The following is a 144,179-nucleotide window of genomic DNA, read 5'->3' as shown; positions in this document are numbered from 1 at the left end:
AGGCTCTGAACTGTTAGCACAGAGCCTGATGCAGGGCTCAGACCCACGATCTGTGCAAGATCATAATCTGGGCTGAAATCCGACACCCAACTGACTAAGCCACCCAGGCAACCCTGAAATTGCTAACTTCCATTTGGTATTAATGAATTTTGGGATTCCAGAATCTAGGATATGGTTTCAGGAACAACCTCTTTCAGTTTTGTTCAGATCCCAAGTGGTGATCCCTAGGGTGTAATACCAATTAAACAGAGATTAGCTTTAAGCATATTACTTCACACAAACTCTCAATAGTCTCCTATTTAGGTTGCCAACTACTTACTCTTATTCAACTGGACTATTATACTTAAAAAAGTATAGTTTATGGGGAATTAAAATTATAATACTGGTCACTATTTGTCTATTTCATGCTGGGTTCCTTGTATGCTTAATACAATAGCTCTGCAAAGGTAAATACTAATACTATTTTTTTAATATTTATTTACTTTTAAGAGAGAGAGAGAGAGACAGAGTGTGAGCAGGGGAGGGACAGAGAGAGAGGGAGACACAGAATCTGAAGCAGGCTCCAGGCTCTGAGCTGTCAGCACAGAGCCTGACATTGGGTTCAAACTCATGAACCTTGAGATTATGACCCACGCCAAAGTCAGATGCCTAACCGACTGAGCCACCCAGGTGCCCCTAATAGATAAGAATAGAAGTTAAAAATTCGCTGGGAGTCAAGGAAGTTTTCCTATTTCCTACATTTTAGAATGAAATTAATTACTTCCAGAAACATGGTGTAGGGTTGTCTGGGTGGCTCAGTCGGTTAAGCCTCTGACTCTTGATTTCAGCTCAGTTCATGATCTCACAGTTTTGAGTTTGAGCCCCACATCAGGCCCTGTGCTGGCAGCACAGAACCTGCTTGGGATTCTCTCTCTCCCTCTCTCTCTGCCCCCTCCCGCTCAGCACCCTCTGTACTACAGCATAGTAAAGAGAGGAGGAAACAAATCAATAAACAAACATACACTACAACACAATAAAATCGCAGGAGAAGTGACAACATCATTGAGATTAGATCTGTGGGAAAAGATTCAGAAGATGAAGTGAGGTAAGGAAATGTCACAATTGTAGATTGATTAGATGGAGATGATGGTAGGGAGTGAGGGGGGCAGGGAAATTCTGTTTAAAAGACATTTCTTCCACCTCATCTGGTAATGAAATGATTTCCCTATGTTCTTTTCAGAAGCTTGAGTCTCATAAACTTTTCAGTGAGTGACTCTTTTGGACATGTTTCATGGGATAGAGTACAATGAATTCTTCCCTCTACCTCCTCTTCAACAAACACACTTTCCTACCCAAAATTAAGTTCATCTGGTCAATACCCTTGCCTTTGGGCAGGATGGTCTCTGCTATTCCAGTTCCCTAGGATAGGCCATTCCCATCACACTATGGGATAGGCAACTCCCACCCCAGTCCTAGGACTGTTGAAATGGGACAAATAACTAATACACATTGAACACTCACTATATACAATAGCTTGGAAGTTATTCAATGATAGAGCCAAACTAGACTGGCTCCAATATGATTGCCTCAGCTCCCCAGCTTGGATATCATGATACAAATCCACTGAGACCTTATCTAGATATAGCCATCTTAGGAGATCTCCTGAAGCCAGACACCAGGATTTCATCTAGAGGCCAGTTGAACTCACCTATCATTCTCGGATTTTGCCCAAAATATAGGCAACTCATCATTTAACCTCTATATCTCCCATTCTTTTTTTCTTTTCTTTTCCATACTTCCAAACCAAAACCACTTTATTCTCTCTTTCCTGACTCGTCATCCCACAGCTCCCTTGCCTAAATTACTTTTCCACTGTGCCTTCTGGGTATTTATTTCCATTATAAACAAACTTTCCCACACTCTTCTCTCCTATATTCTCCCCTTCCTCCTTTCCTTCTTGTCTTATCCTGAAAATCCTATTCTGGTTGCTATCCTGTTGAAGTTAGGGGGCTTGTGGTCTCCCATAATCCACACAGTATAGGGGCTGAGGGAATTTTGAATTTTTCTCATTTCCATTATTGCCAAACCAGTATTCCTCTCAGATGGGTAAAAATCCCTCTACCACTTTCTCTCTTATCTTCCAGTTTATGGTTACTGTTCTATATTTATAAGAATAGCATGTAGCACTAGGCTCCTATTTACCTCTAAATCCCATATTGTGCCAGCACTCTGATAACTTTCTTTTGGAAGAGCCATTAAACCCCTAAACCTCACACTTCCATGACTTTCTCAACTCAAGTGACATACATCCTTCACTCCAGGTCAACCAGACTCACACATGACCATGCTAGAAACTGCTCCACATTAGAAATCTTTGACTCTAATGTACATACCATTCTCTGTCTTCCATCTTTTACCTGCTCTAACTTTCATTACTATTGTTCTTAGGTCATACAGAGAGACCTATAGTTTATTTTCATTTTCCATATTTATTGAGGTTTAACTGTTAAATACTTATAGCTTCTTGATCTTTCTTCTTTTCCCCACCCACCAGCCCCATTGTTGCCTCACTTCTTTCACTCTTTAGTCTAACCTCCATGGCTTGTCACCTCAGCTATTCTTTCAGAACTGTCACCTCCCTCACATCCCTTCCTTCTTCAATCAACCTACACATTAAAACACCATCTCTAAAATAAATTCTGTGCCCTTTTCTCTGCCCCATACCGAGAATGATGAGAAATGCCATGAAGATAGATGCTGCTAACAAATTTCTGGATCTGCAAGTGCAGAGTAATGCTCAAGAACCTTATACTTTGTCCTTGGTCAGTCCCCTCCTATTCTTCTCGCCCACCATCCCAAGCTTCCCCCACTCACCTCCAGCCCCCTGAAGTCCAGAGCTACCCACTCTGCAGCTCACTCTTGACTAGTTTTGAAATCACTTTCATGTTATACCTTTGTTCAGATCTTCTTTTGGTCAGTTTTAGTCATTTTTATTTTCCCCAAATCTTTCACTTAATCTAAATTTCTGACATAACACATATTTCTTTTAATTTACATATGCAGAAGGAAAGTGACAAAATCATAGAGAAGCAGATGAGATAAGAGAAGGGATAAAAAGTGTGATATTGCCCCTCCTTTTGAAGCACCCATCCTCAGTTATCTGAATTGATAGTCTTTTTCTACTTAAGCTAGTATGAATTGGATTTCTGTCATGACCAGAAGTATCTTAACTAATGCTTATATATCTTGTGTATGCTCTGTTTATCTTTTTCTTCTATGTTTCATAAGAATCACAGACTCAGTGTCTTCCCTCATTATTCATATTTGAGTGAGGATAAGTCTAGATCAGCAAGCTAGAGCCCATGGGCCATAACTGGCCAGCCACCTGTTTTGTTTTTACAGCCCACAACCTGAGAAATGTTTTTATATTTTTAAATGATTACATTTTAGATGGTTATATAAGTATCTGTATAATAGTCTTGATTGTGTCTTTTGGCCCACAAAGCCTAAAATATTTACCTCTCTGGCCCTTTAAGAAAAACCTTGCCAACCCCTGATTTAGATAGACATGATAATTGACTAAAAATATCATGTCTTTATTTTTCTTGGGTCCCTCACTATTTACCTGGCTGCTGTGGGAGTCCTTCATTATGTGGGTTTAAATCACCAGTTCAGTGTTTCAGCATCCTGCACAGGGTTGAGAGGAAGTCAGAGTCATGGGTCTTCTTATTCAGAACTTTGTCTTGGTAGAACTTTTCCCATTGTTTGTTCAAATTGCTGCCGTAGGTAACAGTTTTTGGTATCAATTTTCTGTTTGGCCTGGTTTCTGCTTTTGGGACAGGTGTATGACTTCCTTCCTGGCTGTTTTGTAAGTTGCGCTGAGGGTAGCTGCCTCACAGGGTCAGTTGTCCCTGAAAATAAAGAAACTTCTTCCAGCGTTGAGATGAGCTACCTGCTCTAATGAGAAGTACAGTCAGGGAAAAATGTCTCCACAGTTTTTTTTTTTTGTTTTGTTTTCATGGCCTCCTTTTCTAAATTCTGCAACGGCCTTCAGGTGCTATTTATCTGCAGCATCAAAAGAGTTTCCAAGTAATAATGGCTTCACTCCCTCCAAAAAACAGTTTTTTCTAGGAGATTTTATTTTTTAGATTAGTAGGTACTAGTGTGGCTCTGCCAGGATTTCCTCTGCTTAGTGTTCATGATACTACACTACTCTCTTGAGAATGATATGTATGGGTTTTTGCCTTACATTGAGTCCTAGGTGGCCATTATCTACCAAAAATTCTTCTATGATTGTGGAATATATCCACATCTCCCTTCCATCATTTCATCATTGGTGTTATTTTCTTTGATTATTTCAATCAGCTCCATAGAGATAGGGGAGTAGGTGTATATGTCTTTCACCCACTCTCAATTGTTGGAGGGTAACAACAAACTCATTAAAGACAGAAAACTTTTGTCAGACTAGCACCTAGGACCTGAAAAAGGCATAGTTCACGTCCTAGCAGTAAAGTCATGAATGACATGGAAATGATATGAACTGATTCTTAGGGGAGGGACTGAGAAGTCTGCAAAAAAGGCATTATTGATTGGCTCCACTAATGCCAAGTGAAAGGTCCAGAGCTAAGCAGGAAAGATTAGCACTTCATTCCAAATAGCCCATGATGCTTTTCCCTTCCCCGAAGGTAGCAATGATGGGTCAAGAACACATCCTGGGCGATAGGATGAAAACAGAATGAGAAGAATCTACTGGGATTTGTTTCAGCTAGGGCAGTTGTACAGAGAACTTGACAGCACTCAAGTGATCACCTTCTGTCAGGGTCTGCTGTCAGTAAGCAATCTTCTGTTGCACAGCAGGCTAGTGGGATGCTCTTGATGAAATATGTTCCAGTGATCTCTGGAAGTTCCATTTAAGAGAACCATACACCTTAGGGGCGCCTGGGTGGCGCAGTCGGTTGAGCGTCCGACTTCAGCCAGGTCGCGATCTCGCGGTCCGTGAGTTCGAGCCCCGCGTCAGGCTCTGGGCTGATGGCTCGGAGCCTGGAGCCTGTTTCCGATTCTGTGTCTCCCTCTCTCTCTGCCCCTCCCCCGTTCATGCTCTGTCTCTCTCTGTCCCAAAAATAAATAAACGTTGAAAGAGAACCATACACCTTAAAGATAACTGGGATATTTCACATCAAAATAATTTTAAATCATGCTGTGACAAAGACTCGCATTCTGACCTTGAGTCTGATGGAAGCAGCACAAACTTTAAACAAAAGCTCTGTTGCAGAGATGTAGGATATGTGAGAAGAACCATGTTTAGGAATGAGCTTGCCGGGAAATCAACTTCCAGAATAGCAGAATGAGGACCTCAGTGAAACTTGCTTTTCCACAAAAACAATGAAGATACTGGCAAAACAACTAAAGTGAACCATTTTAGAATTTTGGAAATTAACCAGAACCACAGAACAAACTGGAAGTCATCTATTGAAGAGAAACTACTGAACTTCGGTTAGAAAGTGGGATCTGGGGTATTTTAACTTGTGGATGGGATGCTATTTCCATCCACCCTCCATTCCCAGCTCACTTTGTGGTAAAAAAAAAAGTCAGCAGTCTCATGGCCAATGGAGAGGACTGACCTCTTGTGGAGCTCAGTTAAAAGCAACATCCTCAGAGCACAGACAGTGTCTTTGTCCAAACTTTGCAACTCCCTGGAAAATCTTTCTTTAGGTTCTTCTGGCTGTTTGATTTAACTCAGAATTCTTTCAGCTCAGTAGAAAGAAAAAAAAAGAAAAGCCCTACTCCCAGGGCATCTTCAAAAATAATAGCCATCTACTGGCAACATTGCTGCTGCGTAAATCTTTGCTTTTTTGGTTGCAGTTAGCAAGAGACAGGATAGGAATTTTAGAGCACATCCTGAAGAACTGGATAACCATAGGGAACTCTGAAAAGCTACATCATATTCCAGGGGATCTGAAAGACTGTGTAGGGGCACCTGGCTGGCTCAGTCAGTACAGCGTGCGACTCTTAATCTCAGCATTGTGAGTTTGAGCCCCACATTGGGTGTAGAGATTACTTAAAAATAAAATCTTTAAGAAAGAAAGAAAGAAAGAAAGAAAGAAAGAAAGAAAGAAAGAAAGAAAAAATAAATCTGAAACAGGAAGAAATAGAAAATTAGAAGAGACCCATAACCAGTAAGGAAATCAAATTAGTAATCAAAAATCTGCCAAAAAACAGGAGTCCAGGGCCAGATGGCTTTACAGGGGAATTCTATCAAACATTTAAGGAAGAGTTAACACCTATTCTCTTGAAACTGTTCCAAAAAATAGAAATGGAAGGAAAACTTCCAAACTCTTTCTATGAAGCCAGCATTACCCTGATTCCAAAACCAGACAGAGACCCCCACTAAAAAGGAGAACTATAAACCAATTTCCCTGATGAACATGGATGCAAAAATCCTCAACAAGATATTAGACAACCGGATCCAACAATACATTAAAAAAATTGTTCACCACGACCAAGTGGGATTTATACCTGGGATGCAGGGCTGGTTCAGTATCCGCAAAACAATTAACGTGATTCATCACATCAATAAAAGAAAGGACAAGAACCATATGATCCTCTCAATAGATGCAGAGAAAGCATTTGACAAAATACAGCATCCTTTCTTGATAAAAATACTCAAGAAAGTAGGGATAGAAGGATCATACCTTGAGATCATAAAAGCCATATACGAGCGACCCAATGCTAATATCATCCTCAATGGGGAAAAACTGAGAGCTTTCCCCCTAAGATCAGGAATGAGACAGGGATGTCCACTCTCACCACTGTTATTCAACATATTATTGGAAGTCTTAGCCTCTGCAATCAGACAACACAAAGAAATAAAAGGCATCCAAATCGGCCAGGAGGAGGTCAAACTTGCACTCATCATAGGTGACAGGATACTCTATATGGAAAACCCAAAAGATTCCACCAAAAAACTGCTAGAACTGATTCATGAATTCAGCAAAGTTGCAGCATACAAAATCAATGCACAGAAATCGGTTGCATTCCTATACACCACAATGAAGCGACAGAAAGAGAAATCAAGGAATCAATCCCATTTCCAGTTGCACACAAAAAAAACCATAAAATACCTAGGAATAAATCTAACCAAAGAGGTGAAAATCTATACACTGAAAACTATAGAAAGCTTATGAAAGAAATTGGAGAAGACACAAAGAAATGGAAAAAGATTTCATGCTCCTCGATAGGAAGAACAAATATTGTTAAAATGTTGATACTACCCAAAGCAATCTACATATTCAATGCAATCCCTATCAAAGTAACACCAGCATTCTTCACAGAGCTAGAACAAATAATCCTAAAATTTGTATGGAACCGGGAAAGACCCCGAATAGCCAAAGCGATCTTGAAAAAGAAAACCAAAGCAGGAGGCATCACAATCCCAGACTTCAAGCTATACTACAAAGCTGTAACCATCAAGACAGTATGGTACTGGCACAAGAGCAGACACTCAGATCAATGGAACAGAATAGAGAACCCAGAAATGGACCCACAAATGTATGGCCAACTAATCTTTGACAAAGCAGGAAAGAATATCCAATGGAATAAAGACAGTCTCTTCAACAAATGGTGCTGGGAAAACTGGACAGTGACATGCAGAAGAATGAACCTGGACCACTTTCTTATACCATACACAAAAAGAAACTCAAAATGGATGAAAGACCTCAATGTAAGACAGGAAGCCATCAAAATCCTCGAGGAGAAAGCAGGCAAAAACCTCCTTGATCTTGGCCACAGCAACTTCTTACTCAACATGTCTCCAGAGGCAAGGGAAACAAAAGCAAAAATGAACTATTGGGACCTCATCAAAATAAAAAGCTTCTGCACAGCAAAGGAAACAATCAGCAAAGCTAAAAAGCAACTGATGGAATGGGAGAAGATATTTGCAAATGACATATCAGATAAAGGGTTAGTATCCAAAATCTATAAAGAACTTATCAAACTCAACACCCAAAAAACAAATAATCCAGTGAAGAAATGGGTGAAAGACACGAATAGACACTTCTCCAAAGAAGACATCCAGATGGCCAACCGACACATGAAAAAATGCTCAACATCACTCATCATCAGGGAAATATAAATCAAAACCACAATGAGATACTACCTCACACCTGTCAGAATGGCTAACATTAACAACTCAGGCAACGACAGATGTTGGCGAGGATGCAGAGACAGAGGATCTCTTTTGCATTGTTGGTGGGAATGCAAGCTGGTACAGCCACTCTGGAAAACAGTCTGGAGGTTCCTCAAAAAACTAAAAATAGAACTACCCTGCAACCTAGCATTTGCACTACTAGGCATTTTTCCAAGGGGTACAGGTGTGCTGTTTCGAAGGGACACATGCACCCCCATGTTTATAGCAGCACTATCAACAATAGCCAAAGTATGGAAAGAGCCCAAATGTCCATTGATGGATAAAGGGATAAAGAAAATGTGGTATACACACACACACACACACACACACACACACACACACACACACACACACAATGCAGTGTTACTTGGCAATCAAAAAGAATGAAATCTTTCCATTTGCAACTACGTGGGTGGAACTGGAGGGTATTATGCTAAGTTAAATTAGTCAGAGAAAGACAAAAATCCTGTGACTTCACTCATATGAGGACTTTAAGAGACAAAACAGATGAACATAAGGGAAGGGAAACAAAAATAATATAAAACAGGGAGGGGGACAAAACAAAAGAGACTCATAAATATGGAGAACAAACTGAGGGTTGCTGGAGGGGTTGTGGGAGGGGGGATGGGCTAAATGGGTAAGGGGCATTAAGGAATCTACTGAAATCATTGCTTCACTGTACACTAACTAATTTGGATGTAAATTTTAAAAAATAAAAAATAAAGTTAAATTACAAAAAAAAAGAGAAAGAAATGAACAAAGAACAAAAAGAGAGAGACCAATCAAAAAATAAATAAATAAAATCTTTAAAAATAAATGAAATAAATAAATAAATAATGAATGAATGAATTAATTAAATAAATAAATAAGACTGTGCAAATGCACAAGGCTGTGCACATGCCCAGGAGACACATGGGAATGGAGAAGATTCTAGTTACTAATTTCAGGCTGACTTTAAGGCTCTTTGCAAGCAAAAGTGAAAGCTGAGTCTGTCTTAGAGACTGCTTGAGGTTTGAAGTCTGTTCCTAATGGATTTTAATTTTTCTTCATATGTTTAGGGAATGAGTAACAGTATCTAGAACCCCATTCCCAAAGAGTACAAGAAGAAGAGAATTACTCCTCTGGACAAATTAGAGGGAGAAATGGAGAAAGCAAAATAACAGTGTGATCATATAAGGGTACAAAAGTGATGTAGCACTGAGGCTGCACCACAACTCCTGAACCCGAGAATCACATATACAGGGTAAAAGTGAAGAGCTCAATGCCCTTTGCCTTCCTATAACCTATCATGAATGTCTACCTGATGACCAGCTGGGAATATCAAAAAAAGCAGGGAGATAAGGGGCTAAGGAAGGGTAGGAATGAACTAGGGATTCTTGGCTATAGGGCCTGACCCATGCACTCCCTTCTCTCCTTAGAAGTTTCATATTTGTCATATATCATCCCTGGAATGGAGGTAATAGCCATTATTGTATGTTCCTGCATGTGTCTGGGGCTCACAGATCATATCAGAATAAGAATTAGGGAAGAATAGGAAGGGGGAGTAATATGTCAATGTAGCCTCAGTACAGTCTTGAGCTAGTCTCCTTTCTAGAGTGAAGGTGTATGCTCCTTTTGGATTGTCCAGGACCCCCACTGATCCTCTTCTCCATTCCATGAAAACCCTTCCTCTTCTGCCTTGTCCAGGTCTGAATTCTTTTCTCTCCTCCCTTATCTGTCTCTGTTCACTGCAGTATTATCCTATACTCAAAGCCATCAGTTTGTTCCCACATATCCCCAGCCACATGGTTCCCTGGAGGGACCAAGTGCCAAGATATCTGGGTTCCTGTACAGAGAACTCAAATACCAATGATGACTATTCAGTTCATCTGAAAGCAGAACCTGCGAGAAGGAATTGGGTAAAGGTAGTTTGTTTGGAAGATAATCACAGGAGGGACTGAGGAGAATGAAATAGAGAAGGTAAAGATCACATAAGGGTCATTAACTAGATTGTTTTTGTGGGCAACAGGGGCTCCAGTTAGCCAGGACCTCCTGAGAAACTACAGGATGCCTCTCAGAATGGTCCATCTGAAGGACGGGAGCCTGGATCATCATCCCCTCTCATTCCCCTTCAGATGAGTTTGCCCTGGACTGCACTTGTCTATGGGTCTAGCAGACTCCTGTGGCACTGGGGACTGTCCTAGGGCAGAATATGGAAGATGCACAGTATATGGCCATGGGCACTGTCAGCGCTAAACACACCTGACTCACACAGAACTATCCACCACAGCTGTGACTGAAAGCAGAGATGAGTTGAGGGGATATAAGGAGGAAGCCCAGAGGGTCTGCCATAGACCCCTCCCCTTATTTCTAAAACTTTCTCATCAGAAACTATTATTGATGACAACTTATAATGGGTGTTTATTTCTGTCACTTCCTCTAACTGACAACATTCAAATACGAAATTCCTGGCTGGGAGAGAGGGAGAAATGTACCATTCCACTAACCCTAGGAGATAGATCAACAGGAGGGAAGAAACACAAAAGGGCTTCTACATGACTCAAGAAAAGTGTAGGGGCGCCTGGGTGGCGCAGTCGGTTAAGCGTCCGACTTCAGTCAGGTCACGATCTCGCGGTCCGTGAGTTCGAGCCCCGCGTCGGGCTCTGGGCTGATGGCTCAGAGCCTGAAGCCTGTTTCTGATTCTATGTCTCCCTCTCTCTCTGCCCCTCCCCCATTCATGCTCTGTCTCTCTCTGTCCCAAAAATAAATAAACGTTGAAAAAAAAATTAAAAAAAAAAAGTGTAGTCACTGATAATTTGATGTTTCAAGTGCTTCTATAAGTTTCAGATAGTTTTTCTGTTTAAACCCAGATTGGATTTCAGTTTTTCTCTGACATTTCTCAAGATAAGATTTCAAGGATCTTGTCTAAAATGGTTCAATGTCTGAGGTCAAGGAATGCTTCTTACCTTTGTTTAAAAAAACTTCCAGAGCTTTTGGTTGCTACTCTTATGCGTGGAAACAGTCATGATTTATACTTTTTGCAAGTAATAAGGCATATATTGAATTCTTAGATGATATATAGGATTTTTGGGTTAGTGGTTTTCCTGTTGAGCACAGGCATTCTATGCTGTTGGAGAGTGGTTATACTAGTAACTTCCTGTGGTGCCTGGGTGAATCAGTCAGTTTAGAGTCTGATCTTGCACATGCTCAGGTCATGATCTTGCACAGTTCGTGGGTTCGAGCCCCATGTTGGGCTCTGTACTGACAGCTCAGAGTCTGGAGCCTGCTTCAAATTCCGTGTTTCCCTCTGTCTCTTCCCCTCCCCTGCTCTCTCTCTCTCTCTCTCTCAAAAATAAACATTAAAAAAAATTTTTAATGACTAACTTCCCATAATTGCATAGCACTTGACCTTTACTGCATATACCTTCCCAAAATATCTTGCTACCACAATACCTAAAAACTTGGACAGCATGATAACATAAATTGGAAAAACAAATATTTTCCTCTTAATAATTGTATTATGATTAATTTAGAGGGAAGCAGAAAAGACAAGCAAAATGGTGGTGGTCATCAAAGGCCATATTGGCTGGATTACACGGAGAGTGAGCCCAAGTAGAGGGGTTTGTTCACTCCCTATGCCTATTCTATTATCTTCAATGACTGTTGTTAACTGTTACAAAGGAAAACGATACTAGTTCTGTCCACCAGAGGGCATTTTCAAAATAGAACGGATAACATTATGTTACAAAATTTGCTCTTGCCTAATTGGGGAATGATCCAAAGTTCTAAAATTGACATCCAGTTTCAGAGAGGGTGTGTCTCTTCTGAAGAAACCAGGTCCCTGAGGACACTTGTTAGCAGAAAAGAAAGATACTACATATCATCAGGATGTAAGAGAGATTTCTGTTGCTAGTCCACAGTGAGTGATACTAAGGTATCATCTGGGTTCTAGATCTTAGTACATGATGGACTTAATGATCCTGATTGTTCATAGGATCACGGGCAGGTTCTATTTAGTTAGGAGTACCTGAACTCTCCCATCTTCTCTTGGATATTAGGTATAATGCTTTGATCCCAAACAAAGAATTTTCTTATTGCCTCACCAAAATCCTAATCCATCCAGTTGACAGCAAAGTACTAAGATTGAACTTTTTACTTATCTCTAGAAAATCAACAAGAAAACAGACAACCTCAATCAAATTTATACAGACCTGATGGGTGGTTTCTTTGTGGGATCCTCAATTACTGAAGTACTTATTGCTTTTATCTGCTTGGCATCTCTGCCATCACTTTCTTCTGCTAGCAGACTCACGTTCTAGGCAGAGAGAAGGCATATGACCAAACTAGGTTAATAATAACACCTCACCTGCAGGGATTAGGGCACCAGCAGTCATGAACATGTGCAGATTCTATCTCCCAGGAATTGCAATTTTGAATGGAGACTCATAGAAACAGTCTAGAATGGAGATGCCCTATGTCAGCATAACAAGAAGTTCTCTGAGGTACCTGGACTGCTCTAGGGTCTATTCTTTCCAATCTAGGCAGAGTGATTAAGAAAGAAAGAAAGAAAGAAAGAGAGAAAGAAAGAAAGAAAAGGTATCCAAATTATAAAGGAAGAGGTAGAATTGTCTCTACTTGCAGATGGTATGATCTTATATGTAGAACACCCTAAAGAGTCCATCTGCCAAAAAAACCTGTTAGAGCTAATGCATGACATTAGTAATATTACAAGATACAAAATAAACACACAAAAATCGCTTCTGTATCTATACACTAGCTACAAACAATATAAAAAGGAAATTAAGAAAACAATTCCAAATAACTCATAGGAATGTTATGTGCAGCATAGCGACTATAATTAATAATACTGGTATTTACAAGTTGCTAAGAGAGTAGATTCTAGAAGTCCTGTCACAAGAAAAAAAAAATTTTTAAGTGTGTATGATGACAGATGGTATATTAGACTTACTGTGGGGATCATTTCACAATGTATACAATTATCAAAATGTTATCTTGTACACCTGAAACCAATACAATGTTATAGGTCAATTATGCCTCACTTTAAAAAAAGATTTCTGGGGCACCTGGGTGGCTCAGTAGGTTAAGTGTCCAACTCGATTTCAGATCAGGTCATGATCTCATGGTTCATGAGATGGAGCCTGGCATCAGGCTCTACGTTGACAGCGTGGAGCCTGCTTGAGATTCTCCCTTCTCTCTTTCTGCCCCTCCTCCATGCTCTCTCTCTCTCTCTCTCTCTCTCTCTCTCTCTCTCCTTCAAAATAAATAAATGAGCATTAAAAACTAATGTAAAAAGGTTGCTTGTATATATACACTCCTAATAAAGAGTAAGCTCCTTGAAAACAAACAGGCAAAAAAAAATTCTATTTGTAATAGGATCAAAAAGAATAAAATACTTGGGAATAAATTCAACTAGGAAAGTGTAAGACTTGTATACTTAAAACTATCAAATATTGCTGGATAAAATTAGAGACCTAAACAAATAGACATTTCATGTAATGGATCAGAAGACTTAATACTGATAAGATGTCAATACTACTCGAAGTGATCTACAGATTCGATGTAATCCCTAGCAAAATCCCATATTCTTTTGCAGATGGAAAATGACAAGATTCTTTTATTTATTCCAAGATTTCTGATATGATCACATTTAAGAAATACTTCATTAAAAAAATTAAGTTTATTTATTTATTCATTTATTTTGAGAGAGAGGGAGAGCAGGGGAAGGACAGAGAGAGAGAGAGGGAGAGAGAGAGAATCCCAAGCAGGCTCTGCACTGTCAGCACAGACCCAATTGAGGGATTTGAACTTACAAACCATTACGAATCAAGAGATCATGACCTGAGCGAAACCAAGAGTCGGATGCTTAACTGACTGAGCCACCCAGGCACCCCAAGAAATACTTTCTAAATCCCATAAGGAATCAGTAAAAAATAAATGTTACTAGAAGATTAATTTATGGAAAATAGTATGGTGATTCCTCAAAAAAATTAAATGCAGAATTACCCTATTATCCAGCCAGCCCAATTTGGGGTATATGACCACAAGAAATGAACACAGGGATTCAACTAGATATTTGTACACCCATGTTCACAGCAGCATTATTCACAAGCGCCAAAAGCAACCCAAGTGTCCACTCACAGATAGACAAAAAAACAAGTATAAAAAGGGATGAAATTCTGATACATGTTACAACATGGATGAAACTTGAAAACATTACACTAAGTGAAATAGGCCAAACACAAAAGGAAAAATATTGTATGAGTCCACTTATATGAGGTACCTAGCATAGTCAAGTTCATAGAAACAGAAAATAGAATAGAGGTTACCAGGGTCTGGGAGGTTGGGAGATGGGGAAGCTATTGCTTAATGAGTACAGAGTTTCTGTTTGGGGTGATGAAAAAAGTTTTGGAAAGAAATAGTAGTGACATTGCACAACACTGTGATTAGAATTAGTGCCACTGAATTGTACACTTTGAAATGGTCAAAACAGCAACACACACACAAGCAAAACAAAACAAAACAAAACAAAACAAAACAAGACTATTTTTTCCAAGGCCCATGAGCTGCTTCAACATCGAATTTCTTCTCTTTCCCTTAGCAATTGTAGCAGTCACTTTCTGTTTAAATCCAAAGGAATTTAACTGATCCACCACCACCACGTTCCCATTCTTTGCTGATTAGGAATTCTGAGTAGTTGTTAGATAAGCCTTTATACTTCTGCGTTTCAGACATCCATGATGCCCATGCAACAACAGTGAACGGAAAAATCCATGTGAACCATGTGTGGCTTCTTGAAAAAAAGTGGGAGAAAAATGAGTGACATTTTTGACCTTTAGGTTTATGAAATTTCAGTTAAAGAGAATCTGCATTTGGAATCCTCAGCTTATGAGTTAGGCTGAGAGAGATGGAGGAAGGGCCTCTGGCAGAAAGAAGAATGACTACCGGAAAAAACTTTTAGTAAGTTTATTTATTTATTTTGAGAGAGAGAGAGAGAGAGAGAGAGAGAGAGAGAGAGAGAGAGAGAGTGAGAGAGAGAGTGCAAGTGGGAGAGGGGTGGGACGGGGTGGAGAATCCTAAGCAGCCTCCACACCATCAATGTAGAGCTGGATTTGGGGCTCGGAGTCATAAACAGTGAGATCATGACCTGAGCCAAGATCAAGAGTCAGACATTTAACCGACTAAGCCACCCAGGTGTCCCTGTGACTATAGGAAATTTTAAACAAAGAAGCAAACAGCAGTTTGTATACAGAATTGGCAGAGGATAGACTAGGGGTTATTAGGACATGAGGGAGGAGAAAGCCCTATCAGAAAAAAAGACTGTGCTCTTACAAGTGAAGGGACACATGAAAAATCTTTATTCAGATATAATGGTCTTGGAAAACAGGCAGTCCATCAATTGTTACTATTTCAGGGAGGATTGGGGACCCCAAAAGATATAACAAAGGAAGAATCAAGCAGTACCCTCAGAAGTAGCTGAATCTCCTCCTGGAAAAAAGTTTAGGAAATTGTGGAAAGTTACCCTCTGAGGGGCTCCTGGCTGGCTCAGTTGGTGGAGCAAGTGACTCTTGATCTCAGGGTTGTAAAGTTTAGCCCCATGCTGGGTATAGAGATTTTAAAAATAAAATCTTTAAAAATTAAAAAAAGGAAAAAAGAAAGCTGCCCTCTGAAAGCAGCAAATAAAGAGCAGGGCTGGTAAGTGAGGCACTAGAGTGTACAGTGAAGGAGGTGTTCCCTCTCAGGCTCCCAGAAGTGCAGGCTGTGTATAAAGCAGACCTATTCTCTACAATTCAAGTGTATTTTCTGATCTTGAGTCTCCATCCTGCCTGAGGCAGAAAACAATCTTGCCAATTTAAGGCAAACAATCAAATTCAGTTATGTCTTAATTCTTGTAGTGTGTTGAGGGGCACCTGGGTGGCTCAGTCAGTTAAGCATCCAACTTTGGCTCAGGTCATGATCTCACAATTTGTGGGTTCAATACCCATGTTGGACTCCAAGCTGGCAGTGCAGAGCCTGCTTGAGATTTTCTTTCTCTCCCCTCTGCCTCTTGCCCGCTCACACTTTCTTTTTCTCTCAAAGTAAGTACATAAACTTAAAAAAAATTTTTTTTAATAAAATGTAGTGTGTTTAGTTTTGTTTCTACTTGGTCCTTCTTCCCTTTGGACTTTAACCTCCCTGAGTGGGGATAGGAGGGTGGTCATGGAAGTAAGAAGTCACTTTCTCCGTCTCTACCTATCTGGTCTTCTCTGCTGGCTGTTTTTATTTACTTTCTTAGTATTTTTTGCTTTACAATACAGAAATGGCTTTTGAACTTACAATCAGAACTTACTGACTTTTGTTTCAGATATTGCACAGTGATGTCCCCACCCTTTTACCCCTGTTTTCCAAAACAATGGGGGATTCAGAGCTAATTCTATGTTGTGGAAAAATCTCTTCTGGAAGAAGCAAAAAAAAAAAAAAATTGTGTGTATGCGTGTGTGCGTGTGTGTGTGTGTGTAAGCCCATCTTACACATAAAGACATATGCTAAAGGAGCATGCTTAGGATGTATATGAAGCTGGGCTTAGAATGTATATGGAGCCAAGGGAACCCACAGACACTGAGACACATGAAATGGGAGCCAGAAAGCACCACAAATGACAGCACCACAAAAGGTCATACATCAGACTGGGTTGAATCCCCAGCTGACAATGGAAAGCTCATTCTCTAAGAACCCCACCAAGGACATGCTGGGTTAAGAGAAGTTTTCAGACCTTAGGCTCATTGACTTCATATTTCACTCTAGAAGCTCACCACAAGACAGGAGTTAGAAGGGTATAGTATTATGAAAATAATTGTAAGTGCCCGTATTTGTTTCCTAGGGCTACCATAGCAAATTACCACAAATTAGGTATCTTTACATGCTTATTTGTTTATTTTAAGAGTGAGAGAAAGAGTGAGCAAGAGAGCAGGGGATGGGGCAGAGAGAGTGGGAGAAAGAGAGACTTCCAAGCAGGCTCCGCACTGCCAGAACAAAGCCCCATGAGGGGCTCGAACTCACAAACTGTGAGATCATGACCTGAGCCAAAACGAACTTAGCTGGACGCTCAACCAACTTAGCCACCCAGTCGCCCCAAATGTTTATCTATTTGTTTTTGAAAGAGAAAGACAGCAAGCACGTGAGAGTGGGGGAGGAGCAGAGAATGCCAAGCAGACTATGCTGTAAGCACAGAAGCCTGAACCCACGAACACTGAAATCATGACCTGAGTCAAAATCAAGAGTCAATGACGCTTAACCAACTGAACCGCCCAGATGCCCCCTAGGTGTCTTTAAACAACAGCCCCTTTTGTGAAGAAATTGACCATCACTTCATCTTTTCATCACTGGATCAAGGCTCAAATCCCTGGGTGGGAGCATTTGTTTGATTTTGTGTTCTGGCTGCTGAGAAGGAGAAAGATGGAGGGAGGATTTGCCTCTCTGGTTTATGTAGTGGGAAGTGAACTGCTACTTCTTACCAGGAAATAGTTAGATGGTGGACAGGAAAAAACAAAGCCCATTAATCTGGGTCTTAGGAATAACTATTACAAGTTTCCTTTCTCTCTTTTTTTTTTTTAATTTTTTTTTCAACGTTTATTTATTTTTGGGACAGGGAGAGACAGAGCATGAACGGGGGAGGGTCAGAGAGAGAGGGAGACAGAGAATCGGAAACAGGCTCCAGGCTCTGAGCCATCAGCCCAGAGCCTGACGCGGGGCTTGAACTCACGGACCGGAAGATCGTGACCTGGCTGAAGTCGGACGCTTAACCGACTGCGCCACCCAGGCGCCCCTCTCTTTTTCTTTTAAAGAGAAAGAGGTAATTCAGATGCTATCGTTTGAGAAGGGGAAGTTTCTATGTGAGGTAAATTTTTCTTCTCAGGTCGTGGGAAGCTTAGCGTCACAACTTCTTACTGTGGACCTCCTGCCACTTGAAGTTCCATTACATAGATGGTATGTCCTGAATATCTGGAAGGAACTGATAAGACTCACGGCAAATCTAAAACAAGGAAGCCCTTTCTTATTTTCTCTACTTTCTAGCCCCAGCAATGCAAACTCTCCTAGATTGACACCTAGTCTGTGGATTTAGACTGCTATTAGATTATGGAAAACACTGTTGCTTAGGAAGTGAAGTTTTGTGGACAAGAGGATTATGCTGAAACATTTTCATGTGTCCTTCTAAAACTCAGGACAGGTATAGAATTGGATTGCCACATTCTGGAAAGAGAAGAACCACAGTGGGTCTAGTGAAAGATGGATAGAGCTGTAGTAGTCAAAGAAAGAACCCTGATGATAAGCGAGTACCTGAATGAGACCTTTCCAGCTAAAATCCAGAATTGGGAAGGGGAAAATTGGGGGATTTTAATTTTTCTCTGGCAGTAAGAAACAGATTCATTTTGGGGAACATCAGTTTCTCTTAAAACATAAGGAAAAGGTATCATTCTGTTAAAATCCAAATGTTATGATTTTAAAAAGAGCTAGCATAGTATTATTTGGGCGGTGTCATCTAATAAACTAGACTTGAGAAAAGGGGCAGCTGGGTGGCTCAGTCGGTTGAGCCCCGACTTTGGCTCTGGTCATGATCTCAAGGTTCATGGGTTCAAGTCCTGCATTGGGCTCTGTGCTGACAGCTCAGAGCCTGGAGCCTGCTTCAGATTTTGTATCTTCCTCTCTCTCTGTCTCTCCTCTCTCTCTTTCCCTCTCCCTCTCTCTCTCTCTCTCTCCCTCTCTCTCCTTCAAATAAATAAAAAAAAAATAGAAAATATAACTGAGCAGAAAATAACATGACTTCTCAGGTAGTATATAATGTAGCTGTTGGATAAAAAGTGAATGTTCTGCCTTGACCCATTTCAAAGGCTTCAGAGGCCAGTATCAAAGAGGCATTCATAAAGGCTTTGAGGAGCTAAACTAACAAGACTGCTTGTCCTACTTGCTCCAGACCAGTGTCTGGGAGCCCAGTCCAGGATGTGTGCGTAGGACTTGTCTGATATTACTTGATCTCTTTCCCTAACACATGCAAAGTTTACACTGTTCCAGGAAAAACTGATACAAAATGGTCAGCACATGACAAATTCTGAAAAACTTGCCTAGTGGACTTCAAGTCTGACAAGATACTAGAAAACATTAAAAATACAAAACTAAACACACAGAAATATAAATTCCTCCAAAGCCAAAAATAACCATGAACAAAGACAAACTACAAAGGACAAACCAGGAGAAATATTTTGCACCACTTGATACGGGGTTCCTATTCTTAATATATATTATTAGAAGTAAATCATTCCCTAGAGGGAGAAAAAAGGAGAAAAAAATAAATAGGCATCTCATGAAAAATAATAATCAAATGGCTAATAATATGAAAAGGTTTTCAATATCACCAAAAATTTAAAAATACAAATGAATACAGCAGTAAGAAAATGTTTTCATTTCACCTACCGGAGAGGCAGCAGTGTAAAAGACCAATACTACCAAGTGAATTTTCAAGTTATGGAAATGAGCAATCATGTCCTGTGGGTGAAAATGCAAATTGGTACAGCTTTTTTTGCAGGGTTATATGGCAATGCTCGTCAACCTTTACAACATGTACTTCTTTTATTTTTTTATTTTTATTTAAAAAAAATTTTTTTTTCAACGTTTATTTATTTTGGGGACAGAGAGAGACAGAGCATGAACGGGGGAGGGGCAGAGAGAGAGGGAGACACAGAATCGGAAACAGGCTCCAGGCTCCGAGCCATCAGCCCAGAGCCTGACGCGGGGCTCGAACTCACGGACCGCGAGATCGTGACCTGGCTGAAGTCGGACGCTTAACCAACTGCGCCACCCAGGCGCCCCATGTACTTCTTTTAAAGCATCAATTCCTTTACTAGGAATGTATCTTACAGGCATATTCATATACATGGAAAAAGATACATGTAGAAGGTTGTCCACTGCAGTATTACAATAGGAACTTTAAAAAAACTTAAAAAAAAAAAACCCACCCAAGTTCAATGTAAATATCAAATAAAAAGGAAATTGTTAAATAAATTAGTAAACATTCATCTAATGGAAGACTCTGGAGCCATTAAAAATAATGAGATCAATGACTTTTTACCACATCAATGTTCAGCTCAATAAATTATTACAAAGCAATTACACCCACTAACAGTCCAGGTGCCCCTTCATGCACTTTCCTAGTCACAAGCATCTTCTCCAGAGATAACCATTTCCTTCATTCTATCACTACAGACTAGTTTTGCCTGGTTTGAACTTTATATAAGTGTAACCATACAGAATATTTTCTTTCATGTGGCTTCTTTGGGCATCGTTATTTGTAAGATATAGTCACATTGAATCTTGCTATAATTTGTTAATTTCTGTTTTTACATGGTATTTTTACTGAATACACTAAAATTTATTTGTGCAGTCTGTAACTGGTTGTCTCTAGTTTTGATTTATTATGAATATTTTTTATTGTTTCTTTTACATTTTTTTCTTTAGTTTATATATATCTACATTTCTGTTAGATATATACCTAGGAGTAAAGCTGTATACATTTAAGTCCTTTAAAAAAAATGACAGCATTATTTATTTTTTAAAAAAACTAATATATAATATTTTTCTTCTTTACCTTTTCTATATTCTGTACATTTTATAATTAAAAAAAAAAGCATGATCTCAAATATAAGGACAGAGATCTCATCCAAAGAAATGGAAAAGATAATCAGGGTAATTAATAAGAGTAATAGCAGTTCAGTGCATAGACATCAAAGTTAACTTTGAGCTGCCTGACAGCTCAGACAGGATATACTCTGAGTAATTCAGGGTAAATAGGTGTTCTCAATATTGATAAGAATGTCAAGAACACGATTCATCATGTGTGCCTAATGAGGCAATGGCCGTTTTTTTAGCATAATTGAAAACTGGATTTCAAAAAATAGGGGAGTGGGGTAGAAGGCAGGGTAAGAATAATGAAAGAGGTAAGAAATGTAGGTTTGGATTCAATTGTGAAGGCTTTAAAAGTCAAATTAGGAGAATGTAGACTTTATGATTTGGACAATGATGAATCACGAGAGGTCTTTAATCAGGGAAGTAAAACAATATATTTATACTTTAGAAATGTACCCTGCTATCAGTAACTATGTAACAGTAAGCCAACACCCCACCTTTATAACTACTTGCCCCAAGAAATATAGCTTAATATAACCACTGGCACCAGGAATCAAGTGTCTACTCCATCCAACCAATGGAAAAACAGAACAACAGTGAAGCAGAAATGAGCCTTTCCAGTCTCTAGTCAATTATTTTTCAAACCAAGTCTGACACCAGGAGGGAGAGGTGTTGAGCCCTGGAAGACAGAGCTCAGCTCGGTGGGGAACAAAGGCGCTGGCCAGAGCCATCTCCCTCTCCCATCCCCCATCCGAAATCCCAAAGGGAACCAGTTCTCCTCACTGAACTTGCTTGCACCAGGCAAACACACAATGCTGTGCTTCTGTGGATCCATCCCTCTGACGGGTCTGCCTCCCTCCCTGTGCTGCAGGGCCCCTCCCACAGGGGACCACCAATGGCAAACCGAGCTAAGCCTACTCCTCCCGCCCCGGTGCACCGTGTAGGCCCCCGCCCGCCCCCCGGTTAATATGCCAGATCCCATCACAGCAGCACCACAAGCCTGGCAGTGTGCAAGTAGCCCAGACAGGGGCCACACCACTCCACAGTGAGTCCTGCCCCTGGGAGAGGGGAAGATAAGGTACACACCAGTCTGACTGTGGCCCCAGAAGTGGGCTGGGAACAGACATCAGGTCTGACTGCAACCCTGCCCACCAACACAAGTTATTCCAGACAACACAGGGGAAGTGCCCTGCAGTTCCGCACCACCTTAGGGACTATCCAAAATGATGAAACAGAAGAATTCTCCTCAAAAGAAACTCCAGGAAGTAGTGGCAGCTAATGAATTGATCAAGAACGATTTAAACAATATAATGGAACAAGAATTTAGAATAGTAGTCATAAAATTAATCGCTGGGCTTGAAAAAAGTATAAAGGACAGCAGAGAATCTATTGCTACAGAGATCAAGGGACTAAGAAATAGTCATGAGGAGCTAAAAAATGCTATAAATGAGGTGCAAAATAAAATGGAGGTGACCACAGTTAGGATTGAAGAGGCAGAGGAGAGAACAGGTGAATTAGAAGATAAAATTATGGAAAAAGAAGCTGAGGAAAAGAGAGATTAAAAAATCCAGGAGTATGAGGGAAGAATTAGATAACTAAGTGATGCAATGAAATGGAACAATATTCATATAATAGGAATTCCAGAAGAGGAAGAGAGAGAGAAAGGGGCTGAAGGCGTACTTGAACAAATCATAGCTGAGAACTTCCCTGATCTGGGGAAGGAAAAAGGCATTGAAATCCAAGAGGCACAGAGAACTCCCTTCAGACATAACTTGAATCGGTCGTCTGCATGACATATCATAGTGAAACTGGCAAAATACAAGCATAAAGAGAAAATTCGGAAAGCAGCTAGGGATAAACACGCTCTAACATAAAGGGAAACCCCTAAGACTACTGCCAGACCTATCTACTGAAACTTGGCAGGCCAGAAAGGAATGGCAGGAAATCTTCAATGTGATGAACAGAAAAAAATATGCAGCCAAGAATCCTGTATCCAGCAAGTCTGTCATTCAGAATAGAAGGAGAGATAAAGGTCTTCCCAAACAAATAAAAACTGAAGGAATTCATCACCACTAAACCAGCCCTACAAGAGATCCTAAGTGGGATTCTGTGAGTGAAATGTTGCAAGGACCACAAAGTACCAGAGACATCACTACAAGCATGAAATCTACAGACATCACAATGACATAATAACACTGAATGTAAATGGACTAAATGCTCCAACCAAAAGACACAGGGTATCAGAATGGATAAAACAATAAGACCCATCATTTGCTGTCTACAAGAGATTCATTTTAGACCTGAGGACACCTTCAGATTGAAAGTGAGGGGATGGGGAACTATCTATCATGCTACTGAAGTCAAAAGAAAGCTGGAGTAGCCATACTTATATCAGACAAACTAGACTTTAAATTAAAGGTTGTAACAAGAGATGAAGAAGGGCATTATATAATAATTACAGGGACTATCCATCAGGAAGAGCTAACAATTATAAATGTCTATGCACTGAATATGGGAGCCCCCAAATATATAAAACAATTAATCACAAACATAAGCACCCTCATTGATGAGAATGTGGTAATTGCGGGGGACTTTAATACTCCACTTACAACAATAGATAGATCATCTAGACACAGGATCAATAAAGAAACAAGGGCCCTGAATGATACATTGGATCAGATGGACTTCACAGATATATTTAGAACTCTGCATCTCAAAGCAACAGAATATACTTTCTTCTTGAGTGCACATGGAACATTCTCCAAGATAGATCACATACTGGGTCACAAAATAGCCCTTCATAAGTATAAAAGAATTGAGATCATACCATGCACACTTTCAGACCACAATGCTATGAAACTTGAAATCAACCACAGGAAAAAGTCTGGAAAACCTCCAAAAGCATGGAGGTTAAAGAACACCCTACTAAAGAATGAATGGGTCAACCAGACAATTAGAGAAGAAATTTTAAAATATATGGAAACAAATGAAGATGAAAATACAACAATCCAAACACTTTGGGATGCAGCGAAGGCAGTCCTGAGAGGAAAATACATTGCAATCCAGGCCTATCTCAAGAAATAAGAAAAATCCCAAATACAAAATCTAACAGCACACCTAAAGAAAACAGAAGCAGAGCAGCAAAGACACCCCAAACCCAGCAGAAGAAGAGAAATAATAAAGATCAGAGCAGAAATAAACAATATAGAATCTAAAAAAACTGTAGAGCAGATCAATGAAACCAAGAGTTGGTTTTTTGAAAAAATAAACACAATTAATAAACCTCGAGCCAGGCTTCTCAAAAAGAAAAGGGAGATGACCCAAACAGATAAAATCATGAATGAAAATGGAATTATTACAACCAATCCCTCAGAAATACAAGCAATTATCAGGGAATACTATGAAAAACTATATGCCCCAAACTGGACAACCTGGAAGAAATGGACAAATTCCTAAGCACCCACACACTTCCAAAACTCAAACAGGAAGAAATAGAAAACTTGAACAGACCCATTACCAGCAAAGAAATTGAATCAGTTATCAAAAATCTCCCAACAAATAAGAGTCCAGGACCAGATGGCTTCCCAGGGGAATTCTACCAGCCATTTAAAGCACAGATAATACCTATCCTTCTCAAGCTGTTCCAAAAAATAGAAAGGGAAGGAAAACTTCCAGACTCATTCTATGAAGCCACATTACTTTGATTCCTAAACCAGACAGAGACCCAGCAAAAAAAGAGAACTACAGGCCAATATCCCTGATGAATATGGATGCAAAAATTCTCAATAAGATACTAGCAAATCGAATTCAACAGCATATAAAAAGAATTCTACACCATGATCAAGTGGGATTTGTTCCTGGGCTGCAGGGCTGGTTCAACATTCGCAAATCAATTAATGTGATGCATCACATTAATAAAAAAAAGATAAGAACCATATGATCCTGTCAATCGATGCAGAAAAAGCATTTGACAAAACTCAGCATCCTTTCTTAATAAAAACCCTCGAGACAGTCGGGATAGAAGGAACATACTTAAACATCATAAAAGCCATTTATGAAAAGCCCACAGCTAATATCATCCTCAATGGGGAAAAACTGAGAGCTTTTCCCCTGAGATCAGGAACACGACAGGGATGTCCACTGTCACCACTGTTGTTTAACATAGTGTTGGAAGTGCTAGCATCAGCAATCAGACAACAAAAGGAAATCAAAGGCATCCAAATTGGCAAAGATGAAGTCAAGCTTTCACTTTTTGCAGAGGACATGATATTATACATGAAAAACCCGATAGACACCACCAAAGTCTGCTAGAACTGATACATGAATTCAGCAAAGTCGCAGGATACAAAATCAATGTACAGAAATCAGTTGCATTCTTATACGCTAACAATGAAGCAACAGAAAGACAAATAAAGAAACTGATCCCACTCACAATTGCACCGAGAAGCATAAAGTACCTAGGAATAAACCTAACCAAAGATGTAAAAGATCTGTATGCTGAAAACTATAGAAAGCTTATGAAGGAAATTGAAGAAGATATAAAGAAATGGCAAAACATGCCGTGCTCATGGATTGGAAGAATAAATATTGTTAAAATGTCAATACTACCCAAAGCTATCTACACATTCAATGCAATCCCAGTCAAAATTGCACCAGCATTCTTCTTGAAGCTAGAACAAGCAATCCTAAAATTTGTATGGAACCACAAAAGACCCCAAATAGCCAAAGTAATTTTGAAGAAGAAGACCAAAGCGGGAGGCATCACAATCCCAGACTTTAGCCTCTACCAGAAAGCTGTAATCACCAAGACAACATGGTATTGGCACAAAAACAGACACATAGACCAATGGAATAGAATAGAAACCCCAGAATTAGACCCACCGAAGTATGGGCAACTAATCTTTGACAAAGCAGGAAAGAATATCCAATGGAAAAAAGACAGTCTCTTTAACAAATGATGCTGGGAGAACTGGACAGCAACGTGCAGAAGGATGAAACTAGACCACTTTCTCACACCATTCACAAAAATAAACTCAAAATGGATAAAGGACCTGAATGTGAGACAGGAAATCATCAAAACCCTAGAGGAGAAAGCAGGAAAAGACCTCTCTGACCTCAGCCACAGCAATTTCTTACTTGACACATCTCCAAAGGCAAGGGAATTAAAAGCAAAAATGAACTATTAAGACCTCATGCAGATAAAAAGCTTCTGCACTGCAAAGGAAACAATCAACAAAACTAAAAGGCAACCAACAGAATAGGAAAAGATATTTGCAAATGACATATCAGGCAAAGGGCCAGTATCCAAAATCTATAAAAAGCTCACCAAACTCCACACCTGGAAAACAAATAATCCAGTGAAGAAATGGGCAGAAATCATGAATAGACACTTCTCTAAAGAAGACATCCAGATGGCCAACAGGCACATGAAAAGATGCTCAACGTCGCTCCTCACCAGGGAAATACAAATCAAAACCACACTCAGATATCACCTCACGCCAGTCAGAGTGGCTAAAATGAACAAATCAGGAGACTATAGATGCTGGAGAGGATGTGGAGAAACGGGAACCCTCTTGCACTGTTGGTGGGAATGCAAATTGATGCAGCCACTCTGGAAAACAATGTGGAGGTTCCTCAGAAAATTAAAAATAGACCTACCCTATGACCCAGCAATAGCACTGCTAGGAATTTACCCAAGGGATACAGGAGTGCTGATGCATAGGGGCACTTGTACCCCAATGTTTATAGCAGCACTCTCAACAACAGCCAAATTATGTAAAGAGCCTAAATGTCCATCAACTAATGAATGGATAAAGAAATTGTGGTTTATATACACAATGGAATACTACATGGCAATGAGAAAGAATGACATATGGCCTTTTGTAGCAACGTGGATGGAACTGGAGAGTGGTATGCTAAGTGAAATAAGTCATACAGAGAAAGACAGATACCATAAGTTTTCACTCTTATGTGGATCCTGAGAAACTTAACAGAAGACCATGGGGGAGGGGAAGGAAAATAAACAAACAAACAAACAAACTGAGAACAAACTGAGGGTTGATGGGGGTGGGAGGGAGGTGAGGGTGGGTGATGGGTATTGAGGAGGGCACCTGTTGGGATGAGCACTGGGTGTTGTATGGAAACCAATTTGACAATAAACTTCATATTAAAAAAGGGGGGGCACCTTTGGCTCAGTCGGTTAAGTATCCAACTTTAGATCAGGTCAGGATCTCACTGTTCTTGAGTTTGAGCCCCACATTGGCTCTGTGCTGACAGCTCAGAGCCTGGAGCCTTCTTTGGATTCTGTGTCTTCCTCTCTCTCTGCCTCTCCCCCACTCATACTCTGCCTCTCTCTCTCTTTCAAAAATAAATAAAACATTACAAAGAAAAAAAAAAAACCAAGTCTGAGAAACAGACCCTAGTTCTCTTCCTCAACAAAAAGAATCCTTTGGGACTACCTCTCCACATGCGCTTTTTCATTCTGAAGCAAGAGAATACTCCTTCATCTGGGAGCTATTCAACAGGGAAGATTAATTCCACTTTGGAGGTATTTCAAAAGGGCTTCACTTTTGGGGGAGAGGCAAGATTTGAGATTTAGATACTGCTATTGGAAACCAGATTCATCAGGCCCAATAGAAAGTGGGGAGGATAAAAGTTGGGGCTTTAATTTATAAGACTAAGGGAATTTCATTTTTTGACTTTGATTTCTCTGCAAGACTGGCTGAGTGTGTGGGTCATAAGATCTGAATTCAGGCCAGCAATTGGAGTCTGTATTTTGGCCTCAGACCTAAGCTAAATTACAGCTTAGCATTGAAGTAGTATGATCTTGTCCATATTAATGGAATTGCACTTCAATTACCATTTGACCAATTTTGGGGGGGTGATATTCTTCATTAATCAGAATTGGGGTAGATATGGGGAAAGGAGCATCTAAAATCTCCAATAATACAGTTCATGAAGCTATATAGTGGTATGACATTTTTTGAAAAATATCTGGCAATATTTATCAAATGTTTAAATGTATATACTCTTTCACTTAGCAATTTTATTTCTAGGAATTTATTTTAAAGATGGTGTATAGGTATGTAAAGATATAAGGAATGTTTATTTGTAATATTAAAAACTTGGGGCACCTGGATGGCTCAGTCAGTCAGGCGTCTGACTTGGACTCAGGTCATGATCTCACGGTTTGTGAGTTCGAGCCCTGCATCGGGCTCTGTGCTGATGGTTCAGAGCCTAGAGCCTAGAGCTTCAGATTCTATGTCTCATTCTCTCTCTGTCCCTCCCCCACTTGTGCTCTGTCTTTCTCTGTCTCTCAAAAATAAATAAGTGTAAAAAAATTTTTTTTAAATAATATTAAAAACTTGAGGGGGACATAGGTGGCTCAGTCGGTTGAGCGTCTGACTCTTGATATATCGGCTCAAGTCATTCCAGTGTCATGGGATCAAGCCCAAAGTCTGGCTCTGTGCTGAGCATGGAACCTGCTTTAGATTCTCTCTTTCTTTCCCTCTGCCCCTCTACCTCCTTGAGCGGTCTCTCGCTCTCAAATTAAACAACAACAAAATTAAAATAAGCCTTAAAATAATTTAAATGTCCAGGGACAAGACAGGTTAAATATGGTTCCTCCATCTTATACAATCAATATTCTTCTGATAGCATCAAAAAGAAACAGACTCTGGGGCACCTGGGTGGCTCAACTGGTTAAGCGTCCGACTCTTGGTTTCAGCTCAGGTCATGATCTCAACAGTTTGTGGGTTTGAACCCCACATCGGGCTCCAAGCTGACAGTGCAGAGCCTCCTTGGGATTCTCTCTCTCTCTCCTTCTCTTTCTCCCTCTCTCTGCCCCTTTCCCCCCTCTCTCAAAAAATAAGATAAATAAATAAATAAGTTTAAGAAAAAAAGGAAAAAGAAACAGACTCTGGGCGGTTTTGGGGGGGAAATTAGAATATACTAAAAATATCTTGTATTTCATGAAAAGGAAGGAAAAGTTGAAAAATTAATACTCAGGAGTTGCTGGAATCAGGGCAGTTTCAGAGAATGAGGTATCCTATTTACTTCATATAATTCTGTACTGCGTGTGTGTGTGTGTGTGTGTGTGTGTGTGTGTGTGTGTGTGTGTGAAACAAAGACACATTATGTTTATAATTTTTAAACTTTAGGAAAGAATTGTCATGTTTTGTTTTGTTTTATTTTGTTTTGTTTTCCAAAAGCTAGTATGAGTGACATATTTTTAGGTAGCAGTTCAGGTTCGTTTGGCCCAGCTTTTCCTATATGTATAAACCTTGAGTTAACTCTTTGAAATTTATCCTGGACATAGTATATTATCTATTACTATTACTATTATCTATTACTATTACTATTATCTATTCCTGTATAGAATATTACCACAAAATTTAGTGGCTTAAAATAACAAACATTTCTTATTTACAGTTTCTGTGGGTCAAGAATCACAGAAGGGGCTCAGTTGGGTGTTTTTGACTTAGGGTGTGTCATCAGAGTGCAATTCAAGTATCATTTGGGGCTGCAGTCATTGCAGACTTATTGGGCTCCCAAGATGGTTCACTCACAAGGCTATTAACAGGAAGCCTCAGTTTCTTTCTTTCTGTTGGCTGGGGGCCTCAGATCCTTACTACATGGACCCTGTATAGGGCTGCTTGAGTATCTTCACAGCATAGCAACTGTTCCTCACCCCACTCCCAGTAAGTGATCCAAAGAGTGCTAGGCAAAAGCCATAATATCTTATTATACCCTATCCTCAGAATGGACATACTATCACCCCTGCAGTATACTACTGGTCACACAGACCATCCCTGTACACTGTGAGAGGAGACTCTACAAGGAAGTTGTTTATGGAAAATACCCTGTTTTCCTACTCTACTTCTGGTCATGAATTATGTGTTTTGTTGTGTTTTTTTCCCCACATACTGACCAATACTCCAACAAATCCATTGGGTGTCCTACAATTCAATTCAGTTCTGACACCATCTCTCTGGAGTTAGCAACAGATCCCATAAGTTAGGGGCTCAGTCCTACAAGACCATCTTCAAGACTTCAGATGTCAATCACAAGTCCCAAGTTGTCACTCATACTTCTGATGACTGAAGCTATAAATTGGAGTTCTCATGACCCCATCCTCAGGTTTGATAATTTGCTAGAATAGGTCACAGAACAGGGAAATACCTATGCTTACCATTTTACTATGTAATAAAGGATACAGATGACAGTCATTCAAACATAGAAGAGGTTTGAAAGGATCCCCATGCAGGAACTTCTGTCCCTCTGGAGTTTGGGTGTGCCATGCTCCCAGTATGTGGATGTGTTCACCAACTTGGAAGCTCCCTGAACCCTATAGTTCAGGAATTTTAATGGAAGCTTCATAATGTAGCTATGATTGATTATTAACTCCTCTTCTTGGGTAGGGTGTGGGGCTGAAAACCTTCTAATCATGACTCGTCTTTATGGTGACCAGCCCCCGTCCTGAAACCATCCAGGAGCAGACTAAATCAACTCATTAGAACAAAAAATGCTTCTACCACCCAGGAAATTCCAAGAGATTTAGGAGCTCTGTCAAGAATCAGTGTCAAAGACCAAATATTCAAACAAAAGATGCTTCTAGCACCCTTATCATTTAGAAAATTACAAAGGTTTTAAGAGCTCTGGCCAGGGGTTGGGGATAAAGACCAAAACATATGCTTCTTATTACATCACAATATCAGAGGAGTAAATACCAGGAAGCAGGGATCAGTGGAAGCCATCTTGGAGGCTGCCTACCAATATACCATTCTGATTGCTTCTGGGGAGGAGAAACTGATGGTTTGGGCCAAAGGCAAGAAAGGAAGCTTTTCACTGTATATGCTTTTGTACTTAAAAATATTTTGAACCATGTTAAATATATTAAAATTTTTTAATGTTTATTTAAAAAAATTTTTTTAACATTTATTTATTTTTGAGACAGAGAGAGACAGAGAATGAATGGGGGAGGGTCAGAGAGAGGGAGACACAGAATCTGAAACAGGGTTCAGGCTCTGAGCTGTCAGCACAGAGCCCGATGCGGGGCTCGAACTCACGGACCGCGAGATCATGACCTGAGCCGAAGTCGGCTGCCCAACCGACTGAGCCACCCAGGTGCCCCTGTTTATTTATTTTTGAGAGAGAGACAGAGCATGAGTGGGAGAGAGGCAGAGAGAGAGAGAGGGAGACATAGAATTCAAAGTAGGCTCTAGGCTTTGAGCTGTCAGCATAGAGCCCAACGTAGACTGAACTGTGAGATTGTGACCTGAGCTGAAGTCAGACACTTAACTAATTGAGCCATCCAGGCACCCCCCACCATGTTGAATATATCAAGAACAACATTTCTCCTACCAGTTCCCTATGATTTAAAAGTAAAGTAAAGAAGATTCTCCTACCAGTTCCCCATGATTTATTTATGTGTTTGTTTATTTATTTATTTATTTTTTAATTTTTTTTCAACGTTTATTTATTTTTGGGACAGTGAGAGACAGAGCATGAACAGGGGAGGGGCAGAGAGAGAGGGAGACAGAATCGGAAACAGGCTCCAGGCTCTCAGCCATCAGCCCAGAGCCTGACGCGGGGCTCGAACTCACGGACCGCGAGATCGTGACCTGGCTGAAGTCAGACGCTTAACCGACTGCGCCACCCAGGCGCCCCTCTAACAACTTTTAGAGTGATGCTGATACTGTTACAGGATGTTCAAGAAAGAACTCTTGAGATGTTTTATGGTGCAACTTAGTAAGTTTATTTAAATATCAGGAGGGCAGGACTAGTGGGCAGAAAGAGCTACACTTTTGCTCTATGAAGCTGGTGGTTATATGCTTTGTGCTCAAGGGGGAGGGATTTGAGCAGGGAGTATTACATCATATATGTTTCTTTGAATTTCTATTCCTAAAACTACTTTCACAAGATTTCTCTGGTGCTTATCATTCAGTTCGATATTAGCTATTGGTGAGATATATAGGCAGTCATGAGACCCTTTAAGAATGTAGCAATCAGCATGTATTTGATCCTTATCGAAACTATGCAGGCTATAGGTCAGCCTTCTGGGCTGAAGGTGAACTTTTTTCTGCTTCTAGTCCTTATCAATACTACTGGTCCAGGGAGCACATTTTGAGAAGCTCTGATTTAAACCCACTCTGTCCAATACAATAGCCACTAGCCACATGTGACTACTAAGCACTTCAAATGAGTCTAGTCCAAATCGGGGTGTGCTGTAAGTACACGCTGGGTTTGAAAGACTTAGTACAAAAGAATGTAAAATATCTCCTTAGTAATTTTCTTCATTGATTCTATGTTGAAATGATAATATTTTAGATATATTGGGTTAAAGAAAATATATTAAAAATTCCACGTTTCTTTTTACATGTTGGTTACCAGAAATTTTCAATTAACATATGTGGCTCATGTTACACTTCTGTTGGACAGTGCTGATTCAGACAATTCTTTGTTCTCTCCTCCTCAATGCTCACCATTTCTGGTCCTGTAACACCAAGATTTTGCTGAGAGATTAAGTCTGGTAAACTTATTGTCTAAATTTTTAATAAATGACTTAGTAAATTTGCTCAGTTAAAGCCTGTTTCAACCTGTTGTCCACATGTAAAAGAGTAACTGATAGGAGGAAATTTTTTGACATCTTAACAGCCAGGTGGAGAAGATACCTTTGGTTAGTCAGACCTTCTCAACTCTTCTTGGCTCCCACTGAAGTCCAGCCACTTATGTGGTTTCAGCACAGGGAAGGACAGGACCCTCAGGCAAAAGAAGAATTCATTCCCTTTTTTCAGGCTTGACAGAAGTTTTTTCTCATAACATAAGCATGTTATAAAAGAAAAACCAAATTAATGTTAAACTACAGAACAACTATTTTAAAGGATTTTAAGTTACCACTACATGAATGTCACATTATTTTTGTGAATGTCACATTTTTTCTTTATGTGGGTCAAAGGAATTTTTAAAAATACTTTTTATTTTAGGGGCGCCTGGATGGCTCAGTCAGTTAAGTGACCTACTTTGGCTTAGGTCATGATCTCACAGTTCTTGAGTTCGAGCCCCACATCAGGCTCTCTGCTGTTAGCAAAGAGCTTGCTTTGGATCTTCTGTAACCCCCCCCCCCCACCACCACCACCACTTCCCACTCACATTCATTTTCTCTCTCTCTTGGGGCACCTGGGTGGCTCAGTTGGTCGAGCGACCGACTTCGGCTCAGGTCATGATCTTACAGTTTGTGAGTTTGAGCCCCACATCGGGCTCTGTGCTGACAGTTCAGAGACTGCAGCCTGCTTCAGATTCTGTGTCACCCGCTCTCTCTGCCCCTCTCCTGCTCACAGTTTGTCTCTCTCTGTCTCTGAATAATAAATAAACATTAAAAACATTTTAAAAAACATCTCTCTCTCTCTCAAAAATAAACACAAAAAAACTTAAATTTATAAAACTTAAAGTTTAACTTTATTTATTTATTTATTTATTTATTTATTTATTTATTTATTTTTAGTAATCTCTACACCCTAGGTAGGGCTCAAACTCAAAACCCCAAGGTCAAGTATTGTGTCTTCTGACTGAGTGAGCCAGGGGCCCCTCAAAGGACTTTATTGAATCCATACACAAGTAAACATTTTCAAAACATTAAACTTAATCACTTGCTAGTTACTTTATCAAGTAGAAAAATTAGCTTTTTATTTCCATATATGAATAATAATTAACCAGCTAATTCAATCATCATGAGTCTTTCCTTTTTTTTTATTTTAGAGAAAGAGAGAGAGAGAGCACGTGAGCAGGAGAGAGGGGCAGAGGGAGAGATAATCCCAATAGGGCTCCACACTCAGTGCGGAGCCCAACACAGGGCTCGATTCTACTATCCTGGGATCATGACCTGAGCCGGTATCTAGAGTCAGACATTCAACTGACTGAGCCACCCAGGTGCCCCATAAGTCATTTTGTTTTTAATATGGTACTCCAAACAGAATTACATAAAATATTTTCTAATTAGTTTTTTCAAAGCTACACATTCATGTAATTTCAAGAGTCAAATAATTCTACAAGTTCTAATATATAAAATAGCGGTTCTTTCCATTTTCTGTTCTCAGATTGTTTTAGATTGGAAACAGTTTTTCCTTCGAGGTTACTCACAGAGTGTATACACTAAGTAACAGTTTCTCAATAACGATGTTTCCATTGAAAAGCTTAATATGTTTGTTACTTATTTACCCTTTTTATGAAATATGCTCCCAAGAGGCAACCAATTTTCACCTTCTTAGGTAATTCTTTTGGAATTTACCTCCGGGTCTCTAAAATAACATGCATTGCTACTTTTTTTTTTTTTAAGCTTATTTATTTATTTTCAAGAGAGAAAGAGACAGTGTGGGTTTGGGGGGGCGGGGTGGGTAGGGGGAGAGAGAGAGAGGGAGCGAGAGAATCCCAAGTAGGCTCCACGCTGTCAGCACAGATCCTGATGTGGGGAACCAATGAGATTACGACCTGAACTGAAACCAAGAGTCAGACGCTTAACCAACTGAGACACCTAGGTGCCCCTGCATTGCTGCTTCTTATTTTTCAAATTCAGACATTATTTATTGTCTTCCTTTCATGGAAGATGAGGATTTAACTCTTTTGCTGTTCTGTACCATGTCACATGTACTCTTCCCATTTCCTTATGCTTCTCATATATTGAAATAGAATTTCAAAAGAGCAACATACAGCATTTGCTTTATTATAACTATGTAAATGATGTTTTCACGCACTCATCATGATGAGCACTGAGTAATGTGTAGAATTGTTGAGTCACTATATTGTACACCTGAAACTAATAGAACACTGTATGGTAAGTACACTGGAATTAAAATTTAAAACTTAATAAATAAAAAAATAAAACTAACTAAATAAATGCTATTCTTATTGAAGTTAGTATTATACTATGAGCACTTCTCCTTTCTTTCATATTTTATCTATTGTGATTATCTTGGTTTTTCATTTATTTATTTTTTTAATGTTTATTTATTTTTGAAGGAGAGAGAGACAGAGTGTGAGTGGGGGAGGGGCAGAGAGAGAGGGAGACACAGAATCCAAAGCAGGCTCCAGGCTCTGAGCTGTCAGCACAGAGCCCGATGTGGGGCTCAAACTCATGAACCGCGAGATTATGACCTGAGCCAAAGTCGGACGCTCAACTGACTGAGCCACCCAGGCGCCCCTTGGTTTTTCATTTATTAATGTAACCTCAAACTTCCTCTAGTTATAGAAATCTGCTTTTGATACATGCAAAAACATTGGTATTCTAGCAATAATATTTTATCAATTTAATCTACTTTTAGACATCTCTTCCAGAGCTTTCCAGTCTATATTGGTTTCTCTGTAGACCTGTACCACTATTTTGCTGGTCTCTGCCTTTACCATCTTCCTAAGGGTTTTACTACTTTAGTTCTGTTTGATTGGACCTTCGATTTTGTGTCATATTTCCCCCCCTTCCTGGTTTACTCTTTGACTTTGGTGGAGTCCATTTCCTAGTTGTTTTTGAGAAAGGGTAAATGGTGAATACATTTTTTTTTGAGATGTTCTATGCCTGAAAATATTTTTACTTTACTTCCACAACTGATAATTTGTCTGAGTAGGGAACTTTAGGTTAGAAATAATTTTCTCTCAAAGAGGTTTCCTGAGAATGTACACTAATAAAGATTTTCATAGTAATGTTCCTGCTGATAGGTTTACTGTCATTTTTACTGTGTTTTAAAATCCTGCTGGAAGGATTTATTCTTTATCCTTGGTGCTTTGAAATTTCACAGGGATAAGCCTTGGTGGAAGCCTGCGTTCATCCATGTTTACTAGACACTTGGTAGACCTTTTCTGTCTAGAAACTCATGTCCTGTGGTTCAGTAAAAAAAAATGAAATAAAAAAATCCTAAATTATTTCTGGATTATTTTTCTCCCCTCTATTTTTCTCTCTTCTCCCTTTTAAAAGCAAAAAACAAACAAAACTCCTACTCTTTGAAAATGTTATTCCTCTCAGTCTGATCCTACATTGTTTTCTCTTCTATAATTTTTTTTTTTTTAGTTTTTAGTTTTTCCTCAATTTTCAGGGAGATCTCTTCAAGTCAGAATCCCAAACTACAGCCAAGATTTTAATTTCTGTGATCATATTTTCAATTTCCAAGACTTTGTATTGCTCTTTAAAATTTAGAATTTAGGGGCGCCCAGGTGACTCAGTCAGTTGTGTCTCAACTCTTGATTTTGGCACAGGACATGATCTCAGGATTTGTGAGATCAAGCCCTGCCTCAGGCTCTGTGCTGAGTGTGGAACCTGCTTGAGATTCTCTCTCTTTCTCCCTCTCTCTCTGCCCCTCCCCAACTCACTCTCTCTGTCTCAAAATAAATAAACATTAAAAAAATAAGGTCTCTTTAAAAAAATTTCAAGTCCTTTTTAATTGCAACTTATTCTTGTTTTATAGATGAAATATCTCTGAAGCTATGAGAAATAGTTTTTTTTATTTGTTTTCTTCTTTCATATGATATAGATTTCCTCCAAGTTGCTTTTTCTGTTTTTTTTTTCCTAGTTATTGTGTTTCATGTTAGATTTTTCATTTAATGTCTGATGATGTGTGGCTAAGTGCTCATATTTAATATTGCACTTCCTCTAGCCTCTTTATGTGGGTAGGAATTGTTCACTGTGGCCTTTACTATATGGCAACCTGACTTAGCTGTTTTATCAAGGAACCATTGATGTCACTTTCTTTTTTTTTTTTTTAATTTTTTTTTCAACGTTTATTTATTTTTTTGGGACAGAGAGAGACAGAGCATGAACAGGGGAGGGGCAGAGAGAGAGGGAGACACAGAATCGGAAACAGGCTCCAGGCTCCGAGCCATCAGCCCAGAGCCCGAGGCGGGGCTTGAACTCCCGGACCGCGAGATTGTGACCTGGCTGAAGTCGGACGCTTAACCGACTGCGCCACCCAGGCGCCCCGATGTCACTTTCTTTAGCTGTTTTGGGCTGATCAGACTCTCTAGAGAAGCCTCTTCTCTTGAATGACAGATGTGGACCTGGATGTTAGCATTCTGGGAGCTGAGTCAGGAAGAAGGACAGGGGTAGGGAAGTATCTCAACAACTATATATATATATATATATATATATATATATATATGCTTTTAGTTTATTTTTGAGAGTGAAAGAGTATGAGTGTAGGAAGGGAAGAGAGAGAGAAGGACAGAGGATCCAAAGTGGGCTCTGCACTGAGAGCAGTGAGCCTGATGCGGGGCTTGAACTCATGAACCGTGAAATCATGACCTGAACTGAAATCAAGAGTGGGACACTTAACTGACTGGGCTATCCAGGCACCTCAAGATTTGTTATAAGAATTTTTATTTAGTATACTTGTTTCTAGTGTGAAACCCTTACCTTCAAATGAACCTGGTATCACCTAGTCCAGTGACCCTGTATTTTACACTTTCCAAAGAACAAGCTTCCATTCTTCTGCCAGGATGGAAGCAGCAAAAGTTGTTTTGTCAGCAAATGTGTGGGTGGGCACCCGGGAGCCTAACACTTCCTAATCAGATTTTCAATCTTTCTGTCTTTAGCCTCTCATTTCCCCCCAATTCAGAAGTGTCTGGTGCCACCAACTTCTGAGTCTTTTATGAGTTTCTCTGATATAAATCAGATTGATTCCCTGTTTTCTCCATTGTTGCCTTAAGATCTGCTAAGTCAGTTAATACCCATCCATCTCCATTCCAGTTGCCAAAATATGATTGCTATTATCATTTTTGTTTTCTTTATCCTTACTTGTTTACTTTTTAAATACCTTCATTGTTTCTATAATGGAGTTTTGCAAGAGGGAACTTTGGCAAAAAAACAAAACAAAAAAAACAAAAAAGAAACAAAAAAACCCACAGTTGTTCAAAGTACCATTTTTTAGGGGCTCAGACAGTTAAGCGGCCGACTTCGGCTCAGGTCATGATCTCGCGGTCTGTGAGTTCAAGCCCCACGTCAGGCTCTGTGCTGACAGCTCAGAGCCTGGAGCCTGTTTTGGATTCTATGTCTCCCTCTCTCTGACCCTCCCCTGTTCATGCTCTGTCTCTCTCTGTCTCAAAAATAAATAAACGTTAAAAAAAATGAAAAAAAAAAAAAACAAAGTACCATTTTAAGTAGAAGTCAGAAATGTGTTAAATATAGTTTAGTAAAAAAATTAATTAAAAAAAACACAGATGTTGAATTGGCCAAGGTAGTGAACAAATCACACACTTCTACTTCCTATCTTTCCAACTTCCTGATGAAATGATTCAAGAATTGTAAAAAAAAATTTTTTTTCTGGAAACTAAAGAGGAACCCATTTCCCACTTTAATCTTGAGGTAATTTCTATGGATCTAAGTCTATTGAAAGGTTTGGAGCAGAGAAGCAACTATATAGACAATTTTCTAAAGTTTGGGACTATCTCATTTGGAGATAAAACAAAAGAAAACAAACAACAAACAAACAAACAAACAACCTTGTGCATTGAGAATTCCCCAAAGATTACCTCTTTTGGGGAAAAAAATATAAGCTGGTATTGTCTTTATTTTAGGTTCCTAAAAGGTAAGCCACATTTAGATATACTGCATACATTCAATTCAACAAATATTTATTGAGTACCTGCTATGTGCTGGGTACTGCCCTAGTCACTGGAAATATAACAATGAACAAAACAGACAAAAATCCCTGCCCTTGTGGAACTTCATTCCAGCAGGAGAAGATGCAATAAACAATACACATAATAATTATGAGAATATGTAGTATGTGAGAAGACTGTAAGTGTTATGGGAAAAATAAAGCAGAGAAAGGAGAGGATCTGGAGTAGATGGGTTGGAGGGCTAGTTACAACATTATTTAGGGTGACCAATGAAGGTCTCATTTGAAAGGTATCATTTGAGTAAAGACTTAAAGAAGGCAAGCAAATCAATAGTGAAGTTATTTGTGGGAAGAGTGTTCCAGGCAGAGAAAACAGAGGGGCAAGATGACAACTGTGGTTGGAATAGAATGAAGAAGAAAGCATTAGGAGATCAGATCAGGGAGGTGAAGTAGGCTGGGAGGAACTTCAAGTTTTGTGGAGTCTTGTTGGCTATTACAAAGGTTTTGTTTTTACTTTGAGTGAAAGGGGAACCATTGCAGGGTTTTGAGTAGAGGAATAACAAGAGCGAATACAGTGAGATCATTTTAGGAACTATCTCAGCATCCAGGGGAGAGATGATGATGGCTTACACCAGGCTGGTGGCAATAGATACGGTGTGAAGTAATCAGATTCTACATGTAATTTGAAGGAGGAACTAACCAGATTTCCTGGTGGGTAGGATATGCACTGTGAGAAAGAAGGGAATCAAAGGTGATTCCAAATGAATCCTGAGGACTTTCTTATTCCAAAGATAAGTAGAAACTCATAAGATTCCATGCATTCTCATATGTAGATGAAAAATAACAATGGAATTCTGCTAACTGTTTTAAGGGGAAAAGATCATGATCCTAGGCTGTTATACCTAGCTGTCTCTGAAGTGGCAAATTACTGTGGCAGTCAGAGAGATCAGCTGGCTGAGATCAAACTAATTTTAGGCAACCACAATGGAAAAAGAGAAAATGAGTAAAATAAAAAAAAAATAATGTTCATCACAACAGTCAAATGACATCAATGAAACACCTTAAGACCACCACCTCCTTTGCTTTCTTGCCTGGGAGGGTCTTCTCTTGCAGATCTGTTCTGTGCCCATGTATCACCCCTAGGGTAAAGCCTGCCAGCAGAATGCTGCAGCCTTGGCGTGGGAGGCCTAGCTCAGGGGAAATTGAACAGCTCAGTGACTGACACAAGTTCTGAGGGAGTGCAAACCATCTATCAACAGTTTTTTGTCCTTAATAAAACAATTAATCACAATAAAAAGCTCAAAAAAAGCATGATATATAAGAAATAGTGATAAGCAAAGAAACTGGAAAGCTTAGAGTTAAGTATAAATAGTTGTTGGTAAAGTGATTTTGAAGTTTAAGGTGATTCCTAGAAGAAATTCTTAAAATAGGAGAGACAAAATAAGAAAAATTAATAGCAATCTTGAACTGACTCACAATAAAAGTGAAAGTAGGGTAAAAGGAAGGGGAGACTAAAGTCTTGGTAAAAGTATCCTCTGACAAATGCAATAGGAAAAAGTCTCTTCAACCAATGGTGTTGGGAAAACTGGACAGCTACATGCAAAAGAATTAAACTGGACCACTTTCTTACACCATACACAAAAATGAACTCAAAATGGGTGAAAGACCTAAATGTGAGACCTGAAACCATAAAAACCCTAGAAGAGGACATAGGCAGAAATGACTCTGATATTTGCCATAGCAACATTTTTCTAGATATGTCTCCTGAGGCAAGGGAAACAAAAGCAAAAATAAACTATTGGGACTTCATCAAAACAAATGTTTCTGCAAAGCAAAAGAAACAATGAACAGTGCTAAAAGACAACCTACTGAATGGGAGAAGATATTTGCAAATGACATATCTGCTAAAGGGTTAATATCCAAATATGTAAGGAATTTCTACAACTCAAAAAACCCCAAATAATCCAAATGGGCAGAAGACATGAAAAGACATTTCTCCAAAGAAGACACCTTGATGTCATTTGACTGTTGTGATGAGCATTTTTTTTAACTTATTTTCATCCAAAGAAGCCAACAGACACATGAAAAGATGTTCAACATCACTGATCAATGGGGAAATGCAAATCAAGACCACAATGAGATATCATCTCACACCTGTTGGAATTGCTAAAATCAAAAACACAAGAAACAGCAAGTGTTGGTGAGGATGTGGAGAAAAAGGAAAACTCGTGCACAGTTGGCGGGAATGTAAAATGGTGCAGTCACTGTGGAAAACAATATAGTGGATCCTCAAAAAATTAAAAATAGAATTGCTGTATGATCCAGTATTCTTCTAGTGGGTATTTACCCAAAGAATATGAAAACACCAATATGAAAAGATATGTGCATTCCTATGTTTATCGTAGCATTATTTACATTATATATATACATAATATGTGTATATACACATATATACATATTATATACATATATATTGCCATTTGCAACAACATGGATGGATCTAGAGGGTATAATGCTAAGTGAAATAAGCGAGTCAGAGAAAGACAAATACCATATGATTTTATTCATGTGTGAAATTTAAGAAACAAAACAAACAAAGGGGGCACCTGGGTGGCTCAGTTAGTTGAGTGTCCGACTCTTGATTTTGGTTCAGGTCATGATCTCACGGTTTGTGGGATCAGGCCATGCCTTGGGCCTGTGCTGACAGTGCAGCACAGATCCCTGCTTAGAATTCTCTCTTTCCCTGTCTCTCTAGCCCTCACTCACTCATGCGTGCACACATGCACTCTCTCTCTCTCTCAAAATAAACATTTTTTAATTAAAAAAAAAAGGAACAAAACAAAAAAGAGACAAACAACAAACCCAGCATCTTAAATATAGAGAACAAACTGGTGGTTACTAGAGGGCAGGTGAAAGGGGGGATGGGGGAAATAGGTGAAGGAGAGTAAAAGCACACTTATGATGAGCCCTGAATAATGTATAGAATTGTTGAATCACTACATTATACACCTGAAACTAATATAACACTGTATGTAAATTATACTGGAATTTTTAAAAAATTTAAAAATTACAAATAAACAAATATTTTTTTAAAAGAGATGAGATTAGGACATAGAATGCACAGAGGGAATGCCACGTGAAGACACAGGAAGAAGGTAGCTATCTGCAAGCCAAGATGCAAAGCCTCGGAAAAAATCAACTCTGTCAACATCTTTTTTTGTTTTTTGGAGTTTAAGGAATGCAAGTTTATTTTGATATCCAGAAATAAATAATAATTATTAAAACACACTAAAATAAACAATTCATGTTGGTAGATCAGTAGATAGTGAAAATGTATTTGACTAAATTCAATAGCTCTGGGTTTTTTTTGCCATACAACTTCTCTATATAAGTAAGATATTAAAAATAGATACTAATAAAATATGATACAGACTTTTTTCTCCAAAAAACTAACCCCATAAAAATATAGGCCTTTGAAATTAAATTATGATAGTCATAGAGCACATTTTATATTGGACTTGAGGTGTTTTAGTGAAATGAAAAAAATTTTATGTTTCTCAAGTTTTTGAAATTCTGAAAAGGTAAAATTTGTAAAGAGTTATAAAATTAAATCAATAGCTAAAAAAAGATTTGAATTTAATTAGGAACTAGACAGGTATGTCTATTGTCAACATTATTATTCATTGCCTTAGAAGTTCTTGAGCATCCAATGTCTTGCATAAACACTAGAAAAACAAGAATAAAATGCTCTATTTTTGCTGATGGATTATATTTCCACAAAATGCAAGCAACCAAGAAAAAAATAAAGACGTTTAGAATCCATCAAAAAATTGGGTAATGTGGGGGCACCTGGGTGGCTCAGTCAGTTAAGCATCCGACTTCAGCTCAGGTCATGATATCATGGTTTGTGGGTTCAAGTCCCGCGTCGGGTTCTGTGCTGATAGCTTGGAGCCTAGAGTCTGCTTCGGATTCTGTGTCCCCATCTCTTTCTGCCCCTCCTCTGCTTGTGCTCTGTTTCTCTCTCAAAAGTAAACATTAAAAAATAAAAAATAAATAAAATGTTAAAAAAATTGGGTAATGTGAATGGAAGGAATAAACATAAACTTAAATCAACCCATTTTTTTCTACTGCAGCAATACTTAGAAAAATATAGGTCAATCTGTAGTGGAAATTATTAGTTATAGCAAAAATACCCTGAAAGTACTTAGTAATAAATTTAGGTAAAAGTGATATAAGATTTACATGAGAAACTCTGTCAACATCCTCATCTCAGACTTCTAGCCTCCAAAATTGTGAGAAAAATAAGTTTCTGTTGTTAAACCAATACATAAAATAAAATTAAAATAAAATAAAATAAAATAAAATAAAATAAAATAAAATAATTGTTTATAGGGGAGCAAAAATTAGATAATGTATCTTGATGGTTATAAAAAAATGTTGTTTCCCATCATAATTCTTAACAATTTATGGGTAACCACATGTAAAAAAGAAAAAGGTCAGAAACAAAAATTGCAAACTCAAATGTCCACAGGGGTCAGAGAGGTAACATAGAAGTAGGCAGTCTTACCTTTTTTTTTTCCCCTTGAAACATAGCTGTATTGTTCAGCTCAGGCCACCATAACAAATACCATAGACTGGTTGGCTTAAACAACAGAAATTTATTTTCCCACAGTTCCAGAGGCTAGAAGTCTGAAAACAAGGTGCTAGTATTATCTAGTTCTGGTGAGAGCTCTCTTCCTGGCTTACAGATGGCTGCCTTCTTGTTGTGTCCTTACATAGAACAGAGAGAGAACAAGCCCTCTGGTATCTTTTCTTATAAAAGAACTAATCCTGTCATGAGAGTCCCACTCTCATGACTGCCTCTGAACCTAATTATTGCCCAAAGGCCCCATCTCCAAATACTATCACTTGAGGGTTAGGACTTCAACATATATATGGGGGGCAGGGGACACAATTCAGTCCATGGCAATGGCCCTCTTCAGTCTTTAATAAAAATGATCATACCATGAGAACAGAGGCATGTTCTACCATAAGAAAACAAAAGTGCAAACAAAGATTATAAATACAAAGTGAGATTTACTTTCCACCTTGAAAAGAAGAACACAAAATGGTGAGAAATATGGTAGACCAGAGGGCACATACCTCCTATAGGGGACCAGCCACCATTTAGTTCCAGATGATTGTTGCCATGCTAGGAGCACCTTATTATAGATCTTCTGGTTTTTCAAGTGTGGCTAGACAGATACCTGAATTTCTATGTGAAATATCCAGAATTTTAAATATTAGATCAAAAAAATTTAAATACTCTATGAGGCCAAGACAAAAACAAAAAGAAAACCCAACCATATCTGTGGGCTGAATATAAACTATCAATTTGCAACCACTGATATAGGACTTCAAAATTACTAAAGATCAGGAAAGTAAAATACATAGAATGCATGAGCCAAAATAGCAATAATAAGAATAGATATGATTTAAGTACAATAAAAGTAAATGCAGTAAATTCTCCCATTTGTAGGCACTCGTGTTGAGAAAAGAAAAATCCCCAAAGACACACCTGAAATAATATGACTAAAACAGTTTGAAAATAAAGGGAGATGTTTTATATTAAAACATGTGCCAACAAAAGAAGGCTTTTGTGGGTAAAATGATAAGGAAATGTATTGGCTCATATAACTGGAAGGGTAAAGTTAAGGAGGGGTTTATGGTTATTTCTATAGCTCAATGATTTCACCAAGGACCCACTTTATTTGATCTGTGTGATTTGTACCCTGCAATATTATATTCATCCTAAACTAGGCTTCCTTTATGATAACAGGATGGTTGCCGGTTACAATCTGAATATAGGTTTTAATGTTTATGGGTAAGTGGAAGAGAGTTGCTCACTTAAGTATTTGAAAAAAAAAGAAAAGGAAGCCTGTCCCTTTGGTAGATTTGGAACAGTTTAGTAATATGGCTGTTCCTAAACTAATAGAGTTTACCTGGGAATGCCATGTTCTCATTGGCTTAAGTCTTCTATTAGTTATCTATTGCCACATAACAAATTACCCTAAAACTTCATCACTTAAAGCCACAATATGGGGCGCCTGGGTGGCGCAGTCGGTTAAGCGTCCGGCTTCAGCCAGATCACGATCTCGCGGTCCGTGAGTTCGAGCCCCGCGTCAGGCTCTGGGCTGATGGCACGGAGCCTGGAGCCTGTCTCCGATTCTGTGTCTCCCTCTCTCTGCCCCTCCCCCGTTCATGCTTTGTCTCTCTCTGTCCCAAAAATAAATAAAAACGTTGAAAAAAAATTTAAAGCCACAACAAACATTTATTGCCTCTCAAGGTTTCTTTGGGTCAGGAGGAGCTTAGCTGAACAGCATTGGCTTGGGATTTCTCATGAAGATTCAGTCAAGATGTCAGGTGGAGTTGCAGTCTTCTGAAATCGCAGCTGAGTGTGGAGGGGCCCCCTTTCAAGATGGTTCACTCACATTGCTGATGCCTCAGCTCCTCTTTTCAGGTCCATTTCACAAGACTATAGGAGTCATAACATGGTGACTGGCTTACCCCAGAATGAATAATTCAAGGGGAACACTGAGTGGAAGCTATGTCCTTGGAAGTCACATAGTATGCTTTCCACCATATTCTATTTGTCACAGCAGAGAAAGAGAATTTCTTTTTCCCAACAGTTTCAATCAATATTCTAGAATTGTTTCTCATTAGTCTAGCCTGGGTCCTTATCACTGACCAAACCTGAGTCTTGTGCTTGGAGCTGAGGAGTGGGATCAGTCCCATCTGAAACATATGGACTGAAAATGAGGGAAAGAGAGAGTTCCTCAAAGGGAAATCAGGATATTATTACCAGAAAAGGAAGAAATAGATACAGGACAAGCAAAAATAAAAGATGTCCACTATGGTGGCCATGTATTAATTGAAATTGTTACAGGAAGTGTGCATTACTTCTTTGAAAAAAATTTAAAGACATAAAAAGTTTAAAGATATTAACAGTGATTAACACCTACATGGTGGGATTACAGCAAAATTTTTCCTACTTTTCTATTTATTCCAAATTTCTTTTCATGGGTATGTATAACTTCTATAATTAGAAAATAACAATAACTATTATTTTATAAAAGGTAAAATTCACTGGTCTAAAAATGGAAGTAGGGTACAGTACTTAAACAACACAGATTTTTAAAAAATTGATTTAGCCAAAGGGACAGGAAAAAGAAAGGAAACAAGAATATACAATGATAGAAAGTGTAAACCATGATCACTAGAGCAAAATTATATATACCACTTATTAATATGAATCTATATATCTTTTTAAAAGATAAAGTCCAACTATATGCTATATTGACCATAAAAATGACATGAAATTGTTGAGAATAAAGTAAAAATCACATCTTTACATTATTGTCTTTCTCTCTGGAAACAAAGCACGTCCTCCCTTTATTAAAAGAATCTTTAAAATGGAAAATATTTTGGGGTGCCTGGGTGGCTCAGTTGGTTAAGCATCCAACTTTGGCTCAGGATCATGATCTTGCAGTTTGTGAGTTCGAGCCCCGCATCTGGCTTTATGCTGACAGCTCAGAGCCTGGAGCCTGCTTCAGATTCTGTGTCTCCCTCTCTCTCTGCTTCTCCCCTGCTCTCCCTCTCTTTCTCTCAAAAATAAAAAAAACATTAAAATAAATAAATAAACTAAAATATTAAATCTTAAAAATTTTTTAATGTTTAAAAAAATTTTAATGTTTTTGTTTGTTTTGTTTATTTTTGAGAGAGGGAGAGAGAGACAGAGCACAAGATGGGGAGGGCAGAGAGAGAGGGAGACACAGAATGCAAAGTAGTTTCCAGGCTCCAAGCTGTCTTGCACAGAGTCTTATGGGGCTCGAACCGACAAACCACAAAATCATGACCTGAGCCAAAGTCAGACACTTAACCGACTGAGCCACCAGGTGCCCCTAAAATGCAAATGCATCATGGGAATTACCCCCAAAACCAAAAGCACACTGTACACACTGCATGTTAGCCAATCTGACAATAAATTATATTTATAAATAAATAAATAAATAAATAAATAAATAGAATGTAAAAATAATCTTTTCTACTTGATATAGTCTTGGTGAATAGTCAATTATATTGCCTTGTACTCCCCTGGACAAAGGTGGACACGTAACCCAAGCTAACCAATCAAACTCTCTATTCCTGGAATTTGAATCTTGAGTCATGTGATCTGAGAACCAAAAAGGGTTGAAGCTGTTTTATCTGGCTAATGATCAGCATCTTCAAGATGTCAATGTCCTATTTAGATCTTTGCCATAATCCATGCCCATCACTGCTGTACTTTTCTCCTTCTGGATCTCAGAGGTTCTTAAGAGACAAATTCTTTCTCCTCCCTCATGGGCACTTTCTGTACGTTGGATTTTCTGCCCCTGTGACAGGCAGCCAGTGACCAGCTCTGGGAGGCTGTGTAAGGCTCTTGGGCACAGAAATTGTTCTGAGCAACTCTTGGGATGCTGAAAGCCCTTCATAAATGCTGGTTACCCCCAAATAATTAAAGAAAGTCATTCTACTACTCTCCTATCATGCTGGAGAGCCCTGTGATGTTCTTAGGCTCATCTGCCTGGGCCTGTCATCAGGCAGCCCTTCTCACTGTACATTCTTACTGCCTTTCTGGATTCTGCTTATGAAAGTAAACCTTCTGCACTCAGACCACCCTAAATCTTCTTTTCATAGCTACTCTAGGATCCATACAGAGATGTGGAAGTGAAGGGTAGTTGTGGTCAGGGTACAGCATGTAGGGCACTTCCTCCATTATCAGGTTCCTATTCTTTTTCTCTGGAATCTCTGGAATACACAGTCTTCCTTTCTTTTTATATACTCTCTTGTCTTCAACTATCATAAACAATCATCATTTTACTTTGGGTTTTCCCTCTTCATTATTTCTCTTTTCCTGGGACACTGGCTGGTGTAAGGGAGGGGGAAGCTCTACTGATCAAATCTACTGAGTTGTCCATGCATATAAGTTCTTTCTGTTTCCCTGCAGGGCCTAGACTTTTAAAATGCAAAGGCAAATAAAAGGTTCCTTGTTTTCCCTCTTCCATGTCCTCGCACTAAAAACAAATGGCATAGAACCATTCTGTCTGCTGTCTCAATGTGGAGGGAGGGGGAGGACTGTTGCTGTACATATTTTAAAACTGATAACCACATAAGCTGTGTGAACATCCTTATATATACGTCTATTTGAACACGTGAGGAAACATCTATAAATTAAGTTGGAATTTGAATATTTTTAACGTGAATTTTGGTGGAACACAAAAATATTCTAATACATTTCACAGTCATTAGGATGGCTACTATCCAAAAAATGAAAAAAATTTTTTTTAGTGTTAGTGAATATGTGCAGAAATGGAAACCCCTGTGAATCGCTGGTGGGAATATAAAATGGGGGTGGAAAACAGTTTGGCAGTTACTCAATAAAGCTAAAGGTAAAATGACCAAAATGTCCAGCAATTATACTCCTAGGTATATGTCTAAAAATATTGAAAACAGGGACTCAAACAGATGTTTGTATACTTCTGTTCATAGCAGTGTCATTCACAATTGCCAAAAGTTGGAAAAAGTGGCCATGAACAAATGACTGGATAAACAAATGTATTATATACATATATTGGAATATTATTCAGCCTTAAAAAAGAATGAAAGTAGAAAAAACAAAAACAGAAAACAAATAATAGGGGTGCCTAGCTGACTCAGTTGGTTGAACATGTGACTCTTGATCCTGGGATTGTGAGTTTGAACCCCAGGCTGGATGAGATTACTTAAAAACAAAATCCTTAAAAAAAAAAATGAATGGAATTCTGATACATGTTACAACATGGATGAACCTTGAAAACACGCTAAATGAAATAAACCAGGCACAAAAGGACAAATGCATGATTCCACTTATATGAGGTACTTAGAATAGGCAAACTCATAGAGACAGAAAGCAGATTAGAGGTTACTGGGGACGGGAAGAGGGGGTAAATGGGGAATTGTTGTTTCATGGATACAGAGTTTTTGTTGGAGATGATGAAAAAGTTATGGAAACGGATAGTGGTGATGACTGCACAACACTGTGAATGTACTTAATGCATTGTACATTTAAAAACAGCTAAAATAGTAAATTTAATGTTATGTATATTTTGCCACAATTTTTAAAAAAGGAACAAAACACTTTAAATTTTTTTTTCAACGTTTTTATTTATTTTTGGGACAGAGAGAGACAGAGCATGAATGGAGGAAGGGCAGAGAGAGAGGGAGACACAGAATCGGAAACAGGCTCCAGGCTCTGAGCCATCAGCCCAGAGCCCGACGCGGGGCTCGAACTCACGGACCGTGAGATCGTGACCTGGCTGAAGTCGGACGCTTAACCGACTGCGCCACCCAGGCGCCCCAGGAACAAAACACTTTAAAGAGTATGTTTTTGAAAATTTGAGTGTAAAATAAATATTTTACAAAGCAGCAAATTGTGTGGTTCGCCCCCCCCCCCCCCGCAAAGAGAGGTAGGAAGGCCATTTATCAATCTAATTACCAAATGTTCACTTTATGTCTGCTAGTGCACCAAGACATAAGGCTTTGTATCTGAAACACACACTATTTATGGTCCAGTCCTCAAGATGTTAATGAGCGCTTTGGGGAGATAAGGCATCCATGCATGATATAATTGACGTAAGACATCATTATAAGAGATGTTACAGGGTAGATTGTAATGTGATCTCTTAGTTTTTTCTCTTCTCCGGAATACACAGTCTTCCTTTCTTTTTATATACTCTCTTGTCTTCAACTATCATAAACAATCATCAAGATTTTTTTTCCCACACTTGAAACCTTTCCCAAGTCTGCCTTTGTATCTTATAGATATATCATACTTTAAAAATCCAAAACTGGACCTAAGCTCTTCAGTATGTTGTTAAGCTCAGTAAATGTGTTCACCGTACATTTTGTCATCTAAGTTAAAAATCTGTATCATTTGTATATTTTAACTAAAATGTTCAGTGGGGCATTAGAGGTGAATGGGATCACTCAGGTAGGATAATGGCATTTCTCTAGGATGGCTCAAGAGTTATTACTATATCACTTACCTTGTTCCTATTTCTACCTCATTGAAAAAGCTAAAACTTTTCACTGTCAATTTTCACTCTTTTCCATGTGTTTTTTACATTCTGATAATTAGGAAATTTCCCCAAAATTCGTGGTGTAGTGTCATGGCAAAATGAACTTACTTATAATTGTTCAAATGAATCTATTCAAATGTTCTTTTCCTATGAATTTCATTGCAACTAAAAATACTTTGAGAACTAACCTACATTGGAACCGTTATAGCATTACTATATCCCAAACCAACTCAGTATCTCTTTAGTACTCCCACAATGTCCTGTGCAAACTATCACAGTATTTCTCACACTGTATTATTATTATTATTATGTGTCTGTCTTTCCAAGAATGATCTGTAAGCCTTTATTCCATACAATGGACCAGCATCAGCAGCATAAGTTTTCTAGGGATATGGGTAATAGTACAGAGGAATGAGAATTGGGCCGAATCTCCTATCTGCATTATTTTCCCAAATGACAAGAACTTGTTGACAAACCCTTGCTCTGTTCTTCAGTGGCTGCAAGTTACATGACCTAGTCATTTTGCCTCTATGATGCGTGATGTCATAGGTGTGCCTTGACAATCTTATTTCTGAGGTCCATGTGATTTTTGGTCTGTGGCTAATGGGTGTTGAATATGTGGATTTAGACTTGGAGGGTTCTGAAAAAGATTCTTCAAATTTAGGACAAAAATTGTCTCTATGCTGATACTCTATGGTTGGACAATTCATCAGAAAGTTAAGATTGCCTAGCATGGGTTGTGAATTGTATCATTTCATGAATGCATTTATATCCTTAGTAATATGTAGCCCTGCAAGGGAATAGGTTCAATATGCAGTCTAAGGTGATGAGTTCCTGAACTTTAGGGGACTGGAATGGGGTGTTCCAGTGATCTACTATAGCATAATAAACCACCCAACCTTAGTGGTATATTAACAATCACTTATTATTATGCTCCTGTGGGTGAGGAACTCAGAGCAGAACAGGGATGCTTGTCTCAGCTCCATGGTGCTTAAGCCCTCATCTGGGAACACTGGCTTAGGGTGACTCAAATGTCTTGGGAGTTGGAATCATCTGGAAGCTTCTTCACTGAAATAACTGGTATCTGAGCTGGGATGACTCAAAAGTTGTACTCACCTGGAATTGTTGACTGGAGCACTTACGCATAGCATCTCCATGTGGCTTGGGTTTTTTGAGAGCATGGTTGCCTCATGGTAGTTCCTCTTTTTAATATGGTGGCTCAGGAATCCAAAAATTAGTATTCCAGAGAACAAAGTGGACTCTGTATGGCTTTTTCTGACCTAGCATCACTTCTGCTGAACTTTCCTTGTTGAAGCAGACACAATCTAACCACGTTCAAAAGGAAGGTACTTAGACCCCACAACTCGATTAAGGGAGTAATTGCAATTTAAAAATGGTCACGATGTAGATTGCCTCTTAGGATTCTTTTTGGACCAGGTTCATGCCTCATATAGCTTTGTATGCTAGAAAGACTTCTGCCAAATTTGAGGCTACCAAGGCTTAAAGAGGATTTGGTGCACTGTAGAGGTAACTTCGTGATAAAAGGGACATCTGTCCATCAAATGTATAGGTGGTCATGACAATTTAGTAGGCCTCTTCTGTATTCTACCCTCCTATAGCTAAGAGTGCATGATTCTGGACCTTCTGGCTCTTCCATCATAGATGATTTCTGTCTTCTTTCTGACACATAAATCTGATCCTTTTACTTCCCTGTTTACAATCCTTTAAGGATTTCCTATTATCTCTAAGATAAAGTCCCAGTCCATTAGCATTACATATAAACCCCTTTATGATCTGGCCCTGACCACTGAAAACTCAGCTGCTATGCTATTGTACAATATATGGCAAGACATTAGTTATATAATTATTGAGTTCAAATCCAAGTTCTGCTGGGACTCATTAATTTCCTAGGCACAAGGGAGAACCGTTCTTCCCTCAGTTGATGGTAGTGTACAAGAAAAATAGCCTAGTTTCCACTGGTTTCTTTGTTAAGCCAGTTCTTGAGGGCCCAAACCTGCAGATGGGTCTAGTTCTGGAGTCAATGCTCCCCTTTGATGCTTAGTCCTTTGTACAGATGCCAGCTATTGGTCCCGATTCCTCCAACCCTCATGTTGAATTGTTTCTTGGGGGTCCTGTCCTTTCAGGCAATCTGTCACCCTTGGTCAGGGCTTCCCAGTCCATCAAACACATTTTAATAACTTTCAATCTTAAAACAATGAAGAAGGGATCAAGAGGCCTGTTTGTCCATTGAGACCCCTCTGTCTATATACATTTTTGATGTCTAACTCTGCCCAGCAGCATCTAAGGTCCATATAGCAATCAATAAATGTGTCTGACACAGCTCAATCTTTTTATAGGACTTGAGCCCAGGTCTTGATTCAGTCAAAATTTCCTAGAACATCTGCATTCAATTTCAGGGCATTCATGGATCTCTTGAGGTAAGATTGCCGGATAAAATACAGATGCCTATTCGAATGTGAATTTCAGGTGAACAATGAATAATTTTTTAGTATAAGTATGTCCCATGCAACATTTGCATGGATAATATACGGATAATTATACATTTTTGTGGAAAAAGGTCCAAACAGCCTCAAAAAATCTAAGAACTCCTGATGCAGAATTTGTTGGAAGAAACTTATGTGCTACAGTGACTTGAAATGGGTGCGTAAAACTACTGTACACAACATACTTATATTAAAAGCCATTCATTGTTTATCTGAAATTAAAATGTAACTGGGCATTTATATATTTTTTCTACTTGCTCAGTCTGCAACCCTACCTTAAGGCCAACCATGAATCCTAGGTTCATGGATTATAGAACTGGTATAGACTGAGAAAAGAACTGTGTTTCTTTTTTGCCAAATTATTTAGACATTTAACATAAAAATACCAAGGTGAACTCCAAGAACCACTTCCAATTCCTTTAGCTCTAAATGTCAGGACATATTATCATTATTGTCTCCAAGTTTTGCATTGTTATAAAGTGACTAGGAAACAGTGTCATCAATTACGGCCAGTAACTTCCTTGTTAAATTCCTAGAGCAGAAAGATATTGCATAAAGTTGTTGAGATGGCCGACTCGGAAAATTAAGTTACATAAATAGCAGATGTTCAGGCTGAGTAAGGAAGGGAGCTGAAACAAGTTTTCTCAATTATTCAACAATCCCCTGAGGCTGGGACTAGAATTATGGGAGAAAATTGAAATCTTGATTTCTATCTCACCATTGACCCCTGACACAGCCAGCAATTAGCCCTTTTTCTCTCACCACTATTTGTAATTCCATAATCAGGCTAACCTTCCTACCAAATTCTTCTACAGCAGGAGTTTTCTTCTTATTATTTTTTGTTTGTAAGTTTCCTTTGGAAAAAGAAAATATTGTAAAAAGTTCAAAAATGCAAGTGGTTAGTTATACAATGACCTATGCCGACTCTTAGTTCCTGGACCGAAGGTTCGTAAGTTGGCTTAAGGACCCGAATCTAAAGAAGGGTGTTGAGACCCATATGAATTCCCTGAATGCCTAATTTTCAGTGTGCAGATACTGTGCACTTTTGTGAAGGATCCAAACTTTTACCTGAGCCGCGATACGGTCCATGCCTAGGAACTCCCGTGGCACGACTGACGCGCCCGTGTAATCGGGAACGCTAGAGCGTTACTCGTCTTAGTGTAAAACGTCCACCCCACCCACCCAATCGCGGCCCCTTCGGAAAGTACGTTCTCTGCGAAAAGAACCACCACTCTTTTCTTCCCAAGTTTTCCGCCTGCCGCATTCCTTCCCTCCGGCGCGTCAGCGTGCGCTGACGTCATGACGCCGCACACGCAGCCCCGCCCCTGCAGAGCTCGGTGCTGGGACGGAACCCGGGTTTCTCTCAAACCCGGAATGTGAGGCCTGGGCTTGGCTCTCCCTCTACCCGTGCGCCGCTGTTTTCCCGGGCCTGGGTGCGCCGCTGCTGCCCTACAGCTCGCCCCGAAGGAGCCAGGGTGGCCGTGCGCTTCTGCCGTGTGCCCGCGTGGCTGCCGCCGCCCGTCCGAATCCTCCGGGGCCGCAGAGGAGTTCGCTACGGAGGGAGGCGGGGGCCTTCGGGAGGAGGAGGCGGAGGAGGCGGAGGAGGAGGGAAGGAAGATGGCGGCCGTGGAACTAGAGTGGATCCCAGAGACTCTGTATAACACCGCCATCTCCGCTGTCGTGGACAACTACATCCGTTCCCGCCGAGACATCCGCTCCTTGCCCGAGAACATCCAATTCGATGTTTACTACAAGGTACGCACCGTAGGCCTGCTCTCCGCTCCCCTGCTGCAACCCCTAGGGCCGCACCCCCTTCCACGTCTGCGAGCCCCCGCAGTTAACCCCTCACCCCTCGTAGCAGGATCGCCTCCCCAGACATCTGGCGCGGTCTCGTGGTTGCCAGGATAGGAATACTCTGTCTCCATATCCTCTGTCTCTCAAGTTCTTGGGCCTTGATTGGTATCTCTTCCTAATGAATCTTTCCGCGTATTTTGGTGTTCCCTCCAACACTGTGCCCCTCACCCCCATAGGCCTTTTGCTTGGACTTCCTCTATTGCTCCCCTGTCCCACTCAGTTCTTTACTTCTCACCTGTGTCTTCAGAATATTTTCTCCCTTTTTACCCATATTAAGTGTCAGCATCAGCTGAACTTTTTGCTCTGCTCTTATCCCTCCTTCCTACTTTCTCCTCTTGCCAAGCATTTTTTTTTTCTGCTTCGTGTTCGTTTCGCCTTTCGTGTTCTTCGTTCCTAATTGAGAGGGAGATGAGGAATTAGAAGTAGTTGTCTGCTTTATTGGCATTTTTTTTTTAAACTTTGGTTTTTGTTTATACTTGGGGTTGAATTGGAGATTTTGTTAATATGTGAGTGGTGGTAAACTATTTGAAAGGAAAGGGGGAAAACCTTTCCTGAAAGAAAAAATACTTAAATTCTAAAGTTACGTTCATGTATTTGAAAGTTGCAATCTTGCCGCATTCCTAAATAGCTCCCCCTCAGAAATCTGAACAAAAAGTCTCCCAAGTCACTCTCCAAGGAGTTTCAGGGGTAAATGTCTTAGACTTGGACAGTTTTTGCAGTGTTTAGAGAGGGAGGAGATACTTTACGGACTCGGAGCCTCCCTTTTCCTCTCCCCCTACATTTGAAAGTGAACAGTGGATTTATTATTCAGTCCTCACTGCCTTGAATCTGCGTAGATAACCCCTACTTGCCAGTAGCCACCCGTGCAAAATGTGACCAGAAGTGGAATATGACTTATTTTTTAGATCTTAAATACTTCCTCTTGATTACTAAGTTGGCAGAACAGTGTAAATTGATATTTAACAGATGTGTATATTCTTATGTATGCATGGGGTTTTATGGCAGTTGTTTTATTGGGAAGATTGCCCACCTTCTCCACCCCACAATATTTTTTCAGAAAGCAACTGACTTGCTACATTCTACTCAAGCCAGCTGCTTTACACCAATTCTAATAATTAAAATGTTTTTCCCCCCATAAATATTTGGAGAGGATTTGTTTTGGTTATTCATTTTATTATTTGGGCCCCTAAAGTAAAGAAAGCCTCCATTCATTCAAATCCCTTTGATACATTGATTTGCTTTTGTGTATATCTAAGGAAACTTTGTATATTTGAGATCCATTCCTCCCAAGGAAGGGTGAGTTTAGATTTGTCTTTCTCAACCTGGGAAACTACAGCTTTGTGTGTATGCTTACTCTGTCCATTTTATTAAATTTTATGTAATCTTTTACACTCCGTAGAGGAGAACATTGGAAATTCAAGCTAAGTATGTTTAGTAGCTGAATTCCCTCAAAATACTTGAACATCTTTTAGTAACTTGTGCTTCTACTTGAAGCCTTTCATTTGAAGATTATTATTAGTATAAACAGATGGTGCTTTTGCCACATTTTCTGTTTCAAATAGTTCACAAAGTTTTAATATTGTTTCTTTTTGGTACACTTTTACTTCTAAATAATTGTATGTATCTTGGAGTATGGCATTGCGCTAAAGTGAAGGAAGGTATTTAATGTGTTCCTGGAACTGTGCTAAGTGCTTTTACATGTCTTGTTTAATCCTCACAGTTAAACTGTAGAGTAAGGTATAACCCTGTATTAAGGGTGAGGAATTTAAGTAATTTAATCAAGGTCTAATATTTAGTATTTAGTTCCTACCTATCCTGCCTTCTTGCTCGAGAAGATTTTGCATTTTGAGGTAATCGATTATTTCATGAAAGACATTTATAGAACTAATTCCCTGGACTTGAATCTTTGATAGAAATATAAGGAACTTTTCTTGCTTTAAAACACCGTTTTGGTACATAAATATAAAATGCTTTTTAAGCATTTTAATGCATATAAATATAAGATACCCCTTGCCCAGTTTTTGAGCATTTTAAGAGATTGCTTATAGTTTCCAATTTTATCCAATTTAGAGCCAAGGAGAAATTCATAATCAGATTCCTTCAGCAGTCCCAACTTCCATCAATAGGCATAGTTATAGACAAAATCATAGTATTTGTGGAACCAAAAAAATACCCAGTTCCTCTTGATTGTTGTAGTCCAGTGTCACTGTTAATTTTTGTGAGTAGCTTCAGGCAAAGGCAGAGTCATAAAGCTTTAGGAGATGGGGTAATGGAATGAATGGAAGGTGAAGTAGGCATGCTGACTTTTCCCTAAGGAAAGGAAGGGAGAAATATGTTGATATGTAGAAAGGGTAAAGTGTGAAGGGATTTTTTTTTTTAATGTTTACTTACTTTTGAGAGAGAGAGAGACATAGTATGAGCAGGGGAGGGGCAGAGAGAGAGAGGGAGACACAGACTCTGAAGCAGGCTCCAGGCTCTGGGCTCTCAGCACAGAGCCTGATGCAGGGCTCAAACTCATGGACCACGAGATCATGACCTGAGCCAAAGTTGGAAGCCCAACCGACTGAGCCACCCAAGCACCCCAGGATTTTTTTTTAAAGCATGGACGACATTAGAATATATTGGCTGAATTTATTGGCTGAAAATGGAATGAGAGTTTAATTGTATAAGTTAGGTGGGAAATGAATTATGGAGTGGAGACCTGGAACAAGAGAATTAATTAATGAGTCTTGCCTCTTCCTTCACCATGTGTAAATTAAGGTATGGGTCTTAAATTGTAGTTGGAGAAAGAGTACTTTTTTCTCTAAGATCAAATGGAACAAGTTAGGGACTTCAGGTGTCAGCATAGCTAAGTTTGCAAAGAATGGTTATCCTGAATAAGGAGGTAACATCATCTGCTGAGAGTAAGGGATAGGAGTGGTGTGGTTTCTATGTAGGGAAGCTAAACCGAAGTTGGAAGTGGCTGTTGATGTATATGGGAAGGGAAGTTTATTAACAATTTGTTTTAAAAAGTGACAGGTGGAGGAGCGCCTGGGTGGCTCAGTCGGTTAAGCTTCTGATTTCATCTCAGGTCATGATCTTGTAGTTGGTGAGTTTGAGCCCCACATCGGGCTCTGTGCTGACAGCTCTGAGCCTGAAGCCGCTTCAGATTCTGTATCTCCCTCTCTCTCTGCCCCTCCCCCTGCTCATGCCCTGTCTCCCTCTGTCTCAAAAATAAGTAAACATTAGAAAATATATTTTTTTAAAGTGACAGGTGGAAAAAAAATAAAAATTTTAAAAAGTCACAGGTGGTATAGATGGTTCAATAAAAATCCATATGTTGTAAAATAATGTCTTTGAATCTGTATAGCTTTTAACCAGGAGTGCTCAACCATTTAGGTATAGAAATGGAAAGATAAATAGAAGGAATTGTAAAGCTGTGTACCAAGTGAAAGCAAATATAGAGTGAAGGGCTGGGTTTTTAAAGAATGAAGTTTAGGATCTTTTTAACTGCTGACTGGTCTGTTTTGTGTCCTATTCCAATTACAAAATTGGCCATAGAGTTAAGTTTTGGCTAGGTGAGGTGTTTCAGTAATGTGTTCTGTTTATTTATTTTTAATTTTTTTTAATTTAAAAAAAGTTTTTTTTATTTTATTTTTGAGAGACAGAGAGAGGCAGCATGAGTGGGGGAGGAGCAGAGAGAGAGGGAGACACAGAATCCGAAGCAGGCTCCAGGCTCCGAGCTGTCAGCACAGAGCCCAATGCGGGGGCTCGAACTCACAAACTGTGAGATCATGACCTGAGCCACAGTCAGATGCCTAACCAACTGAGCCACCCAGGTGCCCATAATTTTTTTTTGTTGTTTTTTAATTTGAGAGAGAGCATGCAAGTGGGGCTGAAGGGGGAGGGGGAGAGACAGAGAGACAGAGAATCTTAAGCAGACTCCACAGAGCATGAAGTCCTGACACAGGGTTCAATCCCATGACCCTGGGATCATGACCTGAGCTGAAATTAAGAGTCTGATGCTCAACTGGTTGAGACACCCAGACGCCCCAGTGTGTTCTATTTATTATTTTTAGTTTTTTTTTAAAGTTTGTTTATGTTTGAGAGAGAGAAAGAGAGCGTATAAGCAGGGGAGAGGCTGAGGAGGTGGGGATAGAGGATCCGAAGAAGGCTGGGCTGACAGCAGAGAGCCTGATGGAAGGCTTGAACTCACCAAAGGCAAGATCACAACCTGAGCCAAAGTCAGATGCATAACTGAGCCACCCAGGTGGCCCAATTTATTATTTTTAGTCTTAACTTCAATGATTTTGGCTTTGTCTCATGCAGAAAACCATACAAATTAATGCTTTTACTTGGTATTAGAGTCAATTTTTTCTTTTTCTATGTATATTTCTGTTGTATAGCTATATAAAGCCTCAACTAATATCCTTGGTACTCTTTTTAAATTGGCTGGTAACAAATTGAAAAAAAAAATCTTGCAACATATTTGACAGCCAAAGAATTAATAATCTTTTCATATAATGAGCTCTTCAGATTAATAAATTGAGAGCTAAAAACTTTATGGGGGAAGGGCATAAAGAACATAAATAGCCCAACATACCATGTATCTCTGGATGGTAAGGTAATATGTTATAATGTCAGCTCATCTCAATTTAAGCTGTGAATTCATCTGATATATGAATCAGATGCTCAAAACTTTACCAGTGCAGGAAAGTGACTTAAATAAGAAGTTCTTCTGGAGAAATTGCTTACATGAGAATAAAGGAGTCAAAGAAATTTCCAAGATGCACAATATTTAGGAGACATATGCATTATAATGTAGTCCAGTGCATTAGAAAGCTACATATTTTATTTGAGAGAGAGTGTGTGTGTGTGAGCGCGTGTGTGCACACAAAAGCAGGGGAAGGGAGAGGGAGAGAATCTCAAGTAAGCTGCCACGCCTAGCACAGAGCCTGACGTAGGGCTCCATCTCTTGATCCTGAGATCATGACCTGAGCCGAAATCAAGAGTCAGATGCTTAACCAACTGAATCACTCAGGCGCCTTAGAAAGCTACATATTTTAAAATTGTGTAGCATTGGCACAAGAACAGCAGAGAGATAAATTGATTCATAGAACATAGTAGGCAGTCTAAATAGAAGTGAAAGCACATTTAAGAATTTGTTAAATGATACGGGGCGCCTGGGTGGCTCAGTTGGTTAAGTGGCCGACTTCAGCTCAGGTCATGATCTCATAGTTTGTGGGTTCAAGCCCTGTGTCGGGCTCTGTGCTGACAGCTCAGAGCCTGGAGCCTACTTCAGATGCTGTATGTCCCTCTCTCTCTGCCCCTTCCCACCTCCTGCTTGCACGCGTGTGCACACACACACACACACACACACTCTCTCAAAATTAAAATAAACATTAAAACAAAATTTTAAAAAGAATTTGTTAAATGATTAAGTAAAGAGACAATGCTATATTTTAGTTTTTTTAAGTTTATTTTGGGAGAGAGAGAGCGAGCAGAGAGGGACAGAGAGAAAAGAAGAGAGAGAATCCCAAGCAGGCTACATACTGTCAAAACAGAACCTGACTCAGAGCTTGAACTCACAAACCATGAGATCATGACCTGAGCCGAAATCAAGAGTTGGACATTTAACTGATTGAACCACCCAGGCAGGCACCCCAGAGACAATGCTATATTTTAATGCTTTATTTACTTTTGAGAGAGAGAGCATGCCTGCGAGCGAGCAAGGAAGGGGCAGAGAGAGAGGGAGACACAGAATCTGGAGCAGACTCCAGGCTCTGAGCTGCACTTAACTAACTGAAACACCCAGGTGCCCCAACAGTGCTGTATTTTAATTGGGGAAAATATTTTTGAGACAGAGAGAGACAGGGCGTGAACGGGGGAGGGTCAGAAAGAGAGGGAGACACAGAATCGGAAGCAGGCTCCAGGCTCTGAGCTGTCAGCACAGAGCCCAACGCGGGGCTCGAACTCACGGATCGTGAGATCATGACCTGAGCCGAAGTCGGACGCTCAACCGACTGAGCCACCCAGGTGCCTTAATTGGGGAAAATAAAATACCTTGGGCAGCTGGCTGTTTGGGGGAATATATTCGCACTATATATTAAAATGACTTCCAGGTGTATTAAAGATTTAAGTATGGCAAATGAAATCATATAAGTATCAGAATAAATTATTGGGCCATTATTCTCTTGTGGGAAATGACTGAAATTTCTTCTTTGAAGAAATTATTAAGGTGCTTTACAAATGTAAAGAATGTCAAACATTATAGGGGCACCGGCTGGCTCAGTCAGTTAAACATTCGATTCTTGATTTCAGCTCAGGTCATGATCTCAAGGTTTGTGGGATTGAGCCCCAAGTGATTCTCTCCCTCTCTTTCTGCCCCTCATCTCACTCGCATGTGCGCTGTCTCTCTCTCTCTCTGAAAATAAACATAAAAAAAATAAAAATAAATTTAAAAAGTCAAACATTATAAAAATACGTAACGTAAAAGACGAAGTCCTACGTTACTCATTTTGCCAACACTGTGATGCCATCTTGGCATGGAGAAGGCTTTTCTAAGCATGAAACCAGAACCTAGAAGGAAAAAAATCAATACTTCTAAGTACATTAAAAAAGTAGGGGAAAAAATGTAAGCATTTTTTTTAAAGACTATGGAAATGACAGCATTTGACACATGGGTTATATTTTTTCTTCTTCTTTTTTTTTAATGTTTATTTATTTATTTTTGAGAGAGCAAGAGATAGCTTAAGCAGTATGGTAGGGGCAGAGAGAGAGAGGGAGACAGGGAATCCCAAGCACTGTCATAACAGAGCCTGATGCAGGGCTCAAACCCACAAACTGTGAGACCATGACCTGAGCCGAAATCAAGAGTTTGGATGCTTAACTGACTGAGCCACGTAGGTGCCATGCCCCCTCCTGTTTTTTCTTTTTAATGTTTATAAGGGGTGTATTTTCTAATTGAGAAAGATGTAATACTAATCAGTATGTGAAGAATAACCAACTCATTTCCAGAACACCTGAACAGCCAGCTCATACAAGAGGAAGATATGAATGGCCAGTAAACATCAAAAGATGCTCAACTGAAATGCAGAATCAAGCCAAAGCAATCACGAGGAACAAGAAAAAAAATCTGGAGGACTCACACTACCAAGTATCAAGCTGTAGCAATTAAGATTAATGTGGCATTGGCACATGGATAGACAAATAGATTGATGGAATAAAACAGTCCAGAAACAGACTGATATGTATACTGTTACATGATTTATGATAAAAGTAACACAGTGGTACAGTGGGGAAAGGAAAGTCAAATAAATGGTGCTGGTCAATTAGATATCCATATAGGAGGAAAAGTATCATGATTTTACCTTACCACCATATGCAGTGATCATTTTTGGATGGTTTGCTGACCTAAATTTGGAAAACAATTCTCACTATGTCAACAAAGATATATTTACAAAATGGCCCAAACATCAGGATAATTTCATAAATTGGATTATGTTAAGATTAAGACCATGTATTCATTAAAAGATACCATTAAGATCATGAAGAGTGGGTAGAAGTGGGAGAAGATGCTTGAAGGACATATGCTTGATCAAAGACTCATCCTGCATCTAATATTAATACACCCCCTTTTTTTTAATGGGAAAAGAACTTGAATAGGCACCTAAAAAGACCAATATTCAATGCTATATTTTAATATTAGAATTAGAACTTGAATAGGCACCTAAAAAGACAAATATCCTGCATCTAATATTAATATACCCCCCCTTTTTTTAATGGGAAAAGAACTTGAATAGGCACCTAAAAAGACCAATATTCAACGCTTATTTATTTTTGGGACAGAGAGAGACAGAGCATGAACAGGGGAGGGGCAGAGAGAGAGGGAGACACAGAATCGGAAACAGGCTCCAGGCTCTGAGCCATCAGCCCAGAGCCCGACCCGGGGCTCGAACTCACGGACCGCGAGATCGTGACCTGGCTGAAGTCGGACGCTTAACCGACTGCGCCACCCAGGCGCCCCTAAAAAGACCAATATTCAAAGGACCAAGCAAGTGTTTGGAAAGCAATCATGATTGCATGAAAGGGGCTCAGCCTCATTTTGGGAAATTGCTGTGGTAGTGTACATTCTTCAGAATGACTAAATGAAGCAAAACAAAACAATGTTAGGACATGGAACAATCAGAACTCTCAAACATTGTTACTGGGAGTGTAAATTGATGAACTATCTTGGAAAACTAGCCTGTCTGCTAAAACTGAGCATATACATACTCTGGAACACAGCAATTCCACTTCAAGAAATGTACACTTAAGAACATTCACAGTGAACACAGAAAAAAGAGAGTCTTAAATATAGAAAACAAACTGATGGTTACCAGAGGGGAGATGGGTGTGTGGGGGGGTAGTTAAAATAGGTGAAGGGAATCAAGAGTACACTCATTGTGATGAGCACTAAGTAACATATAGAATTGTTGAATCACCATATTGTACATTGAAACTAATATAACACTGTATGCTAACTAAACTGGAATTTAAATTTTTAAAATTCACACACACCATCAGTAGAATTAGTAAGTAGTGGAATAGTCATGTAGTGGAATATTATGCTATGAAAATGAACGAATTGCAGCTGTTTGACACAATATGAATGAATCTTACAAGTGATACTGTAAAAAACCAGTGACAGGAATATACACCAGAGGCTCCCAGACTTTCTCCTTTCATGGTACTTGGTTCATGGCACTTGTGGGCCAAAAGAAATACCTAAACTGTTCTGTTTATTAAGTAGTAGATATGAACAACTTAGTAATACTTACGTCCCAACAAGTTAAGAGCCATTAAAATAATGCACAAAAATTGAAAAAAAAAATTAGTACTTTTACTTCATTTTTAAATAACCACAATTAGTAATGGGATGTATACTTTCAGCACTGTACAACTTCTCAAATCTTGGAATCAGATTGGACACCCACCACCCTCATTTTCTGTTCCATGTTGATTTTTACACATTACTTATTATTATAGCAACCACTGAAAATGGCAGCTTATTAACAAAGATTAGACATCACTGAAAAGAATATAGCAGTCTAGTAGTTGGCATGGTGTAATACAGATGTTGAATATCGTTTCTCTCAAATTTAAAATAACTTGCAGTCCCCAGGCACCCTTGGTGCAGTTTGGAAACTGTGGGTATATAGTGTATTTTTCCATTTATTTAATGTTCAAAAACGATCAAAATTAATCAAAAGTGTTGGAAGTCAGGAGAGGATCTTTTTTTTTTTTTCTTTTTTAGTCTTTGGAGGGTATTGATTACACAGGGTCACAAAGGGAGGTGCCTGGAATTCTGATAATACTCTGTGATCTAGATGTTGGTTTACATGTGTGTTCACTTTGTGAAAATTTATTGTTACATTTAAATATGAGTTGTACACTCTGTTATGCTTCAGTAAAAAGGTTTTTAAAAAATAACATCCGTCTTTATCAGATTGTCAAACTTAAAGATTGAAATCATTCATACCCTTTAACCACAATACCATTTACAGATTTTAATCCTACAGGACTGCTTGTGAATGTTGGGAAAGTTCCATTTAGGGATGTTCACTACAATGTTGTTTATGATGGCAAAAATTGGAAACAAACTAAATGCTAATCAAACAGGAACAGAATATAATACTGCAGTTATAAAGAATGAGGAGGCTGTATATACTGAGGTAGAGATGCCAGAGCACATCAAGTGGGGAGAATAAGAAGCTATTTATAAAGTAGTATGAATAACATAATCCTGTTTGTGTGTTTTTTTTTTAAATGCTTATTTATTTATTTTGAGAGAGCGAGCAAGTGTGGGGGAGGGGCAGAGAGAGAGGGAGAGAGAATCCCAAGCAGACTGCGAAGAACCTGACATGGGACTCGATCCCACCAACCATGAGCTCATGACCTGAGCTGAAACCAAGAGTCAAGACACTTAACTAACTGAGCCACCCAGGGGTGTGTGCGTGCACATGTGCGTGTGTTTTAAAGTAGAAGAATATATATGTATGTTTCTATGTGCGTTGAAATAAAGAATCTAGAGAAACACAAAGTTTTAATGGTATTTATTCAAGGGATAGGATTGCAGTTGCTTTTTACTTTACACATCCTTTCTGTTTTATTTTAATACTTGGATTTTTATGACCATGTATTATTTTGATACATAAAATAAGTAAAATTGAATTTTTTTAAGTTTTATTTATTTTGAGAGGGAGAGAGTGTGTGTATGTGCACGAGCAGGAGAGGGGCAGAGAGAGAAGGAGAAACAGAGAATCCCAAGCAGCCTTCACACTGTCATTGTGGAGGCTGACATGAGGCTCGAACTCACAAACTGTGAGGTCATGACTGAGCCTAAATGAAGAGTTGGATGCTTAACCAGCTGAGCCACCCAGTCTCAGTTGAGTTAAAAATTGAATTTTTAAGATAGGATATCTGAATGTGAAATCGTCCTAAGAGGAAAATAGCCTAAAAACTCAAATATTTGTCAGTGTGAATGAGAACTAAGTCCATGTAGTTTAATACAAAAAAATAATACAACTAATTAATTACATAGTTGATTCAGTAGCTAGCCAAATCAAGAAACATGAGTGAAAGCTCTCATTTTCAAAATTAAGAATAAGAAAGAAAATAATAAAACCACACAGATACACTGGAAAGAGGAAAGTAGCTTTTTAAATTGTAGAATGGCTTCTTTAGTTGTAGGAGAGCGTGTACAATTCTATGCTAATCTGCCTGAAAACCTTACTGAAATTATGTTTCTAGGAAAATATAAATGACCAAAGAAGTTAATAGACTAAAAACCATTTTAAAAAGTTGAACAATTAAAAAAAAAAAAGTTGAACAATTATATTTCTCCCTTTGTACATCTGCCTTCTCCCTCAGCAAGCAAACAACTACCGCTGACTTGAGGAACTTTCTTGAGTGTATTCAGAGAAGAATTGATGCTACTGGAACTTAACCTGTTTCAGACCAACCTAATTCTTTCCAATTAAAAAAAAAGGAAAAGAGGTCAACATAGGGTGCCTGGGTGGCTGAGTCAGTGAGCGTCCAAGTCTTGATTTCAGCTCAGGTCATGATCTCACAGTCATGGGATCCAGCCCAAGTTGGGCCCTGTGCTGGACCTGGAGCCTGCTTGAGATTCTCTCTCTTCCTCTGCCTCTTCCCCTCCCTCAAAAACAAAACAAAACAGGTCAACGTAACACTGATACCTAAAGCTAAAGTAGCAACAAAAAGAAGATCTCTTGAGAACCTCACTTGTGATTCATGAGGCAGAATTTCTAAATAATAACAAATACAAATCAGTGTGTCTATTAATATTCATCATATTAATGACAGGGAACTATCATCATAATATAAAAACCTAAACGTCTCTCTCTTTAAACTTTTAATAGGAAATACAGATTGACATTATAAACATACTTAAAAGATAATATATATATATATATATATATATAAACAGGAATACTTAGTGGTGAAACACTTAAAGCATTCTGATTAAAATCAGGACTATAATAAGATACCTTCTATTATCCGTATTGTTGCCATTGTTGTTTCTTTTGGCCACTGAAGCCAGACTGATTTTTTCTTTTTCTTCTTCTTCTTCCTTTTTTTTTTTTTTTTTTTAAGATTTTAAGTAATCTCTATACCCAATATGGGGCTCAAATTTACAACCCCAAGATCAAGAGTTGCATGCTCTACCAACTGAGCCATCCAGGCACTCCAGACTGATTTTTTTCCTTTTTCTTTCTTTCTTTCTTTTTTTTTTTTTTAATGTTTGTTTATTTTTGAGAGAGAGAGACAGAGGGTGACCAGGGGAGGGGCAGAGAGAGAGAGGGATACACAGAATCAAAAGCAGGCTCCAGGCTCCAGGCTCCAGGCTCTAGGCTCTGAGCTGTCAGTACAGAGCCCGACACGGGGCTCAAACAGCCTTTGCTATGAGATCATGACCTGAGCTGAAGTTGGCCACTTTACCAACTGAGCCACCCAAGTGCCCTGGACTGATTTTTTTCTTAAGTGAAATATAGTTGAGTATCATTCAGTTTTTTTGTTTTTATTTTTTTAAGTTTATTTTTGTTTATTTTGAGAGAGTGTGCACTCGAACAGGAGAGGGGCAGGATGGAGGGAGAGAGAGAGAATCCCAGGCAGGCTCCACACTGTCAGTACAGAGCCTGATGTGGGGCTTGGACCCACTGACTGTGAGATCATGACCTGAGCCAAAAGCAAGAGTTGGATGCTTAACCAACTGAGACACCCAGGCACCCCTAGATTTTTTTTTTTTTTTTTTTTAAGTGTTTAGACTTTTCATACTTCTTTCTGGAGCTGTATACTGCATATTCAGGATTTCTGAGGTGCTGATTAGTGCAATTAGAATAAAGAAATTTAAGGGGTGCCTAGTAGCTCAGTTGAGTGTCTGACTCTTGATTTCAGCTCAGGTCATGATCCCGTGGTGGTGGGATTGAGCCCCACATTGGGCTCTGTGCTGACAGCACAGAGCCTGCTTGGGATTCTCTCTCTCCCTCTCTCTGCCCCTCCCCTGCATGCTCTCTGTGTCTCTCTTAAATACAAATTTTAAAAAATGTGAAATGGAAAAAGGTTTTAATTTACATAATGGAGTATTAAAGTTTATGAAACATACTCAAGGCTCTTGCAAATCAGTAAGAAAAAGGACTGAAAAGAAATGTGCTATTATGTTGATAGTGATTTTCACTAGATGGTAAAATTGAGTGAATGTTTTTCCTTTTTATACATTATTTTCCATATTCTGTAATTTTTCTAAAAACATGTAATTCTTCTAAGTCAGAGGAAGCAAATTGTTTAAAGTTGGTTACCTACAATACAGAATGAGTTTCCATATAGAGACAGAATGTATTTCTTAGAACTATACTGCTGTCTTTCTACTGCCTCCTGGATAGACCTAATTTTCACCGCAGATTGGTAATGAAGCTTTGAGAAGCTGAGAAACTTCTTACCAAATAATAGAGATGACAGACACATATTGACTTACGTATGGCTGGTTATCGTTGTTAGGTATTACTACTAACCCAGATTTTTTGATCATTTATATCATGGTAGCCTCTTCCACCATTAACATACTCATGTAAATTACACAAGTGACCCCCTCAAGTGAGGGATAGAGTTAGAGAATCTGTATACTAGACCTGATTTCATCCTCATAATGATTGGGGAAAAAACTCTTAGTTTCTTGTTAAATGGATGTGGATGTAATAGCATCTTCATATGTGGACAGCATATTTAAACTTTAGTAAAGGGTTGCCCTCTTATTTGAGTGTTAACTGTTTCTTGTGCTTTTTAATAATATGAGTCTATTAACCTCTTGGATTTACTTGCCAATAAGCAAAGCATTTGCCCTGCAAGATAAGAATAATCATATTGGTCAGTTGAATTAAATTTAAAAAAGTATGACATGGAACCAATGAGGGTGGAGCAGCTAAGAAATTAAAATGTTAATAAGAAGCAAGACATTTAAGTGTTGTCTTGTCTTCAAAAGAAAGCATTTACCTTTTAATTATGTGTGTATTATGTTAAAATACCTCTGTGACACTTTAATCCAAGAATTTATAATCTGAGACCCCAATGTAATCAGTTACAGGATTTACATATCATATGCAATATAAGAGCAAAGGAAATGTTATATTACAATGTGAATTTTTTCAGAGCTACATTTCAGATGAATTTTGAGATTAGAGAATTTTTCGAGTAAATATATCTTATGAGTGAAGATAGTACGTGTGTATTAAATAGAACAATTTGTTACTTTATTTTAGAGGTGAAGGATACATTTGTTTAGAGATAAAGGAGACATTATTTTTTAAAAACCTTTTATTAAAAAATTTAAACACAAAAGTAGATAGAAGACCTCTGTGTGTCTGTTGTCCAGCTTTAACAGTTACCAGTTTTTGGCCAGTCTTGGTAAATCTGTTCTACTACATCCCCCTTTCCTATAGTATTTGGAAGCAAATCTAGGCATCATATAATTTCATCTGCTAATGTTTTAGTAGCCACCTTACTCTTACAACCCCTAAAAAATTTAATAGTAGTTTCTTACTGTTACTGAATATACAGTTATTCGATTTTCAGTTTTAAATGTGAAATTTGTATGTAATTTTACAGTTTGCTTATTTGGGTCAGGATCTAGATAAGTTCTACAGGTTGGCTGTTGGTTGATCTCTCTCTTAAGTCTTTTTTGATCTATAGGTGGCCTTTCCATCTGTTTTCTTACCTTTGCAGTTTATTTGTTGAAGAAAGAGAATCCTTTGTCTTACAGACAGTACATAGTTTTCCTGTAGCCTGGATTTCAGTGATCATGATATAAAACATTTTCATCATCCCTTCTAGATGTTTTAGTCTTTGTCTCTGTGGGGGCTTCATGGGTTTCACTGATTTCAGATTTCAGCTTTTAATACCAAGTTTTGGGTTTGGGGTCTGTAAATCATTTAGGTAGTATGAATTGGGACTGCATAGTCCTATGTATCTTAGGTTTGAAGTTTCAGTTTTTCACTGCAGACTTTGAAGGCTGTGGATATTCTTGACTTTTTCATTCCTCGTTTAGGCAGGTAGTTCAGCTCCAAGTCCCTTTGCTTACAAGGATCTGCTGTCTGGACTCCTTCCTATCTGGTGTTTTGTACTCTACCCACAACCACTCAGAGGTATAAACTATTCTGTTTTTCTTCCTTCCCAGCTGTTTTTGAGTTTTGACAGCTGTGAAGTTTTTGCTCTTGGTTTCAAACTCCGCTATTTATCCAAAAGTTCTTTTCTGATAACTTTATTCAGCAGTTCCTTTTGTTTGGAAAAGAGCTGGAAGGTTTTCATATGTGTCGCTGTCATCTGCCTATTGCCAGAAGCTTTACTCCGGTTTGTCTTCAAAACTCAGCTGAAATTCTTCTTAGAGTAGTTACTTCATTTGTGATACTAAAACACTCTGTTTACCTCCATTGTATAATCTATGAGCATTATCTTTCTGCTCTGACAGATTCTACATTTTTTGAGATCAGAGAACAACTCTTACTTTGTATTCCTGTGATGACCATAGTCACTAATATATCCCTGATACCTAGCACAGTGTCTTACACAAATGTTCCTGATATTTATTAATGAGAAAATAAGTAGAATATTTCTAGCTATAGTTTTCTTGCCTTTGATGTGAAAAATGACAAAGATAAAACAGGTTCAGTAAGCCATGAGTTTCATGTACTGAATATGCCAGGGTACTTGGTAAAAGATCAGATGTTAATAGGAAACATCTGTTTTTGTCTATCAACTTAAGCATCTATTATTTAGAATTTGTTCTTAACTTTCTCATTTAGGTACTGGCAGTTTATGTTCTTCATCGCTAGGGTACACTAGTGTATGAAGTTTGCATTGAAATTTGTTCTCAGAGTTTATTGTATGAGCACTATTGTATAGAGTACTATGGAGAAAGGACATAAGATTATGCCTAATCAGTGTTTCTCTTTAAGGTGCTCACAGTGTGGTTGGGAGACAGTAAGTAACTATGTATGAAGCTGGGGTTTTTCCCTAAGTGTTGAATTCTTTAGCTAAATTTGGGCAGTTTCAATAAATAATGATAGAATAACAACACTAAATGTTTGATTCTCTAACTGTAAACTTCAGAATAGAGACTGTGTCTTGATTTTTTTTGTTTGTTTCTTCTGAGGATGAGTTCCATCCAAAGTAGATCGTTACCAATTTGGATTATGGATGCAGAAAGCATTGAATGTATATCTAGCTAATGCTATGCAATGTGCTAGGTATTGGGGGTATAGTGATAACAGTGGTTACCTCACAGAGTGTAGAGTGTAATGGAGTGACATGTTGAACAAGTTTAGTGAATGTGTGCATGTATGTCTTGATGCTGATATGGAGGAAAATACAGTGTGTCATGAGAAAGTATAACAGGGAACAGAATTTAGATTGGGGAGTAAAGGGCAGGACTCTATGAGAAGGTGACAAATTAGTGGAGACCATTAGGAAGAGTTATAGATTAACCCGGCAAAGAATCACAGTACTAGTGCTTCATGTGGAGGCAGTAGCATATGTGTGCAAAACTCACGAGGTGAGATAGAGCTAAAAGAAAGCTAATGTGGCAGGAATATAGGAGACAGGGAGAAAGAATGGTAAAAAATGAGGTTTGAAAAATAGGCAGGAGTCAGATAACTTAGAGACTTGTAGCCCATATTAAAAATTTTGAATTATGTTCACACTGAGGCTGCCATTGAAAAGTTTTAAACAAGGAATGCCATGAAATAATTTACATTTTTAAAAGATCATTCTGGCTGCTGTGCGGAATTGATTAGAAGAGGACAAGAGTGGTAATGGAGAAGCCAGTTCTACCTAACCTTTTCAGTAATCCAAGTGAACGATTTGAAATATAAATCCTGTCTCACAGATGTGCAGTTTATTGAATATTGTCCAGCTTTTGAAAAAAACATATGCATATGTAATGGTAGATAAACAATTTAAAAACAAAAGAGGGCTTATATTGCTCAAACTTTTCTAAAACTTGTTCATTTTTACGTGTCATGGTAATTTTTCTTTGATAACAACTGCTTTTCATTTCTGAAGATTTTTGCTCTTTACTGACTCTTCAAGAGGGGATAACAGTTTCAAACATGAGTGAGATACGTGAGTTTCATAGATTGTGTCTGTATGTTCTTAGACCATAGTTTGAATTCACTTTCTTTTATATTTTTTTCTAAACCTTTCCAAGTTTCTGCTGTTGGGAATTAGCCAAGATTATTTTGTATGCTACTCTGATGTCAAAACTAAGCTGTTCAGTCTTAGCCTGTGGTGATTTTGAGTTGGCTAGGAAAGCAACCAATTAAAAATCCCTCTGGTTAAGGAAGACTTTCATCCCCGTCTTTATCTCCCAAAGAGTTTTCTGGGTTTGGGCATGGCTTGCATTGCCCTTGCAGTAGTTTTTCCTTCAGTATGTTATAAGATTTTTACTTTAGTCTGTTCTAAAACATCACCAGGAATTCCATCCCTTTGTATCTTCAAGGTGTTAATTCTTATATATGTGTGTTACTAATACTTTACTCGGTTTCGTTGTATTTACATTTTTTATTTATAATATTTTATATTCTTGGGCATTTTAGGGTTTTATGTAATCACTTATCTCTATGATTTTTGCCTGTGATATGTTTCAAAAGGCAGTGTTTACCAAGTAGCTTTTAATATTGCTGTCATTTAAGTCTGGAATTTATTTTTACTATATTTTATTAGGAGACATCTAACTTTGCTTTCCCATTTTTTTTAGTTTTATTAGGAGACATCTAACTTTGCTTTCCCATTAGGAGCATCTAACTTTGCTTTCCCATTTTTTTCCTTTTTTAAATGTTTATTTATTTTTGAGTGACAGCATGCACACGAGCCAGGGGAGGGGCAGACGGGGGACAAAGGGATCTCACTAATCGTGAGATCATGACCTGAGTCAAAGTCTGATTGATGCTTAACCTACTGAGCCACCCAGGTGCCCCCCCCCCCCGGGGGGGGGTGGGGGGGGGGAGAGAGAGAAAGAGAGTACATGCATGCACCCACAGGAAGGGTGGAGAGAGAGAATCTCGAGCAGGCTCCACATGGGGCCTATACCTGGAACTTGAGATCATGACCTGATCTAGAGTCGGAAGCCCAACCGACTGAGCCATCCAGGCGCTCCTCCTTTCCCCATTTTTATGCACTCTTTGTTAGCTCCTTCTTCAGTGATCAAAACATTTTTTTCTTCATCATGTTAATTTTTTACACATACTGTGGTCTACTTTTGAAGTTTGCATTTTGTTCCATTGATTGGTTTGTCTTCATACCTTTCCAGTATTGTTTTAGTTGTATTATATTGTCTGGTTTTATATCTCTTGGGAGGTAATTTACCTACTTCTAAAAATAAACTATTTTCCCTTAAAGAACCAAAAGTTGATAGAGTCTTTTAATAGCCTTGTTATTCATTGGGTACAGAATATAATATGAAACACTTAACAATGAACTGAAGTAAGTAAGATTTAAAAAAAAATTTTATAAAAAAATTTTTTTAACATTTTTAAATTTTTTTTTTTATTTTTGAGACTGAGACAGAGACAGAGTATGAACAGGGGAGGGGCAGAGAGAGAGGGAGACACAGAATCTGAAGCAGGCTTCAGGCTCTGAGCTGTCAGCACAGAGCCCATTGTGGGGCTCGAACTCACGAACTGTAAAATCGTTACCTTAACCAACTGAGCCGCCAGGCACCCCCTAAATAAGTCAGATTTTTAAAAATCTAATCAGAATTCTTACCAAGGAATCTGGAGCCTCAGTTTCCTCCAAGCTCTACTCTATAAGCTGTATGAATCTATGAAAGAATAAATCTTTAAGTCTTCTATAAAAACGTTAAAAATTACCCTTTTTTTAAATTTATTTATTTATTTATTTATTTATTTATTTATTTATTTATTTTTAATTTACATCCAAGTTACCATACAGTGCAACAATGATTTCAGTAGTAGATTCCTTAATGCCCCTTACCCATTTAGCCCATCCGACTCCCCCCAACCAAGCTAAAAATTACTCTTTTTATATATACTCTTCCTTCCTGATAGATTATCTTTAAGAGGCAGTGTAGTGTACATTATTAAGAACATGGATGTAAAGACAGACTGCCAGGGGCCGGATTTGTGCTTTACCCCTTTTTAGTTGTATGATTTTGAGCAGGTTATTTAATTTTATATGCCTCAATTTCCTTATCTGTGAAAGTATAGAGTGAGTTACTTATGTAAAGCACTTAGAACAATGCCTGGCACATATTAGATCTTTTTAAGAATTAAATGCTATTTTTATTCTGGATCAGTATCCATAAATCCCATTCACAGAATGTCTAAGTTTGCATTTTTGGATAAACCTGGTAAGGATAATTGGAAACAAGTCATTACCCTCTTCCCAGAATTTAAATGTGAACCCATTTTTAGCTAGAAAAATTGAACAGAGTAAAAGGGGGAGGGGCTTGTGTTAATAAGGGCATGTTTACATTGTAACTAAGGAAGCAACTTTTCAGAATTTTAATTTCAAATCCCATTTAAGTAAGATGTACCAGTTTTCAGTCATTAAAGGCATACGATGAGTTGTAATGTATACAAAGCTTAATTGTCTTTGGTGAGTACAGGCAAAAAGGTTGTATAACTTGTTTTCATTTCTCCTATCTTAAAGAAATTCTAAGCCTTAAGTTTGCTAATGATAAGTTATTTTGGTAAGAAGTGAGGTTTTTTTGTATTATACCATTTTGGGAGTGTGTGTATATATTTATTTTGATAAGTAGATTTACTTTTCTGCCCTAGATAAAAACTTATCACATTGTTAAGCTTCCAAATACAGATTAGGTCATACATTCTCAACTTTATTTTCTGAGTTATTCTCTGTTGGTTAATAGTCAAAGTAAATATGACAGTGATTAATAATAGTGAATTTTACTGTTTACATTCCCAGAAGCTCTTACTATAGCAGAAAACATAATCATCTCTAAAATTAGCAAATCTTTCCTTACGAAAGTTTACTGTTAATGAGTATCCAACCGTTTTATGTGAAGATGATAACATTTTGCTTCCCCTTCCTGGGCATGTGGTAGCCCCTTATCCCTTCTATTCGGTAATTGTTACGGATTTTTCACAGCAGTCCTTATTGATTTGTATTAATATACTTATGTAATTTGACCTGGCTTCCATTGTGACTAGTGATTTATGCCCAAGAACTAGTTGATTGAGTTTGTAGTATATTTTCCCAGCACAAAGTTAACTGGCCCATTTTGGCACATGAACTCTAGATCTTGTCTTTTTGAAACCCCTGTTCTGTAAACTGAGCTAAGAGTTAAGTGTAATATAAAGTGAATAAGATAAAATTCCAGCCTTCTAAGGCACTATATTTATATAGCATATAAAAATTCAAAGCATTTGGTGAAGCTGGAGTGGGAGAAGGAGGGACAGTAGTATTTGTCTCTTTTTAACCATGTGCATATATTATTTGTGATAAACATTGAACACATTTGTTAAAATGTTACTTTTAAAAGAAGTTCTAAAAAGTCAGGCAAAATGAGTAAGGGATTGTGACATGATTAGAAATCCTGCCATCTTGGATTATTTTAATTTATTTATTTTTCATCCTGGATTACTTTATTTATTTAAGATTTTATTTTTAAGCAGTCTCTTTACCCAATGTGGGGCCTGAACTCACAACCCTGAGATCAAAAGTTGCACACTCTCCTGACTGAGATAGCCAGGCACCGCCCCCCCCATCCTGGATTACTTTAGACGTGATCTGTTAATTTTAAAAGTTTCTTGAACATAACTTTTTATGTTTATTTAATAAGCGTATAGCACTTTGTAGAATTTAACGTGTACCAGATACTAATTTTTAAATTAAATTAATTTTAAATGTTAATTTTTAACTTTATATACAACTATTAAAATATCTTGTATGAATTGTAAAAATTTGTTAATTTACTATTGCTGTGGAATCATACTGACTTTGGGTAGTACCCATTAAATTCATTAAATATTAAGTCCATCAAATTATATCTAGAAGTATAATTAAAGTAAAATTAAAATTAAATTAAAAATTTTTAATTACCTTTTTTATTTTTCATTTCAGCTTTACCAACAGGGACGCTTATGTCAACTGGGCAGTGAATTTTGTGAATTGGAAGTTTTTGCTAAAGTATTGAGAGCTTTGGATAAAAGGTAAATACACTTTTTAAAAATTGTAGTGAACTATACATAACCTAAATTTTATCATTGTAACTTTTTAAGGGTACAATTCAGTGACATTAAGTACCTACCTACCCATTGTTGTGAAACCATCATTACCACCTTGCTTTTTGTGTTCAAGAAAAGGAGACTGAATTCATCTTCCCCATTTTGGCTGTTACATGTGGTGGAGCCACATACAAGTATAGACGACACAGCCTTTGATTATATACTTGCTGTTCTCTTTAGCATTCTTCCTGAAATTTGCTTTAAATGCTATTTCTTTTTCCTAACCCACACTTCTAGGAAAATAAGAATATAGTTTTACAAAATACTGCTAATTTCTAATATGAATATTGCCAAGTTGTTTTATTTGTTCAACAAATTAACTAAGTATATACTTGTTCAATGCCTAGTACGAATCAGGTACTGTTCAAGATGCTGTGAATAAGTTCTACAACATCTCTTCCTCATGGATTTTGTATTTGAGAGAGGAAAATAATAGGTAAATAATATAATTTCGCTGTTAGAGGTAACTTTGAAATGTGGCCTGTGTACTGTAGAGAAACTTTTTGGTTAGTTGAATAATTAAAATTAATCTGTAAAATAAATAAATGAGAACTTCATTTTGGTAAAAGAAGGCTATAGCAAAACTTTTAAAAAAGCATTCTTTAAGAAAAGGTTACCTTTCTGGAATTTAAATTTCTCTATACAATTCTAAACGTAGCCATTGTAAAGATTTAGTGGAATACCTCTCTTTCATCTCTCAGGTTATCTTTCACCAAGTCAAAATCCCTTGGTAAGTGTTTAATGTATTTGTGAAACTAAAAGCATGTAGTTTGACTTTTTTCCCCTTTATCCAAAGCAGTGATTCTGGTATTTACAATTTTGTCATTTAAAAGTTTTTTATTAAGATATAATTCACATACCACCACATTCACCATTTTAAATTATATAATTAATTCAGTGTCTTTAGTATATTCACAAGGTTTTGCAACCATCACCACCATCTAATTCTAGAACATTTTCATCACCCCATAAAGAAACCCTGTACCCATTAACAATCACTTCCTATTTCCTCTTACCCCCAGCCTACCATTAATCAATTTTCTGTCTCTAGATTTACCTGTTCTAGAAAAGAGAATCATATGGTATATGGTCTTTTGTGACTGGCTTCTTTTACTTACAATGTTTGGAAGGTTTATTCATGGTGTTGCTTGTATTAGTACTTCTTTCCTTTTATGGCTGAGTAATTTTCCATTGTATAAATATACTGTGTTTTATTTATCTAGTCATCTGTTGGTGAACATTTTGGCTGTTTGGCTATTATGATAATACTGCTGTGAACGTTTATGGACAAGATTTTGTGTAGGCATATGTTTTCAATTGTGTATATAACTAAGGGTGTATACATATGATAACTGTTTAATTTTTTTAGTAAACTCTAAACTGTTTTCCATAGTGGCTGTATCATTTTATGTTCCTACCATCAATGTATGACAGTTCCAATTTTTACATATTTTTGTCATCACTTTATTAGAATAATGATTACATCTTAGCAGGTGTGAAGTGGTATCTCATTGTGATTTGGGTTTGCATGTCCCTAATGACTAATGATGTTGAGCATCTTTTCTTGTACTTATTCGTCATTTGTATACTTTCTTTGGAGAAATCTCTATTCAAATCCATTTCCCATTTTTAAATTGGGTTATTATTGAATTATAAGATCATTTGGTTTTTAAAAGTTAGTTTTAGGGGTGCCTGGGTTGATCATCTGACTCTTGATTTCGGCTCAGGGACTCTTGATTTTGGCACAGGTCAGGATCCCAGGGTTGTGGGATTGAGCTCCACGTCAGGCTCTACACTGTGTGGAGCCTGCTTAGGATTCTGTCTCTCTCCCTCTGCCCCTCTCCCCTGCTCGTGTTCTCTCTCTCTCTCTCTTTCTCAAATTTTTAAAAAAGAAAAGTTAGTTTTATTCTTTTTTATTGACATTTGTTTACACATACAGGAACACGCAGTGATCTACTGAATAAAAATATTAGGCTAAATTATGGATTATTATGGCCTCATAATTCATAAGGCAGAAAGTTTTTTGTATCTTATTCCATCTTGGAAAATAATGTTAGTGTTATTTTTAAGAAAGAAAGCTAGTGGACGCCAGGGTGCTCAGTCAGTTAAGTGTCCAACTCTTGATTTGGGCTTAGGTCATGATCACACAGTTCGTGACTTCAAGTCCTTCATTCCCAGCGTGGATCCTGCTTGGGATTCTCTCTCTCCCTCTTTTTCTGCCCCTTGCCTGCTTGCTTGCACACACCTGTGCACACCCATGCACATGTGTTCTCTTTCTTTCTCCCTCAAAATAAATAAATAAACTTAAAAAAAAAATAAAAATCAAGCTAGCACTTTCTAAAACTGTAAAATATGTTATCTTTATAAAATAATCTTTTCTTTTTCAGACATTTGCTTCATCATTGTTTCCAGGCTTTGATGGATCATGGTGTGAAAGTTGCTTCAGTCTTGGCCTACTCATTCAGTAGGCGGTGCTCTTACATAGCAGAATCTGATGCTGCAGTAAAAGAAAAAGCCATTCAGGTTGGCTTTGTTTTAGGTAAGTAATAGTAAAATAGAGGAGTGTTTTATTGTGGGACATGACTCATTAAACCTACTAATGATAAAGGATTACACCAGAACATTCCCAAAGTCTACATAAGGAAGTTGAGAAAAACATCAGAAAAATTAGGTGTGATTTATTGAATGTTAACTTTGTGCCAAACACTAAAGTAGGCATTTAAATGTTATATTTTCCAAATCCTCATAACATTCCAGTGGTGTGATGGTATTAATGGCACTTTACAAATGAAAGATTCAGAAAAGTTAAAAACTTGCTCAAGTCACATAGCTGGTAGTGTACTAAAAGTTTAGAATCCTGCATCTATAAATTCCTTACCACATGTTTTGCTAACATGTCCTGCTGCCTCCAGCCTCTTTCACCAGCTTACCATATGCTGTGGCATGAGACTTAATCCTTTTAAGGCCTCAGTTTTTCAGTCTCTAAAATGAGGGTAATCCTGTATTTCCTGATGGGATGTTACAAGAATACTGAAAACATATGGGGAAGGAGTCTGAGAAGGTTTTGTTTGTTATATACAGAGAAAAATACTGTTTAAATTTTGTATAACATTAAAAAAAATGTTTATTTGGGGGTGCCTGGTGGCTCAGTCAGTTAAGCAGCCAACTTTGGCTTAAGTCATGATCTCGCGTTCGTGAGTTTGAGCCCTGCATTGGTTCTGGCAATTTGGAGCCTGGAGCCTGCTTTGGATTCTGTGTCTCCTTCTCTGTCTCTCCCCCACTCGTGCTCTGTTTCTCTCTCTCACAAATAAATAATAAGCAATAAACATTAAAAAGAAATTTTTTTAAATGTTTGTTTTAAAGACACTGAGAGCGTGAATGGGGGAGGGACAGAAAGAGATGGAGATCGAGAATCCCAAGCAGGCTCTGTTCTGTCTGCACTGAGCCTGACATGAGGCTTGAACCCATGAACCATGAGATCATAACCTGAGCTGAAATCAAGAGTCAGACGGTTAAATGACTGAGCCACCCAAGCACCCCTGCATAACATTTTATATATTTTTACAAATCTACATAGATAAGTATGTTTCAGGCAACTACTTATTAAAGTTGTTACTTACCCTTCTTTTTACTTTCTTTAAAAAAATTTTTTTGAAATAATTATAGATTCACAGACAATATCAAAACCAAGAATTGACATGACTTTAACACTATTTAAAAAAATTTTTTTTAATGTCTATTTTTGAGAGAGAGAGAGAGAGAAAGAGAGAGAGATATGTGGGGGGCAGGGGGGCAGAGAGAGGGAGACACAGAATCTGAAGCAAGCTCCAGGCTCTGAGCTGTGAGCACAGAGCCTGATGGGCTCGGACTCATGAACCGTAAGATCATGACCTGAGCCAAAGACGGACGCTTAACCAACTGAACCACCCAGGTGCCCCCAAGTTCAGTACTGTTAAGTAGACTACAGACCTTGGGGCGCCTGGGTGGCGCAGTCGGTTAAGCGTCCGACTTCAGCCAGGTCACGATCTCGCGGTCCGGGAGTTCGAGCCCCGCGTCAGGCTCTGGGCTGATGGCTCAGAGCCTGGAGCCTGTTTCCGATTCTGTGTCTCCCTCTCTCTCTGCCCCTCCCCTGTTCATGCTCTGTCTCTCTCTGTCCCAAAAATAAATAAAAACGTTGAAAGAAAAAAAAAATTTAAAAAAAAAGTAGACTACAGACCTTATTGCATTTTCAACAATTTTTACATGTACTCACGTGTGTGTATGTTTCTATGCAGTTGATTCCATGTAAAGATTCATATAACTGTCATTACCATCAAGATACAGGACTGTTCCATCAACACAGACTACCTTTCATTTTTAACTCCTTACATTAATGTGTGCACATGCCTGTTTTAGCTCTCTTACACATGCACATACACTTTCTTTGCTAACAAATTTTCATGATCATTTCCTTCAATCTTAGAATAATTCTTTGTAGTGGTCATAGACAGTTTGCTGGAAGAACTTCAGAACATTTTTCCTGAAAAGAAATTTATCCTCTGATAGTCCCATGGAATAAAACTGCAACCAAGAATTGTCCCCCAAAAATGTCTCTAGCAAAAGAGTATCTGTGATCTTGATGAATGTTAAGGTTGACATCCCTTTGGTCCTAGATGATTATGTAAAAATCTGTAGAACAACTTCAGTATCAACCAAAGTGAAAGGCAGAAAGTTTTTAGTGTTCATTGACGTCCTCTCTCAGCTCCACAAACATTTATACCAATGTCTGGTTGTTATAATGAGGCAGACTGAAGAAATATCTTGCAGGTAGAATCAAGTTCTAACAAACTCATAGTTAAGTTATTGGTCTTGATCCTAAAATTACCGCAATTTGGAGACAATGGAGACAATTTTCTTAATAATAGCTTTATTGAGATGTTCTTTGAGATTGGGTATAGAGAGACTGAAAATGTTAGGATTATTGAAATATGTGGCTAATTAACTGGAAAATGTCAATTCTTAGAGTATAGAGTATTTTTAGAGGGTTAAAACTCTTGACTCCTTATTCAGGGTCTCAACTTTGATCTAATCCCCCTAGTTTGAAAGTTTTTGTTTTGTTTTTTGTTTCACAGTAGCTTTGTTTTGGGCTAAACACAGGACTTTAATATTACGGGTGTTTTCATTTTAGATAATACTAATTTTAAGCGTGTCATTTTGGCTTTCAAGTGATTTATTAAATTATTTAAAAAATTACTTATTAAATTATTTAAAATTATTTAAAGTTACTGGTTTTCTTGTCCTTTAGGTGGCTTTCTTTCAGATGCAGGGTGGTACAGTGATGCTGAGAAAGTTTTTCTGTCCTGCCTTCAGTTGTGTACTCTACATGATGAGATGCTTCATTGGTTTCGTGCAGTAGAATGTTGTGTGAGGTAAGTTGGAACAAATCCTACTGTAATGGTCCTTAGTGGCTTTTATAGTTTTAGCTTGTATAAGTATACTCCTAACAATTGGACAAACCTCAGAGGTTATATTTGTTTGTCATAGTTTCGTTAGTCTGGCCTCCTATCTCTGATCACCAAAATATAGTTAACTTGCTATGGGCATCTTAGTTTAGATTTGAATATTATGAACCAGACTGTATATTTTATGTATGTCTGTATGTCTGTATGTATCTATGTATTTTTGGGAGAGAGAGAGAGAGAGCATGAGAGTGGGGAGGGGCAGAGAGAGAGAGGGAGACAAAGGATCTGAAGCAGGCTCTGTGCTGACAGCAGAGAGCTCAATGTGGGCCTCAAACTCATGAACCCTGAGATCATGAGCTGAACTGAAGTTGAATGCTTAACCAGCTGAGCCACCTAGGTGTCCCTATTTTATATATATATATATTTTTGCTATGTCGTAGAGCTTGTGTGTTCATTCACTCAACAATTATTTATTGAATGCCTCAGTGTACCCAAAACTGTACTAGGCACTGGATGCTGGGAAAATAAAAACATGTTTTTCTTGGGTGTTTATTTTTTTTACCCCTGTTTACATTTCTAGAATTGTGTAATAAGATTAGTATTTTATTTGTAAATAACTATTTTCTTTAAAAATACATTTTTTAACATGTACTTAAAGGAAAGGCAGGCAAGGCTAGAAATAACTCTTCTTTTTTACTGTCTTCGTTTTTTCTATGTAACATTTAGTTATGGGTATTTTTATGTAAGTTTTCTCTCTGTCCCAAAATTTGATTTGACATTTTTTTTAATGTTTATTTATTTCTGAGAGAGAGAATGAGAGAGAGCCTGCGCATGTGCGAGCAGGGGAGGAGCACAGAGAGAGGGAGACAGGATCTGAAGTGGGCTGTGCTGATGCAGAGAACCCCATATGGGGCTCAAACTCATGAACCACGAGATCATGTGACCCAGAATCCAGAGTTGGAACTCAACTGAGCCACCTAGGCGCCCCATCTTGCTCAGTCTTAACATGAATATATTCATAAGCTAATGACTTCTAAACTTGTATATTTTCCTTCCAAACAGTGAATAGTTTAACCAGTTAAATAGTAATTGCTTTTGACAATAGCTGTTGATCAGGTAGATTCAAATGTATTTTCTCATAAAAATAACATACTATGTATGGGAGGGGCGTCTAGGTGGCTCAGTCAGTTGTGTCTGACTTCAGCTCAAGTCGTGATCTCACAGTTCATGAATTTGAGCCCTGCATCAGACTTGCAACTGTCAAGTGCAGAGCCCGCTTTGGATCTTCTGTCCCTCTCTCTCTGCCCCTCCCCTGCTTGCGCGCCCTCTTTCAAAAACAAAACATTAAAAAAGAATAACATGCTATGAGAAAGAAGGTATATGAGAAATCTGTACCTTCTCAGTTTTATTGTGAACCTAAAACTGCTCTTAAAAATAAAATATTTTTAGGGGCGCCTGGGTGGCGCAGTCGGTTAAGCGTCCGGCTTCAGCCAGGTCACGATCTCGCGGTCCGGGAGTTCGAGCCCCGCGTCAGGCTCTGGGCTGATGGCTCGGAGCCTGGAGCCTGTTTCCGATTCTGTGTCTCCCTCTCTCTCTGCCCCTCCCCTGTTCATGCTCTGTCTCTCTCTGTCCCAAAAATAAATAAAAACGTGGGAAAAAAATTAAAAAATAAATAAATAAAATATTTTTAAAAGATAATAAAATACTATACTTACATTGTAGAACCACATTTGGAGAACCTTGAGAACCTGCCTTTTCATTAGACTGAGTATATTAAGGCAAAATTGGATCCTCAGTTGGATCTAAAAGTTTCTTGGATCCTTCATCCTGTTCTGTGTCAGCCCAGATGGACATACAGACCCTGAAGAGTCTCCATATGTTTAATTTGCCCTTTTGTTTCAGTAGACAACCAGCAGGAAGTGGAGAAAATATCAAGCTGTGCATTTCTGGCTTAAAATATTTAGTTTGATACCCCATCATATGCCAATTATTAAATAATTTCTAGAAATTTATTTTTAGTGAGAATATAGTGAATATTGTTGGAAATGCAATTTCTAGTATTGTATAAATGAAAGGTGAATACTGTTCTTTTCCTTCTGTAAGTTTACAGCCTGTGCTTGAGTTTAACTTTTTCCTCATTGAACCCTTTGGATCACTACCAACTCTGTATCTCTAATACGCATCCTTTTTTCTCAAGGTCATTTTTGGGTTTTTTTGGACTGTTGTAATACCTTCTGTCCTGGTTGTCTTCCTTTCACTCTTGGCTTTATTATAATCCATCTTCCACACTGTAGCCAGAGGAGTCTTTCTAGAGTTGCACTGTCCAGTATATAGTCATTAACCATGTACAACTTTATAAAATTAATTAAAGTTAAAAACTGGGTCCTCAGTCACATTAGGCACATTTCAGATACTCAGTAGACACTTGTGGCTGGTGGCTACCAGATTGAGCAGAGCAGATATAGAATATTTCAGGAAATTCTATTAGCGTTGTTCTAGAGCATAAACCAGATCTCACTGTTACAGCCAAAACTCCTTACCCTGACCTGGCAAGGCCCTATTAAATCTTTGTTATCTCTGCTTTCTCATCTCTCTCTCTTCTTAAAAAAAAATTTTTTTTAATGTTTTATTTATTTTTGAGAGAGAATGTACGAGAGAGAGAGCATGAGCAGGGAAGGGGCAGAGAAAGATGGAGATATAGAATCCGAAGCAGGCTCCAGGCTCTGAGCTGTCAGCCCAGAGCCCGATGTGGGGTTCAAACCCATAGAATGTGAGATCATGACCTGAGCTGAAGTTGGACGCTCAACTGACTGAGCCACTCAAGTGCCCCCTCTCTCTTTTTTTAAGTTTGTTTATTTTGAGAGAGAGAGAGAGGGAGGGAAGGGCAAAGAGAAGGGGAAAGGGAGAATCCCAAGCAGCCTCCATGCTGTCAGCACAGAGTCCAACTAAGGGCTTGATCTCCCAAACTAAGATCATGACCTGAGCTGAGATCAAGAGTTGGATGCTTAACCAACTGAGCCATCCAGACACCCCTGGTTTCTCATCCCTTTTTACATAATCCTTTATTCATAATACTTCAGACATGTTGGTCTTCTGTCTGTTCTTTGATTATGCCACATTTTTTTCCCTTAGGGCTTTTGCAAGTTGTTATTCCTTCTGTTTGAAACATGCTTCCTCACAGACCTTCACATGATTGCTTCTTCATCATTTAGGTATCAACTCAAATCTTAGCTTCTCAAGAGAATTCTTCCATATCTACCCTGAGAACCTTCTTTAGGAAGTTCCTGATCATGGGGCACCTGGCTGGCTTAGTCGGTAGAGCATGACTCTTGATCTTGGGGTTGTGAGTTGGAGCCCCACATTGGATGTAGAGATTTCTTATTTTGTTTTTAATGTTTATTTTATTTATTTTGAGAGAGAGAGAGAGAGTGAGCAGGGGAAGGGCAGAGATGAAAGGAGAGAGAATTCCAAGCAGGCTCCTTGCTGTCAGTTCAGAGCCCAATACAGGGCTTGAACTCACGAACTGCGAGATCATGACCTGAGCTAAAATCAGATGCCCAACCAACTGAGCCACCCAGGCACCCAGATGTAGAGATTTCTTTAAAAAAAAAAAAAAAATTTAATTTGAGAGAGAGCAAGAGTGAGTGGGGGAGAGAGGTGGTGGGGTGGAGAAAGATTGAAAGAGAATCTCAAGCAGGCTCCACGCTGAGTGTAGGCTCAATCCCATGACCCTGGAATCACGATCTGAGATGAAATCAAGAGTTGGATACGTAACTGACTGAGCCACCCAGGTGCCCCAAAAATAAAATCTTTAAAAAAAAAAGGAAGCTCCTGATAATGTTACCCTATTTTTATAAGATTTCGTAGCATTTATATTTTTTTTAAGTGTATTTGTTATTTTTGAGACAGAGAGACACAGAGAGGGAGAGAAAGAATCCCAAGCAGATAGCCTCATGCGGGGCTCGAACTCACAGAACCATGAGATCATGACCTGAGCTGAAATCAAGAATTGGATGCTTAACTGACTGAGCCACCCAGGCACCCCGCATTTACTTTTAAATGAATGTCTTACTTTTTGGTGTGTTTGTCTGCCTATCCTATACTCCTTCCCCCTACAGTGAATCTCCTTAAGGTCTTATTTACCACTGCATCCCTTTCACTTAGAAAAATGACTGGCACACAATAGGTGTTCAGTCAATAATGGACTGTAAGAGTCTCTCAAAACTTTATCATATCAACCAGCATATTTCTTTTTCCAGTAATCTTTTACTAGTTTTCAGTTCTATTTTCCTGTGCGTAGTTTCCATTGTGACAGGGATCATTGCTAACTACTTGACCATTAGAATAGCAATTTGGCAGTCAAATGACATTGTCTCTTTTTTCTGTATCAGTACACTTACTTTAGCATTAAAAATTTTCTATATACCAGGATGCTGGGTGGCTTGGTCAGTTAACCGTCTGACGTCAACTTGGGTCATGATCTCATGGTTCGTGGGTTTGAACCCTGCGTTGGGCTCTCTGCTGTCAGCACAGAGCCTGGAGCCTGCTTCAGATCCTGTTTCCCCTCCTTGTCTCTCCCCCACTCATGCTCTCTCTCTCAAAAATAAAACATTGAAAAAATTTTTTTACTTGAAATTGTATACCAAAACATACATTTTTTTCTTTTATATTTCTGCTTAAAAATATAAATCCATTCAATTCTCCATTCTAGGAAAGCCTGAAAATGACTGCTTATTTCTGCTTTAAGTTTGAATTTGATGTTATAAAAAATTCAGAATCTTTGGTTAACCTTAGTATATTATTTTGCTGGAGGGTTTTAGTCTTTTCTAAAAGCAGATAACTGTATGGAGAATGTTGGAAGGATACACACTGGCATTGTATACTGTTTGCCACCTTATTGAGTTGTCTTGGTTCATTTGAAGTTATTCCATCTGTTTTCCCTGACTGTACAAAGAAATGATAGTGATTAGAAGACTGTTACATGTTTCTCATTCTGAGTCATTGATCTGTTAATATTTTTGGTATAGTTAGAAAAAATAAATTTTAAATATCTGTTTTTTTATATTCTTGAAGAATCAATCCTTCCCAGATTCTCCATACCTGGTTTCTTTCAAATGATTTTTATACCCTGTTCCCTCTCAGGGCTGAGCATTTTCAGAAGATTGTATTGGCATAATACATGCACATAAAGTTCTAGCCAGCATTATAATAGATACATAAATATATGTCAGGTCCTCACTGTTCTGTCTTGCATAGTCTATACAGATGTATGTAGTCTGTTGGTACCACAATCTGACCTAATGCATTTTGCTACTCTTACATATCATTAGATAATGTACATGGTTTTACAGTTACTTTGTGTAAAGAACTGTGTTTTTCCACCATAGAAGATAAAGGTTATAAAAGAAATAGGTGACAATACCACTATTTTCAGTCAACCTACCTTACTGGAAAGATAACCAAAAAATGAGCATTTATGAAGCAACATGAGATAAAGTTAGTAATCAAGTATTGCACAAATAAACTAGAACAAAAGAATGGAAAGTAATGGTAGGTAATAGTATTTCATGTTGATCTTGTTTTTTCATTGTTTTCCAATTTTTTTATAATGAGACTGCATTACTTTTGGATTTGAAACAAAAAGAGTTAAGGGTTAGATGTAGCACATTCTGAGTGCACAAAGTATGCAAAATATTTAAAGAACAAAAAGAATCAGAGTTGGATGAGATTAATCATGGGTAGTTTTCTGGGAAGAGACAACTCTTTGTGTACTTTAGTCAGTCATGGTTTGGGCCAGATGGTTATTTTCCAGTGCTGCCCCGTACTTCTTACATCTAGTTTCCTTAACTCATTTGGGTGGTACTAAGTAGCGATCTGTGAGAGGACCATGCTAGAAATGTCAAAAATAGAGGAATGTTATTTCTGGTTTTGCAGGTTGCTTCATGTGCGAAATGGAAACTGCAAATATCACTTGGGTGAAGAGACGTTTAAGTTAGCTCAGACATATATGGATAAACTCTCAAAACATGGCCAGCAAGCAAACAAAGCTGCACTGTATGGAGAACTGTGTGCACTACTATTTGCAAAAAGTCACTATGATGAGGTGAGTGTTTTGAAGTGCATTTCATTGTGATCAGCAGGTAGCTATAAACAGGATAAAATCAAAACAAACAGATAAACAAAGAGAAACTAATAGTTACAGGCTGAGGGGATGGGAGAAATAGGTGAAGGATATTAAGAGGTACAAAATATCCAGTTACAAAATAAGTCATGGGCTTGAAAAGTACAGCATAGGGACTGTAGTCAGTAATATTGTAATAATGTATGGTGACAGATGGAACTACACTTATTGTGGCGAACATAGCATATTGTATAAAATTGTCAGATCACTGTGTTGTATCCTGAAGCCACTCTTAACATTGCATGTCAACTGTACTTCGATTTAAAAAAAAGGACGGGAGTGCCTGGCTGGCTCAGTCGGTAAAGCATGTGACTCTTGATGTCAAGTTTGTAAGTTTGAGCCCCACACTGGGTATAGAGATTACTTAAAAAAAAATAATGAAATTTGTTTAAAAAATGAAAATAAATAATAAAATAAAATAAAAAATTTGAAAGGATAAATCATACAATCTTGTATTTGTCTTAATCATATTTTTACATACTGGATTTACTTAAAGCAATACACGTTTGTAATGGAATGTTTATTATTTGTTTTGATTTTATTTTTTGTAATGGAATATTTAAAATGAGACAAAAAACATTCTGTGAGATGTATTTTAAACATACACATGTATGATTTATGGCCTATTTTTGTTTTTTGTTTTTTTTTTTTAATTTTTTTTTTCAACGTTTATCTATTTTTGGGACAGAGAGAGACAGAGCATGAACAGGGGAGGGGCAGAGAGAGAGGGAGACACAGAATCGGAAACAGGCTCCAGGCTCTGAGCCATCAGCCCAGAGCCCGACGCGGGGCTCGAACTCACGGACCGCGAGATCGTGACCTGGCTGAAGTCGGACGCTTAACCGCCTGCGCCACCCAGGCGCCCCGGCCTATTTTTGTTTTTAATTTGACCAAATATATTGCTATCTAAATTATTTTGATGGGCATGCTCTGTCAAATGAACCTTTAGTAGATGGTTTCTTATTGGATGTGCAGCTCTGGGTAAAATATCATAACTTGAAGGCATTCATTTTAATGGGAAGCTAGGTTTTATTTATTATACTTTATTGCATTGTTTTTCTCCTTCCTCTGCCTTATGAGAAAGATAACTTTGCTCCTGTCTTTATACTATTAAATTAATGCTTTAGTGCTAATGAATATGTAGTTGAGAAGTGATTTATGTCTTTTTAACTCCTTTACTTGGTTGCTTTACTTATGGAAGGATATCATAATTATTTTATGCTGCCACATAACTGTCATTTAACTTTCATATTTTATAATTATTCCTATCTTGATTTTTGCCCCATTAATAAATTCCATATTCTCCATAAAGGAAAATTACAATTAGAGGTAAAGCTAGAAAATTCTAGAATGATTATACAATGACGTGCAACCCTGCTGCTAGGATCATCCTGCTATTCATATCCATGTAAGAAGACATCAAACCCACCTGTAAAAATCTAAAACCTTTACCAACATGCCTTCAATTTCTTAGGGGTGCTATGTATGTTTTTCTGGTTACGTTTGATGATGAATCCTATATCTGCTGAATTAGTTCTGTTGATGGATTGTTTTGCTGCCCCTTGTGTGCAATGATTGTTCCATAGCTTCTCAACCCAAATATAGAACTTAGCCTCTTTCTTTTATTTTCACACACCAAGAACAAAGAACCCATTCACAGAAGGCCTTTGTGTGGATAGCTGACTTTATGAGATCTCCAATGACAGTAAAGGAGGAAGTGAGAGAGAGATCTCCAACAACAGTTTGAGTAGTAGAGATGCTTACCTTAAGGGGCACCTGGGTGGCTCATTTGGTTAATCATCCAACTCATGATCTTGGCTCAGGTCTTTTTTTTTTTTTTTTTTTTTAAGTTTATTTATTTTGAGAGAGTGATGTGCACGCATGCTCCCACAAGTTGGGGAGGGGCAGAGAGAGAGAGAGAGAGAGAGAGAGAGAGAGAGAGATTCCCAAGCATGTCCAGGCCTAGCACAGAGCCCAATGCACAGGGAGGGCTCCATCTCACCAACCCTGAGATCATGACCTCAGCCAAAATCCGGAGTCTGATGTTTAACCAACTGAGCCACCCAGGCACCCCTCAGCTCAGGTCTTGATATCAGGGTCATGAACGCAAGCCTGGCATTGATTGGGTTGCGTGCTGGGCGTGAAGCTTACTTAAAAAGAAGAGGGGCGCCTGGGTGGCTCAATTGGTTTAGCGTCTGACATTGTCTCAGGTCATGATTTCACGGTTCATGAGTAGTTCAAGCCCCATGTCGGGCTCTGTGCTGATAGCTCAGAGCCTGGGGCTTGCTTCAGATTCTGTGCTTCCTTCTCTCTCTGCCTCTCTCCCTCTGCCTCTCTTTCTCGCTCCCTCTCTCCAAAAATGAATAAGCGTTTTTAAAAAAGAGAGAAAGAAATGCATACTTCTGAAGTTCTTCAGGTGCGCCCCCCCCCCCATCTTTTTATATCTCTGCATAGGAACTCATCTTAGCCACTTCTGATTCCTCTTTTCATTCCTGTTGTTCATACTGTCCTCTGGAACTCTGCACTCTTCTTTCTGTCACGTAGATTGATTCATATCTTGCCATTCTTTGCTTCATACCCAGTTCTACCAATGTATTGGTCTTCCAGACTCACCAGTGTATTCAGTGGAACAAAAATGCCTTTTATTTATCAGTTTCCACTTTCTTTACTAGGCAGTTACTGTTTAATTGAGTTATTTTGTGTCTACATTTAGATTAAGAGTTTATACTGTTTTTTATTCGTGGTCTTTACAACACTCAGCACATTCATGAGGAATGTTTAAGGCCGTAAATGTATCTTGAAGGATTTTGATAGTTTTTTTTTTTTTTTTTTTAAGTAAACTCTATGCCCAGTGTGGGGCTTGAACTCACCACCCCAAAATCAAGAGTCACATGCTCTAACAACTGAGCCAGCTAGGCACCCTAGATAGCTTATTCTTTTAAAAATAGATAAGTTTGTCATTGATAGCTACAGAAAAGTATGCAGATATCGAGGATATAGCTTAATGAATTATCATCATATTTTGATATTAGCATGGCCTCAGCTATGCCGAGGTAATATAAGCCCCAAAATAGCAATGACATGGAAAAATAAGGTTTTCTTGCTCATGCTACATTCTGTCTTGGGATGCCTGTGGCTCTGCTTAACATTGTTTACACTTTGATCAAAACCATGTGGTGAGCATCCTTTATTTAGAACATTACCAGCCTTAGAGCAGAGGCATAAACATCATGAGGAAGTATTACTTGCTCTAAGAGCTTTTCCCCAGAAATCACACATTTCACTTCTCATTTTTTAATTAGTTTTTAAATTGGCCAAAGGAAATCACATGACCATGTCATCTTTAATGTGGAAGGGAAGTATATCCTTCCCCAAAGAGGAGCTATAAATATTTAAAAATTTTTTTTTTTTTTTTTTTTTTTTTTTTTTAACTTTAAGAGACAGAGCGGACGAGGGACAGAGAGAGAGGGAGAGGGAGAATCCCAGGCGGACTCTGTGCTGTCAGCGCGGAGCCTGATGCAGTGCTCGAACTCATGAACCATGAGATGATGACCTGAGCCAAAACCAAGAGTCAGACACTTAACTGACTGAGCCACCCAGGCACCCCAGGAGCAGTAAATATTTTAAAGCAGTATTACAGTCCACTACAGTTTGAAGGATTTTAACTTACTACTCTGAAACAACATCTGGTTATTATAAACCAGGTTTTCTTGGCCTAAATCACATACATTTCATTTTTATATAAAAATTGCTTCTGAATCTTTTAGGTGGAATGGAGAAGGAAGCTTGCACAGGAAGTATTTTCTTCCACTAAGCACTGGGAGAGGAAGGACATACTGTTTTATTTCCCAATAGATACCTAGGTGTTAACACATTGCCTGGCACTAAACCTCTCTGCACCTCATTTTCCCATAGTAGTTTGCATCTCATAGGGCTGTTGTGTCAGTTAAATGTGTTAATACACATAAAGTGCTTAGAATAGTAGTTCTCACAGAGTAAGCACTCAACTAAACAGGTAGTTAAGATACAAAATGATAAGCATTGCCTTAGGAGAAGAAAGTATAGGAAGCCTAATCTAGGGCTTGAAAGACAAGTTAGGTGGGTTTAACTTAACTAACTTGGTTAACTTAACTTGGGTTTAAAAGTTCAGGAGAGAAGAATGTATACAAGGCAGAGGGAGCAGTATCTGCAAAGGCTTGTGGGCAAGAGAGAACATGCTCTTGATTTCTTCATTGTCAGTTTTTCAAAGAAAAATGTAACAAACTTACGCTTTCAAGAAAACTTAGTCTCAGAAAATTTTAAGTGTAAATACTTTGTGTGTGTTCTTATTCAGGTACTTGAAAGCTTAGGAGAGAGATACACAATCATTTCATTACATACTGTCAGTTTGATTAATCAGTTTTTACTCTTTGTAAATATTTTTTAGGCTTACAAATGGTGCATTGAGGCAATGAAAGAAATCACAGTGGGCTTACCAGTCAAAGTTGTGGTGGATGTTTTAAGACAAGCTTCTAAGGTGAGTATAATGTTAAAATTATTAATGAATTACAAGATTTAGCAAGCTTTAAGTCTGTTTTAGTTAACTTGTTATTTAACAAGTTAGGTATTATGTACTTCATGGACCAGCAAGGTCTATTTTCTAAGTTTCTGTGCTCGCTTTTAGAAAACTGGTTTCTAAAACTATCCTATGTATAGAATTGAGCTAATTTTCCTATATCCAGAAAACCCATGAAAAAATTCATTTTGATAATACAACTCACTGAAGTACAGATTGAAACATTATTTTGGTGCTATCCTAACTTGAGTTTGCTTTTCTTTTTCTTTTATGTTTATTTATTTGAGAGAGAGAGAACGTGCGCGTGCGTGCGTGTGCATGAGAGGGGGAGGGGTGGGGTGTGTGTGTGGAAAGAATCTGAAACTGGCTCTGCGCTGTCAGTACTGAGCCGGACATGGGGCTAGAACTCAGAAACCATGAGATGTGACCTAAGCTGAAGTCAGATGCTTAACTGACTGAGCCACCTAGGCGCCCCAAGTTTGCTTTTGTTTTTCTTAGCCTTTCCAGCAGCCTCAATTCCTTATGCCACAATTGTAGGGACTTTGGTCATTTTTCTCCTCAAGGCTAACCTAGTATTAAATCTTAGAGTGGTAGTATTACAGCCTCACAGTGTCATACTTTTCAAGTATATTCTTTCTACCCAGAGGTTTTTCAGTTTTGAGTATTCCATTTTGGTTGATTTTAATTATGGAAATTTCAGTTAGAATAAAGATCCTAAATTTGTAATTTAAAAGGGTCTAAGATTCTGCAAAACTTCTTAAATAAGTCATTTTAGACAAGTAAGTGGCATAACTTTATTCAGATTATCAGAGCTAGAAGAGGGATATTACTCTATTTTTAATTAATTTAAAACATTGAATATACACTTAATGTTAAGACAGTTTAATATATATGCAAGATTTAGGAGTGCCTAGGTGGCTCATTTGGTTAAGTATCCAACTCTTAGTTTCGGCTTAGGTCATGATCTCATGGCTCATGAGTTTGAGCCCGCACTGGGCTCTGCGCTGGCATCACGGAACCTACTTGGGATTCTCTCTCTGCTCCTCCCCTGCTCATCCTTTCTCTCTCTCTCTCTCTCTCTCTCTCTCTCAAAATAAACTTAATATATATAGGTGCAAGATTCCAAGATTTGTATTTCTTTTTTTTTTTTTTTTTAATTTTTTTTTCAACGTTTTATTTTTGGGACAGAGAGAGACAGAGCATGAACGGGGGAGGGGCAGAGAGAGAGAGGGAGACAGAATCGGAAACAGGCTCCAGGCTCTGAGCCATCAGCCCAGAGCCTGATGCGGGGCTCGAACTCACGGACCGCAAGATCGTGACCTGGCTGAAGTCGGACGCTTAACTGACTGCGCCACCCAGGCGCCCCAAGATTTGTATTTCTATATGCAGATAATATTTAGAGTTTGAAAACTATTGGCTATTTTCATGAATCAGAATATTTTAAGAATGAGAAAACTTGAAATTCTATGCATTTTAAAATTAACAGAGGAAAACTACAAGATACTGAAGCCACTCTAGAACTGAGATATAAATAAGCAGCTTAGAAAATACTATATTGAACCCTCCCCCCCACTTACTTATTATGTAATCTGGAAGGATGGGAGTATACCAGCTTTGTAAGATAACTTTGTTATAACAGGTTTGTATTGGGCATGACTGTCAAAATTTTTAATTTTGTAATTTCCCAGAATATGTACAGATCTGCTTATAATAGAATTTTCAAGTGCTTGGAAGGGAAGAAATTAATAAATAGAACCCTTTTATTTATGTTTGAAGATGCTTTTTTTCTTTTGACCTTTATAGTCTGAATATATAATACGTACTTATTTTAGCACACTAATTAACTGAGAGTTATTTAATCTTGCTTTATCCTTAGGCTTGTGTTGTAAAACGTGAATTTAAGAAGGCAGAACAGCTAATTAAACATGCAGTGTATTTGGCACGGTAGGTGATTATTAATAAAAATACCATTTCAAATTGTCTCTCCCTGCTTTATATCCTAATAGTTTTATATCTTTTTTTAGGGATCATTTTGGATCCAAACACCCAAAATACTCTGATACACTGCTAGATTATGGGTTCTACTTACTCAATGTAGATAATATCTGTCAGTCTGTTGCAATTTATCAGGTATGTTAATGGTTGCACTTTTTTCTTTAAACTGGAATTGCCTTGCTGACCTGTATTTGTTTGTGGTGTATAAACCGCTTTCTAAGAACAACTCTTTCTGAGCCCCTCCTCAAATATGGCACATTATTTTACTAAATAATATCTAGAAGGATTAAAAGTAAATGTTTTAAGAGTTAAAGAGAACTATCCAGGAAAAGAATTTTTAGCTTGTGGGCTCATATTTAAGAGTACTTTTCCATTTATCATTTTGCCCCCGTAATGACTTGTCTTCATTGTTGATTTGGTATGAGTCATTAGACCTGTCTTTGTAATAGCAACGAGAGTTGATAACAATTCTTTTAGGTCTTATATTAGTCATTCTCAGGTAAATGTGTTATGCCATCACTCTGGACAAGGCATTCTTGATTTTATAGTTCACTTTTGAAGAAGGACATAGACAAAAATACTGATATGATTCCTAGATATATGAATGATTTTTAGTATGAAACCATTGTCTTTTAAGTTCGATTCAGTCTTCAGAAAATCAGGCCTTATAAGTGATTTTTATGTTCTCTTGTGATTTAAATACAGCAAGACTTTTGCCTCAAAACTGATGAGATTGTACATAGAATATATATTTAAATTACTAGGGTGCTTAATATTACTGGGTAGCATTTTCTAAGGATTTATAGTAGTGTTTTCATTACTCTTTCAGGCAGCCCTTGACATTCGGCAGTCCGTGTTTGGTGGCAAAAATATCCATGTAGCAACAGCTCATGAAGACTTGGCTTATTCTTCTTATGTTCACCAGTATAGCTCTGGGAAATTTGACAATGCACTGTAAGTTCCACGTTCCTTTTCAGTGAGAGATTAAATGTTGTTGCTGTTATTTTGTTTTTCTTAATCCTTTATGGATTAAATTTGTCTTCCTGGAGTCTTAACAAGATGCCTAAAATGTTTTTGAAGTCATCCAAAATAGTACCAATTTATAAGCCATTCATTTAGATTTTATGTGGTTTAATGTTGAGACTTGTATATCTTCATGCAGAATATGGCTTATCTTTTGAATGCTTTAATAATTTTTCTTTGGGTATAATCCAATAGCCTCTGTCTAAATGATAGAAACATTTTGCTCAAAACATGCAGAAATACTGAATAAAATATAACAATCATCTTTTTAAATGTGTAACTGAGCTTCAAGGAGAGAGAGGAAATCCCCAAGGGCCAGTCATGGACTAAAATCCAATAGGGTAGACATGAACTATGGCATAACTGCCCGGGGGTGACAAGAAAGCTTAGAAGTTTCTGTACCCTTGGTTCGACAGCAATCCTGGATTCAAGAGGCGTTTAGCCCACATGAAGGTGTGAGTTAGAAGTGAACACTCAGATGAAGCCAAGATCAAGGTTGCACCCTCAGGGAAAGAAAGGGCAGACTGGGAGGAAAAAAAAAATTCCCATTGACAAGAAAGAGGGCAAGGAAACTTGTTCATCTCAGGTTGGGCTCTCAGTTGAACAAAAAAGGAGCCTCATAGCAGAATTTATAACTGTCATACATTCAGGAACCCCCAAACTGAGGAAAACATTTAAAAAGTACTTTAGGACTGCTAGTTCTCCTGAGATGCCTTTTGGAAGAAAATGCAAAACTCTCGAAGATGATTAATTCTCAACTGAAACCATACAGATTTTCCATAGATCTAGCTCTACCTAAGATGAACTCACCATAAAAATATTTCAAAATAGGGGCACCTGGGTGGCTCAGTCAGTTAAGCATCTGACCCTTGATTTTGGCTCAGGTCATGATCTCACAGTTTGTGAGTTTGAGCTCTGCATCAGGCTTCGTGCTGACAGCATGGAGCCTGCTTGGGATTCTCTGTCTGTCACTCTCTCTCAAAATAAATAGACTTTAAAAATATGTATTTCAAAATCCACTAGGGAAGCATTTCTTCTATTAGTGGGAATCAGCAGATACAATGAACAGGATTAGAACCCAAACAGTATCAGCTAATAAAACTTTTTGGTTGATACTATAAAGTAAGTATTCTTAAATGATTAAATATATAAAATGGGTTAGCAAACTATGGCCTATGGGGAAAATAGTTTTTTTGGAATATAGCAATACTCATTCACTCATGTATTGTCTGTGGCTTTCATGTTACATCAGGAGAGTTTGGGAAGTTGGGACAGAGTATATGGCCCCACACAACATAAAATATTTATTATCTGTTTCTTTACAGAATAAATTTGCTGACCTTGATGTAAAAGAAGGAATCAGTAATATTTTGGAGGGTAGATAAAGGTGAAAAAAAGGGCAGATTTTAAAATAAAACAACTGATAGATGCTACAACCTGGATGAACCTTGAAAACATTCTTCTAATTGAAAAACCAGTCACAAAGGACCACATATTGTATCATTCCATTTGTATGAGATGTCCAGAATAGGCAAATCTGTAAGAGACAGAAAGTAAATTGGTGGTTGCCTAGGGCTGATAGAGTTGGAAGATAGTCAAGAGAGACTTTTTTTGTTTTTGTTTTTGTAATGTTTATTTTGAGAGAGAATGCACATGTGCCACACGTGAGTGGGGGAGGGGCACAGAGAGAGAGAGAGAGAGAGAGAGAGAGAGAGAGGGAGGGAGAGAATCCTAAGTAGCCTCCACGCTATCAGTGCACAGTCCTATGCAGGGCTCGATCTCACAAACCATTAGATCATGACCTGAGCTGAAATCAGAAGTCAGATGCTTGACCAACTGAACCACCCAGGCGCCCCCTGCCCCACCCACCCACCCCCCGCCAAGCATCCCATGCCAGAGTTTCTTATTAGAGTCATGAAAATATTCTGAAGTTGCTTGTGGTGATGGATGCACAACTCTGAATATACTAAAAACCACTGAATTTGTACATTTTAATGGGTGAATTGTGTGGTATGAATCATATTTCAGTAAGAGCTATTTGAAAAAATAAAATGTAATAGCTAGTATTAGAACATAGTCATTGACATTAAAACTCAGTAGACAAGTTAAACAGCACATTGGACACAACAAAAGTGACCATTAGTGAATTGGAAGACAGATATGAGAAAATTAATAATTACCTGGCAGATGGGGATAGAAGACTTGGAGTTATTTGAGAAGAACTGGTAGATAAAATAGGCAGATAGCTTACCTTCTGTTTGGTGAGAGGGGCCATAAACAAACAACCAAACACATCAGATGAGAATACTTGCTATGTGAAGAAGAATAAAATAAACTAAGAGTAAAGAACTATAGTAAATTTTTTAGGGACTTTTGTATAGGCTTGTCTGGAGAGGCTTTTCATTGAAGAGTAAGCCATGGATGGATATTCAGGGGCAGAGTATTCTGTAGAGACGGTAAAGCAAGTGCAAGAATCTTAGGTGAGAGTATGCTTTTGCATGTTCAGAAAACTGCGATGCCTTTGTGTTTGGAGGGCAAGGAGAGGGCTGTTTCTGAGAATGTAGATGAGGTTGGAGAAGCAGCCCCAGTGAAAGATCATGTTGAGACTTGTAGGCTGCAATAACAGTTTCACAGTTTATTCTGTGGGAGATGGAAATCTGTTGGATGCCAAAAGTTCAGTCCACAACAGATTGGAAATTTAAAAAACAAAAACCAGCACCCTTTACCACAGATAGTTTTAGAAATTCCATCGGTATTACATTATAAATTGTGATTTTTAAAAAAATGCTTTAATTATTTGTAACTAAAAAATGCCAGAATATATCTGTCTGTATTGCAGATTTCATGCAGAAAGAGCTATTGGTATCATTACCCACATTCTACCTGAAGATCATCTTCTTTTGGCTTCTTCAAAGAGGGTGAAAGGTACCCTTTACAATTAGTCTCCAATATATGTGTGTATATATATATTTTTATATTTCTTTTGCTGTCAATTGTAATATATGTCTAGTCTCATATTTTTTTTAATGATATATGGTATATGTTAAGACTATTTGTTTCCTTGGGTAGTAGCATAGGATTAGACTATATCTACATATTACTAAGATAGCCAGGTCACTGATTTAATGTATCTGCCTGCAGCTCTACTTAAGAATCTCCAGTAGTTCATAGTAAAAAGGTTAACTTCTCTCATATAGTATTTTTAATAAGCCAGAATATCTTTTGTCTCTTTTTTCTTTCTTCCTCCCTCCCTTCCTCCTTTTCCTCTGTCATGCCTTCATTCATTCATTTCTTTTGAGAGGAGGATGAAAGAATAGCACATGATTATTGCACAGTAACATGGATAGCAGACTATAGATGAGTTTTTACATACCTTCAACTTTATAGTGCAGGATTTTGAAACGCAGCTTTATATCAGGTTACCCTTAATGTTGCAGGACTCTTACTAAATACCACTTTCTTCTCTTCTTTTTTTAAAAATTTGTTTTAATGTTGATTTATTTTAGAGAGAGAGACACAGTGTGAGCGGGGAAGGGGCATAGAGAGAGAGGGAGACAGAATCCAAAGCAGGCCCCAGGCTCTGAGCTGTCAGCACAGAGCCTGATGAGGGCTCGAACTCACAAGCCATGAGATCATGACCTGAGCAGAAGTTGGGCACTTAACCGACTGAGTCCCCCCAGGTGCCCTGACTTTCTTCTCTTCTTATTTTCACTTTTCTTCTAATCACCACCAAAGCCCTTTCATTGAAAGCATTTATTTTGCCAGCATGATTGGGCCACTAGTGTAATGCCATGCATATTGGAGAAGTTTTTACCTTAATTCTGGAACTGGTTCTTTTTTCTCTCTAGGTTTGCATTTTTAAGAAGCACAAGTAATACATATTTAATGTAAAAATTAAAAGTTAGAGAAAAAAGAAAAATAATAAATTAAGTTAAAGGTTATATTTGGTTAAGGTTAAATTTCTGAATCTTCTGAATCTTTCCAGATTCAGCATTTTGGTGAATATTTTTTATACTGTTTTTCCCCAAATTATGAAATGAATGAACTTTTTTAGTTGTATTTTGCTTTTTTCACTTTATACATTGTGAACATGTTTTCATTGCAGTACATGCGGATATATATCCTTTTCTAATGTTTTTAACCTCACCTCTATTATTTGTCCTTTATATTGTTTTTAACCTTTTGTTCTTTAAAAATGCTATAATGGGGGTGCCTGGGTGGCTCAGTCAATTAAACATCTGACTTTGGCTTGGTCATAATCTCACGGTTCATGAGTTCGAGCCCCCACTTTGGGCTCTGTGCTGACAACTCAGAGCCTGGAGCCTGCTTCAGATTCTGTGTCTCCCTCTCTCTTTGCCCCTTCCCTGCTCATACACTGTTTCTCTCTCTCTCTCTCTTTCAAAAATAAACATTAAAAAAATTTTTTTAATGCTATAATGAACTAAACTTCTTTTACTTTTGTGCATATGGACAATTTTCCTAGAAATAAAATCACCTCGTAAAAGAATATGTATTTTTAAGACTTTAAGTGGAATTTGAAAGTCTTGTATGTGACTTTGAAATTGCACTGTCTTCTTGCCTGATTTAGTTGGTCAAATGAGTAGGAGGAAACCAGTTCTTTCTGTTGTATTTGGTTAAAGGTTATATTTTATAAAGTTTGGCTTCAAAATGTTCAACAGTACTTAGGTACTCCTTGACACAGTTTCATAACTTTAAAAATTTTGCCTTTTCCTCCTTGTCTTGGATTGCTTTACATAAGAAATTCACATTGGCAAAATATAACACTCTAGTAAAGCAGAAATTAATACTGCAAAATATTTGATGTGTACCATTGTTTTTAAATTCGAAGTTCATTATACTATCCGAAGTAGAATGACCCTCCCCAAAGTATATTTTTTCATTAAAGTGGAATATTTTCATCTTTACCAGTTCTAAACCATAACCACAAACATTTGTTGAATTTAATTTTAAATTATATGCTCTGATTAGCTTTGATGGTTTTATTTACGCTAATTTTATTGCTTTCTTAATCAGCTCTTATTTTAGAGGAGATTGCAATTGACTGTCATAATAAAGAAACCGAACAGAGGCTGCTTCAAGAAGCTCATGATTTGCACCTGTCTTCACTCCAACTAGCTAAAAAAGCTTTTGGGGAATTTAATGTACAGACTGCAAAACACTATGGAAACCTTGGAAGACTTTACCAGTCAATGAGAAAATTTAAGGTAAAAGCCTGTTTTACTACATTTTTCTCTTACTAAATAATTTTAGGTAATAAAGTCCAGTCTTAAATAACAAGTCTTAAATAATATATCATCAGTAATCTTAACTATTTAAGTGTACATTTATTGGGGTGCCTGGGTGGCTCAGTCAATTAAGCATCCTACTTCAGCTCAGGTCATGATCTCATGGCTCGTGAGTTCAAGCCCTGTGTCAGGCTCTGTGCTGACAGCTTGGAGCCTGGAGCCTGCTTCAGGGTGTGTCCCTCTCTCTCTGCCCCTCCCTCCCTCACCCTCTGTCTCTGTCAAAAATGAATAAACTTTAAACAATTTTTAAAAATAACAGAGTGTACATTTATTTTTCTCCTACCTTATTCCATGAAAAAATTGAGAAGATAGCTAGTGTAAAACAACAGAGTCAAAATATAAACAAAATTCAAAATCCAGACCCTGGAAAAATAAGAATACATCAAAAACTATAAAGGCTATTATGGTTATTATAGTTAGACTATAACTATATAGTCTATAGTTATAGACTGTATAGCTAACTATATAGACTATATAACTATAGATTATATAGCTAACAGCGGGGCATCAGGCTGGTATACAGGGAATGTCAGATACTAAGGTGTTATTAATTGTAATGATAAAAATTTACTGAATTCTCTTTTAGAATTTTGGGGTATAAATTCTTAATCAAGTGTATGCCTATGTGAATGAACATACTATAGTATGGGGTTTCTTAACAAGGTTCAATTAAATTTGGGATCATGTTAACAAATAATTTTCATTTTAAAAGGTTTTAATGTTAATTTCTTCTAATAATTTTTTATTACCAGGACAAGTTTTCTCATCATTTTTGGCATAGGACACTATTACTGTCATCAACTAAGTGTGTAACTTCCCAAAGTAGTAATGCTGCGCATAGGCGACTTTTGGATTAACATAGTATGGTTTCTGATCTGATTATGTTATGCCATCCATGTTTTTGGCATTTAGAAGAATCTTGCTTGTTGGGTAAGAATTGTTAACATAAGAAAGAATATAATCTAATGCTAATACAGCTTCATTTTTTTTCAGGAAGCTGAAGAAATGCACATCAAAGCAATTCAGATTAAAGAGCAACTTCTTGGTCAAGAAGATTATGAAGTAGCCCTTTCCGTGGGACATCTGGCTTCTTTATACAATTATGACATGAATCAGTATGAAAATGCTGAGAAACTTTATTTGCGCTCTATAGCGATTGGTATGTTATTTTAAAATTTTGTTAGTCAACTGATTAGAAATCAACATATCAACATGTCCCATATGTTGTGTAGGGAAGTGTAATTACTAAGACTTCAATGAGTTTAGAGCTGCTAAGGATATCCAGAAACCACTCAAAACTCATCTGAAACATTTGCTAAAGATGATTTATTGATGTTGAAGCCAGTAGCAAGAAGTATGACAGTTTAGGCAGAGTGTCAAGGATAGGCAAAAGCAGTAATTCTAAACTATTTGTGTAGTTACTGCTCCCTCCGCCTCCCTTTTCCTGACTTTTTAACATCATAGATCAGGTTTACCTGTTTTTGATAAAATAGAATCATACAATGTACATTTTTATATGTCTGGTTTCTTTTGGTGAACGTGAATTGTGAAATACATCTGTGTTGTTCCATATCACTGTTGTTTATTAATTTCCAGCGCTATATTTTATTGGATTAGTATATCATTATTTATCCATTCTGCTGTTAATGGATATTCAGAACATTTGGTTTCCATTTTCAGGCCTTTTACAAAATAAGATACTGTGGCCATCATCTAAGGTGCCTGTTAAAATTCTTCCCTGTTTTGGGGCACTTGGCTGGTTCAGTCAGTAGAGCATGAGTTTGAGCCCCATACTGGGGGTAGTGATTACTTAAAAAAAATTCTTCCCTATTTTTATGTTGAATTGCCTATCATTCCTTATTGGTTTATAGAAGATCTTTATATACTATGGATGCAGCAAGCCCTTTGTTGGTTATATGTGTTGCAGGTAGATAACTTTCACTCTGTTGCTTATTTCTAAATGGTGCCTTTCAAAGAACAGAAGTTCTTAATTCTAATGTAATCGAATATATTTATCTTGTCTGTGGGTACGCAATCTCATTAGTTTCTCATTCATCCTAGGAAATAAAACCAAGCCATCCTATTTAAAGAATTGAACTTGTGTTGTCTTTAAGAACCTCTTGTTGCTTCATTATTTGAGCTTTCTTTCTTTCTTTCTTTGTGTGTGTGTGTGTGTGTGTGTGTGTGTGTGTGTGTGTGTGTTACTTTCAGGGAAGAAACTGTTTGGTGAAGGCTACAGTGGACTAGAATATGACTACCGAGGTCTCATTAAACTTTACAACTCCATTGGGAATTATGAGAAAGTGTTTGAATATCACAACGTTCTGTCTAACTGGAACCGGTTGCGAGATCGTCAGTATTCGGTGACCGATGCTCTTGAAGACGTCAACACCAGCCCCCAGTCCACTGAAGAAGTGGTACAGTCCTTCTTGATTTCTCAGAATGTGGAGGGACCGAGCTGCTGAGGGAGTACCTCAGTTAACTAATTTACCTTTCCCAGATTCCAGGGAATTCATACTGTGAAATCAAAACCATGTTGTTTTTTGGGGCTGGAATTTGCATTGAAACACTGGTCCAGTCCATTGACCCTATTTGGGTGATCCCTATCTTGCAGAGTGTCCGTAGGAATAAGCATATATTCAGTTATATTCAGCATGTACCGCATGTATAAGTAGTCTGGCCCATATTTTCAACCTAGTAGAACAAACAACAGGAAATCTTTTTGTTGTTTTGTTTTTTTTTTTTTTCATTTAAAAAAATAATTCATTTTGCAGAAAGCCTGAAAAGAACCCCTAAATAAAACTATTTAAGAGTTTAAAAGAGTTGCATTCTTATTACGTAAGGATGATTTTAACAACTTTTTAACATATAATTCTTCCTTGTGGAGGTATTCAATACTGTATTGTAAAGAAATTTTATGGGGAAAATCTTTATATGCAGTATGGAAAAGTTAACACAGTGCTGATAGAAGAGGGACATCCTGACTTAGGTTCGGCCACCTTACCCACGGAAGTGGATACAACCACTCCAGAGCTCTCTTACGGGAAGGACTGTCAGATTCATCTGAACTGGACCAGTGTTGATCTGTAAATCATAGAAAAGCTGACAGACCAGCACTTTTATTAACCCTTTGGTTGTGTTGGGGTTTTTTGGTACAACAATGCAAGATGCTCTGATAGCATTTGCTGACAGGACCAGGAGGACCTAAAATGGACCAGCCTAATCTAGAAAGGGGTTATTTGGACCAGAGGCTTTAGGTTATTATTTTAGCCCCTGCATATACTTTTTTCAGTAGAATGTTTCATTTAGATATATGATGAAAAGTAATAATGCAAAACTTATATTCATGTAATTAGACACCAAACTTGAGAAATTTGGCAATTTCAGTGGCATATCTTTAGTCAGTGTGCACAGATGGCAGTGCCATAAGCAAGTCTATAAATATCTGCCGCAACCAACCCCCTCATTTTAAATGTTACCCTAATAATCAGTGCAATTAACAAGTATATTGGCTAAGAGTCATGAAATAATAGCTCATGTTTGGGAGGGACTTTTAGGTTCGTGGGGATTCATGGAAAAATGAATGCCCAAAAGAAGCAATTCTTCTGAGATCCTTTGTTTTTATGGTAATAATAGTACAACTGGGTCGTTTTATTTGAACTTCAAGAGTCAAATACAAAGATCCCCTAATTATATATCTATTTCACTAACTTGTCTTCCTTTTATTGGGTTTTGATTTTTTAAATTTTAACCCAGTCGGGTTATTTAATGTTGAGGTAATTAATACTCAAATTTGGGAAGTTGTAACATGTAGCAATTCAAGAAACAACAGGTCTTTTGCTGTTACCTCAGTTCTTATTATAGTGGCCTATTGGGTGCCTCTATAGTTAAGAATCAGGGTTTTCCCCCCTATTTTCAGGGGTTCATGACTTGGCTGTTAGAGATGTTGCTCTTGGCTAATGCTTGGAGTAGTCTGTGGGTGAGTGAATGTGTGTTGAATTTTGGTTTTCTTTTAACATGCACATTGGGGTTGGAGGGGGGAAGAAATCTAAACTGTCTGCCACATTGAGTACAGAAAAATTAATTAGAGATTTCAGATCAATTTGATTTTAAACACTTTTGAACTTCGCAAATCTAATCTTGTTTAAAACTATTATTTGCAGTCTTGTTAGTTATGAGCCAGTGTTTTTAAGACCCCAGGAGGGGATTGGCTGGGGGAGGTATGTAAAGAGATGAAACAAGCCTGGACCCTAGGATTATAACTATGATTTCAAAACCTGAGTTTATTCCTCAAATTGAATTAGTTTCTTTTTAATTTTAAAAGGAGTACATTGGCACACCTGCATCTCCCCTCCCAGCTCATTGCAGTCTAATGCCAAGAGGCACCTCTGTTAATTACCAAATAGTCTGTGACCAAGGACTAACATTTTTTAAGTTACTCAGCTCTATCCTCGTGGGCCTATATATTTAATACCTCCAAAGATATTTTCAGGATAGGCTTTGTATACTTTTGTTGGTTATTTAGAGTCCTGTGGTATGTTTGTGGTATAGGAATGTCATGGTAAATTGTTTTTCAATAAATATTTTGAAACTCACGTTTCCATACGAAGTTTTTTTTTTTTTTTTTTTGTAATCTGTATTTTTTGGTTTTGTGCACATACAGCATTTCCTATGATAAAATCAAGCAAATGACTTAAGGCCTCATCCTCTCTTAATTCAGTTTGAGCTATAAAGCAACATGATATTTAGAAGCCTAAGATCACAGGGTGATAATGTTAAGTGGCAGCCAGTTTTTCTAAAAACCATTGGTAGTTTCCCTTTATTACCACTGCTTTAATGTAGTGTTCTGTAAATCTGTTTGATTTAATGCAAACACTGTAGGTTGAGAAAAGAGATTGCCAGTTTCTGTTAATGATCTAACAATATGTTATTAATTCTGGTTCTAATGAATAATACCCTTATGATTTTAAGTGTGGGATTTATCCTTTTCCTAGGGATGTTTAGGGTAAATTAGAGAGGTGAATGTCACCATGATTTATTGGGTTAAAAAGAATCTCAAAGAAAGAAAAGAATAAAATTTACCTCACAATAACCAATAGCTTGCACAAGCTTTTCACATAGGGTGGGGTTAGGTGTAAGGAAGCCTAAACCAACCTAAAGATATTTCTGAAAGTTCAGCAAAATAATAAAGGGCCTTTGGTCTCATTCTTCCTGACTTTCATTTCTTTCCTCTTACCCAGTCTTTTTCCTAAAGTTTGGTGCTATTCAAGTTGGGTGCATCAGGGGGCTCTACAAATACTCATGTGCTACAGATTGTCAGTCACTCCAGCATCCAGTGTAATAGAACTGATTGGGTTTTTTAGAACACCATATTTAAGGGTTCCCAAAGCTGACTTTGCCCAAAGCTTTAGGACCTCTATTGTCATCAAAGCTCTGTCTCCTTGGTTAAAAACAAACTCACCATTGCTCTGTAGTAACCCTTGTGCAGTATGCGCTCATTAGTGAAAATAAAGGATTTGACAAAGGCCTTTGTTCCCAGCCTGTTTGGGAAGAGTTCATAATGTTGTGAAAATTAAGTACATAGGCTGCAATCTTATACATAAACGGGAGTGCCATTTGGTAGCTCCTTATGTGCAAACAGAATGCTGAACAGTAAACACACCTGAAACACAATTGAAGCTTGTGGCCGTACTTTACGAATTGAAACAACGGTTTGCTTAGTAGCAGGTATTCTTAACTGCCACTTGGTCTTTATTTTTCTCCCCAGAATTTGTAGCCTTGCTGCTTGCAAACTCTTCCTTTCCTGGATGGCAAAGTTACTACTGGAAAAATACTTATTTATATAAGTATAGACTTTTTTAAGAGTTTTATTTTTGCTTTAAAAATTAATGTATATATTTCACCTCTTGGCTTTGGAGGACCTCAGTTCTTGCTAGGAAAAAGAAAATTTTTTAATCTGACACTTGGATTACCATCCAGCTTGAACACTAGTAGTTGTATTGTCCACAAATCTCAGGAATGTGTTAGGCAGAAAACTGGTTTTACCCTGTTGGTGATCTGAAGGAATGTGCTTTAGGATTTATTAAATAATACTATTCTTTAATTGCAATCCTAGGTATCTATAGCATGAGTGGCCTTAGTGAGTTTGTTGAAGTGCACATTTTTTTCAAAAGTAAAATTTAAGATTAAAAATATATGCTATATATAGATATCTAGAAAACCTGGTTTGTGGTGCACAAATTAAGTGTTGGATCACTAAATAACTGTTGCAGGTACCATTTGTGTAACATTACTCATTTCTGTATATTCCTTTTATGGAAAGATATGTTGCCATGGTAACTAAAACTTTTCAATTTAGTTCTACTTTTATGATGTGAATGAATGCTACATTTTATTAAATATTACCAAGTCAGTACTATTTTTATACTTTATTAAGCAACAGGGGATTTTAGGTTAGTAGACTCAAAAGCTCTTAATGAAACAAATTACTAACAATTCTTTACATGAAAATCCCCACGAATAGTGCCACAGTAATTTCTATAGAAATATCTAGGGTCATTGATAGATTTTTTTAAGACGATTCTTCATTGTGTCAGAATGACCTTTCATATCATCCTTAACACAAACTTGTAGTGCCCACCATTATGTGTAACCATTGAACCATACTAAGTATGTTTGTAACCAGCATTGTGATATATTCTGTACTTGTATTGCTAAAAATGAATTATTGACCTAATAAATATAGTGTTCCTGCATTCATAGTGTATCTGTTTCCAATGTAGTTGTGATCGCTTTTGGTCAGGACTTGGGATTATTATTGCAGCCTGTCTTTATTAGAGAACAGTGTGAGAGAAGCTGTTGGAACCAGAACAAAAGTGCTCTTGTTCAAGAAAAATAAGATGTGTGGCAGAGGAGACACGTGGTAACCGCATCTGGAGATGGTGCTCACGAAGGTACTTGGAAAAGACAAGGTAGTACTTAATGCAGGAGGTGTTTAGTCTTTACAAAAGTAACTACACCATTTTCCCTAGTCTTCTATCTCTGAAGCTGAAGGCGGGTGAGGAGACCTGATGAAACTCTGCTGGCAATAGTGGAGAGAACCCTGGATTTGGGTTTCAGTTCCAGCTCTGCCTCTGAGCAGTAAGAATCTGAGATACGTCATTATGAGCCTCTTTGTGTTTCATTTCTTCATATGAATGGGGGGGGGGCGTGTCAAAATAGGTCTTTTAAAACATCTGCCATGAAACAACATGAATCTTAAGCACTCAGAACAGCAAGTACAGGAAATGACACCAAATTTTAAATTACTATTAAGAAAATTAACATTTAAAAAATTCCACCTTCACTTGCAATAGCACTGGTTTTATCTCCACTGCCACCTTCAGTGATACTTGTAAAATTTTTCCTTTTACGTTCCATGACTTTGAACATGCTGTTCTCTCTTTTGTATGGAATCTCATTTTCTGCCTAAACTTTAATTCATCTGTCAACCTCAAAGGACAAGGAAGCCTTCCCTGAAACTTCCCTGAGTTGCCTCTTCTTGATACTTAAGCAGCATTTTATTTAAAGCTTTGCTAAAGCCATTACCATATGATCGTGTAACTCAAGAATTAAAACTTCCCAGCTTATAAACATTGCTGATTTGTGTGTTTAACAAATTTAACATAGGGTTTACTCCTTGACAGATACTCTTCTTTTTTTAGAGAGAGAGATTTTTGTGTGTGTGTTTTGTTTTTTTGGAGAGAGAGGGCTCAAGTGAGCAAGGGGCAGAGAGAGAGAGAGAGAGAGAATATCGTAAGCAGGAGTTTAAGCTCGACATGGAGCTCAGTCCCACAACACTGGGATCACTACCTGAGCTGAAATCAAGGGTCGGACACTCAACTGACTGAGCCACCCAGGTGCCCCTGACATATTATTCTAAGTGTGTTAGCAAACCACACTCACTTACTTTATAGACATTTATTTTTGTAGTTTGGAAATTCAAGGCAAACTCATCAGTATATATATCCAAAATATATAAAGAACTTCTACAACTCAGTACCAAAAAACAATCCAATTGAAAAATGGACAGAAGACATGAACGGATATTTCTTCAAAAAAGACATACAGATGGCCAACAGACACCTGAAAAGATGCTCAACATTATCATCGGAGAAATGCAAATCAAAACTACAATGAGCTATCACATCACACCTGTCAGAATGTGTGCCTGGGTGGCTCAGTCAGTTGAGCAACTGACTCGATTTCAGCTCGGGTCATGATCCTGGGGTTGTGGGATTGAGTTCTGCATGGGGCTCTGTGCTGAGCATGGAGCTGCATAAGATTCTCTCTCCCTCTGCCCCTTTCCCCTGCTCACGCTCTCTATAACAAAACCAAACCAAACCCAGAAACAAGCATTGGCAAGGATGCAGAGTAAAAGGAACCCTCTTGGGGCACCTGGGTGGCTGTCTTGGTTAGGAATCCAACTCTTGGTTTCGCTCAGGTCATGATCTCACCATTCAAGTTCAAGCCCGGCATCAGGCTCTCTGGAGAGCCTTACAACGTGGAGATTCTCTTGCTCCCTCTCTTTCTGCCTCACCCACCCACACATGCATTGTCTCTCAAAAATAGATGAATAAACTTTAAAAAAGGAACCCTCTTAACATTGTCCATGGAAACACAAATTGGTGCAACTATTGTGAAAAACAGTATGGAGGTTCCTCAAAAAATTAAAAATAGAACTACCCTATAATCCAGGAATTGTACTACTGGGTATTTACCCAAAGAATACAAAAACAATCAAAGGGATATGTGCTCCCTGATATTTATTGCAGCATTATTTATAATAGCCAAACTATTGGAGCAGCCCAAGTGTTCATCAGTAGATGAATGGATAAAGAAGATGTGATATATAGATATATAGATATCATGAGATTGCATCACATAAATATATATACACATATATATATGAATATTATTCAGCCATAAAAAGGAATTAAATCTTGCCGTTTGCAACAACATGCATGGAGCTGGAGAGGATAATGCTAAGCAAAATAAGTCAGAGAATGACAAATATCCTAGGATTTCACTCATGTGGAATTTAAGACAAATGAGCAAAGGGGAAAAAAAAAAAAAGACAACACAGTATCTTACTATAGAGAACAAACTGGTGGTTACCAGAGGGGAGGCAGGTGGGGGACTGGGGGAAACAGCAGATCAGAATTAGAGTACACTTATGATAAAGACAAACCAAATAACATGCCAGTTAAACATTAATAGGAATGTGGTTAGATAATCATAGATTCAGTTAATGAACAATATGCAGAAGATCAAACGATTGAAATGATTAAAATACCAAACTGTATATTTATGTAGAAATAACCAAGAAACATGAATATAGGAAAAGCCCATGGTGAATAACTAGTGATTACTTTATGTAAACAAAAAAACCCATACATATTTATGTAAAAATATATGTGAAACCATTTTTCTCAAAGTATATTCATTATAAAAATATATTGACAATGATCACCTTTGGAAAGAAGGAGTAGGGGTAGAATTCTAATAAGGGAGGAAAAACTTTTCATTTTGTAACTATCTTTACATTTTAAATATTTTTTTTATTTTTATTTATTTTTTTTAATTTTGTTTTTTCAACGTTTATTTATTTTTGGGACAGAGAGAGACAGAGCATGAACGGGGGAGGGGCAGAGAGAGAGGGAGACACAGAATCGGAAACAGGCTCCAGGCTCTGAGCCATCAGGCCAGAGCCCGACGCGGGGCTCGAACTCACGGACCGCGAGATCGTGACCTGGCTGAAGTCGGACGCTTAACTGACTGCGCCACCCAGGCGCCCCAACATTTTAAATATTTTTACTAAGAGAAATTCTTGTAACTGTATAACCAAGAGATAAGTACATTTAAAATATTGGCACATTTCTTTTTTTTTCCTGTATATGTGTATTTCACATTTCATTCATGTTTCATATGCATTTTGGTATCCAGCTTTATTTCTATCAAACTTTCCCTACACTATTATATATGGAAAATGTTATTTTTTTTTTATTTTTTTTAACATTTATTTATTTTTGAGACAGAGAGAGAGCATGAACGGGGGAGGGTCACAGAGAGAGGGAGACACAGAATCTGAAACAGGCTCCAGGCTCTGAGCTGTCGGCACAGCCCGACACGGGGCTCGAACCCATGGACCGTGAGATCGTGACCTGAGCCGAAGTCGGACGCTTAACAGACCGAGCCACCCAGGCGCCCCGGAAAATGTTATTTTTAATGACAACATAGTATACCACCATGTGGATGGACCATAATCTATTTAATGCATCTTCTATTGTTGGAAGTGTTATCTATTGCTTTACAGCAAATTACCCCCAATTTAATGGCTTAAACAAAAAATATTTATGAATTAACAATTCCTATGTAACTGGAATTCAGGAATGGCTTAGCTGGGTGGTTCTGACTTAGGGTGTCTCATGAGATTGCATCAAGATGGCACCGGGACATCTGGGTGGCTCAGTTGGTTAAGCATCCGACTTTGCCTCAGGTCATGATCTCACAGTTCATGAGTTCGAGCCCCATGTTGGGCTCTGTGCTGACAGCTCAGAGCCTGGAGCCTGCTTTGGATTCTGTCTCCCTCTCTCTCTGTCCCTCCCTCATTCACGCTGTCTCTCTCAAAAATAAAAAGGTTTTCAAAAAAAGATGGTATGAGGGTTGCAGTCATCCTAAGACTGGTCTACGACTGAAGGATCTATTTCCAAGATCTCTCCCTCTCATGGCTATTGGCATGTCTTAGTTCATTGTCACATGAGCTCTCCATAGGGCTGTTTGAGTGTCTTCATGACATGGCAACTGACATCCCCCAGGACAAGTGATTCCAACAGAGAGCAAGACAAAAGCCACAATATCTTTTGTGATCTACCTGGAAGTCACACTGACCATTTTCACCATATTCTGTTCATTAGAAGTTGGTCACTAATGACAGTTCACACACAGGGAAGGGGAATTATTCCCATGCCTTGGAAGGAGCAGTATCAGAATTTGTGGATATACTTTAAAACCACCGTACTAGAGTTTTTCCCTATTGTAATTACCTCTCTTAATGATTATGCTTGACACTAAAGCTTTGTGCACATCTCAGATTCATGTCTTATAAATTCCTCATAATGGAGTTGCTGAGTCCAATTTTGACACACAGTGCCAGGTTGTATTAATTTCCATTCAGGTTGTAATATATCAGAATTCTTATTTTTCCACACCCACAGCAACTCTGGGCTTTATAATTTTTTTCATTGCCAGTGTGATACAAAGAATCTCATTCTTGGGGCGCCTGGGTGGCGCAGTCGGTTAAGCGTCCGACTTCAGCCAGGTCACGATCTCGCGGTCCGTGAGTTCGAGCCCCGCGTCGGGCTCTGGGCTGATGGCTCAGAGCCTGGAGCCTGTTTCCGATTCTGTGTCTCCCTCTCTCTCTGCCCCTCCCCTGTTCATGCTCTGTCTCTCTCTGTCCCAAAAATAAATAAACGTTGAAAAAAAAATTAAAAAAAAAAAAGAATCTCATTCTTTTCATTTGCATTTCTTGGATTAGTGCAATAAGATGATGTGTTTTAGGTTTGTGAACCACTGACTTTTCAGAGACTTAACTCAGAAGTCTCCTGCTGGCAAACAATGCCCCTGTATCAGTCTTTTTTTTTTTTTTTAATGTTTTTTTAATGTTTATTTACTCTTTGAGAGAGAGAGAGAGAGAGACAGAGCACGAATTGAGGAGGGGTAGAGAGAGAGAGAGGGAGACACAGAAGTCAAAGCAGGCTCCAGGCTCTGAGCTGTCAGCACAGAGCCTAACACGGGGCTTGAACTCACGAACCACGAGATCATGACCTGAGCTGAAGTCGGACGCTTAACCAACTGAGCCACCCAGGCGCCCCATCCCCCTGTATCAGTCTTATGTGCATCAAGAGCATTTCCTTATTCCAGAACATCTTCCATGACTCTGATACTCCTGTTCCAGTTCTCTGGAAACTTGTCAGCTATCTGGAGTCCAAGACTTGAATTGGATTCGAGTCTGCCCCTTCATCCCACCTCCTTATAGAAAAACAATCCTAAGGGAAGGATCTGTTTTGGGGCAAGTTTCTAGGCTTACATCAAGGCTGAAGACTATCCTCTGTTTTAAATCAGGAGGATTATAGCTCTTTTAGAAATAGGAGAGAGGCAATGGATTAGCTAATCTTTTGAAACTTTTTATTAAAAAAAGATTTCAAATATATGCAAAAGTAGAGAACCTGGGATAAGGAATTGCCTTGTACCTCTCATCCAATTTATAAATCCATGGCCAATCTTGTTACGACTATTCCTTCATCTGCTATGGACCCTGCCTTTGCTGCTGGATGGATTTATTTATTTATTTGTTTATCTATTTAAGTTTACCTATTTATTTTGAGAGAAAGAGAGAGAGGGGCAGAGACAGAGGGAGAGAGAGAGAGAGAGAGAGAGAGAGAGAGAGAGAGTCCCAAGCAGTCCCTACACCATCAGCACAGAGCCCAATGCAGGACTTGGACTCATGAACCATGAGATCATGATGTGAGCCGAAATCAAGAGTCAGATGCTTAACAGACTGAGCCACCCAGGTTCCCCTACCACTGGATTATTTTAAACCAAATCCCAGACGTCTACAAATAATAAATTGTTTATCTCTAAAACATAAGTACTTTAAAAATACATAACTCCAGGGGCGCCTGGGTGGCACAGTCGGTTAAGCGTCCGACTTCAGCCAGGTCACGATCTCGCGGTCCGTGAGTTCGAGCCCCGCGTCGGGCTCTGGGCTGATGGCTCGGAGCCTGGAGCCTGTTTCCGATTCTGTGTCTCCCTCTCTCTGCCCCTCCCCCGTTCATGCTCTGTCTCTCACTGTCCCAAAAATAAATAAAAAACGTTGAAAAAAAAATACGTAACTCCAGGGTCGCCTGGGTAGCTGAGTCCATTAAACATCTGACTTTGGCTCATCAGGTCATGATCTCGGGGTTCTTGAGTTCAAGCCCTGCATTGGGCTCTCTGCTGTCATCACAAAGCCTGCTTCAGATCCTCTGTCCCTGTCCCTCTCTGCCCCTCCCCCACCTCCCTCTCTTTCTCCTCTGCTTGCTTTCTCTTTCTCAAAAATAAACACTAAAAAAAAAATTTTTTTTTAAATACATAACTCCAGCAGAGAGCTTCTCCTCTACGGTTCTGCCCACTGCTCCCTTGTTTTATTCAATAAACTTCTATCTCCTTTTTAAAAAGTACATAACTCCAAAAAGTTATTACCATACTCAAAAATAGTTATGGGGGCGCCTGGGTGGCTCAGTCAGTTAAGCGTCCAACTTCAGCTCAGGTCATGATCTCGCGGTCCATGAGTTCGAGCCCCGCGTCGGGCTCTGTGCTGACAGCTCAGAGCCTGGAGCCTGTTTCAGATAATGTGTCTCCCTCTCTCTCTGACCCTCCCCCGTTCATGCTTTGTCTCTCTCTGTCTCAAAAATAAACGTTAAAAAAAATATTTAGTTATACCTTTACATCTTCAAGTAGTCAGTTCATGTTTGATTTCCCTGTTTTATACATGTTTCTGTGTCATGTTTATGTTTGTTCTAATCACTGTGTAAACATGGTCCTCATTGGCCATATCTTTTCAGTCTCTCCTAATCTTTAGATTCCCTCTCCGCTCCCCCCACCGCAACTTTTATTTATTAAAGTAAATGGTTCATCCATTCAGTAGATTTTCCCCATAGTCTAGAAATGTGGATTCTGTCCCCACTCATAGTGTCATTTAATATGTTCCTCAGTCCCTTGTATTTCCCATGAACTGGAAATTTGATCAAATTCAGGTTACATTTTTCTTTTTGCAAAAATACTGCTTAACTGGAGTTCCATAATGCCTGGTTATTTTTCTTTATGATATTCAGATTGATCCATGAATTCAGATATTCTTTACTGTTTCACTTGACCAGTAGGTTTTTAATATCAATGATGATTTTTCATTTCTAAAAGTTGTATTTGGTTCTTTTTAGAATCTGTCTATACTCTTTTCCTATCATATGATGTTTTGCTTGATTTTTAAAAAATAATCTCTACACCCAATGTGGGGCTTGAACTCACAACCCCCAAGATCAAGAGTCACACTCTACCAACTGAGCCAGTCAAGTACCCCTTATCATACACTGTTTTGCTATTGTAGTATATTTTTGTCCTTTTTCATTAAAACCCTACATGGACACACAGATCAATGGACCAGAACAGAATGTTCAGAAATAGACACAAATAAATCAGGAATTTAAAGTATCATAAGAATGACATTTCAAACAATTCAGGAAAGATGGATTTTTTCAAAACCCTATATGGTATATCCTATAAATACACTCCCACATGTGCAAGGACACTTTTAGCCATCTGGAAAAAAAAAGTTGGATTCCTATTATACAACTTATACCAAAATAAATTTCAGATAGACTAAAGATTTAAATGTAAAAATTGAAACACTAGTGCTAGAAGGAAAGATACAATTTTAAATATTCTCTGAGTGGGGAAAATCTTTCAAAGTCCTAAAGAAGCCATTAAAGGAAGGACTGTGAATTTAACTACATAAAAATAAAAAAATGTCTGTACAGGGTGCCTGGGTGGCTCAGTCAGCGAAGCATCCAACTTTTGATCTTGGCACAGGTCAAGATCTCACGATTCATGAGATGGAGATGTGACATGGAGCCCTGCATTGATTAGGCTCTACGCTGACAGCTTGCTTGGGATTCTGTCTCTCCGTCTTCCCCTCCCCCACTCACAGCCCTCTCCTTTTCTCTCTTTCAAAATAAATAAATAAACTTTCAAAAATGCTTTAAAAAAAGAAAAATGCATGCGCAAAAGAAAAATCGTAAAACACAGGAGCACTGGGTGTGCAGTCAGAAGACACAGAAAGTCAGTATTTCAGTTCAGCTGTGCCAGCCTCTAAGCTGTGCTTAGCTGTTTTCTTCTCTATAATGGGGCAGAGTCTCTCCCACAAGCTTGTCATGAAGATCCAATGCGAATGCATACAAAGCCTTTTGCCATCTGTGCTGAGTTACATGCATTTGTGGTAGTGTTATAGGAAGAGGAGGCTGCCAGCTGACTCCTGTAGCCTGGAATAGGAGTGGGTCAGGCAGTGATCAATCAGTATATCTGTGGTCGGGAGCCTCTTCCCTTTAAGACTTTAGGGAAAGTATCCACTATTCTCTAGGGAAGGGACTCTCCTTGAAGGCTGCCTGGTCTGGCTATCAGTGAGGCAGTTTCCCCACAGTAGACTACCCCTACGGCACTATAGGCCCCTGCACCTCCAAATAACCTTCCCCAGCCACCTGCTTCTGGTGTCTCCAAGTCCAGCTTAGAGAGTCATACTTTATGCAGAGATATGTTAACTAAGAAAATACGAATTATCCTAGAAGCAATACATTAAGCATTTTGAGTTGAGTGATACAAGCATTTTGGCCAAGAGCAAGGAGAGCACGTGTCATTGGTGTATGGGAGGTGGCCGCATGACACATGTATGTATGGCCAGTAGGCATCAAGTCTGAATTCTAGTCCCAGTTCTGGTGTTTGACTTACTGTCCAAACTTGGAGAAGTCAACCTTTCTTCTTGGGCCCTTTTTCCCCCCTCTGAACCAGGAAGTGTTTGGACTAAATGCTCTAGTTTGATTTGTTAGTTCATTCTTTAATTCATTCTACAAATGTTTATTAAGTACGTACTCTGGGCTGGGTCCTGTTGTAATTGCTTGGCATATAGCAATGAACAAAACAGACAACTCTGCCCTTGTGGAACTTACATGTTAGTGGGAGGATACCATCAATAAATAAGAAATATAATCATTATATTATATAATATTTGAGAGGTATATGTGTCTTAGGAAAATAAAAATAGACTAAGGGATACTCAGAATGTGTGTAGTTGTTGGAATTTAAAAGGCTCCACTGAGAAGGTAACATTTGAACAGAGATTTGAAGGCAATGAAGGAGTTAGCCAACTGGGTATCTTAGGAAAGAACATTCCAGATGGAGGAAATGGCCAGTGAACAGGCCCTGAGGCAGGAGTATCTTGACAAGTATGAGAAAAGAATGAGTTCAGAGAGGTAACATAATGGACAGTGGGAATATATCATAGTAGGCCTTATAGGCCCTTGAAAAATCTTTGGATTTTAATCTGCATGAGATGAAGAGCTGTTGGAGGGTTTTATTCCTTTGTTTTAATATTTTTGTAGAGCAGTTGTAAGTCCACAGCATATCTGAGCAAAAGATTCAGAGATTTCTCATATACCACTGTTCCCACACACGCATCGTCTCCCCCATTATCCACACCCCCACCAGAGTGATACATCTGTTATAGTGACACATCCTCACCCAAAGTGCCTAGTCTACACTAGGGTTCACTCTTGATATTGCCCGTTTTATGGGTTTGGGCACATGTATAATGACATGTATCCACCATTCTAGTATCACACTCAGTATTTTCACTGGCCTAAAAATCCTCTGCGCTGTTTGGAGGGTTTGGAGTGAAGCAATGTTATGTGATGTTCGTTTTTGGAATTATGAGACCTCACTAAATTTGAGGAAAGAGTTAAGAGGGCTCAAAAACCAAGACTGTTGCCTATTTTGCCTTCAGGGATCCTGCTGGTCCCCAGGCTGATATAAAGTTCCCCCCACTTCCTCCTGGTGTCTGCCTCTGCACATACCTTGCTATAGAATCCCATTATTCCTCTAGGGGGTGGTGCTGCCTCACACACAGGACACCTCCCTGTTTTCATCCGTTCCCAGAACCACTGGCCCTTTTCCTGGGACCTTGTCAGTGAAATCACTCAGGAGTAGAGAAAACTGGAGCACCCCCTCCCCATCATCAGGGACACCCTCCAGCTTGCTCGCCTTCTCTGGCAAATCCTCCCTGCTTTGTTAGGACTGTCAGGGACCAATGGAGTGAGGCTGGCCTGCAGACCTGTGCCTCAGTACTCTTCATCTTGCCATTTCAGGGAGGCGATGAGTGTGAAGAACAAAGAGAGAGCTGGGGCCTTCTTTCATGCATTATCATTTAAGCTTTTTAATGTTTATCGTTTATCATTTTATCATTTAAACATTTTGATGATATTCACTCATGAAGACAAATCGAGGGAAGGGAGAAGAAAGGGTCACACACATATGTTCTGGTCCTACCCCCTCCAAGGCAGCACTGGGCATTGTCTGCTGCTGCCTCAGGCAGAGTTCCGACTCTGCCGCGTTTTCAGAAAACGATTGCACCTGCTTCTCTTCCTGGAGTTGAAAACCATCTACAAAAAATCTACCATCTTCACTTCCTCCTCCTCCCTCCCTATCTCTCACATCTGTCACCTAAAATTGTCAATTTTATTCTATCTAATGTTACAAATGTACTCATCCCCCTTTTATGCACACCTTCATTGACTTTGTATATCCCCAAGGTAGCAAATATGAAAAGCCAGAAGAGTCAAATGGGTGATACAACTGGGTGAAGAAGGTCAGCGTGTGACGCAAGAGAGAGGGGGTGGAGACTGTGGTGAACTAGAAAGAATATCAGTGAAACCTGAGCAATTGTTTCTGAGCTCCAGCCTCGCGCGGTCATGTGGGAAGACACATCCAAGTGGGGCAAGTTTTTAAAAACCAGAAATCTGTTGTTGTTGTTGTTGTTGTTTTGAGAGAGAGGGAGAGAGCACAAACGTGAGAGGGGCAGAGAGAGAGGGAGATACCGAATCTGAAGCAGGCTCCCGGATGTGAGCTGTCTGCCCAGAGCCTGACGTGGGGCTCGAACCCATGAAACGTGAGATCATAATCTGAGCCAAAGTCGGACATTCAACTGACTGAGCCACCCAGGCGACCCTGTTGCTGTTTGTTGTTTGTTTTTTAATTTTTTAATGTTTTTGTTTATTTTTGAGAGAGAATAAGAGAGAGCATGAGCAGGGAGCAGGCAGAGAGAGAGAGAGAGAGACACAGTATCCAAAGCAGGCTACAGGCTGAGCCATCAGCACAGAGCCTGACGCAGGGCTCGAACTCATGAACTGTGAAATAATGACCTGAACTGAAGTCGGATGCTTAACTGACTGAGCCACCAAGGTGCCCCTGTTTGTTGTTTTTAAGGTGAAATGTACCAAGTTAATATTGGCAACTAATTTTTTTTTTTTAATTTTAAACAGTAAGTAGACCACCACAACAGGCTAACTAACACATCAGTGGTCTGAATTCAGCATGCAGCTGCTGACTTTTGACCACCAGTTTGAACCATCATCCCAGCTAAGGCTACTGATATGATTTCTTCTTTGGTCTCTGGCCTTCACCCTCTCTCACTTCCATGCACTGTGCTCACTGCCTCCGGAGCATCTCCCCAATCGCCAGGTCACATCAGCTCATTCCACTGCTTGACACCTCCCTTACCTCTCTCCCCCCAGGTTATCCAGGAGACCAAGTCCAGACAACTGAGGCAGACTGCCAGACTTCTCCCTTTCTGCTGCAAGGCCCCCTCCACTCTCCACTGTGCTCTCCCCTGGCACACATCACTCCTTTGTCACCTGCCGAGGTTTCCCTGTGCACCTCTATTCAGCCTGTTGTAATGTCTATTCATGTGTGTCTCCTGCACTAGAGTATGATGGTGATCACTTCTTATTCATCTGTGTTATTCATCTGTGTTATTCATACCTGCCAATCAGAAGGTAGCTGGCAAACATTTTTTAAATAAATTAAAAAGACGAATGAATGATGATTGTTAGCCAAGTAAGGTAGAACTGTCTTAAGGTTGTTTATTTCCCGCCCCATTTATACGTAACTAAGACCTGAGCATCCTTCTGATAAAGACAGTTTTCTTCTTTCCTTTCATTGGTCCCAGCCCCCAGGGTGCAGAGGTGTTGAAGACAAGTGCTCTGGGACCCAGGGCAAGCTGGCCCTCTGTTCTAGCCTGATGTTCTTATGGGCAGGTCTCTGGAGTCTCTGGGGCTTCCTTAATTCTCTTATTCTTGAGTTTTGTTTTGTGAGGAAGTTTCCTTAGAGAATCTGAAAAGGGAAGGTCAAACACAGTCCTGATAACATCACAAAGAGTAAGAGAATCTCAGGCTGTAACATTCGGGGGATATGGTAAGGACAGAAAGGAAGAACAACACAATCTTATCTTAACTTGCAACCTATGTCCCTCTTTTCTCAAAGAACCCTGTGGCAGAGGAAGATGGTATCACCCTAATTTACAGATGAAGGATCTCACCCAAGCACAGAGTAAGGAAATAGCCCACCCAAAGCCCAAGGCAAGTTAGGGGCACAGTCAGGACTATACCATGTGTCTTGACTCTGATTCTTCCCCGCACCCCTCTCAGGTTTCATGCCCCAGGTCCCAGGACTTTGCTGCTAGACTGTTTGCAAACACCACCGCCATCTTTTTTCGTAAAAACGGACTTATGAACATAGAGTCAAAGAAACACCACATGGGATACATTTAATATCACGAATAGACTCAGTGATTGACCTTACTTAGCCCATTCCTGGTGGGCCCGCCAAATAGTGCGTGTTTTGTCATATTACCACAATGTGAAGAACACAACCTCGGCTCTAATGTATCCCAAACAAATGTTTAATGTGAATTCACCAAGACTTTTTATCTAAAGAGGAACAAGCTTTAAAAGTGCCAAAAGGAAGCAACAAGAATCAAAAGTGGAACATTCGGCAGATCAGTGGCCTGATCTCCTCAACAAGTCAGGGTGTAAAAAAGAGGACATTGTTAGGTTAAAAGAGATGGAAGGGGCATAACCAGGGCAATGCATGCTTGAGAAATCAGCGCAAAAAATATCTTTGACTACTTGGAAAATTTGAATATGAAGTATTTAATCCAACAATGAGATGAAATGAAAACGTTGACATGGAAGGTTGATCTAATTAACTGAAAAAAGCAAATTCCAAGCAAAATCCTATACGCAGCGAGGTCTCATTTGGCTAAAATACAGGTATTTATATGCATAAAAAACATCTGGAAAGTGCTAGCAGTAGTGATAACAATGTGGTGTTTATATTTGCTTATTTTTGTTTATCGGTATTACCCAATTTTCTATGCTATGCTTATGTTTATAGGTAGGAATAAAATGTTATTTTAAGAATTACATTAAAAAAAAAAAAAGAATTACATGAAAGCCAAAGTTCTTAACCTACCATGCAAGGCTTTTTCCTATTACCCGCCCACCCCCCCACCCCCGCAGACCCTTCCATCCTCCCCTCCTCCCCATCCTGCACTTCTCCAACCTGCTCTTCCATTCACCTCCAGGCTCCGGACTGTCCACTCATTGCCCCTCACCTCTGCCCACACCTTTCCTCTCTCCTCCTACTCTTCCTTCCCCCCTCCTCTCCTTTCCCTTTCTTTAAAGCCTGTCCCAGGGACGCCTGGGTGGCGCAGTCGGTTAAGCGTCCCACTTCAGCCAGGTCACGATCTCGCGGTCCGTGAGTTCGAGCCCCGCGTCGGGCTCTGGGCTGATGGCTCGGAGCCTGGAGCCTGTTTCCGATTCTGTGTCTCCCTCTCTCTCTGCCCCTCACCCATTCATGCTCTGTCTCTCTCTGTCCCAAAAAATAAATAAATGTTGAAAAAAAAATTTTACAAATAAAGCCTGTCCCAGAGTTACTTCCTCCAGTCAGCCTGTCCCACCCTTTGCCCTATGGCTTCAGATTGCTCATTTGTGCAAGGGGGACAATAATACCCTCCTCATGAGGATGTTGCAGGCGTTAAGTGAAATAAAGAGATACAGAGCACCTGGTACAGGGAAAGGCTGACCCAAAAGCCCAGACCTCACTTTCCTGATCTGATTCGTGAGCTGCTTGGCCTACATCATCTTAATGACGTCTTGGCCTTCATCCCATTGTATGTTTTGCTTTCTCAATTTAAACTGCAGGCACCAGGGCCAAGGACCCTCACAGAGCCCAGACAGGGCTCTGGGTCTCTGGAATTGCCTAACTCGTGACCACCGCCCCCTCCCTATTCTCACTCCTGCTCTCCCACTCGGTGCAGCTATGACTGGTGGAAGAGGCCCCGAGAGCTGCTGGCCTGCATCAGCCCCAGGCAGCCTGACCCTCAGAGGAGCACCTGGTTCCAATTTAGGACCACACTTTGAGGTCCTAGGCCACCCTGTTTGCCTTTACTTTCTCCCCCAATAGCTAAGCAAGAGCAGCTAACTGGGGTCCCCGGAGCCAGATCCGGAAGAGGGAGGGGTAAGTGGCTCTCACATCTCTTTGCACCTCAGTGCACAGGAGGGGGCCTTCGTAGGTTCCAACCTTGGCTGGGACCCCTCGCTGGAAAGTCTGTCCCTAACCCCACAGCCTCCGTCCAGTGCACCAAGCGGTGCAATCACTGCAGAGACCAAAGCTGCTGGGAAGGCCATCCCCAGTCCATCTGACTCGACTTTCTCCCGGCCTTGGGAATGAACCACTCCCTTAGCCCGTAGCCACCTGAAACAGGGAGTAGGCACCCTGCCTCTGTTTGAAGCCCCCACTCTTGGCTGCTAGACTGTCTCTGCTTCTAGTCTTGTGGGAAAGTGCCTTCATTTAAACTGTTAACTGAAAAATGCAGGAACCAAAACTATATATCACAAGACCTCCAGAGGGAAATCATACAGAACACTGAAGGCAACACACCCAAATGTTACCTGTCATGGTCTCTGGGTAATGGGTGATTTTCCCCTCTTGGGTTTTATACTTATCTGTACATTTCAAACTTTCTATGATAAACATGCCTGCAGGGAGGGGGACAAAACAGAGAAAAGAAAAAAGTGCAGAAGAGGAAGGAGAATGGACAGAAAGAGAAATGGAGGGCTAAAAAGAAGAAGTGTCAGGCTGCTGGGAGCGGGGGGCGGGGGTGGTGGTAGGGGGCATGTGGCACCGCGGGTGAGACCCCTCCTCCAGACATGGTTCCCACATGGAAGGGGCATTACCTTTCATGACCTGGATCTGGGATCTTGGCTCCCCCAGCAGGGAGGCCTCTCGGCCAGGGGCCTGCATTTTGGACAGCCTCTCCTTCATGCCGCTGATGTTGCCGTGCAGCCCCCAGGCACTGCAGAGCTTGGGCAGACGGTTTTCCTGGTTGGCCAGCAAGGAGCTCTCCAGGGTGTACAGGGGACAGAACGCCACCTGCAATGGGCCCGTAATGTTTAGAGAGTATGGAGAAGACAGGCCCCACACTCCAGAGCCCAAGCCCTGCCCTTGTTAGGAGATTACTGTGGTCTGGCTGCAGCTCACACGTGCCTAGTCAGCAGGAACAAAGGGTCACAGATGTGGGAGAGAAACAGAGACACTGAGGCCAGGCTGCCAACTGTCTTTTATTGGGTGGTTCTTTACTTTGATATACGTCCTCCAACTCTTAGCGTTGTAGTATCTTTTTCTGTTCAAGTTTGTATTCAAATTCTAGTTAGCTGGGGCTCCTGGGTGGGTCAGTTTAAGCATCCGACTTCGGCTCAGGTCATGATCTCATGGTTTGTGAGTTTGAGCCCTGCATTGGGCTCTCTGCTGTCAGCACAGAGCCCGCTTCAGATCCTCTCTCCCACTCTCTCTCTGCTCCTCTCTCCCAAAATAAATAAACATTAAAAAAAATTTTAATAAATAAATAAATTCTGTTTAGTTAACATATAGTGTGGTATTAGTTTCAGGAGTAGAATTTAGTGATTTGTCACTTACATATAAGACCCAGTGCCCATCACAATAAATACCCTCCTTAATACCCATCACCCATCTAGCCTGTCCCCCACCCACCTCCCCTCCAACAAACAACCCTCAGTTTGTTCTCTATAGTTAAGAGTCTTAGGTTTGCCTCTCTTTTTTTTTCCTTTCCCACATGTTCATCTGTTTTTATTTATTTATTTATTTTGTTTATTTTTGAGAGATTGAGAGACAGAGCTTGAGTGGGTGAAGGGCCAGAGAGAGGGAGACACAGAATCCGAAGCAGGCTCCAGGCTCTGAGCTGTCAGCACAGAGCCCGACACCGGGCTTTGAATTCACGAATAGGGAGATCATTACCTGAGCCGAAGCCAGACATTTAACCAACTGAGCCACCCAGTCTTCCCTCATCTGTTTTGTTTCTTAAATTCCACGAGTGAGGGGCGCCTGGGTGGCTCAGTCAGTTGGGCGTCCAACTTCTGCTCAGGTCATGATCTCCCAGTTCCTGAGTTCGAGCCCCTAGTCGGGCTCTGTGCTGACCACTCAGGGTCTGGAGTCTGCTTCATATTCCGTGTCTCCCTTTCTCTCTGCTCTTCCCCCACTATGTTCTGTCTCTCTTCCCTTCAAAAATAAACATTATTATTTTTTAAGTTATTTATTTATTTTGAGAGAGAATGAGAGAGGGAGCATGAGCAGGAGAGGGACAGAGAGGGAGGGAGAGGGGGAGAAAGAATCCCAAGCAGGCCTTGCACTGTCAGCATAGAGCCCAGTGCAGGGCTTGGTCTAACAAACCATGAGATCATGACCAGAGCCAAAATGAAGAGTCAGATACTTAACCAACTGAGCCACCCAGGTGCCCCCCAAAATAAACAAACTTAAAAAAAAAATTCCACGAGTGAAATCTTATGGTAGTCTTTCTCGGACTGACTTATTCCACTTAGCATAATACACTCTAGCTCCATCCATATCATCACAAATGTAAGATTTCATTCTTTTCTATGACTAATATTCCATTGTGTATATGTACCACATCTCCTTTATCCATTCATTAGTCACTGGACATTTGGGCTCTTTCCACAGTTTGGCTATTGTTGATAATGCTGCTATAAACTTCAGGGTGCATGCCCCCTTCAAATCTGTATTTTTGTATTCTTTGGTAAAACACCTAGTAGTGTAACTGCTGGAACGTATGGCAGTTCTATTTTTAACTTTTTGAGGAACCTCCATACTGTTTTCCAGAGTGGCTGCACCAATTTGCATTCCCACCAACAATGTAAGAGATCCCCTTTCTCCGCATCCTCGCCAACACCTGTTGTTTCCTGTGTTGTTAATTTTGGACATTCTGACAGGTGTGAGCTGATAACCTCATTGTAGTTTTGATTTGTATTTCCCTGATGATGAGTGATGTTGAGCATTTTTTTCATGTGTGTATTAGTCTAGAATTACAGCGTCTTACGCATTTCTTTGTAATGAAACAATGGTACTTATTTTAAAGTCCTTGACAAAATTAAAATTGAGAAACTGAAAATATCTTTTGAGATTTTCCTGGCCAGTGAAATCCAGGTATCACTAAAATGGCAACTCCTTGTATTCAGAGGAGGAATCACTGAAACGACTCACCTATTCATGTTCAGAGGAAGAAATAGAGACCCAAGGGGGGAAAGGATTTCGTTAAAGCTGCCCAGCAAGAGTGAGGTGCCACAGTTAGAGGAGGGCTTTCCTCTGAACCAGATGTTTGAACCTGGCTCTTCCCTCTACTTGCTATGTGGTCTGGGTCAAGCTCTCTGCATTTGGTATCTTCATTTACACACTGTGAACACTATTTCTAGTTACCATGTAGGGTTACTTTTTTTTTTTTCCTAAATTGTTTACTTTTGAGAGAGAGAAACAGAGTGTGAGCAGGGGAGGGGCAGAGAGAGTGGGAGACAGAATCTGAAGCAGGCTCCAGGCTCTGAGCTGTTGGCACAGAGAGAGATTCAGGACTCAAACCCATGAGACATGAGATAATGACCTGAGCTGAGGTCGGACGCTTAACTGACTGAGCCACCCAGGTGCCCCAGGGTTACTTTTGAAGATCACGGGAGGGAACATAAAGTGCTGGAACATAGAAACTGTTACCCATGATTATTATTTTGAATTAGTGATTCTCAAAGTGTGCTCTGTGAGCCCCTGGGGGCCCCTGAAATATTTTGACCTCACTGACCCCCTGAAAAGTGGGGTCTACCCAAAGTGCAAGAGAGAAACCAATGGAGTCTAATGTAAGCCAGTGTGAAAAAGTCATTGATACAAATCTGAAAAGGCTACATACTGTGTGATTCCAACTATATGACATTCTGGAAAAAGTAAAAACATTGAGACAGTAAAAAGATCAATGACTGCCAGGAGTTTGGAGGGAAAGAATGAAAGGATGAAAACGTGGAGGACAGGGCATTTTAAGGCAGCAAAACTATTCTGTATGCTTTGTAATGGTGGATACATGTCATTATGCAGTTGTCAAAACCTATTGAATGTACAACACAAAGAGTGGGCCCTAATGTAAGCTACGGACATTATTTAGTTAATAATGTGTCAATACTGGATCACCAATGGTAACAAATGTACCTCTCTAATGCAAGATGCTAATAATAAGGAAAACAAGAGGGGGTAGTATATGGGAAACATCTGAACTTTCTACCCAATTTTTTTGTAAACCTAAAAGTGCTAAAAAAAGAAAAAGAAGTATTTTATAACGTTCATTCATATGGTTTCAGATTCCACATTGCTACTAAGTAGCTGCCACTTGTTGAGTTTTGGTGTGGTAGCAAAGAAAAATATACAGGGGCATCTGGATGGCTCAGCAGGTTAAGCGTCCAACTCTTGCTATCAGCTCAGGTGGCGATCTCACTATCATGAGAGTCGAGCCCCGCATTGGGCTATTCACCGAACATGGAGTCTGCTCTCTCCCTCTCTCTCTCTCTGCCCCTCTCCCTTGCTCTCTCTTTCTCTCAAAGTAAATAAATTAAAAAAATATATCCATAACTATCTGAAAATGCTAATAAAATATTCCTCTCTTCTCTATACAGTTGTGCAAGTCTGGGTTTTCATCATGTACTTAAGCCAAATCACATATCATAAGAGATTGTAGAAGCAGATATGAGAACACAGCTGAGCTGTCTTCTATTAAGCCAGACACTAAAGAGATTTGCAAAAATGTAAAACAATGCTATTCTTCTCACTAATTTTTTTGGTTTTGGAAAATACAGATATTTCTTGTAAAAATTATTTATGTTAAAATGTAGTGGGCTCCTTGCTTTTATTTTTAATTGGATTAGTAAGTACTTATTTTGAATTTTTTCTTTAGTTTTAATTTTGGATGAGGCAAATATCGATTGATATAACCTACATAAATGCTTTTGGGGCTTCTCAATGGTTTTAAGAGAGTGAACATGACCTGAAACCAAAATGTTTGAGAGTCACTGTTTTTGACCAAAGCCAGGCCAGGCTGTTGCTAGTCCTTGGAGCCTTCCCCAAGCTGGCTGTGCCTTTCTGCCTGGCCTCAACCGTCCCCACCTATAGCTCCTCAGGAAGGTCCCTGCCCTTGTTAACATCAGGGTGTTGGTGTGGAGAGTATCAAGAACTTGAAGTTGAGCCTCTGCCCTCTTTAGCCCCACTTCGCCCCCTATAGGGATAAAGGTAGGGGCAGTGGGGTCTTCCCCAGCCAGTGAGTGTGGAAATGACTGAAAGGATGCTGGTGGTATCAGAGGGACCCTCAGCCCCAGGCCTCCCCCCACAATCCAAGAATATACTAGCCAACCCTCAGCCAGGCCTGGGGAGGAGCTTTCCTGAGTGCCTCACCAGGAACTTGGCTGTCTGGTTGCTCTTGGTGTACTTGTAGAGCCTGCGAAGCTGTTTTGCCTCCAGTTCTGAGAAGAGAGAGACAAATCGCCAGAGCATCCTGCAGGGGAGAAACCAAGGCTGAGGGAGGCAGAGCACAGCCCCTCTCCCTTCAGCATTTGTCTTGTGTCCAGGACCCACCCAGGGAGAAATGGACCACATGCTGCCTCCTTGGATTTCGCTGGGGACGTGGAGAGGTGGAAATTTGCTAGACCTTGAATACCCCAACCTGGTGATGGGCACCCACACCACACAGCAGTTGTTCAATCAGAGGTCATTCTCCAGAGTCAGGAGAGTCCTTTGTCCACTGTGTACGTAGCTGCCATGAAACAATGCTGCCCTGAGTAACTAGAGATCCCATTCTCTCCACCCCCTCTTCACCATGCTCACTCTAGGATCCTGACTCTTTCACATAAAGATGAAGGAATGAAGGACTCGGGGATCTTGACTGAGGTGGGACCTTGAATCGGGGGTGGGAAAGGTATGTGGCCCAGGAGTGGGAATAGTGGGAAGGGCAAGGAGGCTGCCCTACTTCCTCCAGTGCTTGATTTCCCAGGTTCGGCAGTAGTGTTGCAGAAAGGTGTTGATGTGGTCCCCTAGGGCCACCAGGCTCTGCTTCATGTACTTTAGCTTCTTCTTCTGGGGAAGGTCCCTGGGCAGGTACAACTTTCGCAGGAACTTCTTCAGTGGTCTTAGATATTCTTTACACTGAGGAGGCAACAGGTCAAGTGAGGGGTCATAGGAGAAAAGAGGCAGATGGGCAGCCCCAAGTAACCAGAAGCCTTTATGAGCCAGGAAGTGTTAAGCGGGTTAAGTAAGGAGGCTCCAGTCAAGCTCCTGCCCCACTTCCTTCCCAAGAGCATGACACGTGGGACAATAAGCTATGGTTCTGAGGCCTGCCAATTCTGATCCAGGTCTCCTGACCTGTAGGGAACAAGAGACAGGGTCCTGGGCTGGCCCCTTACAATTTTGAAGGTGTCCTGGTCCAGACCCTTGGCATGGCGTACAAGTGAGTCTCCAGAAGGGGTGGTGCGGGAGCTCTTCTCTAAGTAGGGTGCATCTGTCACCTGGGAAGAAGCAGGAGGCAATGGTCAGCTGGGGAGCTTAGGCAGGTGCTCTTGAGGGGCAGTGCTAGGCAACCAGTGGTCCAAATTCCAGCCAAAGCCCTTCTCCATTTTCCCTGAGGACCCTTTCTTGGCCCAGTCCTGAAGCGGTAAGCCCTAGGAAAGAAACCCATCCCTGAACATCCCTGCTTAGGAAACCTAGAATGCCCTACCCATTTCTTTTATAATAATTATAGCACAGAATAGTAGTCAATTGTACAAATCACTTGATAAACATGAACTCATTTTATTCTCCCACAAATTCTGTGAGGTTAGATATCATTATCCCTGGTTACAGATAAGAACACTTTGAGGCGCCAAGAGATGTAAGAAACTCCTTGGGGGGAGCAAGGAGTCATTTATTCATTCATTCAAACAAACATTTACTGAGTGCCTAAGCCCCAGGACCACCTCTAACCTTTAGCATCATGCCATGATAACAGGCACTCAGAAAACCATGTGACAGTGATGGTGATGAGGAGGAGATTTCTGACAGCAAAAGTGGGCCCCCCAAAAGCTGAAAATTAAGACAAAGTGACTACGAAATAATACTTAAAGTCAAAGCACAGGATTAAACTGACATGGTGAGATTTGCACCTGACCTTTCAAAAGCCTCTCAGAAAAGGGAGCATTAATTCTTGCTTGTGCTCAGGGGGAACAAGGAAGATCCCGGCCCAGACCACTCTGAAGGGAGAGACCAGGGAAACGGAGGAAAGTAGATGGAGAGAGTATGTATCTTAGGCTCCTCCAGGCCCCAGAGAGAGGGGACTCTGGCCGATCAACTCTATAAACACACCCCTCACACCACACAACCACACACACAGACCATGACACAAGTGTACACACACACACACACACACACACACACACGCCCTTGTGTCTCCATAACCAACAATCATCTTGCCAGGAATACACGTCTTTGATAAACTTGTGTTTGAATGAATTATCCTTTTGTTCTTTTGGTCTCTTGCTAACTCCTGTACATCAACATTTTTCCTTCTTCTTTCCTTCCCTTAATTTCATGTTCTCTGCTTTCCAAGACTAGCCTCTCAAGGACCTTCTTTCTTCCCTCCCTCACATCCCTCACCCCACTTCACCTTCTTTAGGGGCTTGTCTCCTTCACCCCCTTGCCCACTTGAGGTCTCCATCTCAACAGGTGCACTGGGGGGCTCCAGAGTGGCACTGCTTATATCCCCTCAGGCTTCTGACCTACTGCTTCTGTGACCTGAGTGTCTCAGCGGGTGGGCAGGTTGGCTCCAGAACTCAGAGTGAAACCATGGCAACTGCCAACACAGAGTCTAGCTCCCCTCCCCCTGCCAGGCCCTCATTCTTAGGGGTGGCCCATCCATCTTGTTCAACTGGGAACTGGAACAGGGAAGTGAGCAAGATGTGCCGGGTAGACCCAGGACTTTCTTAGAGCTCACAGCTGGCCAGGAGGGGCTGGCACCTCTTCTCCCAGGAGATCTGTCAGATGCTAGTGTTTGTGAACACTGGTAAGACTTGTGAAGTAATTTTCTTGCATGTGTACCATTCACAACTCCTCAGTCACACCGTGGGCTTCCTGAGATGAAGACCATGGTTTATAACATTTCTTTCTGGATTTGGGGCGAAGGACTAGAGGGTACACCAAGAGAATTGAATACAGTAAATCTCTACTGAGATCTTCTCTTCTACTCCTCTGTAGCCTCCAGGAAGTTAATAAGTCAATTGTGTTGGGTGTTTGTTGAAGAGTGGTGGTGTTTTGAGGGAGTGTGCAAAAAATACAAGTCACCAGGTATTATCTCAATTAATCCTCACAACAGTCTTCTCTGAGGTGGTACCATCAGTGATCCCATTTCATAGAAGAGGAGCCCAGACGCATAGAGGTCCCGTGACTTGCACAGGTCGGAGGCCACTAAGTGGGGCGAGGGGCTTTCTGTTGGATCCCAACCGCTCTAGCCTTTCCCACCGACACCGCCCTCCAAGGAGAGTAAGCGCTGCCGGCGGGGTCCCTGCGTCTCCCGGGCCCGTTCAGCCAGTGAGTTCTCGGAGGCGCGAAATCCGACCTCTCCCCTCACGCGGCCCCAGAGCCCGCTCGCGACCTCCACCGGCGCGCACCGCGGGGTACGGCGCTGATGGGACCGTTGCAGCCTCCGTTTACACAACCCGCATCTTCTTCCCTGCGACGCTGAAGTCCGTCTCCAGGCCGTTGCCCTCATGTCCTCTGCGCCCGGGGCCCGTCTCCTCCAAGTCCATACTTTCCACTTCCTCTCCTGCCTTCGACCGCGCGGGGTCGGGTCGGATCGCCGTGGCCAAACGAGCCGGGCTAGTATTCCCCACCCTCCAGACCCCGCAAGGGTCGTCCCAGGCCTCCCTCTCGCCATCTGGCGGCGGTACCTGCACCTGATAGGGCCAATGTGGCTCCTGATAGTCCTAGGGGAATGTGGCTCTCCTCCAAACTGGAAGGTGTGGTCTCTGAGCATTAATCCAGGACTATTTTGTGGCTATTAAGGAAAATTAGGGGCGTCTGAGTGGCTCAGGTTAAGCTTCGGACTTCGGCTCAGGTTATGATCTCACAGTTCCTGAGTTGGAACCCCCCGCTGGGCTCTGTGCTGGCAGCTCAGAGTCTGGAGCCTGCTTCGGATTCCATGGCTCCCTCTCTGCCTCTCTGCCCCTCCGCTGCGCGCGCGCGCTCTCTCTCTCTCAAATATAAAACACGAAAATGGACTTTAAAAAAAGAAGGAAAATTATATTGGCAAGAGTACGGGGAAAGGGGCTCTCTTACTTCTGGGAGTAATGCAAAATGTTAAATGTACATTCCCTTCGGCCCACAAATTCTACTTCCAGGAATTGGTCCCGAGAGAATATGTATGAGGATGGTTGCAGTGGTGACAATTTGGAAACAACTGAAGTATCATCAGTAGGAAAGGGTAAATAAATTATGGGACACCAATACTTAAAAATACTACTCTATTAAATAGTAAACAAAATTAATTTTAAAAATGCCTTACCACCAAAATACTACTAATTATTAAAACATTATTTTATATTTATATAGTAATAATTAAAATTAAAAATGTTTTAATTTCAACTTTACATCTATATTTAACAAATGGGAAACAAGACCTAAAGCAGCATGTCTGGTATGATTCCATTTTTGAAAGTATGTAATTATACATGCATAGAAAATGTATCCTGAAGGATACACTTCAAAATGATTTTTCATTTTTTGGGCATATTGTCTGCATTTAAGCAATAATGAATATGCTTTACATTTACAGTAAAAAAAAGAGAGAGAGCTGAATCTGTTTTTAAAAGGAATAAATAACATCATTAACAATGTGATATAATACTAAGTTTAAACACAGAACACAAAAGACTATTACATTATAACTCCTACTTAGATAAGTTGACATGAATATGGACCGACACTGGAAGAAAACAGTAAAAAGAAACAAGGAATTGAATATAGATATAGATGTTATATATCTATCCTTCCCCCTGCCCCAAATAATATTTACAATCGAGAAGGGGGAAGTAAGTCAGAATCTCAAAGCTTATCTGTCCCTGCCTGCTCCCTCAACCCACTCCACTTCTCTTCTCTCCAGAGCCTCCAACAAGTCCTAGACTCTGGATGCCTGCCCTAGTCCCATAAGCGTTTTATTATCAACCTTAGGGAGTAGCCTGAAGAGACCATTGAGTCTGACAGCAGCCAGGAATAATGGCTCAACACTCAACATTAACTAAAACAAAATAAAAATCCATTGCCTTTGGGAGACAGTCTTCAAAATCCACCCAGTTAGCTGAAAATGACTCTAAAATGGCCGGGTAGCAAATCCACTCATTGACCTGAGTTATTCCTCCAATAGTTAATTTTGAAAACTCTATGTGCCATATACTTTAGGCAGGTGGGTCTGGAGTGGAGAAGGTGGGGGTGAGGATGTTAATTTGTTCACTCTCTACTCCATGCAGGCTGGCATGTTTCTTAATGGTATGGGCCAGTTGCATAAACATCATGTCTCACTCATACCCTCTAGTGACCAGATAGGGCTCATGAAATTTTTGTTGTATACCCTGAATTCAGTGAACAGGGAAAATGACTCTTGGCATCCACTGTCTATGCATCCTCTCATAGACTTGAAGATCTTTCTTCAAAAGAAGCCTCTTGATCTTGTTCTGAATTGTCCAGTTATCCAATTAGAATTGTATCAAGTCTCCAAAAAAAGGAAGACCACTCAAACTCCCATCATAGCTGAAGTGCTGGGTCTGGAGGAAATGGGACAGTTCCCAGCTGAGGGCCAAGGCGTCCCTAATCCAAGGCCATGAAGGACTCTTATCACTACCTGAGGCAGTCTCTTAACATGGGGTTCACTGATAGACTTGAGGGAGTCAACAAACCCTTTGAAATTCTAACTAACGAGTGATAAGTGAGGACCTGTAGCCTTCATCAGGTAATCAGAGAGGTCTGTAGCCCTAAAGAAGTTAAGAACCAATGATCTAAGAGGTCTAACCTAAGGATGTAGACCTTCTCAGCAGTGGTTTTTCAGATGGGTCTTTAAATCTGATCTCTTGGAAGCCCTCCATTGTGAGAAATGCCAGAACACAGCTAATCTGGAAAGAAGCAGGATAAAGGAAGAAGGCAAGGGGGTTATAGGCCTAACTATAACCATATTCCAGACCTAAACCAAGAAACCAGTGACAAACGAGAAAGCCAGTAAAATCCTTGACTGTGTCCAGTAAAGCTGAAGTACTGCATTCCCTACCAACAGCCTATGCCCGTCCCTCACCAATGGGAATGAAGCTCCTCCTGCACCAATCCCAGGGTGAGAGCCTGTCACGATAGGGCCTATAGGCGTGACACCTTTCCCTCTCACCCTGGCAGGACATAGGCACATCTCTGCATGCTGGTCAGAAGCATCTCTTCATCTCTTCTCTGCTCAAAATAGTTCTCAAAAATATTTGGTACTTTTTCCTTTACTCCTATCTGATGTTTACTGTAGTTTTCCATTTATGGAGCCCTGGTTTAATTTCACTTTTTTTTTTTTTTTTTGGTAGCAATGTTTTAATTTGGGCTTTATGTGCTCTAAAAATATCTTGTCAGGATATCAAAATAACACCACAGAATGGCAAACTCATAACTTCAAAGCATGTTTCTAAACAATTTAATGATATGCAAGCTTTCGGAGATGGTGTTAAATTGCTGAGCCTAATGATTTCCACTTGCCTCTCTCTGGAAGGTGTTCTTTCCTAAGATGGGAAGCAGGGAGACAGGCTGGAGAGAACTGTATAGTCAACAAATATTGGAGTTGGGAAGGATTTTGGAGAGAAAAAATGCCACCCCCAAATTTGCTACAAGTCATGCAAGTTCTCCCTGTAGGACTTACTCTCACCTCCTCTCCTTTAGGACACCACAGTTTTACCCCCTGCCCTCAGTCTAGATCTGGTGGTACTGGGGGTTAATATCAGGTTTTCCAGACTGAGAAAAATTCCAATGAGAAAAGTCACCTCAGACTTTCAGAATTTCCCAGGAAGGCCTAGGAACCAATATTTTAATAGGTCCCGGGGAATTCTTATCATCAGGCAAATTTGGAAGAGGCTATGTGGTGAGGTGAATCCCAAATTGGCCCTTGTTTAGATGCAATTGGATAAATTATGTTTTCAGTGTTGTGCCAGAGCTGGCTCTAACAGGCTTATGAGAGCAGATTACTAAATTTTCAGGAATTTTGCCAGCTGTTTGTTGAATAGACATTATTAAGTAATATTGAAAGCAGGGACTCGAATACATACTTGTACACCAGTGTTCATAGCACCATTATTCACAACAGCCAAAAGGTGGGTACAACCCAAATGTTCATCAACACATGAATGGATAAACAAAACATGGTATATACATACAATAGAATTTTATTCAGCCAAAAAAAGGAATGAGATTTTTATCTGTGCTGCCGGATGGATGACTCTAGCAAGCATTATGCTAAATGAAATAAGCCAGATACAAAAGAACAAAGATTGTATGATTCCACTTATATTAAATATCTAGCACAGGAAAATTCATAGAGACAGAAGTAGAACAGAAGTTACCAGCATGGGAGGAAGGAAGAATAATTACAGAGTTTCTGTTTGGGATGATAAAAAAAGTTCTGGAAATAGTGGTGGTAGTTATACAACACTGTGAGTATACTTAATGCCACTAAATTGTACACTTAATGAAGGTTAAAGTGGTAAATTTTATGCTATGTATAAGACAATAAAAAAGTTACTTCTATAAAAATAAAATTAAATATCAACTTAAAATGAAGGAAATGACATGGAAAAAAAATACTTAACACCCTTCCTATTTATTTTTCAACATTTAATAGTTCTCTTTACCCTTGGGGTTATGTGTGTCTGTTGTATCTGTGTAGTAGAAATACTATATAATCGTATGCTGAAGAGCATTCCTTCCCAACTGCACATCCAGTGATGTTACATTGGTCACTGGATGTTGCCCATAGTGGAAATATTCACACAAGAGAAATTAAAACCACTGCAAATCAGGGTCCTCTCCTCCCCACCAAACTGTTGAGCATTTGCCCGCACACCACTCTTTCCAAACCGTAACTTCCTCAATGGCAAAGAGGAAATAACAAAACTTATCACATAGAGTTTCTCTGAGGATTAAAGATACTTCAATGTGGGAATTGATGGAGGTTAACTAAACTTATTGTGAGGATCATTTCACAATATATACATATGTCAAATCATTATGTTGTACACCTTAAGCTAATACAATGTTATATGTCAATTAAGAATTAAAAATTGTTTTAAGATTTTTCAGGTGAAAGTGCCCATCCATGTGACTGCCACATAGGATGTGTTTGTTTAGCATTCCCTTTCACTGGAGACCATGAGCTCCTCAAGAACAGAATCCTGCTCAAATTAGCTTTCTATCCTCCAGATCTCTATTACAGGAGCTCAATAAATGTTTGTTGAGTTGAATAAATGAATGAATGGATGGCTGTTCCCATTACAAATGGAGAAAATGTTATTATCTTATCAGCGAGCACCAGAATTACTTTTAGGAGAGGAAGTAACTTCACTAGCTGGGGGCAGAAGGTGAGATCTGAGGGTAAGGCAAAAAGAGATAGCCAAGCTGCTTTGAAAGAGAAAATGAGAAGTATTTGGCCTTTGGTTTTGTTTTTGATCTAGAAAAGGGTGTCAGAAGGGAGAGGAGGAGAGAAGGGACACTACAGAGATAGAAACTACCAAAATAGATGATGAGAGGCTGGGTCACCATGGGACAAGGTGAAGGCTGGGTAGGATGGGCCCTACACTTCCAATAAGGCACGCCTGGGGAAGGATGACCCAAAGGATGAATATGGGTTGTATTCATTTGCTGTAAGGCATGGGATGCAACATTTCATTAGAACCTCTGTCTACTTGACAGCTTTGGAGTTGTGTTTATTTTAGAATGAGATGCAACAAAAAGAAACTGGGCTATCCTATTTTGGGCCCAGGCTGCCAGTGAGAGATAAGGGACAGCAACAAGATATGGTACAGAGGAAAAAATGTGGCAGAGGCAAGAAATGTGATCAGAAGGGACCACCATGATGACATAAATCCTGGGAGTTTGGAGAAAACTTGAGAAACACTCTTCCATGGTTTATAGATTGGAGAGCTGAATCAACTCTCTCTAGATTTTAAAGAGCTGGGAGATCTTAGTTGCCAATGGATTATATTCAATTAATGTTGACATTTTTATAGCTATGTAATGTTCCATTGCTTCACCAGTGGGCATTAATACACTTTGGCTTATTCCTATTGCTCAGAGACTATATTTCTATAATTCCTATAGACTTTGAGAGGATTCTTTGTCTTCTTGGACTCCTGTTGGAATTAGGAATGTTCTGGGTAAATCCATAAAACGTAAAGCCATTATAATGTCAAACTACCCTACTCCCTTACAAAATATTTTTTGATGTCCAGCAAAATCTGAGCTATCTGAAGAACAGATTAGGAAAATAGAATGGTAGTAACTTTACAGTGAAGAAGCCTGGTAGACACTAAATTAACCTAGTGAAGAAGGTTAACATTATCAGTGGTGTCATGTGGATTTCATGTACTACTAGATGCGATGTATGATGAGAAGAGGACTTTATTTCTGCAGTATTCTTTCAAAAACAAAACAAAACAAAAACAAAAACATAACCCCAATCTAATCATGAGAAAAAAATCAGACAAACCCAGATTGGGAGACATTATACAGGATATCTGGCCAGAACTCAAGTTTGACAAGGTCATGAAAAATGAGACACTAAGAAACTGTCACAGACTAGAGAAGACTGGGGAGACATGACAGCGAAATGTAATGTGGTATTCTGAGTTGGATCCTGGAACAAAAAGTGAACTTTAATGGAAAAACTGGTGAAATCCAAAGCAAGCCTGGAATTTAGATAATAATATACCATGTCAATTTTTTTTTAATGTTTATTATTTTTGAGAGACAGAGGGAGACAGAGGATCTGAAGTGAGCTCTATGATGACAGCAGACAGCCCGATGCAGGTCTCAAACCCACAAACAGTGAGATCATGACCGCACCCAAAGTCAGATGCTTAACTGACTGAGCCACCAAGGTGCCCCCCCCACCCCTGCCCCAATGTCAATTTCTTAGCTTTCACAAATGTAGCATGGTAATATGTTAACAATGGTGGGAGTTGATTAAGTGGTATACAGGAATTCTCGATACAATCTTTGCAACTTTTCTGTAAATCTGTGTTTCCAAATAAAAAACTTTTTAAAAAAATCTGAATTACATGGCCTTTGGTCTGACCCAGGGAACCCGAGTATCCTTACATTTTGAGATTTTCTGTTTAAGGGAATAAAATTATATGGTTTATTTGTGCCACCTGACAGAGTACATTTCAAGGAAACTTCATTTATTCCCATTGGCAGAGAAACAAAAACACCTTTTTTCTAGGTTCTGCGGGCCCACAAAAAAAAAGATATATTTACATTCCAGGAACCTGGTTCCAGAAAAAACGTTAAGCTGTTTCGGTAGGATCAAACCTGGCTTCCTTTCCAGGCCTGCACTCTGGGATAATTATCCATGGATGCTTCATTTGTGCAACAGTAATATATTGAGTTCGAGTGCAACTCTGTGCAAAACTCTGTCCTGAGTACTTGCATAAGAAAAGAAAACAGAACAGTGGTGACTGCACTTATTGTCAACCTGGGAAGCTTTTTCTGGGCAGCCAACAAGCCTATGATGGCCATGAATAAATTTGTTCAATGACCAGCTTGTGCCTTCTAAACTGGGACTTCTCTACTAGTGATTATTCTGTTTGTTTGGGGATAGTTACACTGGCTAAAAAGACCAGCTTTCTATTTAAGTGTCCTTTTCAAACTGGAAACATGAGAAGATTGTTTCTCACAGCCACTATTTTTAGAGTATGTGCTCTGGGAGCACAATGATGGTGCTTCAGGGGAGCTAATCCCAGTCTCTCTCTCTTTTAAAAATTTTTTTTAAATGTTTATTTATTTTTGAGAGAGAGACAAAGAGACAGAATGCAAGCAGGAAGGGACAGAATGAGAGGGAGACACAGAATCAGAAGAAGGCTTCAGGCTCTGAGCTGCCAGCACAGAGCCCAATGCAGGGCTCAAACCCACGAGCTGTGAGATCATGACCTGAGCCAAAGTCAGTCGCTCATACAACTGAGCCACCCAGGCACCCCTCCCAGTCTCTTTTGTTACAAGGGGGCTGATGCGCATCCTTCTACAGTTTCTCCAGATAAACCAAGCCACACTTAAAGATGCCTTTGGTGTAGTAGGTAACACAAAGACCATTGAAAAGCTGTGTTTCAGCATAGCCAAAACCCTCTCAAAAAGGGATCTTTCCCAGACTAGCTCTTTAAGGAAATGAGATGTGGAGAAACATAGGCTAAAGTGGGAAGTGATAGTGCCTTCTCATAGACACCTGGGCAAAGGGAGAACTAAAGGGTCTTCTCTCAATCTCCAAAAGTTAATACCAAGATCAAGTTAGGACTCACCCCTGGAATAAAAAATATCAAAAGATTAATGCTCAGGACCTATGCCATGTGCATCACATAAAAAAAATTTGGGGGGCCACCTGGGTGACTCAGTCGGTTAAGTGTCCGACTCTTGGTTTCAGCTCAGGTCATGATCTCACAGTTTCATGAGTTTGAGCCCCATGTCAGGCTCTGTGCTTGGGATTCTCTCCCTCCCTTGCTCTCTGCCCCTCCCCCACTCATGCTGTGTTTCTCTCTCTCAAAATAAGTAAACTCAACAATTTTTTTTTCTATTTGGAAATAATTTCAAGCTACGAGAAAATTTGTAAAAAAAAAAAATGAAGAATACTAGTATAGCCTTCACTCAGTCATTTGTTAACATTTTAATCAATTTGCTTTATTATTAGCATCCTTCTTTCCCATTCTGTTTCTGTCTCTATGTATATATGTATACACACACTATGCATATATGTACATACAATATATGTATTCCAGAAATGTTTGTGTTGTGTGCATAAAAAACTGTGTTTTTTTCCTTAAAAGTAAGTTTCACACATCATGGTCCCTTTCGCCTAAATAACCCCAGTGTACATTTACTAAGAACAGGTATTCAAGTCAAGCGATACTATATTTGAGAGTGCCTGGCTGGCTCAGTCAGTAGAGCACGAGACTCCTGATCTCAGGGTTGTGTTTGAGCCCTGTGTTGGGTGTAGAGATTACTTAAAAATAAAACCTTAAAAAAAAGACAGATACTGTATTTGAGGAAACACACCTGAGGACCCTCATTTGCACCCGTACCTGATTTAGATCAGGAGATCCTACACTCCAGGCTTGAACCTGATATCATAATGGGGATTTTGGAAAAAGGGGTGAATGTATATTACATACAGGAGAAATGCAAGTTGTTGTGAGCAGACGGCAGGCTGTGATGCAGCAATATTGCTGGAGACTATTTCCCGTCCCCCTTGAACCTTGGCAGAACTTTGTGACCACTTCAATGACTAGAATGCAGCAAAAGTGACACTGTGTTACTTCCAAGGCTAGGTCATAAAAGGTGATATAGCTTATGCTAATTACTCCCTCCCCCGGCTCCACACAGATACACACACACTGCTCACCTTTGGAAGCTAGCCACAGTGTTGTGAGGAAAAAGGAAGCATATTACACGTGTAGTTGTTCCAGCCTGCAGCTCCAGCTAAGGTCTCGGCCAACAACAGGCATCAACTGTCAGACATGTGAGCGAGCAGGCCTTCAGAGGATTCTACTCCTTAGCTTTCAAGCTGTTGCTGCTGGCTAAATGGACCAGAGTTTAGCTATCTCTGCTGAACCTTGCCCAATTTGAGGATTCATAAGCAAAATAAATAATGTCATTGTTCTATGCCACTAAGTTTTGGGGGTAATTTCTTGTGCAGCAATAATAATCAGAATCACGTGCAACAGCACAGGTACGTTGACATGTACAAACAAATTACCATGCACTGCAATGTAATTCCACTTAGTGCTCTAGTACTTCAGAAGAATGAAAAAATTGAGATCAATGAGGGATGGAATATTGAGGATGGAGAAAATCCTTATGTTAGTGTTTGCATAATGCAAGATTGGGTGCAGTTAATAAATGCACACAGTGACCTATAAACTAGAATTTAAGTCTGTCCACTTTTGTTTTTGTTACAATTCCACAGAAACTAGACGACTTTGGTTAAATTAGCACTATTTTTTTGAACGGTTGTCCATGAATCTAGTACATGATCTGAGCTACTAATGAAGAAAGTTTGTCTGAATGGGGGAAATTTGAACCCTTTTCCTATGAATTTTCTGGGGACTATCTTTGTATATATTGGCTACTTCCTCAGAGGTTTGCATGAGTTAATTAGGATGTCAGTATTATTTACTAATGCATGCAAAAAAATATATGGGTGTAAAGAACTCTCTTGAGTGATATCCAGGCTGAAGTTCATGCATGGATAGAAATCTACCTTCAACCATTAATTATCATACTTTAGCCTAATTCCATTCATTCTCTTAGAACAAATTTTAAGGGTGCCTATTGTCCCCAGAACCTCCTTTCAAGTATTGACCTATTGACAGGTCAAAGAAATCATAGCAAAACAAAAATCTGACAAAGAACAACTAAGCTTCTGTGTGCCTGGGTGGCTCAGTTGTTTAAGTGTCTGACTTTGGCTCAGGTCATGATCTCACTGTTCATGAGTTCAAGTCCGGTGTCAGGCTCTGTGCTGACAGCTCAGAGCCTGGGGTCTGCTTCGGATTCTGTGTTTCTCTCTCTCTCTCTCTCTCTCTCTCTCTCTCTGCCCCTCCCTCACTCACACTCTGTCTCTCTCTCTCTCAAAAATAAACATTAAAAAACAAAAACAAACAAAAAAACACAACTAAGTTCTTAAAATCTACCTGAAAGCATTCTTCAAATGTTTATAATTCTTACTAAGTATTAGAAGTGAGAGTAACTACCTTGCTAGTTAATAACGCGTTTTGAATTTTCATTTATGTTAATAGCTAGCTGTTTTGTTCATATAAAGGGCATTTCTGATGAGGCAGAACTTCTTACGTTTTGAGTTCCACTTTATACCTCTGTGCCTTTATTCACACTTTTCTTCTTTCCTGGCACACTCTCAAAAGGCTTTGCTTTCCTATCTCACTGGTGTTACCTTCTCAGTCTTCTTGCTAGTTCCCCATCTCTGAACTCTTTAAAAAAATTTTTTTTAATGTTTATTTATTTTTGAGAGAGCAGAGACAGAATGAGAGTGGGTTGGGGCAGAGAGAGAGGGAGGCACAGAATCTGAAGCAGGCTCCAGGCTCCGAGCTGTCAGCACAGAGCCTGACGTGGGGCTCAAACTCACGACCTGTGAGATCATGACCTGAGCTGAAGTCGGACACTCAACCGACTGAGCCACCCAGGTGCCCCTCCCCATCTCTGAACTTTTAATGTTGGAAGCCCCAGTTACTTTGGGAGTAGATCGTGTCCTTGGCAATCTCATCCAGTCTCATGTCTTTAAGTACCATGATTCTCTAATGACTTCTCAATTTGTATCTCCAGCCTGAACTTTTTCTCACTTCATTTAACTTCATATTCAACATCTCTGCTTGGATGTCTAACAGGCATTTCAAATGTAACAGATCTAAAGCTGAGCTCCTGAACTTGCCCCACAAACCTGCTCCTCCTATTGTCTTCCACATCTCAATGAATAGCAATTCTAGCCTCCTAGTTACTTAGACCGCCAACTTTAAAGTGGTTATTTTCTGACATATCCCAATTCAGTCTACCAATAAATCCTGTTGGCTCTTCCTTCAAATATTATCTTGGACCCAACCTCCCTTAACCCTTCCTGCTTGGATAACTGCATTAGCCTTCCAACTGTTCTCCCTGTCTTTGCCCTACCTTCCTTTCTCTCTTTCTTTCTCTCTCTCTCTCCCTTCCTTAGTAAACTGTGCGCCCAATGCCTAACATGGGGCGCAAACTCACAACCTGGAAATCAAGAGTCACATGCTCTGCCAACTGAGCCAGCTGGGAGCCCTCGTCTTTACCCTTTCGTCTCTTCTCTCATTCTGGTTCATTTTCAACACATCAAAGAGATCCTTTTAAAGTGTTTGACAGATCTCTTTATGCAAAATTCTGCAGTGGCATCCCATTTTCTACATAGTAAGAGCCAACCTCTTCAGGGAGGATATGCCTCCATCCACTTCCCTTACTGTTGCAGCCCCAGTTGCTGATCCTTATACCTGCCAGGAATAAGGTGCCTAGGATATCCACAAGTTTTACTCCACCATCTCCTTCAGATTTTGGCTTAAATGTCATGTTTTTGCTCATCTCTGACCATTTTATTTTTTTAAATCACCTTGTTTTCTTTGAAAAAAATTTTTTATTTATTTTTATTTTAGAGACAGAGCATGCGAGCTGGGGAAAGGGGCGGGGTGGGGGGAGAGAGAGAGAGGGAGAGAAAATCTTAAGCAGGTTCCACTCTCAGTGTGGTGCCTACCAGGGGCTTGATCCCATGACCTTGGGATCATGACCTAAGCCAAAAGGCTCAGCCAAATGAGATACCCAAGCACCCCTGACCATTCTATTTTATTTTATTTTATTTTCATTTTAGAGAGAGAGCGTGCAAGCAGGGAAGAGGGGCAGAGGAAGAGAGAGTCTTAAGCAGGCTTGATACTCAGCAAGGAGCCCGACAGGACTGGATGCAGGGCTCAAGGTGGGCTTGATGTGGGGCTTGATGGTGAGATCATGACCTGGGCTGAAAACCCACTGAGCCACCCAGGAGTCCCCTGACTATTCTATTTTAAATTGCAACCCTCATCTCAGCACTTCCTGTCTCCTTTCTCTGCAATTTTTCTCCACAGAACTTGTTACCAACTAACTTACCATTATTTTACTTACTTTGTTTATTGTCTATTCTTTTCCACTAAAATGTACATTTCATAAGACCAGGAATCTTTCTTTCTTCAAATCTGTATATTCAGTACCTAGGACAATGCTTGTCTAGTAAGGCACTTTGAGCTTATTGAAGGAGTAAATGAACGGCTGATTTCTTACTTGGTTTTTTAAGACTCCCATCCCCCAAGGCTTCCCTCCCTCTGCCACTCCTTTATTTTGGACTCTCTCTCTTCTCAGTTCCCATAACACACTATATTTATCTTGATCATAGTTCTTCTTAGAGGCTTTAAAAAAAATTGTCTTGGTATTCCCTAAGGTTTAGCACAGTCCCTTGCACACAGAAAATGTTTAATAAATGTTAAAATCAACTATTTGCAACATCCATACCAAATGTTGGGACAGTGAGATGTTAGATACGCATGAGTGAGAAACTTAACTTCCTCTGTTTTTATATAAATTTCCTTCCTTTTTCAAAGAAATCCAGATTTGATTCCACTCTTACCCCCAGTAAGTGAATATAATTGCCAAAAAACATTCAGCCAAATGCTATTTTATAGCTTTCAAATCTTTTTGGAAGAAAATGTTGGGATTTTTAAAAATGCTAATTGTTGGATCAGGACCACCAAAGAATTTTACCTAAACCTAAAATCACAACTCACATACTGCATATTTAGCTTCATGTACTAAAACCTTTGAAGACTAATAACGATTTACCCCATCCCCATTCCTACAGTGAATCTCTCTCAAGGGTTTTTTAATTATACCACAATTGCTAGCTATTAAATACTTACATGTAGGCAGGTGCATCTCTGTATCAGAATTTTTGGTTATCAGATTTTTTTAGGAGAGTTTTAGGTTTGAGGAAAAATTGAGCAGAAAGTACAGAAATTTTCCATATAGCCTCTGTCCCCACACATACATGGCCTCCCCCATCAAAATAATAGTTATTGATCAAAAGTAAGCCTGGAGTCGAGAAAGGGAGGACAATTAGACAAACAGCAAATTGGTAGTTCAGCAAAAGGTGGAAAAGAGAATAGAAGTATTGTGTTAATAACCAGGTGAGAAGAAAACTCAGGCTGAACTAAAAATAAAAAGATTTGAGCTGGCAAAAGAATGTACATTTCAAGAGATAAAGAGAAAGAATTTAAGAACTGGAAAAAGCCTGATTGAGTTTAAATCTTTCATCTACTAGACAAAGAAATCAAAGTCTAAGGTATACAGCTGGAGTTGGTTTTTCTCAAATAACTAACAAAGCATATTAGTATGATAAGCTGGACTTTAGATGACTAGACAAAGTCTATTTAGAACCTGGAAAGTGAGGTAAGGTATATCTTATCTGTTTACAGCTGGAGTCCGTATTATTCTATGTTTTAACTGCTGATTAGAATTCAATTAATGTACTTATTCTTAAACTTGTAGTTTGTATTTTGCTGGAAAAAACTGGCCTAAGAGTAAAATGCAGTTGCCACATTAGAAGGAATAAGATCAGAGGAAGACTAAAAAGAAACTGCTTGAATTTTCAGGAACTGTACACAATACCCACTCCCCAACCTTTGTAAACTGTTGAAAGAGATGTAAATACACCTTCATTGCAGTTGGGGTGGAGGAGGGCAATTTGCAATATTATAAAGAGTAAACATTTACTCACAGGTTCAGTGGGTAGTGCAAATTGTTTGCCAAGCATGGATTGTGGTAAGACAGAAAAAGAGACCTTCTAAACTAGGTCTAAGTTAAAGGCCTTCACTTTGAATGTTTTACTTCTTTGCCATTCTTAGTTTTAGCTTATGTGTCTTGTGAAGCAGAAGCTCTTAGGGAATGTGCCCTGTTGAAATTTTGCCAATTTTAGGTGTCTTCTAAAGAATGATAAATAGAAAGGAGAAACATCTTTTTTTTTTAAGTGTTTTTTTTTTAACATTTATTTATTTTTGAGACAGAGAGAGAGAGAGAGCATGAACAGGGGAGGGTCAGAGAAAGAGGGAGACGCAGGATCCGAAACAGGCTCCAAGCTCTGAGCTGTCAGCACAGAGCCCGACGCGGGGCTCGAACCCACGGACCGCGAGATCGTGACCTGAGCCGAAGTCGGATGCTTAACCGACTGAGCCACCCAGGCGCCCCAGGAGAAACATCTTTAAATGCAGACTAGAGAATGATATTTTTTTAGTCATTCCTAAAATATTTTGTTCAGGTTTAAAATGAAAATGAATTTCATGTTTAGAAAAACAGGGATTCAGGGGTGTCTGGGGCTCAGCGTCCGACTGTGGCTCTGGTCATGATCTCCTGGTTCATGGGTTCAAGCCCTGTGTCAGGCTCTGTACTGAGAGTTCAGAGCCTGGAACTTGTTTCAGAATTTGTGTCTCCTTCTCTCTCTCTGTCCCTCCTCTGCTGTGCTCTCTCTCCCTCTCTCAAAAATAAATAAACAAACTTAAAAAAAAAAAAAAGCAGGGATTCAGTTCTGTGCTGACGGGATTTGTGATAGGTAGAGGGTAATGACAAAAATCAGCTTAAATTGATATTAATGTTAGCAAGGTGAAAGGAAATTGGCTTTCTCTGATACTCTTGATTAGAATGTAAATTGATCCAAATCTTTAGGCTGGCAATTCAGCAACATCTAACATACTCTTAGACTCTGAAGTTCAATTTCTGGAAATCCCATCTACAGATGCAGTCATATATGTTAAGATGATATTTGTATTAGGATGTTTATTGCAATAGTGTTTGTAATATTGAAACGAAACAATCTAATGTTTGTCAACAGGTAATTGGTTAATTATACATTAAATACACAAAATTGGCATATTATATATGTTAAAAAGAATAAGGTAGTTCTATAAGGTGATATGAAAACCAATTTGAGCTATACCATTGAGTGAAAAACAAATTGCAGATCAGTATGTGGACTATGAAGAAGGTGTGCAGTGGGTGTAGTTACAGAAAATTGGAATGAGGGAATGAGACTGGGTGAATTAGAAAGTGTGATCTTTGGGGTGCCT

The 144,179-nt window shown here is 39.3% G+C and overlaps 2 protein-coding genes across 3 annotated transcripts; one reads left to right on the top strand and one right to left on the bottom strand.

The window, feature by feature from the left end:
• The first annotated feature begins 53,368 nt into the window (after positions 1–53,368).
• Positions 53,369–105,956, top strand: APPBP2 (amyloid beta precursor protein binding protein 2). Its single transcript, XM_040496918.1, has 13 exons — positions 53,369–53,806; positions 74,537–74,625; positions 77,088–77,239; positions 79,985–80,108; positions 86,076–86,244; positions 90,749–90,838; positions 92,754–92,821; positions 92,902–93,007; positions 93,702–93,826; positions 96,735–96,820; positions 98,930–99,120; positions 100,195–100,360; positions 101,413–105,956. The coding sequence occupies exons 1-13, from the start codon at positions 53,669–53,671 to the stop codon at positions 101,664–101,666; spliced, it is 1,758 nt and encodes a 585-aa protein (XP_040352852.1). The 5' UTR covers positions 53,369–53,668; the 3' UTR covers positions 101,667–105,956.
• CHCT1 (CHD1 helical C-terminal domain containing 1) lies at positions 54,207–128,064 on the bottom strand. Of its 2 annotated transcripts, none has more exons than XM_040496920.1 (6): positions 127,913–128,064; positions 126,678–126,779; positions 126,245–126,420; positions 125,674–125,773; positions 121,122–121,317; positions 54,207–54,298 (listed from the first exon to the last, which is right to left on the bottom strand). In XM_040496920.1, the coding sequence occupies exons 1-6, from the start codon at positions 127,961–127,963 to the stop codon at positions 54,228–54,230; spliced, it is 696 nt and encodes a 231-aa protein (XP_040352854.1). In that variant the 5' UTR covers positions 127,964–128,064; the 3' UTR covers positions 54,207–54,227. The 2 variants fall into 2 exon arrangements, with proteins under 2 accessions (XP_040352854.1, XP_040352853.1); XM_040496919.1 differs by lacking the exon at positions 54,207–54,298 and adding an exon at positions 117,941–118,215.
• Between the last annotated feature and the right edge of the window lie 16,115 nt (positions 128,065–144,179).

Source organism: Herpailurus yagouaroundi, unplaced genomic scaffold (assembly GCF_014898765.1).
Source record: "Herpailurus yagouaroundi ecotype Mexico unplaced genomic scaffold, PumYag 189, whole genome shotgun sequence".
Taxonomy (NCBI): Eukaryota; Metazoa; Chordata; class Mammalia; order Carnivora; family Felidae; genus Herpailurus; species Herpailurus yagouaroundi.
Note: the sequence above shows the minus strand (reverse complement) of the source record. Positions and strands in the feature narration are given on the sequence as shown.

Coding starts and splice junctions, on each gene's coding strand:
- APPBP2 (XM_040496918.1), top strand. CDS start 53,669: ATGGCGGCCGTGGAACTAGAGTGGATCCCAGAGACTCTGTATAACACC. Junction 92,822..92,901: donor CATGCAGTGTATTTGGCACG/GTAGGTGATTAT, acceptor ATCTTTTTTTAG/GGATCATTTTGGATCCAAAC. Junction 93,827..96,734: donor GGGAAATTTGACAATGCACT/GTAAGTTCCACG, acceptor TCTGTATTGCAG/ATTTCATGCAGAAAGAGCTA.
- CHCT1 (XM_040496919.1), bottom strand. CDS start 127,963: ATGGAGACCTCAAGTGGGCAAGGGGGTGAAGGAGACAAGCCCCTAAAG. Junction 126,421..126,677: donor ACCAGGACACCTTCAAAATT/GTAAGGGGCCAG, acceptor TTGCCTCCTCAG/TGTAAAGAATATCTAAGACC. Junction 125,774..126,244: donor GAAATCAAGCACTGGAGGAA/GTAGGGCAGCCT, acceptor TCTCCCCTGCAG/GATGCTCTGGCGATTTGTCT.